Consider the following 144,179-nt stretch of genomic DNA (forward strand, 5'->3'; position numbering starts at 1 on the left):
ACTGTACTTAGGATTCCTCTGTGACAAGGACTCCCTCCTTGATCAACCTTTACTCAGGGTCCTCTGAGCCCTCTTATCAACTAGGCCTTGACCTTGACCTTCCACATCCTTGGCCAGCTAACCCCAGTTTTAGCAAAGAATACTATGTCCGTTTAGCAAGAATCTCCCTACCCTTGCTATCAATTAATTTTCTCTTAGTTATTTTCCGTCCACTGACCTCCCTCACTCTGCTCATTGGCTCTGAATTCCTAGCTCCTTTCTACACTGGAGTCTGTCTCCCCCAATTGCAGTAACTCAAATAAACTCTGCCTTGCCATCCTTAACAAACATCCAGTGCAAAAGTTTTCTTTTACGTGTGAGTTTACAGAGAGACTCCCATGAGCAGGGGATTGTTGCTTACGTCCACACATTAGCATCCTGCCACATTCCAGCTTACAGGAGTCCTGGACCAGGACTCTCTTCTAATTGTAAACGACAGAAATCAAACTCAAACAAGCTTAAGCAAAGGAGGAGTGTACTGGTTCCCATTTCTTGGAAGTCCATGGCAGGACTAGATATGGGGCTCAAAGTTTGTCCTGAAGAGAATGTTTTCCTCCACCTCCCTGGCTCTGCTTTCCCTTTGCTGACTTCATTCTCAGGCAAGTTCAAGGCTCACTTGATCCTCTGTAGCCTCACAAGAAGGGAAATTTCCTCTCTCATCTAGTATCCATCTAAATCCCTCCAAAAACACTCTGAATAGCCCTGTCCAGGTCATACATCAAGCCATGGACCACTCCCTAGTTCTGAGACCAACCTGAGACCCATTTCCACCTGGGTGCAGAGATGATCAGGCATCCTTGGTTGGCAGCCCCACCTAAATCACAGAGAGTGGGGAGGAGGCGGTACTCAAAGAGGGTGATGAGGAACAGACCAAAGGGTAGCGCACATCCACGACTCTAGTTCTATTACCAGTATGGTCCATGGACCAGGCATCACCCAGGAGCTCATCAGAGGCTCCCAGGCCCCATCCCAGATGTGCTCATTCAGAATCTCTAGGAGTGGGGCCCAGCAATCTGTGTTTTAACAAGCCTTCCAGGTGATTCTGATGCATGCATTCTGATCCACTGCACTTTTCTACCCACTTGGTCAGAAGTCACAAACTGGGACTTCCCTGGCGGCACAGTGGTTAAGAATCCACCTGCCAATGCAGGGGACACGGGTTGGAGCCCTGGTCCGGGAAGATCCCACATGCCGCGGAGCAACTGAGCCCGTGTGCCACAACTACTGAGCCTGTGCTCTACAGCCCACGAGCCACAATTACTGAGCCCGTGTGCCACAACTACTGAAGCCCACACGCCTAGAGCCCATGCTCTGCAACAAGAGAAGCCACCACAATGAGAAGTCCGTGCACCACAACGAAGAGTAGTCCCCCTTGCCGCAACTAGAGAAACCCCATGAGCAACAACGAGGACCCAACACAGCCAAAAATACATAAATTAACTAATAAAAAAAAAAAAAGAAGTCACAAACTGAAGAGCAGTAGATGTCCAATGAGCTGACAGTCTTGGAAACGAAGAGTCTTGAAACAAGGATTATCCGGCACTCACAAAGGCTTTCCCATCACTTATTAATCTCTAAATGGGCCCTACTACATGTCAGGTGCCAAGCTACAGTCCGCATATCCAGAAACAAATACAAAGCCTTCTTAATCAAACAGAAAGAAAGATTTTCAGTCTGGAATAAGCTTTATAGATGTATGATCATACTCTATTCATGTGATTATAAAATGATACAAGCCTTCCAGAGGGCAATCAAGCAATATATACCCAAAATCATAAACATATTTGTGTCCTAGTAATTCCACTTCTAGAACAAAAATCCTAGGAAGTGAACAGTGATGTGGATCAAAGGTTATATATAACTCTTGGTAACATCATTCACCATAGAAAATAATGAAGGCAATCAGAATAACCAATAGTAAGAGAATGGCTAAATGAATTAAGATGCATTTATGAAAAACCATGTTCATGACTAGTTTTTAATGTCTGGGGAAAATGATTACCACAGAATACTAAGTTTCACAGAAGCACAACACAGGCTCTGCCTCAGTTTCCACCTCCCAGGACTTTTGTATTAGTTAGATACTGCTGTGTAACAAATCACCCACAAACTTAGCACTTTAAAACACTTTAAAACTTTTTATTATACTACAGTTTGTGTGTGTCAGGAATTTGGGAGAGGCTTAATGGGGTTCTCTGGCCCTGGTTCCCTCACAAGGCTGTAGTCATCTTAAGACTCAGCTAGAGAAGAACCAGCTTCCAAGCTCACCCTGGTGGTTGTTGGCAGGATGCAGCTCCTCATGAGCTGTTAGCTAGTGGCCTTCTTCAGTTTCTCATCACACAGGGCAGTGCACACCAGAGCAAGCAAGTGAGAAGGCAAGAAAGACTGCCAGCAAGACAGAAGTCACAGTCATTGATAACCTAAACTTGGAAGGGAAAGCCACCATTTCTGCCATATTCCATTCAATCAAAGCACCTGCTGACAGGTGCCCACCCTGCAGAAGGCCTTGCAGGCCATGTCACAGTTCCTCACTGTGCTTGGTGATTCGCCCACTGGGCTCAGGAGCTGCACTAGCAGATTACACCAAGGAGCCCTGTGAGCTTACAGAGAGACGCCTACGTCCAGCCCACGCACACGGGGTGGGAACTACACAGGGTCGTGAATACCAGCAGGCAGGGACCACTAGGGGCCGCTAGGGAAGTGGCCGGCTTCGCCTCTGACAGCTAGAGGGCTGCAGCCAGAAGCTCACTCGCCCTTTCCCTTCACCCTCCGCAATGCCAAGGGAACAGAGCAGATTTTGAGGACCTGATGGTTTCCACTGAGCCAGACACCAGTGAGAACACGAAGAAGCAGATGCAGACAGTGAAGAAAGAATTAAACATTTAGAAAGATCCCTTGTGGAAACACCAAGACTGAAGATGACAAATATTAGGGAAGTACCGATTAAGTAGCCAGAGGAGACTCAGGTCTCTACCTTGAGGTTATCCCCAGAACCAAGCCTCAGCCAAGACCAGGAGGGACTTTTTAAACTTCTGAAAATAAACCAAACAGGTACTCAGCAAGGTGACAGCAGGAGACTCTGTGGCAGCCCCACCCAGCTCTCCCTTCAGGGGAGGGGCACCCATTCCTACCCCCGCTCCGCACCCGCAAAGCACCATCGAGAGCGTTGGCCACTAGAGATGCACAGCTGGCCCTCCTTCAGAGAATTGCCCTCAGGTGGCAGCAGAATTAAATTAGCTAATATAGGGAGGCACTCAGAACCGAGCCTAGATCATGAATACTTAATGCTTAGAAAATCGCCAGGAGAGCGGAATGATTCTTGGAGGCAAACAAAATCATATTATTTTTATACATAAAGCACAGGTACACAGATAGCACATAAACAGGTATCCAGCCTACCCGCAGTACTAAAGTTTCATTGTGGGCGGCTGGAGAGGATCAGAAAAAAAAAGTCTGAGAGGCTCCTTAGCGGGGGGGGGGGGGCAATAACGCAAAAAAAAAGTTGAGAAATGCTGCCCTAGATGGATGTTAACTATGGTAATGGTGGTGGCAGAGCCCCAAGGGCTCCAAATGGCCTCTTTCTGTTACTCGGGAGGATTCCCAGTCTAAGAACTGGTCAGTCCAGACTGCTTTTCCAGCACCCCAACCCCCAGCGGCTCCCCTCCCAGACTGTTCTCAGCTCGAGGAAATGCTTCCCGTCTCCTCCAGTTACCAGCACATTTACCCTGGGCCAAGCCTGGCGATTCTTCTCCCACACCTCCTTCACCCCTGCTTTGCATATTATTAAAATCAAACCACCTCGCTGTCTGGGCTGAGAGAATTTTACTTCTTTGCTCATTGAAATCTATTTTGAAATTGATGGATGTGTGAAGAGTACATGCAATGTAGATTAGCCTCAGAATGACTGATTTTTCATAATTCTGAGAAAAGAGAAATTATTGTCCTTAGAAGGTGTCATCTATCTGCATACAGTTTGGGTTAGAAAGAGAATATCCTTATCAGCACTTTAGTATATAGCTCTCAACCCAGCACCAGAAAACAGTGTAATTTGAGACAATGAATATCATCAATGCCATGAATTCCATGTAATTGTATTTCATTGAGAAAAAGAAAAATGTCTCTCCTTGGCAAGCTTGTGCATCTTTGGTGGTGGGGGTGGGGGGGAAGAGGGAAGGATTGCACTGTACCATCTGGACTGTCAGAATAGAGATGAAAAATAGCACAGCTGCTCACCCTGCCATTGGGGATTCAGTCACATGTTTCCGAAACGCAAAATATGAACACAATTAAGCTAAGGTAAAAAGAAATTAGCTTGACAGCTACTTATTCTCTGCAATCCAGCCAACCCTTACTGAACTCCTACTATGGGCCAAAGGCTGTGGCAGCTGCCCGGCAAATTCTCTGCCCTTGTTGAATTCTCTCCACCAGCCCTTGTAACAGAAGTGGTCAAGACTCAATCAGCCTGAAAGTAGCAGAGCCGGGAGTTGAACCATGTTTCCCGAGTTTGATATCATGACTCAAGGGACTGAAAGAGATTCTAGCCAAAAAAGTAAAGTACTGGCTCATCCAACTGAAAATCCCAGGAGTAAGGGCTTCAGGCATGGCTAGATCTAGTGGCTCAAACAACATGATCAGGACTCTCGCGTCCTCTCAGCTGCACTTTCTCTGTGTGGGCTTTGTTTCTCAGGAAAGCTCATCCTGCGTGGCAGTGTCTGAAAACCCCAAGCCTAAAATCGTCACAGCTCAATAACTTCAGCAGTTACTAAAAGGGGGTTTTAAACTTCTTTCTCTCTGCACTAGTTTCTCGGAAAAGCCTCAGGGCTCAGTCTCCTTAGGGTAGCTTGGAGCCCACTGCTGAAGCATCCACTCTTGGGGGCAGGGAGATGAACGCTCTGACTGGCCAGACTTTGGTCACAGGCCTCCCCCCACCCGCAAACCGTGGGTGAGGAGAGAGGAATCTCTTTAAATGAGTAGGGATGAAGATCAGGGTGCCCTTCCCAGAACAAGGATTAAAAGGGCAGCAAAATACAGTCCTGTATATCCTCCAAGAAAAAAACAGCTTCTCCTCCCCTCTCCCACTTCATCCCCCACCCAAAATTCCATCCTCTTACCCTACTTTGCCCTCAAAGTTCCTACCACGCTTTGACATCATAGCGTAAATTTACTTATTTCTGCAAAGGCACAATCTTATCAGTATATTCCCGGTACCCAGAAGAGCACCTGGCACATTATAGCTGTTGAATATTTTATTTGTTCAATAAAAGGAAGAATGAATCAGAAACAGCAAACCTGCCTCTCAACCAGAAGTAATAAAGGGTTTAGGTGATGGGGCATGTCGGAGGGGAGAATAAATGATCAGTACAGCCGGTAGGTGCTTAACAAACGCTCAGCACCTGCGCACTCAGGAGAGCGGAGGACAAGCCCCAGCTCCCAGGCCTCCAGCAGGAACTGGACAGATGCGGGGGCCTGTCCCAGCAGGTTGGGAGGAAGCCTCACTGGCCCTGCCGGGATGGCGACCTGCCACTTTACTGCATAACCCGAGTCCCCTTAACGCACAGACGGCAGGCCCCACCCCCAGGGGATCCCAGTCCCTGAATCCTGGGGGCGGGGCCGAATTTGTATTTTGACTAAGTTTCCAAGGCCTGCAGGGGCTGCTTCGGGAGCCACAGCTTGAGAACCAAGCTTTCCTGCAGCCAAAGACAGCTGCAGGAATGGTGTATCTAATGGTATTTCCAGTGTTGCCGGCAGCTACTGAGTGCCCCGGGGTCTACGGGACAGTACAGCGGGGAGCTGCCTGGAAGAGCCAGATTCGAGAATTTTAATCAGTCAGTCCCTGAAGGGAAGCCTTGAGATGCAGGACGTGGGATGGGTCCCCCCCACCGCCAGCAAACTCCCAGAGTTGTGGTTCTCAAACTGTGATCCTCTGACCACCGACCTCATAACCCCCTGGAGAGACTGTTGAAAAGCAGCTTCTGACTCAGGAATTGTTTAGCAATCATACCAAGGGATTTTTTTTTTTTAAGGTACATAGAAAGAGATTGATCGTGAGGAATTTGCATCACCTGGTTATGGAGGCCGAGACGTCCCATGATCCGCCGACCGCAAGCTGGAGGCCCAGGAAGCCGGTGGGGTAGTTCCAGTCCCAGTCTGAAGGCCTGAGAACCAGGAGAGCCAGTAGTTTAAGTTCCTGAAGGTGACTTATAAAGACCTGAGAACCAGCAGTCCTGGTGTCCAAGGGCAGGGGAAGATGGACGCCTTCACTCAGCAGAGAGCGACTTTGCCCTTCTATTCTAATCAGGCCTGCCATGGATTGGATGACACCCATATTGGTGAGGGCGATCTGGATTACCCAGCCAGGTACCGGGGCTGGAGGTGGCAGGAGGGCCAACGGTCAGCCATTGCATCCTGAGGGAGATCCCCACAAAGACCCCCCTGGCCGGGCATCTCCAAATTGAACAGGAGATTCTTATTTAAATGTGAGAACCACTGCCCCAAGGACTGCTGGGTTGTACTTGAACGTAATTAGGTCAGTAACAAGTATTCTCTGAGTTCTCTTAGAATCAGGGCCCGTAACCACAGAAGCAGCTGATCAAGGGCAAGAGAGGAAGAAACGGAAGGATTTGCTAAGCAGATGCATCCATTGTGTGTCAGGCCCTTTATACACACAGTTGCTTGAATCCCTGCCAAGCCCTATGAGATGAGTATAATTAGCCCCACTTCACAGATGAGGAAACTGAGACCCAGAGAGGTTTACTACCAGCTCGCCCAGCAATAAGGAGCCAGAATCAAACTCACAGTTTTGACTCCAAATACTGCCCTCTGTCTGCCAAATAGGATAATGGAAACAAGGCAGGGCAGTGAGACGCAGAAGGCTCTAGGAGGTAAGGTTCCACGGGACCCAGAAGCTTCTAATATCCAGAGTTGAGGCTCCTTGTGAGAGGCTGTGAGGAAGGACAGTCCGAGGAAGCAGTCATCTGGGAAACTCCCAAGGCACTGAGAGACCCCCTTCCCAAGCTTTCTCTAGAATGATGTACGTGCCCAATTTCATATCAAGCTGAAAGCAAGTTGAGATGAAAATCAAACCACCCACCTGAACACTGAGGAAGGCCTGGTGTGCTTCCAAAAGAACAGTCTGGAAGTTTCTGCGTTTCCCCTGTTCTTACTTCCCCTTGTTCTGAAGTATCATCACCTGACTCTGCAACTCATGGTGTTTCCCCAGCTATACTCTCTGGAAAACAGGAACCCCAAGACACACGGCACCGTTAAGTCTTAACTGAATAATATATATGAGGGAGCTTGATCCTGGGAGGAAGTCTCTACAGAGATGCCCAGTGTCCTCATTGTCATTTTCACCACCACTCATATTTCAATGAGCAGCCCATGCCAAGAATTCAGTACAAGATTCCAAAGGACCATGAAATGACATTTTTCCACACTATGTTTAAAACATGCCAACACTATTATTTTCTGTATCACTGGTGGCTAAAACTATACTTTTTTAAAAAGCACCATTAGGAAAAGTGAAGCAATAGTGGTCTCTTGTGGAAGTCAACAGTACATACAACAATTTATATATTGTAGAATGTGAATCACACAGGATCTTTGGAAGCCCCTTGGTAGAAAAACGCCCCTTTTTCAGAGTGGATGGGTTTTGAAGGCTCAGGCCTAAAACCTGAGGCTATACTTGGGAGCCTTTCCTCCGGGCCATGAAAATTCGATTCCTCCTATCAGCCACCAGCCTTCCCGCTCTGCACCCCTCCATCAGCCAGGTGGGTCTGAAGCAGGCGTTTGGGAGATACGCTCTGAGATTCAGCGTTGCGTTGAGTTTCACTGGCTTTGTGTGGCGCATACAACTGCATTTCCTTCAAATATCACTGTCAAAGCGGGGCCACGCTACTTAAAGGCTTTCCCTCCTGGACGCCCATTCAAAACTGGGCTTCACAACATGAATGGACCTAGAGATTGTCATACTGAGTGAAGTAAATGAGACAGAGAAAGTGAAATGTCGTATAATATCGCTTATAGGCGGAATTTTTAAAAAATGATACAAATGAACTTATTTGCAAAACAGGAACAGACTCACAGACTTAGAGAAGGAACTTATGGTTACGGGGGAAAGCTGGGGGGAGGAATAGTTAGGGAGTTTGGGAGTGACATGTACACACTGCTATATTTAAAATGGATAACCAACAAGGACCTACTGTATAGCACAGGAAACTCTACTTAATATTCTGTAATAACCTATATGGGAAAAGTATCTAAAAAAGAATGGATAAATGTTTATGTATAACTGAATCACTTTGCTGTACACCTGAAACGAACTCAACATTGTTAATCAACTATACTCCAATATAAAATAAAAAGTTAAAAAGAAAAAAAAAACAAAACTGGGCGGCAACCCACTGACCACAAACCACTGTCTTCGTTTGTGACCATGAAAGGCAAGGAAAGACTAATGCTGGCATAGGTGTAGCAGAACTCAAAGGCTTGGGGGAGGACCAAAATACTTGGTAGATTTCTCCACCAAATGATGCACTTTTTTTTTTTTTTTTTTTTATTGATTTATTGATTTATTTTTGGCTGTGTTGGGTCTTCGTTTCTGTGCGAGGGCTTTCTCTAGTTGCGGCAAGCGGGGGGGCCACTCTTCATCGCGGTGCGCGGGCCTCTCACTGTCGCGGCCTCTCTTGTTGCGGAGCACAGGCTCCGGACGCGCAGGCTCAGTAGTTGTGGCTCACGGGCCTAGTTGCTCCGCGGCATGTGGGATCTTCCCAGACCAGGGCTCGAACCCGTGTCCCCTGCATTGGCAGGCAGATTCTCAACCACTGCGCCACCAGGGAAGCCCGATGCACATTCTTTTATTTTCCCCTATTTTGATGAACATTTTGCCATTTTTTTATGCTATACCAGAACTGAATTATGACTTGTATTTCAAGATTTGGGAAACCAATTTCACATACAACGAATTTATGATGAAATTTGACATAAACACTGAGAACATCTATAATATGTGGACCGCATAAAGAATTAAACTAAGGTGAGCATTCATGCAACTAAGAATGAGCATTGCCAGGACCCCGGTGTGCCTCTCCAAGCACATCCTCTCCAGGGATGACCCGTAGGCTAACTTTTATGATAATCATTCCCTTGTTTTTCTTTACAGCTTTCCACATGTGTTTGTATTTCTAAGCATACATTTAGTTCGAGTTGCTTTTGAACTGCACATAAATGGAGCTTCTCTGCTCTATAATAATCCACTGTATTGATACAAATCAACTCGTTTTGATGAACGCTTGGGTCTTTTCCAGTTTTTCACTTTGGCAAACAATGCTGCTATGAACAGTCTCATATGCCACCTGATTCCCACATGCAAGGGAATCCTCCAGACCGGAAGTGGGAGCACGTTTTCTGTAAACGGACATAGAGTAAATATTTGGGACTTTACAAGCCAGTCAGTCTCTGTCTCTCGCAGCTATCCAACTCTGCCACTGTATCAGGAAAGCAACCAGGACCAGATGTCAACAGAACACAACAGATAACACGACCGTGCTGCAACAAAATTTTAACGAAAGAAAACAAAAGCAGATGGCAGGCCAGATTCAGGCTATGGTCCCATAGTTTGCGGACTCCCGCTAAAGATGGCCTGCTGAGGAGTGGAACTGCTGGGCCCACCCCACTGCACAATTCCATGGCAACCCGAGCGTGCACTGCACAGCCTGCTGCAGCCAGAAGCTGCAGCCCAGCCTGCTGAGCCAAGGGCACATCCGGCTCTGCTGGGTGAGGCCAAACTCTTCCCCAGAGTGGTTCTGCAAGTCTGCATTCCCCCCAGCGGTGTGTTTGCAATCCCCCCAGCGGCGTGAAGATGCCCCCTTCACATCCTTACCATCCTTGGCATTATTAATTTTTGCAGAACTCAAGGGTGTGCAGTAGTTTGGCTTTGCATTTCGCTAGTAAGTAGCTGAGTCCTGACTTCATGCATTTCTGACAGCAACCCTACTCTTGTGTAAACTGAAGATAGGTCGTTTTCCCTTGGGCACTTGTGTGGCAGAAGCCTGTGCTTCTGTATCTCCCTCTTGCCCCAGAACCAGGCTTACACATTGTGGCGGCAATGATGTTGATCATCTAAATCATGTCTTAGAACTCTGAAGCCCTCCTGCTGAGGAGACACAGTCAACGGAGAGTGGTGGTTGAGGCTGAGGCCTTTTGGGGGTCGGGGGGTCGGGATACAGACCACAGAACATATTAAAACCCTGAAAAATAAAACCACCTTACTAGGGAAGAAGGCAGAGCAAGCAGATGTCTCAGTGGTTTCCAGGGGACCCTGGATCTTGTCAAACTGGCCTGGCTGGGGAAGCAGGGAAGTTAGGGTGTATGTGCCAAGTGGGGAGAGTCGCTGTTACCACCCCGACTTCGCCAGAGCTACGAGTTCTGGGTTGTTTGTCTGTATGTGGGATCATCTGTTTTATAAATTCAATCGCTATATAATTTTTATCTGAAGAGTTTTATCAGCTCATTAAAAAAACTATAGACCACCCATTCAATATCAGTCAACTGACAGGAAGCCAATCCAAGAAACTGCCCCCATGAATATACAGTCATCCCTCGGTTTCTGTGGGGGGTTGGTTACAGGACCCCCAAGGATGCCAAAACCTGATGACACTCCAGTCCCTTATATAAAACATCACAGTGAAGTTGTCCCTCTGTATCCGCGGATCCAGAAAGCCAACTGCAGCGATACAGCTAGGGTTTAAGATCTGGATGCCGAAGCCACCTACTGGCTGGGTGACCTCGGACTGACCCTCCACTTCTCTGAACCTGTTTCCTAGCGTGCAGAATGGGAGTAATGATGGACCCTCTCCCATTGGCTTAGTCTAAGTGTTCACTGAGATAATGCATGGGAAAAGCTTGCTATGTTTGAGGCAGAAAATGTAAGCAGCAAATACTGGCTGCTGCTATCTTAGTAGTTTTTATAAAATGCCATCAGGAGTATAGTGGAATATCCCCTACAGAAATCCACATAAACTCGTCTGCCTCAGAACCACATGTCTCCTGTTGAAGAAGTAGGCTCAGCTTGGTTAGATAACAAGAGGCCAAGAACCCAACTACTTTCCCTCTTTGCTCTGGCTGCCAGGAAGCTGAGGTTCCGTAACCAGAGGGTTGAGGGTGTGTGTTAGGAGAGGGGCGTACAAATGTGAGCCACAAAATTACATACATTAATTTACATATTAATGTGAATGTAAGTACAGAGAGTAAGCAAAGGTTATGTAACCAAAAGAGCTGAATCAGATAATTTTAATTAAAACATTGTAATTTTTATGGATTTTTGTTATTATTTGTTAGCGTTTTAATAGTTGTGATTTGCTAGACTTCTCATCCTAAATACATATTCACTTTTACATTCACTTTCATAACTTTATATTATTTTTCTTAAAGGGATCTCTCTGAAACTTGGATCAACCCCTGCAAGACGCAGAAAAGTCGACAGTGTCCTTCCTACTGCAAGATTTTCCAAGGGGCGTGGCTGCAGGGAAAGCTCTAAGCAGGGCTCTCAAACTGTGGTCCCCAGACTGGCAGCATCAGCCTCACCTGGAAACTTGTTAGCCATGCAGATTCTCAGGTCTCACCCCGGACCTACTGAGTCATAAACTGTGGGGTGTGGCCCAGCAATCTGTGTTTTCACAGACACTCCAGGTGTACTGGAGGCACTCTGAAGTCTGCACACCATTGGCTCTCAGGGAATCCATTTCCAGATCCTCAGGGTAAAAATATGCATCTGTATTGATCCTTTCACCTAAAATCGATCAGCTTGAGGCCTGACCTATGATCTACCAGCTCTCAACGCCCACAATCCCCTCTTCTACTTTATCAGAGGGCACGCCTCTCACAGACCCAGAATCTCACCACTCTGGTTGCACAGCCATGGCGAGTTTTTATTCTGGGGCACCAAAGGGTCCGTGTGAAATATTTTCCATGTAATAACCTGCCTTTTCCCTTCCCTCCTTGTTGGCAAACAGTGCCTTGCTCCAGAGGTTGTCTCCATACGTTCCGTTCCTGCAGCAAACTACAGCGCGACTTCCTGCCAGCATCTCTCCGTCCTAGAACGCGGAAGGGAGATGGCTATTACTGGACATGCATTACCACATCTATTAGGACTGAAAAATGAAATCAGACATTTCCGGTGAGCAAAGAAGCCTGATAGGGCCAATTAACTTGAAAACAAGGATCAGCTTAGCCAATTATGTTAAATGATGGATACATTTTTCTAAATTGGATAAGTCTACAGCTTCAAGGTTTTGATGCAAACATATTTAAGGGAGGTCATAAGATAAAGGCACTTATTTTTTAAAACGTATTATCAGAGATAATGTTGCATTTAACAATACTTTAAAATTTCCCAGCACTTTTGAGTATTTCAGGTTACACAAGGTGCCTCTAAATTGAAAAATAACAGGTACAAAGAATAATCATTTGACAAATCTTGGAAGGCCTTTCTGGAATACATACCAGAAAGTACAAAAGTGAATGACTCTAATAACTGAATAACAAATCCTTTTGCAAGTCAGTGGTTTCCAATTCTTTGCTTGCAACAAAATTGAAAGAGAGCCCAATTTATCTGTCAGCAAATGGATTCTAAAAATTAAGTTCTGATCATAAACTACTGGGTAATTTTTGGCATATTGCTAAGTTCAAAGAATTAAGATATCTATAGCTATAGATATTTATATATAATAGCTATAAAAACTCTTTGTACTTCTATCCACTTACTTATGTGAATGAGGTTACATCTATAAAAATGAAAAATAGGATGATAATTGATTCTAAAGCCCGTCTCATTCTGGCAATAAGTAGTGTTCATCCAGAGACATACAATTCAATTAGAGAGAGAGAAAAAAAAAAATACAGTTATTTAATAAAATGAAATTTTTCCAAAAGAATTTTATCTTTTTAATAATTAGCAAAATACATATTTATGCTATATTTATATAGTAATTGTAATGTTAGTTCAATCCTGAAGAAATTTTTTAATACTTAAGAGTTTTATGATCACAGAAAATTGGTTAGACCTTCTATTTGTCAAAATGTGTATGTTTTTGTGGCACAGTTTGATTGGGTGGGCAGCAAAACTTTAAAGGACTGAAATATTAAATCCGTATAAAATTCTGTGGTGCAAAAGGAATAAAGAACTTGTTTGAAAGTACTTTTAAACAGATGATGGTAGGTAACAAATTGCAATGGTTTTTAGATTTAAATAAATATACTTGAGAGTAACTTTCAGTTTCATTTTAAAATGTCCTTATTTACCCACAAAATCAGTTTAGGGTGGCCCAGATGGGTTTTCCAGCAATGGAAGCCGGCTCTTGGCTCCCTTTTGGTTTTCTCGCTAAGCAGGTGTCAAGCTTTTCAAATAAGCGGGCAGTTTTCTCCAAGAATTTGATCAGCCTGCCACTGAAGATGCCCTTCGCCCTGCTCCCTTCAGAGTAGAGCTTCCTCATGTCCCCCATGATGCAAGAAATCCCTGCCTTGGAAAGGTGGATATTTGAGGAGGACCAAGCTCTTCAAAGAGGGCATTTCTGTTGTGTGGAAGCCACGTGGACCCCAAACTGGCCCCCCTGCCTCCTTCCCACATCCCCACACAGGCACGGAGATTATTCTGAGTTGTGGGGAAAGCCTCTGGCCCAGGCCTCTCCGAGCCAGTCCCAGTTCTTATCCCTCCCTGGGGTCCCTGTTTAAAGACTGTAGGGCTGGACTTCCCTGGTGGTGCCGTGATTAAGAATCCGCCTGCCAATGCAGGGGACACAGGTTCGATCCCTTGTCTGGGAAGATCCCACATGCCACGGAGCAACTAAGCCCCTGTGCCACAACTATTGAGCCTGCGCTCTAGAGCCCATGAGCCACAGCTACTGAAGCCCACGTGCCTCAACTACTGAAGCCTGCGAGCCACAACTACTGAGCCTGCATGCCCTAGAGCCCGCACACTACAACTACTGAGCCCACACGCCGCAACTACTGAAGCCCACGTGCTCTAGGGCCTGCGTACTGCAGCTACTGAACCCACATGCTGCAACTACTGAAGCCCACGCACCTAGAGCCTGTGCTCCACAACAAGAGAAGCCACCGCAATGAGAAGCCCGTGCACCAAAACGAAGGGCAGTCCCTGCTCGCCGCAACTAGAGAAAGTCTGCGCGCAGTAACGAAGACCCTACGCAGCCAAAAAACAACTTAATTAAAAAAAAAGACCGTAGGGCTTGTCCTGGGTATCAAATCCAATTTGGCCATGATTAAAGGAAACACACACACGGGGCCTGCCGTGTGCCAGGTGCCATGTTAAGCACTTTACACGTAATGATCCACTCAACCCACTCTGTGCATGTGGGCTGTTATCACCATCCCATGTAATGGATGGGAAAACTGAAAATGGATGGTATAACTGTGTAACTTGGCACAAAGCTCATCAGTGGCAGAGCTAGGACTTACCCCAGAGAGCGTGGATCCGGAGTCCCTACCCTCACCCCGGCACCCTCCAGCGGTGCCCACACAGGATGCTCCAGGCCACTCGCCCCACAGCTGACCGAGGGCTCCAGCTACCAGGGCTCTGCATCTTGGAGAGGGAAGGCGGGGCTGAGGCGTGATCTGTGGCTCTTCAGCTGTCCGCTGGCATACTGCGCCTGCTTGGACTTGAAGTCAAGAGGATTACAAACCCATGGGACTTCATACACACACTCACCCTGCCTTACAGTGGCATGTGTTCTGAGATCAGCAGGTGCTTCCAAACTCGGGAATGCCCTTCACCCTGTTGCAATTCAGGGTTTTTATAAAGCCCCATCAAAATTGCAATGACACAGAGCTGGGACACCAGGATGTCACAGGGGCAGAATCAGCAATCTCCTTCAAGATCCCATCAAGATTCAGGCAGCAGTTGGCACGGAGGCCATCCCTCTGAAACCCTCCTGGGTCGTGCTTCCCCTGGACTATTAATCCCATCTTAACCTGTGAAAAGTTAGGAGAAAGGAATTGCCTTGCTTAAGATAACACCAAGAATTGCTTCCAGGCTCCAGAGAGACTCAGGTAAATGGCAGCAAGAATTGAGAGTGAGTCAGGCCTGGGAGAAAGGAGGCTAAGGTGAAGAGGGTAGGGATGGGACAAAGGTCATTAAAAGTGGCTCTGACCCATACGTGAAGGACGGTTAAATGAAGGTATGACAGACAAGCCTGAAGTGGTATTACTCAGGGCTTAGCTGTAAAAAAACAAAATAAAGTTTTTATTCATCCTGTTTTATAGACTCTGCTCCCCTGTTTATCCTCTATATAACGTGTATGTGTGAGTATATAAAGGAGGAACAAAATGACAACTCAAAAAGAAAAGAATCTTTTAATAAAAATTACTCATAAAAATCCTAATAAATTTCAAAGAGCAAGATATTTCTTAGTACATTTATAAAAGAACATTTGGTCCTTTTACAAAAAGCTCCCTTTTAATTTAAATACATTTCTTATTTACAGATTAAACATAAAATATCATCTATAGTTGCAAAGCATATTGCACGTTACAGAGAGAAGCATTTGTATATTTCAATAGGTTTTCCCAGAGTTTCCAACTCTAGATTTTTGTGTGTGTGTAAAAACATATTTATCTTTCGTGTGCATAATAAATAAAAATGCAGCCTGTGTTTTGCTATTTAAAACTAAAACAAAATACCTTTAAAAATATTATTTCTCTGCCTCTCAGTAAGAGGGAAGGGGGGTAACAAATCAGGAAGGTCCACAGGTACTTAACATTCTCGCCAGATTCACATGTAAATTCAAGTGGGAACCGCACCCCTGAGCCCTGCAAAACCTGGGGACACACAGCCCAGCCGACTCACCTTCTCACTTTCACAAGAGTCCCTGCCCTGCAGGAACAGGCACTAGGGAAGGAGCTGGATGTCTGGGAATGGAAAAGGAAAGAAAGATCAAGACTTTTTTTTTTTCTAAAGTCCCTGCTCAGCCACTCCAGGGCTGGGGCAATCATCCGGCCCGACCTGGTCGCCAGCATTAAATTTGCAGTCGGCAAAAAGAAAGACCTCTAGAAAAAAAGAATTTCTGGTATTTTGTCTACAAAATCCAAAGTGAAGGATTACAGTTTGTAATCATACAGTAGACTGAGCTAAGAAAATAGCTGAGAGGGATGTTTTTCTTTGGTGGAGGACACAGCAGGGAGGCGAGAGAGGAATCAAGCTGAGACCCTCAGATTGCACGTACCCAGCCAGGGAGCTAATTTCCATCTGCACAGACACCATCCTGGCGCATAAACACACAGAAAACTATTGAACTGGTGTGCACACGCCCCACGATCCAGGACAGCCTCAGAACCTGGGGATTCAGTCGCACAGAGCAGTCACACAGAGCCAGTTCTGACAGAAGATTTGGAAGTTCTGAAGGGAAGATTTGAACGTGGAAGCTGGATTTCCACCAAGGCCAGGACAATCGGAGAGCTAGCAAACACTTCCTTCGTCACCTCCTCCTCCGGGACATGGAGCTCCTCAGTCACAGCATCTCAGCCAGCGAAGCCTGCCCTGGAACAACTGAGAACTCTGTGGTGGGAGATCTAGACTCCACCCACAAAGGGAGCTATAAGGCAGCTTCCCACAAAGGTTTAGCAAAACCACTTTCACTGTGTGAACCAAAGCGGAGTCTAGACACTAGCTACACACAGGAACGCAAGGATGGAGCAAGCTGTCAGCTGTTCCAAAGCGTGGAATGTTTGGAATCAGGGTGCTCCTAGGGCAAATCACAAGGGAATATCCCTGACGCTCCCCTCCTCAGCCCTCGCCTTCCTGATCTCTCACGACACAGAACAGACGAAACAGCAAAGACCCTGAAGGATATATCACAACTGTTGACACTCTGACCTTCAAAGAGAAAGCAAGTTTTGAACGTGGCTCGAAGGACCTTCTCTGTAACCAGCCACGAGACGGGCATTCTGGCATCTAGTCACTGCCTACACGGCATCCAACTCTAGACTGGGCAGTCTGGACGCTCAGCAAGCAGGGTGAGAACGGGTCGCTCACCCTCAGACTCACAACTGGTACCAGTCCAGTGCCTGGAAGCCAAGAAGGTCTGAGACTTAATACAAAACATGTCTCAGGTCAGCCTGTAGCCGTGAGGTGCCTCTGTGGCACTCAGGCCCAGGCCCCTGTTCCACAGCGGGAGGGAGATGGGATACCTGAGCCCAGAGGAGGGGGCACGTTGGGGTGCGATAGCATAACAGCGTGATCACAAAGGGCCCACTTTCTTCCCTGAGGTGCCCCATTCTCCCAAACAGCTCATTTATAGTCCCACCCTGGTTCACCTGGAGAAAAGGTGCAGCGAGGCTCATGCACGTGTGTGTATTTAAAAGGGGATATTTTGGTTTCACTGAGGCAATGAGAATATTTTAAATATATATAGTATTCTCAAAGAAGATTTTCTGTTCAGTAGATGAGACAACGTTGATCAACAGAATGCTTCTGAAATGAAGAAAAAATGTAAAATAGAAGCATTTGATTCTTTTTTTCCTTTAAAACATTGGCACAGTAAATGTTTAAAAGACAGAGGTGACATTTATTACTGAAAATCCCTCTTCTAAAAACCTCAAAGAACTGAATTAGGTATCTATTTTAAAAACAGCAACACTTAAATTTTCAAGAAGAATAAAATTCTTCCCTTTTGACTGAAAATGCAACGGCTTAACACAGCATTCCTTTCTAGCTTTAAAAAGACTAAAATAAAATCATTTGAAATATCCTAGCAGTGACGGGTGAGCCACACGACAGGTGAAATTGGAGGTTTTTAAGAGACTTCCTACTCTTTCTATTGAGGTTCATTTCAACCTCTGACGTTACAGGGAAGCCAAAGCTCAGGGTTCAAACCCACCTCTGCTTTCTCTGAGCCCTCTGCACAAGTTCAAAGAGACACAGTTCCGTGCTCACTAAGGAAATAATACCAACAAAGAAAAGAGGCGTTTTAGCACAACTTCCTCTTTATACACGCTTGCTTAAAATATCAGGTTGAAAGGCAAGGACTGGCCAAGAAGTTTCCAGAACCTACCTGATATCCATCCCATGCCCCTTTCGCTGTGGTCACACCATGCAGCAATACAAAACAAGGCTGTTAAAATCATAGCAGCAGCTGTGACATCCAGTGGCCCAAACCTAAAGAGTATAAGGCACTCATCAAAAGCCTGCATTACACAGAGAAACGGCTCAAGGATGCCAGAAAGTCATCTGATCATGTCTTTCTCCCTGACTTAGCTGATTGGCACGAGACACAGGAAACAAAAACGAAACAATTCCAACCCAAACATGGTCGGAACTGATAATCCTTGGTTAGTAAATATAAGACAGATGAAAGCTCAGATGATCATAGGTATTTTTCTCTCCCTTAAAAGGCACCTGGTTCTGAAACTATGGGAGATCCTCAGGTGAGTTCACAATAAATGTAGAACACCATCCAAAAGATCTACCTGTTAAGCTCTTAAACTGTGAGGCGACAACTTAAGAGACTGCCTGTTAGAATTCGGATAAATTCGTGAGCAAATAGTCTGTAACACCGTGACGATTGCATGGGGCACAAATGCATAACTGGATGATTTTTCCCCATGTGACCGACAATCGTGGGTGGAGACCTGGGAGACAGCCCAATTATCCAATAAGAGAGAGAGGATGCCAAAATGCAGTACATAAGGGATGTCAGGGGAACCGCAGGCCCTGTTGCACAGAACTTCATTCACAATCCTCTGGCAGAGAGGTCGCCAGGCTGCAGTCACGCAAGCGCCGGCAGAGAAGACTCGACGGATTCCGAAGTAGGAAGGTCTGAAGATCCAGCCAAAGAGGCCCATCCACGGTGCACAGTCACATCAGCACGTCGTAAGAAGCCAACTTCTAAGTACCTTCTCACTTCAAAGTATATCCTTAAGACAAACAGGGCATTTTATTGAACAGAAGAGAAACGCTAAAGTATCCAAGAATCTACCGGATGTGGCTGGGGAGCTGCACAGAGATTCCGACACCATCGTGGACAGCCAGACTCCTATCCTCCTCCACTTCGGACTGGGTCTCGGCCTGGCCTGGGTTCAGCTGTTTGAGGTCCAGTTTCAGATGAGGCCACACAGGGGAGAGCAGATCAAATCAAGCCAACCATCTGGTCAATCTGTCGCATGTAGACGCTCTTTAAGGGCAGGGAATATCGCCTCTCGTCAGGAACACGATTGCACTAGAAAGAAAATAAATGAGGGACAATTTGAATTTTGAGTTAAGACGCCATGTGTTAATTCCTCAGATGTGACTGGATGACCTCCCCTGGGGTTTCTCATGCTGGCACTGTCAACACTTGGGGCCTGTCCCGTGCACTGCAGGATGGTCAACAGCATCCCTGGGCTCCCCCGCTATACGCCTCCCGCCCCTAAGCCCCGGCTGTGACAACCAAGATTGTCTCCAGACATTGCCCAATGTCCCTTGAGGAGCAAAGTCACCTCCAGTTGAGGACCACTGAGGTAATTTGATTTCCTCACTTCACAGGTGAAGAAATGGAAACCCAGGGAGGCTAAAAGACACGCACCCACGTGAAGAGGGGCCGGGACTAAAGCCTGCATGCCTTGGGTCCTTAATCCACCCAGAATCGCAAAAAATGTTTTAGCTACTTGAAAATACTGTTGTTTTTCTGAGTCTATTGCTCTTCTCATTCACAGCTAAAACCTAAATGCTTAAGAGTGTTATTTATTTACTTATTTTTTTAAATTAAAGGCTTTTTTTCTTTTCTCTCTCTCAAAGGGGATTTAAGTTTGAGAACCAAACATGCTGTCTGGAAAGTTTCCACATATATTCCTGCTCTTCCTCAAAGAAACATTTTCTCGCTGCTCTATACTTGAACTCACACGCCCTGCTCCTCATCTTTGCAAGATCCTGACTGACAGGTTCTCCAGTTGGTCCCAATGCCCCCCACTCGTGTTTTTTGTAGGTGCTGTGCCTCCTGCCAGAACGTCCCTCCTGGGAAGCTCCCCCTCATCATTCCAGGAGCTACTGAGAGGCAACCTCCTGAGTGAAGCCCTCCTGTTTCCCTGGCAGAATAATTCCTCCCTCTTGGGTGTTTCAACAGCACTTCACACAGCCTCCTACTGACAAGCAGCTGGGGGGAACTGGTCTCTACACTGGGCCCTGGGCCCATCCAGCACCAGGACCCCTCTGACCGGCCTGCATCCCCGGTGCCCAGCACAACGGAATCGGGTCTATCAGACGAGTGTCTCCTTCAGTACAAATGCGGGCTCCACCATGCAGCTCCACCGTGTGACCTGACCCTCTCTGTGCCTCCCTTTTTCTGTCTGTGAAGTAGGGGTATTACAGTACCTACCCCTCACAGGGCTGCTATGAGAAGTTAACATACTTAAGCATTTAGCACAGTGCTTAGCATGTGGTAAGCTCTATAAATAAATGTTGGCTATGATTATTATCTCTCCTTCTAACTGTTTTTCCCTTTCCTCTCAATCACGCTTTGTTCGCTTCATCTACACTCCGTGGCCTAATATAAATTTCAGGGTCTTATCTATAGCTACAGAAATGGCCTCTTTCTGAAACTCTTCTCAAATTACCCAACCCGAGTGTGCCATGAATATTCCATCAGGAACTCTGGATGATAACGTGATGAGTCGTGTTTTCTCTTCCTCCAATTGCAAACCACCCCTGGAGAAAGCAACTTACATTGGAGCTGGAGTTGATGACTTTTAGCTCATGAGGTCTAGGCCTGTGCCCGGACTTTCCCACTTGGTCCTGCCCTCCCTCTTCAGAAAAGAACTCCTTCCAGGGTGACTCCCGAAGATGTTCATCCACAGATATAATGTGTCCCTCAGTTGTAAACATGTATCTGGTTCCAGATTTGTGTACCGGATTCTCCTCATCAAAGAGCTAGTAGAAAAAAGAAAAGAAAACAGATACAATTGTAGCAGGTTTGTAACCAACTCATAGGGCGGCTGAGTTCAGACTACTTAGGGACAAGAACCTGCTTGGCTCTCAGGCCAACTCAGGCTGCGGGGCGGCGGAATCCCCAGTTGTGTTGAAACTCAGACGCCTGGACTTCCCCAATCCTGCCCAGACCTAGAGATTAGAAAGCCCGGGCTAAGACCCAAGCGCCACTAATCTGTAAAAGCCCTAGATGCCCCCACGCTCTCCGGAGAGTTCCGGCGCTGGAATCCTGGAACTACCCTCAGCTCACACACACCTAGGCCCGAAACTGGAAAAGCCTGGAGAGAAGGAGGTCCGTGGTTTATCCTTCACCAGGTCCCCAGGGCCTGACACACGTGCCACCGCGTGGCGCACTCCTGCGCGGGCTCTGAGGGCACAGGGCACCCCAGGCAGTCCTTCCTTCAGCAGCGGGCGTGGGGGGTGGAAGAGGGCGCAGCGGGGGCATCTAGAGAGAACCTCTAACCCAGGCGTGCGGTAAACGATGCATGAGGAAGAACGCAGAACTCTCAGAGACGGAGGAAACCTCACAGGCACCTCGGGTATTTTACAAACGAGGAAGAACACTCAGCACAGCTGCTCTGTGTTCACACGGCTCCCAGGAGGCGAACAGGGTCGGCCCAGGTCCTCCCCCTCCGCCACCCCCCCGACCCTGAGTTCTTTCCCCGGGAACACCCTGGGGGTCTCCTCCATTCATTCGCTCCAGAACTGGCCCCGTGAATACCCCGGACCCCACGGCTGCCGGGCAGGATGCCCGCCAGGCTCTCGGCAGCCGACCCGACCGGCCGCACTGCGCGGTGTGGGAGACCTCGGCGCCCACAGGACCCGGTGGTGGGACCACGCGGCCAGCGGGCGGGCACACCTCCTCTGCCTGCCACGAGACGTGACGCCAGCAGCACCAGCAGCAGCGTGGTCTGAGGGGAACAGACCGGGGCTTCCGAAACCCGGCTTTGTGCAGGACCATTAGAGGCACTTGTCAACACTACAAGCTCCTGAGCCTGCTTCTGAAGATTCCCATTCAACATGGCTGTTATCTTAACAGTGTGACTCCAATCCAGCCGACGCCGGGGCTCGGGGACCACTGAACTAGATAAAACAAACCTATCACTACTGATGGATATCTGGATCTCGGCCTAAGTTCTCCACGCTGTTTCCCCACCAGGAAATCCCGACCCTCTGAGCCCTGAGAAAGTATTCTTTTGCGTGTAGCCGTACGAGCCAGTGACAGAGGGGAGGAGAGCGGCCAGGTGCACGACACAGATGCCATGCGCGCCCGTGGCCAAGCAGCCAAGTGGAAAGAGCACCGGACGAGGAATCGGGCCCAGGGCTCAAACCTCGGCTCTGCCACGTCGTCAGCCCGAGAAGCCCGGCCAGTCGCCTGAGGGGAAGAATGAACACCGACTAGATGATCCCGAAGGCTCCTTCCAGGTCCAAAAATTCAGTCTCTCCCTAAACACGCGAGGATGTGTGTACGGACAGAGAGCCGGCCGGGCTATGGGTCTCACCGAGAGCGCCCAGGTCAGGGGAAGTAAGAGCTGAGGCTCTGCGGTCTTCCTCAGGGAAGCCTCGTGACCTCCACGCTAACGAGGGTCCCCCAGGAACCGTCACCTGTGCTTCACACAACGTGCAACCCGAAGTGTGTCTGTGTGTGCACTCGGCAGTGCCTCCTCTACGAGGTCAGGAACCACGGAGCAGAGAGCGACGTGCCTCTGCTCCGACAGTGCCGTGCCCCCGGGCCAGCGAAACGTCCAGCCTGGGGCAGCGCCTGGCGGCGTATGTCAGATGGAAGGCAGAGGAGTGCCTGCTGTCAGCAGGATGGAGCCCTTCCTGGGTTAATCTTACCACACACATACCAGATACAAGTATTTACAGGTCTCGCTGAGGAAGAAGCTCTCCATCCGGTCCTCTGTGGATTTGTCGATGACGTGATGCAGCGTAGCATAGCCACACCTGCGAAACAATCATCCGTGAGTCCCACCTCTGCTCCTTCCCACCTGCTTATTAACTTAAGAGGCAGAAGTAGCCTATTAACAGAACAACCAAGGGATCAAACACCACGTGAGAAACAAATTAGGGCAGGTTTAAGGGCTGTCCTTTTTCAGCCTAGATTGTCTGCAAACTTCATTAAAAAGTGGTCTGGCTGCCAAATCATCAGCTTAATGGTAGCAGCAGGGGGATGGGGGCGGAGGAGAGTATTTGCCAAAAGCATTAACAGGACACCAAGAAAATGACTGGCAACAAACTCAAAAGGACTGATTTAAATTTTGTGTCCCAGTACTTGTATAGACTGACTAACCATTTGATAGTCTAAGACAGTATTTTGTAAGAAAATACTCATGATATTATAGCTAGGTAAAAAAAGCACATCGCAAAACTGAAGTAGAGTTTTTATACATATACATATATACACACATTATATATTTATATATAAATATATAAAAGAATATAAAACTATACACTTAAATGCTGATGGTAGTTATCTCTGCACATGGAGATTACAGTGATAATATTCTACCTCTGTATTTTCTAAATTCCCTAAACTTTTTAGTATATATATTATTTGTATAACAGGGGAAATAAGTTACTTAAAAAGAGCTCATAGAGTCTGCTGGAACCCTACAGGAATAAAGGTGAAAAAACATTTCTAATTCCCACTATAATGGGCAGGTTCTACTACACAAGAAGTAAGCAATTTCCCTACAAAATTAACATTAATGACCTGTTCTAAAAAGTAAAGTGCAAAATAGAGTAATATCACCTCAGCACAACTCAAAAGAAATCAGAAGTGGCCAACAGAAAAAGGAAGGAACTTAGAAAACTAACTTGACTTTTGTGTGCTTTTCCAGACTCTGCAGAATGTCCATTCCTACATGGAGGTAGAAGGGATTCCTGGTTGCCTAGAGAGAACACGAGAGAATGTGATCCAGCGGGGGCCTGGAAGACATGCCGTCAACACACATGGCGGTGACTGCAGGACGGTCCTGAGGAGGTGAGTCACCGTCCCAAGGAAGGCACGGGCCAGTTCACTTTATCCTGAAGGGTCGTGAATGTTACAGGATTAAGGTGTTCTGTCAGTTCACATCCAAGCGCACCTCCAACCTGCTTAACTTGAATGGGGGGGCGAGAAGATCTGCCCCAGGGCAGATCAACTCCCTGCCTTTGGCTCTCCTGATCCCCATCATGATGAGAAATGAAACAACGCCTCACTGACAGTCCCATATCTGAGAACAAATCCTGTTTCTGTGTTGCCTCGGAACTCGCTAGAAACTTAAGCTGCAAGCACAGGGAAACAGGACTTTGCCCCCGTTCCATCCACAGCACCGTGAGGAGGGCCAGGGGACAAGAAGACTCTCAAAGTATCTGAAGAGGCCTCCACATGCTGTGCTCTCTAATCACCCTAGGAACTCAGTCCCTGGCTTGCTTCCTCTTCTGTCACATGCTCATAGATGGTTTTGTTAGGGGAAAAAAAAAATTCTCTGGGAAGAGGAGACTTTCATCCCAAAACTAGTTTGAAAGTTGGGGATCACCTATAATTCGTGCCCAGTGCCAAAAGCGCAGCAGCAAAAGCAAACGACCACAGGGTCAGCTGCCTCTGGATTAAGAGATCACAGGGCGCCGCTTCAGAAGGCAAGGCTATAAAGCCGAAGATCTCTCTGGATTCTAAGAAAGTAGTCAATATGAGGAAGAAGCTGCAAGAAGAAAGAAGCAGTGACGGAAACAAAGAGGCACAAACCCAAAGGCAACAGACCTAAGCTTAAGAGGAGAACTCAGCCAGCACCCGAGTCTGTCACCCTCGGAGCGTGAGTGGCCGGACTCTACCCTGGGATCTGGGATCCGGGAGGCAAAATCAGAGGCTACCACCCCACCCCTGAGAGCTTACGTACAACTCACAAGATCTCTCTACACCTGAGGTCAGTTACCAGTTGCACAGGATTTCTCCCTTTTTCAGAAGCAAATGGCAAGGATTTGGTGCTAAAAAAAATTATGGAATAAATCTAAACTACTAATCCTACCACCAGAGCTCATCAGATCTCCTTGCGAGGGCTTGCCCACTACACGCGTCTGCCGAACGCACGGAGGGCCAGCTTCTTGGAAAGTGAGCAGCTCGTGCTGCTGAATTCGCGAATGGCTGACAGCTCTCGATGTGTATATATGTATGGCACGCACAGAGGTATAAATATCAGCCTTAAACCGTCGGGGAGAAGACTCTTCACAGTTAAAGTGACATTTCCTCTGGCATTCAAGTAATTTCACAAAAGAGGAACACTGTATTTTTTTTGAAGGATTAAACAAAAGTAGGCACTCAGACAATCCCAGATGATTCCCTTTCCAACTAAGAAAAATAATTTTTCTATCTGAATACTTTACACAGACCAGGGTTCCACAGTACATGAGGACAGAAATGCATCCCCCAACAAGAGTTCTTTGGTCAAATAAATTTGGAAAACAGAGAGTACCAAATCTTCCTCTTGACTGAAGGATGTGAGAAACAAGCCCTGCAGTAAAGATACAAGTCAGCTTTGCAGAATGTAGGGCAAACGCGTACATGACCACAGACGTCTTCCCCGTCCCATGCAACCAGGACAGACACTGAGCGCTAACAAGGGTCTGGGCCGGCAGTCACTCTAACGGTCGCTGTGAAACAACACAATTCCCCACCTGTCAGCAAGTGTTCCCTACGAACCAACTGCTACAGGTCTTCCCAGCATTTCAACACAAACTACTGCTCAACAAACTCCAGTACCTGGTAGAGGAGATACGTGGACTCCACCAGCTCGGGTCTCAGCGGGTAGAAGAACACGTCGGGGGCCTGCAGCTGCCAGTTGTACCTCTCGGGGAGGGCCCCGTAGCGCTTCCATATGGCGTAGTAGAAGGCGTGCAGGCAGATGGCGTCTTCCACGTCTCCTATCAGAACCTACAGGGAAGGCGCAGGTCACCAGGCTAAGTCACTGTTCTCAGACTGGCAAGACGTGACACAGGCCCTGGGCTCCCCCCTCCCCCCACTGGTCATCTGACCTACAAACATGGCTGGAGACAAAACCAACCCAAAAGGAGCATCCCAGACAGACCCCCCCCCCACCCCTCATCTGGCCATCAATGCCAAAGCCCTGAGAAATGCATAGGACAAGAGGCTAGCTGTACTCATGAACGAAGAACAGACAACTGAGACATGAACCATCCAAAAATCACACGCCGTTACTCTTCTGGCATGGCTTTGCACTGACTTAGTGTGCAGTAATTTCCAAAGAGAATGATGGGGACGTACTGTGCTATTCACTTCCCAAATCTGAAGGAGCCAGAGAATGTTCTGGTACCATAAAAAGAAAACAGAGGGGGGAAAAAAGCCCTTTCCAATGACTGCTTTTTCTTAGCAGACAGGATTACGAAATACCTGCAGTCCTGGGAAGAACGCCTGCAGAGAGTCAATCCACGTGTTCATCAGCTGCCCGCTGAACATGTTCACGTTGACGTAGAGGGGCGGGTCCCCTTCTCCCTCGTTACAGGCTTCCCGACTGAGGAGCCAAGCAGAGCGGTCAAAGGGGAAGAAAGAGAAACAGCTCCAGCTCTGTTCTCCCAGCAGCCCCTGGCAGCTTCACTTAAATGGAATCAACATATTAACCTTTTCTCCTAACTCATTCTTTAAACCCTTGGAGACAGATTGCCTCTACCTCTCAATACAAGACTCTAGCATAAGATGACACTTACCAAAGGATAAAAGTTCTAAACTCAGCCATGGTAACACGTTGGGATTTCACTGCATTTTGCAGAAAGCACTTTGACAATCAGGTTTGAGAAATACTTCCACGTAATTTGGTATATAGCATGGGTCAGTTTTGACCTGAGTGGGGAAGTCTGGTTATTTCTGCACAAAAAAAGAGTCTCTTCTCTAATAAAATCCTATACCATGGGCCTGGAGGAACACCTCAGAGCAAGAAGCTCCGGGATCACTACTAATTTAGTAAATTTACGTGCTTTAAAAATTGAAAAGGACTGAACTCTGGCCAAACAGCCTCTTATTAAAACACATCACTTGAATGATCCTACAACAGCTAGGGTAGAAATGGGCAGGCAACTCAGTAGCTATCACTTGCACTGGCCACTTAACACACACATGTGCACAAGGGAAGGCCCAGGGAAGACAGAGGCGGCACCAGGGTCGAAGCCGCTGCAGCTTCGAATGGCACTTCTCTTCTGCCATCCTGAATGCACAACTGACAAGCGGGAAACAAAGCTGTTTTAAACAAACACAGAGGGGGAAAAAAAGGTGGTAACTACCCTTTCTCTCATCAAGTATAAAGACCAATCCCAACTTCTTTAGAAAGTGAAAGAACCAAAACAACTGTGCCGCATTACAGCTCTATGTGCAAATAAAACCAGCGAAACAGAGGGATGTGTCACTCCTTGCGGCAGCCAGTCTCCAGGTGGCCCCCAGTGACCCCTGCCTCCTGGCTGTCACACCCTTGTGCAGTACCCTCACAGACTACATCAGCCCTGGTCTGTGTGACCAACAGCGCGCGGCAGAAGTGCTGGTTGTCATTCTGAGATTAGGGCATAAAGGCATATGGCTTCCATTCTGGTGGCTCTCTTTCCTTCTCTCTCAGATCACTCATTCTGGGGAAGCCAGCTGCCATGAGCTGCCTACAAAGAGGCCCATATGGCAAGGAACTGACACCTCCAGCCACAGCACGTGAAGAACTGAAGCCTGGGAGGGGACCCTCCAGCCCTGACTGCTCCATGACAAGGCTGCAGCCCCTACCAGTAGCTTGTGGATGACCTCGTGAGAGCCCCTGGATCAGCCCAGCTGCCCCTGGCTTCCTGACCCTCAGAAAATGGGTGAGATAATGTTTGCTGTTTTAAGCCACTAGGTTTCAGGGTAATTTGTTACACAGCAGTAAATAGCTAATACACCTCTTCACCACCCCCTCAAATGACTAACAAACAACTAGGAGGCAGTAAAATGAGGGCAGAGACCAAAAGACCCTGTGAATCTATGTTGAGAAAAATACGAGCATTTCACAATACATTCTATTTGCTCGACGGGACAGTAAGAGAGATGGTGAGGAGACATACCCTCTTCTTAAGTAGTTCTGAATACTCTTATATGCAGCATTAAACATTTCTAGATCTTCTTTTTCTCCAAAGAGAATGTAAGATTTCAAGAGGTATTCATAGAAGGAGTCCAGTCCGGCACCCAAGCCACTCTGCTTTCCAACCCAATGGCCCGTCTGAATGTTCACAACATTGCCTGTGAAAACAAGCAAGCTCGTCAGGGCCCGGGTGGCGGGCAGGGGGACCTCCTACTTCAGCCCCTCTGCTCCTCAGCACCTTCGTCCCTCACAAGAAAGAGGAGGGATGAATGTGTGGCCCTCACGTCTTTATCGGTCCTATCAGCAGCATGGGTGGCTCGAGCTTCCTGAGCATACAGTGTTTCAACACGGACACAAAAATGGGGAAGACATTTAATGCACAAGAAAAATAGGTTTGTCGTGTTGCTTTTCCAGATTGACAATGCATTTCAAAAGCCTAAAGGGTGTTGTTCATCAGAGAATGATGAATTATATAATTTACATTACCTGTAAAATGGAAAAAAAAAAAGAAAAACAAAAATAATCCAAATGTCCAACATCAGAAGAGTTAATGGACTGTGATATAGATTTTAAAGACAATAACTGTGAAAACAAGATAACTTGACACCACCTGCATGATTTGCCAAATGAAAGGCAGAATAAAAATATCTATATTATAATTTGAAAGTATATAACAGTTGCACATGACAGGCTGCAAGGGCCTATGGAAAATTTTAAAGTTGACAGTTTGGGGTGACACTGGTAATGGGGTGACGGGGCGACTATTTTGTTTCTACTGTTATTGTTAAATACAACAAATTTGTAAATGAATTGAAGAACTTAAGGAAGAGTAATCGAAGATCACTTCTAAAAAGCAGCGCTTTTGCAATGACACCCTAGGCTCCAGGACCACCAATCCAGCTCCTTCCCGATGACAAAAAGAAAATATTTCTCAAAATTAGATAGTTACAAGAGGCAAACAACCTATTTTAAAATAACATCTTGAGCTAGTAAAATACTGATAATCGTTGAAAATAAATAAGGAGTACATAGGGGTTCATTATTCATTATACTTTTTCCTACTTTGATATGTTTGAAATTTTCCGTAATAATTTTTTAATAACATCTTGATCAAAATTCTCAAGGGTAAAAAATAAAATCTAATACAGGTTTAATCTGGGCTTTTAACCTACTACCACATGCCGAGATTTTTTAAAAGGAGAAAGTCACTCTACCAGTTAACTCTAACTTCCTATCTTTGGAACTTTATACTGAAGCAATATAATCTGCCTCCGAGGCAGTTCTTTTTATAGCATTTAACAATTACTTTCAAGTGGAATATGCCAAGGGATTCAGATCAGAAGGGAGCCCTCAAATAGGAAGAGCATTATTCTGTCCCATCAACCTTCCAGCCTCCCTCTAAGTGAAAAGTCACACGGAGAAATCAGATGTGGCAGACACTGAGGGAGGGCCCTTCCCTCTGAGTTGTCAATTTTCAGGTTCAATAGTACAAGGAAGAAGGAGTGGAAAGGAGGGAGGGCCCCAGAGAAGAGGAAAGGAAAGGGGGCGATGTGCGCAGTGCCAAGGGCCTCACAGGTGCCCCACACCTAACAACCCCGTATCGTTGCTCCGCAGGTTCCAAAGGGCTTTCACAGCTCGCCTGGCCACCCACTCAAACGTGGAATCCCCCAGCAGTCGACTCAGAATCCCAAATTCCACCAGCAGGGAACCAGCGCCGGCCGTGCACGTCTCATTATTGCTGTCAGGAGGAACGCCTGTCTTTAGGTTCACCTAGGGACAGGAAGAGACAAAGGGCTTGTGGCAGAAGTCAAGGAACCCACAGGGCTAGAAGACCGGGTCACAGCGACCACACTCCACTAATGAACCAAGCTCACCACGGGGGAGTCAGCCCGCCGCCTCCCACTTTACATCCAAAAGGAAAATGGGAGTAAGTGTAAGACACAAACAAGACAGTATGAACACCAGAGCCCTGTGTTATTAATAAGAGCAAGTCTCGGGGGAATCATTATAACGCTATTCACTAATCTGCCTCTTTCCAGCAGGTTCTCTTCATGGTTACGCAGCACCAGGCTTTGGCACTGGGGACAAAGGCAAGCTGTGGAATCACGTAGAAATTTTAAGTGAGCTGCTATGAACTCAGTCCTGCTCAGCAAACATTAACAAATCTTGGACTGAGAGAGAAAGGAACCCAGCGAGAAAGTGACAGCCTGTTTCATCACTGAGGCTCAGTGGTCTGGCAATTCTCCGCTGGTTGGTGACCCAAAGGCTGACTCAACTCTCAGAGGGGTTCTGGACTCAGTAAATCAGATGCCACAAAGACAGACTCTCATTCCAGACCTTGCATTTAAATCAGCAGCTAACTTACTGGTCTGTACAGGCTTTATTTGAAAGATCCACATGAAGTGTTCAAAAGAACATTCGCTGAGCTCCTACAGCGTACATGTGGGGAAATGGACCCAAGTCAGAAATGAAGACAAATTGCCCCCACTGTTTTGCAGCAGGGGATATAAATCCCACCTGCAAAAAGGGTTAAGAATACTGAGCACAGGGTTTCCCTGGTGGTGCAGTGGTTAAGAATCGACCTGCCAATGCAGGGGACACGGGTTCGAACCCTGGTCTGGGAAGATCCCACATGCCGCGGAGCAACTAAGCCCGTGCGCCACAACTACTGAGCCTGCGGTCTAGAGCCCGCAAGCCACAACTACTGAGCCCGTGCACCCAGAGCCCGTGCTCCGCAACAAGAGAAGCCACGACAATGAGAAGCCCGCGCACCGCGATGAAGAGTAGCCCCGCTTGCCGCAACTAGAGAAAGCCCGCGTGCAGCAACGAAGACCCAACACAGCCAAAAATAAATAAATAAATAAATTTATTTATTTCAAAAAAAAGAATACTGAGCACAGGAACATAACTTCCTTAAGGGGAGGGATTAAGCCAAATATGTCACTGTATGCCCAGCACACAACAGGTGTTCAGTAAATGCTGAATGAATTAAAAACCATTTCTATCACATTTAGGGCCAAATTCTCTCAAGGACATGGCTTTCCTCTTCCGCATCAGCCCCACTCCTTCCCGCAAATAAATTCATCGACAAAGAGTTTTAATCCGGGAAGGTGGTGTGCTGTTGACGCCCGTCTACCTACCCGAGGGTAGGGGATCCCTGTCTTGGTGTTTTCAAAGGCAGGGAGGAGCCGCACGGCCAGGTCGTGAGCCATATGCAACAACTCATTGTCATAATCCTTAATCGTCATGTCACCAAAGGGCTGCTTGGAGTCAGTTATTATTCTGTGGGCAGAAAGAAGGCTTCCCAGGACCCTAATGACAGGAAGAACAAAAGAAGAATAAAATCACGTTGCTTGTAAATGTGTACAATCCAGCTCAGAATGACAGAAGCAGGCTTGAATTCCCTATGGACTTAGCACTGCCTGAAATCAGAGGGACTGGACTTAATGACCCCCTGAAGTTCTTTCCAGCCCTGACAGTAAACGATCAATTGTTAGCTAACAGCATTATCGAAAGGGAGAAAGCGAACCATTCTTCTGAGGCTACTGAGAATAATCCCACTTAAAGTAGTAACAGTGTTTAGTCGTTTTCATCATCTCATCAGAAGGGAGTGTCCTAATCATTCCCAGAATAAATATCACCTTTTAGTATTAATAAACTACTCTTGGTTTCTCTCACGTGGGGAAAAAACTTAGCCAAATAAGAAACAGAAAAGAGCAAGACAACACACACTAAGTAACTTTTGTAGTTCTGGCTGCCAAGCAACGTCAAATTCTCCCACTTCCGGTCAAGAGGCAAGGTGGGGAAGAGGAGGAGAAGGAGAGAACGACCCGGCTGAGAGGCAGGCGCCACCGGCTTAGATCTCAGTCCCTCAGCAGCCACGAGCTCAGGTCCCCCTCCAGTGAGCTGAAGCAGATTGTGACATTTTTCAGAACAAATGTTTTCGTAACTTTAATTTTAAATAAATGCTACATCTGGAATGTTATGCAGTGATACAACTTTCAAAGTTTAAATGGAATAGGAAAGCAGTCCCAATCTTATCAAACTAAAAAGGCACGATATAAAACATGAGCCCAGTACATTAGAGGGAGGGAGAGGGAGGGAGACCCAAATGGTCAGCAGTGGTTTTCTGCAGGTGGTGGGTGACAGGAGAAACTCTGATTCCTTCAGAAATACGTAGGGGTTTTCCTAGGACACAGTGAAGGAAATGAGACTAGACATAAAGTGAAATAATGAACAACTCCTTCAAAGGGACATCTATCTTAAACCTGCGTTACAGTGTGTCTTTCTATTTGGCCCCAAATATAATTAGTTTGAAATGGCAATTGTTTCAGTTTTGATCAATCCAAAAGCAGATGAAAAGGGGACACAGTGCCCACCAGGTCTGCACGGACTCCCTACCTAGACCCCGGGGCTGGTGGACCCTCCAGGAGTTTTCTCCTTCCACACCCAAAAGCAGCCTTCAATCCGTTTGATGTACTATTTTACCTTATCGTGGCCTCAAAGACTTGGACGGTGGAATCTTTGTCAAATGACACTGTGTTGATCACTAACTTGACTGCTTTCTGGAACTCGGATGAATTTCCCATTATCTTTAAAAAGAGGAACACAAACCATTACAACGGCCTGAAGTGACACTGAGGCTGCATGATCGCAGGAGCTGGGCCACTTCATCTGAACGTCTGTACGTGTGGTCTTGCCACTCGTGGGAGTAGAAACACAAAACGTAGAAGAGCACAGTTATCTCTTAGAACACATTCTGGGACAGATGGCAAGCCCATCTCCACGAAACTCAAGCATCCTATCTCCAAATGGCAGAACTGTGTCAATAACTCCTCATAAAATCATTAGCAGCCCTCATCGTCCTGCCCCATTCTCCCTCAACTTCTGTCTCATCTTGTCTAGCATGCAAGGCGTTACAGTTCCGGAAATTCCTGAAATGAGTAACAATAAATCCAAAAACTGAAGAAACGAAAAACATGGCTTTCCCTCTGCTCCTCAAATAACGCGACAGCTTGGGCGCTTAGCTCCCAGGAGACCGAAACATCTGGAAAACTGACTCCTTGCTTGTTACCCAGATGTCTGAACACTTTGGGAAATAGTGGTATCATCTTTTGGAGCATAGCGTAAGACCAATGACATTCAAAACAAACAAAACATACAAATAACCAGCTCTACGTCCTTTGTAAGAAATGTTCTAGAATTAGGATTCCTATTTTGGGTGTGTGGATATGGTATCATTCCAAGCTTCTCTCTCTTATATGAAGTGCAAATTGGACATAAAATTTGATAAAATAACCTGAATAGAAATGCTTTCATGCTGTTCAAAATTTTATGACAATCCTGGCACTATAATGACATCATGAAGACACCAAAAAAAAAACAAAACAAGAAAAAACAATTTCATTCAGACACTACTTATTTCAAGTATGTCTTATTTCCTAGTGTTTATTGATCTAGTGCATCTTTTTTTCTTTTTCTCCCCCTCATTGTTATTTTGCTGTTACATGCAGAGCAAGTACGGACGTTTCTTTTCTGGCTTTCGGTTCCTTCTTTTTAAAAGATTATGCGATCATGACACAAGTTGCACCTAACAGTCAAGGGACTGCTGTTGTCCAAGTGTTTCCAAAGCACACCTGTTAAAGTTTGTTTAAAATGTCAGCAAAAGAAAAGGGAAACGTCAACAGAAGTAACACCTGAAAAATAAGCCTGAAGTGGACCTTAAAGACCGGATGTTCTACAATGAAAACCACAGAGATGGGTCTGTTTCCCTACAGATGTTCACCAGCAGCAAAATCTGTTCGCAGCCGCAGGGGCTGATATGATCTCAGATCATGTGGAGGATGGCAAAGGAAGCCAATAGTTTTCAACGATATATTGTAATTTGCCATTTTAGACAGCTACGGAACAGAGTAACGAGGCTCTGAAATCATTCACTCAGGCTCAAGAAAAGCTGGATTGGGTTTCTTTACTTCTCAGAACTTCTCAGAGCCTTTAAACTGCTGGTGTGCATTGTGGCTCTCCAGTGGTGGGACAGACTGGTAGAATTTCTCAAGTTCATTTGGGAACAGAATTCTTCTTTGAGGGAGAACACCCTTGGAATCTGTGTTGGGAAATGCCAGGTTACTAGAAATTCATTTTCTTAACACGTATTTGCACTCCTATCATGTATCAGATACTATGCGGTGTGGACAGAGTGCAGTGACTGTAACAGAGACAAGGTCTCTGTACTTCAAGAGCATGGCAGACAGATAAAAAGACACAATGGGGCAAAAAGAGAGAGGTCATGGGGAAAAGTTGTGCTTTCATAAGCTATATATGAGTCTTGGGACTTTTTTTAAAGCGACACTTGTAGCCTGAGTCAGCCTCTGGTCCCCTCAACAAGTCAACTCTAATCAGGGTGAACACACCCGTCTGGGCACATTTTGATCAGTGATGGTGCATGACTGACAGGGAGTAGCAATCACTTCAGAAGGAGAGACTGGGAAACTAAACTGCTGTGCAACTACAGCCTGGCAGAACGAAACCCCGGACTCTCTGTTAGACCATGAGCCTAGGGGAATTTAGAAGGACCGCTCCAGCTCTTCCCAAGTTCCGGTAATTCTACTACTAGCAAGATCTGGGACAGCTGTAATGCAAACTTAGCTAGCGTTACCCAATTCTAACTCCTGACAGCTTCAAACTCTGTTCAAGGAAAGTTAAAATGCAGGATTTGGAATCAACTACAGTACACATTCTCTTATGGTAAAGGTGTGCCGGACAACGGAGGAGGGCAAAGAGGTAGTAGAATCATGTTGACTAAGGAAATTTTTCAACGCTACGCTGGAATACAGTCCCTTGCTGTATTCTACAGCAAAGGGTCGTGAGGCACGCCAAGCACACACGGCAGCCTGGTAATAAGAACCATGCATGGTGCCTGACTGCCTTCCATGTGCTTTAGCTCATCTGTCTAGAGGTCTCCAGCTGCCTTGAAGGAAACCAAGGGCTGAGCACGTAAAGGCTGCCCCTGAGCTGGCAGCCCAGGTCTGGAGGGGGTAGTGTCCACAAAACACGGAAAGCAAATAAAACAAGAGTGTTTATACAGAGGGTCTCTGCGCAGGGGCTGGAACCAGGGCTCAGACTTGATTTTGGGGGGCCAGTAGCTGGGGCACATTTCAGGGGATCTTGTCCCCTGGAGATCTTGAAATCCTGAGATCCTGTCTTTTACTTCTGAAATCTTAACTACAGTAACTGTATACTGGCTCCTTTCAGGAATAAAATAGTGGGGGAACCCCGCAGAAAAATAGGTTTCCCCCAAAACAATCACACTTTGTTTTTTTTAAAAACATTTTTTAAAAATTTATTTATTTATTAATTAATTTATTTATTTTTGGCTGCGCTGGGTCTTTGTTGCTGCGCATGGGCTTTCTCTAGTTGCAGCGTGCGGGCTTCTCCTTGCAGCGGCCTCTCTTGTTGTGGAGCACGGACTCTAGGAGTATGGGCTTCAGTAGTTGTAGCACGTGGGCTCAGTAGTTGTGGCTTGCGCAGCAGGCTCAGTACTTGTGGCGCACGGGCTTAGTTGCTCCACAGCATGTGGGATATTCCCGGACTAGGGCTCGAAACCGTGTCTCCTGGATTGGCAGGTGGATTCTTAACCAGTGCACCACCAGGGAAGCCCAACAATTACACTTTCTCCTCTGCTTTTTTAGGGGAATCACATTTCCCCTCATCTAACCGTCAATGTTTTTCTTGCTCTCAGCATTAAGCTCATTAAAATAAACAATAGCTATCAGAGCTATGAATACATGTTGAGAATCACGTTTCCTGGAATTCTCATCCCTGGGGGAAAGTAAGGGTAATTAACTCCAAAATACCTTAATTAATTTTTAAAAATAATAATAAAGCTGAACACTTACTGCAAGTGTATCCAACGCATCAACAAGAGTCAGTGAATAATTCCCTAGGACATCATTGATGTTCAGATTTGAACTGAAAAAGAAAGAAAATTAAAATTAAACAAAGGTACTTTAAAAGAGAAAAAAGACAGTAAAACTAAACACTCATCAGAAACTAAAATTGCTGGAAACTTATTTATTCAGGGACTACCATGGGTGGGTCAGTATGGCAATGGTCCTTCTCCCTCACAAGGGACAGTCTCTATAGTGTCACAGAATAGCAGAGACACACACGCTTATACTATAGTGGAAAGAACACAAAACAGGAAGTAAGGAAATGGGAAACAGGAGTCATTGCCCTCTCCGAGATACAGTTTTAACAGCACAAATGACCTTTCTGTCCAGCTTCAAAAAGCTCTGATTTCGAAATCATTAGGAATGAAAAAGGAGAGGCCCTGTCACATGACCTGCAAATAAAACTTTAATACAGAAATCAGACACTGCCGCAGATTACACACACATAGCAGCAAATAAATACCTCAGTTACAGGCTCAGTATCACTCATCCATCCTTGGGGTGGGGGAACAAATTAACTGCTTTACACCATTGTTTCCCTAACATACCACCCAAAGAATCCCCACCAGCTCCACAAATTGCAAGGAGCTGCTGTTTGACCATGAACCAAGGCAGGGCTTCTCATAACTGCAGCTGCACCAATGCTTCTGCCACACGCCTCCTGCCCCATAAGCAACACCGATCGCCCACTCTGAAACAATCTTAAGACACCAACTTCAGGGCCGCAATGAGGGTAACTGACAGTTCTTTATAGCGCTAAAAACGACAAGGATAATACTAATACATCTGGGACAGGTGGGGATGGAGAAATAGTGCAAGTCATAAAGTCAGCCTGACAAATTCTAGGGAGTTCAGTTATTCCTGTCCCATTCCCACAAACCCAGAAGGCAACTGCAGAAGCTTGAAAAGATCTGAAAGTAAGGAGAGAAATGAAAAAGATGAAAAAGATGTCAGTAAGGAGAGAAACAGAACGACTGTTTCAAGATTACGTTTATGAAAAACCACAGCGAAAAAACCCTAGTTTTATCTTCAGCAACTGATTCACCGTTATTATGACGTCTTCCATCAAATCCCCGGACCACGTTACCTACTCCGTGGGTCTCTCTAATGGGTCCTGTCTCACTTCCCCGCGGGCAGCATCTCCGTGTTCCAAATGCTCGCCCTGCTCTCTGAGAGGCCTCCTATGTGCCTCAGCTGGGGCGAAGTGGGCCCCACGTGAGACAGGCATAAACGGCTCCAACACCTCACATCTGATTTTACCTGAGCCTTTGTTTTATGCTGGTCATGTCACTTAATCTAGGACAAAGAATGTATGGCAAAATTTTACCTCCTTTCTTTGAAACAAGCTATCTACAAGGGGCAATCTAGGAACCAGGGCTCTCACATGTCTCTCCCAAGCCGCGAAGCCAGCACACTGCACGGCTGAAGAACCCCACCTGCTGCTTCTAGCTGTCGATTCTTTCCAAGTACACGAATATGATTGCAGAAGGTCCTCTGAAGACGAGAGCTGTGGCTTAAGCTCAGCCCTTCAAGGGCAGTGCCAGCCAGAGAGGATATAGGAAGTGTCAAAAGCTGGAGGGGAAGGCCAAAGGAGACAGGGAGATGCTCAATGCTGCCCACTCAAGAACATTCTACTGAGCTTAAATATTTACCTCCATTGCTCTGCTGCTCAGACCAAGCGCTGGCTCCAACAACCCACCTCATCACAAAACGGGTCCCTCATCACTTAGCCTCCAGGCTGGATGCTGGGTGAACCCCGTGTGACCAGCTTCCCCTGAGGGACCCTCCTCTGTGGCGTGTCGCCCTTTCCACCTGCACCGGCCCTGGAAGGGATGACTAATCTGGAGCACTGCACTCCTTCCCATGGTTTACTGTGCTCTTCCTTTCAGGCTATAACTACAACGGACCCAGTTTTAAAACACTTCTCAAAAGAACGCCCAAGCAGCCACGACAAAGAACAATTATAAGAGTTGGCACAAGAAAAAACGTGTTTGTAGTAACTGGTGGTTCCTTCTCTCCACTCAGACAAATCCACTCAAAGATCTAAGGCGTTCATGGAAACACTTCCAAATTCTTTTCTACCAGATCATTGCTACACACTCTTTCAAAATGTGCCAAAATAGAAAAAAGAAAAATGGGGAGGGGAGGAAGGAAACAAGAGACTCCGCAGAAGCCTGTCGGCCTAACAGCGCCAGATTATTGGGCGTCCATTGAGGCCAGCCCACCGTGCAGGCGAGACTGTGATCTGTCTGTCCTGTGAAAATCTTCTTGATCTATGGCCAGCCTGACCAAGAACTCAAACTTCAGGTACAAGGCTCGGTTCAAAAGTGTCCATCTTTCCACAAAACCAGCTGCCGAACCACGATGGCTCTCCACTTAAGCTACCCTGTGTGACTGTTCGTGACATTCACCCCACTCTGCATTTTTAAGGTTCTTATTACCCCCAAACAGAGAAGATGGAGAAAACTATGGCCTTTCACAGAAAATTTTTGGCGATGCAGCTAACATAATGCTAACATAGCATGTTCAAAATTAAACGCATGTGTAAAAAAGAAAAAAAAAAATTCCACATATACTTAACCTGTAACAGCTGTTCAGAAATCTACCTGGTGCTGTGTAGGCACAGAGGTAATATAAGAAACAGTCCCTGTGTTCCAGGGATTGACAATCTGGGGAGACAAGACAAAGGGAAAGGAAGGTGAACACACAACAGTACTCAAGTCTCACACGATATTAAAACGTGGAAACGCAGCTCAAAGGAAAGGAACCGAAAGGAGAACTGAGTAGATCAAGGACAGTCATCTTCAAACAGTTCAATGGCGTCATGGAAAAAGACTTGAGCCTGACCCTGAAGGAAGCCAAGATTTTAGGAAGCAAGGGGAATGCAGAGGAGGCCATCTTAAACTAGGGGTGCCTAGGAACGAGTCGGTTTGGGGGCCAGCATCGGTTTGGTTTGATTTGCTTTTTTGTTTGAATAGCAAAATGGTTGGGGAGAAAACAAAGAAGGGCCAGGCACCCAAGGTCTGAACTAACATTATTATTCATGAGACTGCAAAATTTTAATATCCAGACTTACTTGATGAAACTTCTGAATTTGGATCCTCCAACCCAAATCGGGGATGTGAGAGGAACTGAGTTTGCATAGTGATCTGTAGCTGGACAGAAACGTTTGCTATTTTTAAAAAAGTGTTCCGGTTTTATTTACTTCATGTCAATACTCGTCACCCTACCGCCAGTCAAACAAGACAGGCAAGATAAGCCTCAAGTAAATGTGACTAAAAAGAAAAGACAGGCACATTTAGCACTCATATTTTGTTTCTGTACTTTTTACATAATATTCTAATGGCTAAGTTACTCTCTTTTTTAAGTGAATCATTAGAATTCACTTGACAGTAATCATTAGAATACATCTGCTTAAAATAAATATCTGAAAAAATTTTTATTACCAGTTATTTATTTCAGGGATGTAAAGGTGGCCTGCCCTTTTCCTGAAAACACTGAAGTCTGAGAGGAGTTAAGTGAAAGGAAAAGGAATAAGAAAAATTAACTTTCCACTCTTTACAAGCGGCCAGTGTGAGGGTCTACTCAAGGCTACCATAACCCCAGAGCTCTTTCACTTCCTCAAAGACACCAAGGCTGACCAACCAAAAGGGCACAACCCTTCCCACATGGCATCCCCTCAATATCTCTAACTCCATCTTTCCAAAACCAACATATCTGTCTCAAGGCAACCTGACCTCAACTTATCCAGACTGTCACTGGTCAAACCAAACCACTCATTAGCAGATGGCATCCCCAAGCAAAGAAAACTAGTTAAGCAAAAACTTACTTAAAATTTTTCTCAAAAAAAAAAAAAAAAAAAAAAAATTGAGATAGAAAATACATTTCTATGTATAAAGCCTAATACAGTGAAACATGAAAAATATAACTCATCAGTTTCCTACAACTTTAAAAAGGCCAAGTCTTTTTAAGCTAACCTAGGATGTCCCCCTGGCTTCACTAAAAATCATGCTCTCCAAATGCAATTTAAGACAAGAATCTGTAGATAATCCAACCATGTCTAAAACTCTTTAAGTCCCTTTAGTGTGTGGGCTTCCTTTTTAGGACCTAAGGACTGGACTCTGCTGCTTTTCATCAGGTGAAGGAAAACACAGGCCTCAAATGTCCAAAGGGACCAAGCAGCCCGACTCCTCCACTGCCAACTGAGGGGAGCGGCCAAGAGAAAGGCAGTCATATCCAGCCTAACAGGGTCAGTGTCAAGGCACAGCGGTTCCCTCCAGCTAGGAGGTCCTTAGCTGGGTGTGCTGTCCTCTTGGACTCTGATGTCAACAGCAGTAACCCTTGAAGCTCAGCCTCTGCAAACACGGCTGATGGAAGGGGAAGACTGGCAGATCTTCCCTGACAGCCCTGCCACCAGGGTGGGGGAATTTATGGGGCAGACCCTACAGAGCAAGGAATGTCATCTTGAGCATCAGGACCCCAAATCTGGGCCACCCAGCCTCTCTCTCTCCCTTCCACCCAACCGTCCTCAGCCTAGGGAGCAGCCCCTGTGATAAAGGAGAAAGGCTGTAGCCCCGCTCTGCCTCAAACTCACTGGATGGCTTTAAAAAGTCCCTTCTCAGGATCAACTCCTGAATTTTTATATTTTTATACAGTAAAGTTGGAGTTGGCTAGGTGGGGGGAGGTAAGTGCCGTCTCGAAGCTGCGTTTACAAGGGATTTCATTTTGATTTGACCTTCACCCGGAGAAAGGGTTGGAGATGGAAGTCTAAGGCTCCCCAAGCCACCCCTCGGTACTGCCACTGTCCCTTCCGGTCTCTGGGCCTCAGTTTCCCCATCTGTAAAAGAGACTGCGCTGACAGCTGTCCAGTAACAGAGATTCCGGGAGAAGCAAGAGAAGGACAGCCACCGGGCCGTCCACGCAACCCCCAGCCCAGGCCGACCTCAAAGGGGGTCAGCCGAGGCGCCGGACGGACGGGCGCTGCCCCCAAGACCCTAAACGCCCGGGCACCAATGGGGGGACCCGGAGGACGGAAGGCTGCACCCACCAGGAGAACGGAAGGAAGCGCGTGCAGCGCGCGGTCCTGGGCGTCGGGCCGGCGCAGGCTACTCACGGGTCCCCGCGGTCGGGTCCTCGGCCGCGGCAGTGGATGGGGTTGAGCTCGTCCTCGGGGAAGGCGTGCGCCATGTAGTTGTCGTAGCCGAACACGAACATGCCCCGCGCCAGGTCGCGCATCTGGGCGCGCAACTGCGGCGGGAAGGCGCCGCTGTAGCGCTTCTCATACTCGTCCCGGCCGCGGCCCCGGCCGCCCAGCACGTAGCCCCAGTGGCCCGGGCCACAGACGTCCGGCCCGGGCCGCCGCGGAGCCCGCCGCCGCCCCGCCGCCGCCCCAGGGACCTGCGGCTGCAGCCACGATGGCCCCGACGGCCCCCCGGGCGTCCCGGGCCGGCCCGCGGGCCCCGAGGCGGGAGACGCGGGGCCGTCGGAGCCCCTCAGGCGCTGGAAGCCGAAGCTGAGCGGGAAGCGCTGGTAGAAGCCCATGCTGGGCCCCAGCCCGAAGACGAGCCACAGCACTCCGTGGAGGCCAAGCCGGAGGAGCACCAGCCCCAGGACGAGCGCTCGCCATTGCATGGTCGCGCGGGCGCCGCGGGCATTATTTACAAACGCGGGGGGCCTTCCCCGCCGACCACCGCACCCCACGTCTGCCCAGTAGCTCCGCTCACTTGCCCTTTAAGGAACTCCCTCGTGACGCACCAGGAACTGGCCCATTGTCCCCACACCCCCAGCACCTCGGGCCCGGCCAGCCAGGCCCCACGTTCGCCCGTCCGGTCGCCCGGATTGGCCCGGCCCCTGCCCGGCCTCGCGGGGCGCGGCCGCGGACTCCCTCCCGCGCCATAGGCCACCCGTACGTCTCCAGCGCCGCGAGGCCCCGCCCCTCCTTCCGCCCCGCCCTCCGGGCCCCGCCCCCTGGGCGGGCGGATTCGGATGGGCTGGCGTGGCGAGTAGGGACCGCTCGGGCTCCGGAAGAGGGAACTTCACCAATGGGAGCGCGGCACGGGAGCGACCGGCGGGCGGACAGGGACGTGGCCCCGGGCCCAACCGGTTCCGCGTAGAGCCTGTTTCTCGCGGAGCTAGGATGGAGGAAAACTACTCCAGCTCTGTGTTTAGGGATGGTGACAGATAAAAGACGTAAGGAACGAGGAGGAAAAAGGACATTTCTGTAGGACAGGGTTTTTAATTTGTCTGTTATGTGGTAGGGGGGATGATACTATCATTAAGCTTAAGACTGCACAAAACGGTATCCTGAATTATTTTTGTTAAAACGTCCTAATTTGTACTCTTTTAACACTTTTTTATTGAAACACCCTAACTTGTAAGAATTGCTCACGGTGATTGTTCCCAGGTCCTGTCCTAGACCTATCGAACTCCAACGGAGTGTCCCGAGAATGTGTGTATAACAAGTGTTCTTGAACAATTCTTAGCATCCGTCAATCTCAGGAAATATTGAGTTAGGTTATATTGCCTTTGTCTCGGAAGTAGGATCTTTTTTAAAAAGATACAGCGGGAGGAGCAAAGGCTACCGCTGCCACCACCAAAATATTTTTACTAGATCTATTTAATCATGTCCCCTCCTGCCCCTCCCACTGCCACCATCTCTCCTGTACACTGTAGCAGTGACCTATCCTTTGAGGTGTGGGATAGATTCCTGGTCAAATCACTTTACCCCTCTGTATCTGCTTCCCATAATTAATAAGGTGGCAAATGTCAGCTCTGAAGGGCTACTGCTTTCATGTGATGACTCAGCAGTTTAGGGGGTTTGTTTTCTTTTGCTTGCTGCATTTGGAAATGTCTGCAAATGTTTGCCCTCCATAAGTTTAGACCATGTGCCGCTTATATACCGAGGTTCCTGAAAAGCTTGGGAAGCAAGGCCTGATGGGTGGCTCAAATCAGAGATCGGCTGAGTGACCAAGGGAGTGATTAAGGGTGATAAAGTTGTCACGTGGAACACTCATCACATTCTCAGAGTCAGAGGACTTTTAGCAACACAGAGGAGGTATAATGGGGACTGAGAAGGAACCCAAAGAAACATTTGATTATAACACAAGGTAGCGGGCACATAGTAAGGCCCTTTTTGTTGGCTGAGCCTTATTCCTGTCCAAAATCCTGAGATAGGCCTGCCCAAGCATTGAAAAGAGTATAAAGAGTTGGAGCGTGGGTCTTCTGCCCACACAGATTCTTTTCCTCTGTGAAAGGCACCCAGGGACCCTGCTGAAAGTCCAACATCAGCGCTTGATCCTCAACTTTCAGGTCTGCCTTCTTGGAACTTGCAAACTGAATGTGAATATTAAGGACCGCGTTGTATGTTTCCTCCCTAAGTTATTTTACTGCAAATTTTAACTCACCACAGTCAACTACAGACCACATTGATAATGGCTCCTGTTTTCACATTAGAGACAAGGTCTAATAAAAACAAATCTTTTTTCATAACCAGAGAAAACCATCTAACTTTTGAAAGATGCTTTTCATGGTCAAACTGACAATACCTGCCAGTTGTACACGTCTGGCGAGTTTCAAACTACTTTCACGTGTACTCATTTAATCTTCGCAGAAAACCTTCTATGCTCTGTTCCATAAACCATAAGGGCAGAAGTCAGGTTGGGGGGTCTCAAGTCCTCCAAGCTAGTTGGCTCTAGGCAGAAAAAGAGCTACTGCCCTGCTTTCTCACACTTTAGTCCCAGAAATTTACTGTAACTAGCTGGCCCTCAAAGCAAAGAAAGACTGGTCCTTCTCTAGTCTTCCCATACCAACAACGCTGACACTAGCGTCCTGCAAGGCACAGCCTAGGATTTAGGGGCCAGGTTCAGAAAATATCTCCTTCGTGAATTAAACTCAACAACAACAACGAAAATCTTGTGCTAGGCTTTTAGGTTAGACTAGACTCCCCTGAAGGTAAATGTGGCTAAGAGTGGAACAACACCCATATCTAACTAGAAAACCCAACCTTAAAAATCAACTCCTTAAGAGACTGTTTTGTGATAGGTTCCTCCACACATAATCTCACAAAAGCATCAGGGGACTGATTAAAAAGAACACTGAAATGCACCGTGGTAAAAATGGGTGACGCCAAAGAGATAATAGCTACGAACCCAGACTCAGGAGTCCAGCTGCCAGGTGTTCAGATCTTAGCGCTGCCCTCTGAGTAACCTTGGGAAGTTACTTTTCAGGACCTGTTTTCTCATCTGTAAAATGAGGGTGATAAAAACAGTACTTACCACATATGGTTGCGAGAATTAAATTCTTTATTGTATATAGTATACCTACAACAGTGTCACATACATGGTGAGGCCTATTATTACTACTCATCTACTCTGTGGTAAGACCAGCATCTAGTAAAAGTACCTGGAACATATAAGGCTGAGGTCTGTTGGATGAATTAAATAACTAAGCCTCTCCAATTTTCAAAGCACTATTTTAGGAGAAAAATGTGTCTAAGTCAACCGAGTATAAAATAGGACAAGGGCTAAAAGTCACCACAGTGTAAGTAAACAGTTGAAAAAGCTTTGAATCCTCAAGTCTAATTCCAGTTCTATTTAACTCAACCTGTTCCAGCTTCCACACATCACGGTCCTAAATCTCTGCGATTTGGGTTACATCCGAAAAGGTCATCCTAATTCAATCACCCTCTTACTTTGATAGTTGAAGATGACTGCTTACCTCTATTTCAGTGCTTTTAAAGATATCCTCCACTGTAAATAGACATTACAGTTTTGGGGATCAGTTTTGTGAGGCTGAGTGGGTGAATCAACGCACTCGTTTCCTAAAACTGCAAAGCCAGAAAAAAAGCTCTGGCCCTTTGATGACCCTGAAGGGTAGTCCCAGAGCTTCCTATATTAAATATCAGGACTAAAATAGTCTATTAAAAGGAGGGATTTTTCTACTCTAAGAAGTTATGTGATTTATTATCGAAAGCAATAATGTACAAAAAAATTCAAGTGATGTGATGATGACTTTTAAAACTCTGATTACTGCTTCTTTCTGAAGCAATATATACTTGTTTATAAAGGGGGAGGGTGGGGGGAGAATAAACTTAAGCAAAAAAGAGGGGATATACCTGTAACCCTATGATTAATTTGGTAAAGATGCAACTCCAGAATTCAGTAATATTGTTTCCTCAGCTAGGTAAGAAAAGCTAAATTTCACATTTGTTTTAAAATTGGACAGTATATAATTACCATTCCTACCTATTTTATGGGCAGAAGTCCAGAAGTCTGTCAACACGCTCTGTTGGCAAGACACAGGGGACAGAGACTGGTGGAAATAAAAACTAGTACATCCCCTGTGAAGGGCCATGTGGCAATTCCCAGCGTAAGTGCAAAGGCATTTACTCTTTGACCCAGATATGTTTCTGTGGATTGCAGCACATGTACTTAATGATCCACTGCAGTACTGTTTATAAGAGCAAAAGGGACTTCCCTGGTGGCACAGTGGTTGGGAATCCGCCTGCCAATGCAGGGGACATGGTTTCAAGCCCTAGTCCAGAAAGATCCCACATGCCGCGGAGCAACTGAGCCCGTGTGCCGCAACTACTGAGCCTGCTCTCTAGAGCCTGCGAGCCACAACTACTGAAGCCCACACGCCTAGAGCCCGTGCCCCACAAGAGAAGCCACCGCCATGAGAAGCCAGCGCACCGCAATGAAGAGTAGCCCCCGCTCGCCGCCAACTAGAGAAAGCCTGCGCGCAGCGACGAAGACCTAACGCAGCCATAAATAAATAAATAAATTTAAAAGAAAAAAAAAAAGCAAAAGGTTATAAACAACCCAAATGTCTATCAATAAGGACCAGTTAAATAAATTATGGAAACTCGACACAGTAAAAACCACACACAATGAAATGGGAACCATACTACTGTCAAAGAAAATGAGGAATTCTCTACATAGTGCTGTGGAAATACATCCCGTACATAGCAAGTGGAAAAAAGTTATGTTCAAATACCTCCTATACAAGAGATTTTTTTTTAAGTATATATTTCTATTTGTTTCCTGTATTTTGTATAAGAAAACACTAGAAAGATAAATAAGAAATTGATATAAGGGTGACCTGTAAGACCAGGTGGTAGTGGAAGAGTGGTTACTCAGTCATGGGTGGGATCAAGAGTTCCTATGTCTTTTTATGTCTTTTCAATTTTTGAATCATGTGACATACATATGAAAAATCAACTTATTCAAAAAATAAATGGAACTTAGAAAAAAAGTGATGAGCTTTCTTGCCCACACTTTTATTTCTTTAAATAAATTTATTTATTTTTGGCTGTATTGGGTCTTCGTTGTTGTGCACGGCCTTTCTCTAGTTGCGGCGAGCAGGGGCTACTCTTCATTGCGGTGCACGGGCTTCTCATTGCGGTGGCTTCTCTTTGTTGCAGAGCACAGGCTCTAGGTGCACGGGCTTCAGTAGTTGTGGCACACAAGCTCAGTAGTCGTGGCTCGCGGGCTCTAGAGCGCAGGCTCAGTAGTTGTGGCACACGGGCTTAGTTGCTCCGCGGCATGTGGGATCTTCCCGGACCAGGGATCGAACCCATGTTCCCTGCACTGGCAGGTGGATTCTTAACCACCGCACCACCAGGGAAGTCCCTTGCCCACATGTTCTAACTACTAAGCCACTAAATCAAACACTGCAACTTTCCATCGAGAACTGATTTTCATCACCACTCATGTGCCATGCCCCAGCCCTTAAGTTACTGATGTGTCCAGAAAAAGTAGGCATGATATAAGTTCTTAACCCTTCTTTGAAGGGAGAGGAGAGCTAGCAATTTCATAAATAGGCTCATGGTACGACAATTTCTTTTTCCTTAGGGGACGATACAAATAGAAAAAGGAGTCATCTAATTCATGTATTGGGTAACAGTAGATAAAAATGATGGACTCTGAAAATGTAGAAACAAGATTGTACATTATGTGATACAAATTGTACAAAGCTGAGGGTAGGCCAAAGCTGTGGATTATATAAGAGCTGGTTGGAGACATACTATAATTAGCAATCTGTTGATGTTCTACTTCCCATGTTCAAAAGGGAACCCATTGATTTTGTTGGGGGATTCCCCCCCACTTGCTATTTTAAAGGACTATTTTCTAACTGCCCCCAGTTTCTCCAAGCTCTCAATAAATTTTAGCAGAACTTAGCAACACAGCAGTTATAAAGTGTTAAAACATTCACTCTAAACATTTGCCCCCAAACTGGTAGTATATTTGTGGTTTATATTTTTCCACATTGTATACCAGAATACACGTTTTTCTGCAGTCTGGGAGAAGTGCTTTACAATTTTTAAATGGCTTTCAAAGTATAAGCCCGTGTGGTTACAGCATTTCCTTCAAACGAAATATAAGTTATTGCAACACATAAGCAAGTTATTGCATCATTCTGTAAAATGTCTGTGATCTCCAGCCCTTAACTATGTTAAAATAAAAGTTACAAAATGTAAACATTTCTGTGGTTTCAGGATTATTTTCAAGCAGAAGGAACACACGCAACACTCACATAATCACTAGGACACTAGGACCAGTGGGCCTTTTCATCTCTCTTCCCTGCTTTCTGTTTCACCACCATCCACATCTCTAGGCTGCTAGAACCATCGCCTGTGAGTAGGAGAAATATTAGAAATCCTCTACTCTTCATTTTGCAGAATGGAAAACTACAGAGCCAGAGGGGGTGCAGCAACTCACCACGGTCACACAATCAGTTAACAGCAAAGAATTCATTCTCCTAAACGCCAATCCAGCACTCTTGATGGAACCAAGTGAGCATTTTAAGCTGACAGTTCTTTCCCCACCACAACCCTTTTATGAATGCAAGACCTGTAAGCCCCAGTAAAATGAGGCTAAGGTCCCCTCCCCTTCCTGATTCCTGCCAGGAAATCTGCATTACCTAAATCACCAGCTACCCTGGGATTTTAAAATAGAATTACCTTACACAGAGAGAGCTTGTTAATAAGACGGAATAATGAATGACTGCTGCTGCTGCTCAGGTTAAGGAACTTTCCATCGAGTCTGTCTAGCATGTCAACGACTTGCTTCTGTTTCCCTAAGAACATTCAAGAGGCAGCAGTTACAAAAGTACCCACTTTTATTAATGGCTGAATTTTAAACAGAAATTGTGTGGAGGATATTTACTAATCAACAGGAAGCACCTGCTGTGGGTTGTACATTTGTAGAACTGCAAACTGAAGGGAAGTCGGGCAAGCTTAGTGTTTGCTTTAACTGTCTTCCTTTTCAAGCATCTTCACTGATATACATACTGCTGAGGGTACCACCTTTAAAGTTTGCAACACAATGAAAATATTTCACATACTGAACATGGTGGTTCCCCCAATGGCACATTTTTACAGAAAAGCATTCAGCCAATTGGATATTACAGATATGGTTCTGGCTACGGTAAATTAGCCGCTCCAGTTCTCAATCCGCCAGCCCCTGAAGAGGTTGGAATTACCAAAGCAACAAGATTTCAGGGTGACGATCCTGCATGAACAGAATACACAAGGCAAATAGTTCCTCAGTCAAAAACAATAAACACAAAAGCAGACAGTACAATACATCCAATTTACTTGACAGAATCAAAGGGACTGATTTTATTTTATTAAGATTTTTTTTTTTTGACATGGAACTTTTTTTTTTTTTTAAATTTATGGCTGCGTTGGGTCTTCGTTGCTGTGCGCGGGCTTTCTCTAGTTGCGGCGAGCGGGGGTCTACTCTTCATTGTGGTGCGCGGGCTGCTCATTATGGTGGCCTCTCCATTGCGGAGCACGGGCTCTAGGTGCACGGGCCTCGGCAGTTGTGGCACGCGGGCTTTAGTAGTTGTGGCTTGCGGGCTCCAGAGCGCAGGCTCAGTAGTTGTGGCGCACGGGCTTAGCTGCTCCGCGACACGTGGGATCTTCCCGGACCAGGGCTCGAACCCATGTCCCCTGCATTGGCAGGCGGATTCTTAACCACTGCGCCACCAGGGAAGCCCTGATGTGGACCATTTTTAAAATCTTTATGGAATTTGTTACAATATTGCTTGTTTTATGTTTTGGTTTTTTGGCAGCGAGGCATGTGGGACCTTAGCTCCCGGACCAGGGATCGAACCCGCACCCCTTGCATTGGAAGTTGAAGTCTTAATCGGTGGACCACCAGGGAAGTCCCCAAAGGGACTAATTTTAGAAGTCTCAATTTCTGAAAGCAAACATAGACTCCGAATCAGGGTGAAGTAAGCTAAACGTATATCCTCTCCCCAGCCGCGCCCTCAACCCACTCCTCCTTCAAAAATCGCTTTCGGAGGAAGCTGTTGAGAAAACAAGCAAACTGACAGCTTGACTAAAAGGCTCCACTGATTCAATGAAAGAATTTAAACCTGATACCCAAGTACTTCTATCCTAGAAATGCAAGATCGCACATCCAATTGACCAACACAATTTGGCTGTACAGAAGGACAGTGTGTATACGGAGGAAGAGCCAAGTTGAACTTCTCTGAGTAAAAAAACATAAAATCATTTCCCCAAGAGCTTTGATGGGATAAACGTTCACTTATATAGTGCAAAAGATAACATACTACACAAAACAGGTCGAATGTTTTACTTTAAAAGTGTGCCTCTTTGAGGAAAACTACCAGGTTTGATACTTTAAATCTTTTCATTCTGGAACTGAAGTCAGCAAGTAGACATGTCTTGTAATTTCAGTTTATTAATAGTTCTGTTATGATTTTTAAAACCAGATTACAAAATGCTTAACTCAATACTTATTTTTAAAAAGTCCTAAATTTGGTGTATTATGACAGTTTACAAGTAGTAGCATTTCCTCCACCCCATTGCAATGTCAATTCTGTGGATATTTAAAAGTTTGTTTCTATTTTAACTAGCCCACAGACCCAATTCTTTAAGAGCTGAGCTGATTTCTTTCTAGCACATGGTCTACAGACCCTGCTCATGGTAACCTTCTTTCCACCCCCTTCCAAAAAAGTCAGCACCTTCCATCATGATGCACATTTTAAGTTAAAACTGTCAATACAACCCTCAAAATGCAAGTTTATTGAATAAAGCTGAGAAGAGCAGTAACAGACAAAAAACGCATCCACCTAAATAAAAAAATTCACATATTTACAAAGTTCAGTAACTGTTAGGTTTCACATGCAGAGGTTAATGCACAGGAAAATGTTGGTAGTAGTGTCTGGATGTCTTGAAACGCTGGAAGCAATGAACAGACACACAAACACATTACGGTTTAGCTGTAGGTCAATTAACGAACCTATGCGGTCCCCACAGAGTCACACATTCTAGTTCTGATTCCTCCTTTTAGGCACAAGCAAATTGCCACATTCTTTGTAATGGTTCACAGTGACCATTAATGGTGTTGAAGTACAGTAGCAAGTTTAAATATCCCCTCATTTACAGAACCATCCATCCCATCAGGGAAGTATGCAACATGCTTCAAAGAGTAAGAACAGAATTTTAAAAGCCAAGATTCTACTCATAAAAATGTGAATGGAGAAAAGCAAGTAGTGTCTGTGCAACACGGTGCAGTATTTTGTACAGAATACCGTTAAGGCCATGGCAGTCTATAAATTAAAACTGATATCATTAAAAGAACTTACTGTTGACTGCACTTTGAGTGCTCAACACGTTTGGAAATGCACTGTCTACATGAGTGCTGCTTAACAAAAGAAACAAAATCACACACAGTGTGAGGCAACACATAAGCAAGTGTACCATAGTTTTATCTACTACAGTGGGCTACATAACAATTTACAAGTGCTCCAGTTTTAATATGTCCCTTTATGTGCATGGAGATCACTAAACTACAAAACATTTTCAGGTAAGTTTTTATACATCTCTGTATCACAGAAGCAAACAATAGACAGCATCAGTTCCTCACCTCTGTGTGATTATTCAACAACCTGCAGCCGTTGTGCATGATTACATCAGATAAAGCAGGCAGGTCTAGAGTTGTCACAATAAACAAGATGTCTAATGGCACCAGACAAAAGAGTGCCAAACCTTACATCGATAAGAGAGAAAAATAAGAATTTTTATTTGTTTATAAGTATCTATTGTGCTGAAAGTCAACCTTATGACTGAGTATAAAAAGTCAAGAGTTAGAGTGTCATGCAGCAGCACTGGTTTAATGACTGGAGAGAGAAAGAACAAACAGGTGTTTGAACAGTCTGACATTCTTAACACATTTTATTATATTGGCTGGAATGCTCTAAATTCATGAAAGCTTTTGAGAAAATCTTCAATTCCCAACCCCTTAAAAAAGTGTGTTGAACCAGGGAAAAGAAAAGAAAAAATACAGAAGTAATGATCTGGACAGATACAAAACAGCATGCCTCAGTTCCTCCCGTACCCCCAACTGCTATCTGGAGAAGAACTCTCAGAAAGCAGAATGTGTTTAAAATTCATCGTCCAAGATCTTGCCAGTGTAAAGAGCCAATAACAACATTGATCTGGTGCCTCTGTTCACTCTTTGCAGACCATTTTTTAATTCCTAAGGTGTAATTATACATTTCACATGCATTTGTGAGATACATAAACATTTTGTTTCTATCCCACATGAGTCAAGCTAAAGGTTTTCTAAATACTGTGTGTGGCACTAGAAACTTCATGCTGTATCAAGTCAGTATCAGTATTAAGCTACTGGACTCTATAATGAAATATCAGAGACAGACATTTACTGAAAACCAATATAAAAACCTGGCCCAGAAAGACCAGAACAGAAATATGCAATTTTTCTTGATTTAAGATGGTCAAAAGTGTGTTTTTTTAAAAAAAGCTCTACACACTGTTTAAGACAAGTATGTATAAGAAGCCTTTTTGTGTGCTGACTTTATCATGACAACTCTAGCTGATTCTTTATGAAGGATTAAGGATACACATCTTCAGCAGTGCACATGAGAAATAAACTCTGAAAAAGGCAATTTCTTGGGTTTAGGAAGGACCATATTCTGGGAAGTACTTCAGAGGAACGGACAATAATTCTACGATTATAGCCAGGAAGGACTGGAAGACTTCAGGAGGTGCTTCAGCTTCTTCTAGATTTTGAATGTTGAATAAGCCACTGAAGTGTGATATCTAAAGATGGAGGGGAAAAAAGTGAAGATGTTGAGATATCAAAGTTAAGAAACTAAATATCAGAGAATATTTAAAACGCAGCTATTTCAAAGCATATGCTGGACCTGCCCTCTTCCTTTCTGCCTCTATACTACTATACTTATATAGATATCTGTATCTATCCTACTGTTCTTCATTCCCTGACCTTCAAGAGGTTAATCTGGAAACAGGACAGACTGAAGAGTCTCCAATTTAAAAGTTAAATTGTATACAGAACAGCTTGTGCCTTCCTTTATTCATTCAAAAGCTTACTGATCGCCTGTAAGGTCAGGTATTGTGTGTGAAGCTCCAGGATGCAAAGAGACGGGAGAACCACTCCCTGCCCTCGAGGAGCTTTCAGCATGCTGGAAAACACGCAGGTAGTCGTCTGGTTGTGGGGGACAGCCTCCACAGAATTCCAGGCAAAAGAAAGAGCAAAACTCATAGAATAAGCAGAGGCGTGAAACTACGTGGAGCTGTGGCTGGATTACAAGTGATAAGATGTGGCTGACGCACAGGGATGGGTAAGGGGGGTAGCTTTAGCTCATTGCTAAGGCTAGAGCAGGGGTTCTCAAGCTCCCCCTCTTCACATTTGGGGCTGGATAATTCTTTGCTGTGCACAGTAGAATATTCTGCAACATCTATAACCATGACCACAAGACGCCATTATCACCACCCCCCATCCTCAGCTGCGACAACAAGTAATGGCTCCAGATTATCTCCGAATGTCCCCTGCAGAGCTCAATTGTTTTCAGTTGAGAACCACAGGCCTAGAGGGAGCCAGATAACCTTGTATGCCATTCTAAGATGCTCAGAAGTTTGGATTTTATTCTCAAGTCAACAGGAAGTCATTGGAGAATTTTAAGCAGGGAAACCATACTGTTTATTGTAAACTGTAAGTTTATTGTAGTAAGTTCAACAATGGCAACCGAGAAGGGCAACCTGGAAGGCTGCCAGTATACAGACTATCACAACAGGAAGAGGAAAGGGACGAAGGCCTGAAGCAAATCAAGTGCTGTAGGGATGGAGAGGAATAAAATGAGGGGCACGTTCAAAATACAGAACCTACCAGGACTGACCAAATGCAGCGGGTGAGAAAGGATCTTCCGGCCTGAACAAGTGTGTGTGTCATGGAGCTGCTCACTAACAGCAGCTAAAGGAAGAACAGGCTTGAGAAGAAAAGACTAAGAATTCAGCAGTAAGCACACCAAGTTTGAGGTGGAGGAGGTAGCACATGGAGATGTCCAGCAGGTAGTTTCAGCTGTACAGATCTGAGGAAGAGATGGACACTGGCAAGATAGCATGGTAGAGGTGGCAACTGAAGCTACAGTGGCCGAGAACAGCCAGGAAAAGCACTTAGACTGACAGGAGAAGGCAGCTAAGTCAAAACACTGAATTACTGTCCTTGAGTTCTCTAAAATGTGTTACCCACATAAAGGGCATGTGGGCATCTATTAGAAGCAGCACTCTATTCTCCAAGCCTGAAAGACGAGTGCACATTCAGTCTCCCAGCTTCCCAGCTAACATGCATTAGAGAAACTGTAAACCAAACAATGTATATAAAGAACAGCCTAGAGCTGAGATCTGAACAAACACAACCAGGGTTGTGGAAACCATCATTTAACCCAACTGCCAGGGCAGGTCATTTGCACTTCAAAAGACAGTGTAATAAGAGCAAAGCCACACTCATTTGAACTGAATGGAGGAAAAGGTAAATCTGAAAGTGAAATGACAAGGTTTAAATATTTAAGAAATTCACTTAAAAAAACTTGTGGACATTGGACATACGTCATATCCTAAAGACAGATGAATCCTTAAGATCAGAATAAAAGGCAAAGAAGTAAGATATTCAGATGCAGGAGGAGTTATCTTCCATGATAAAAAGAGCCACAAGTATAAGCCATCTTTGCAAAGATCAGCTTCCCTGACGTAATCTCTTCTACGTGTAGTTTGAGGACAAATTACTATTGAAACTAAGGTACCTCGTGTGCCACATTAGGAAGCTGGAAGTATAACATACAACCCATGTGCACTGAAATACTTTTTGGAGCAATTTAGTAAATTCATAAATTTGGCACTAAAATATGTTATAAAAAAGCTGAAATTAAGGAGGGTGTTCTGAGACTTCATTATTCAAGAAGTCTACCTGACTTGGCTGTTAGTTGTACTTCTTGCTCCAAGTAAACAGGCTTTACAAACTAATTTTGAACCCAGTTAAGAGTGCATTAGTTTCCTTGGGCTTGATAATATGAAGTGAACCAGCAGTTCTACAATCACAAACCTGGTGACTATGGAGCTCTACAACAAACTGTGAAGACCAGCCTCAAAGAGCAAAAGAAGTTCTCATCAGCTCTCCTGCATTTGCTTCATAAGTGAGCTCACAAGGTTTTTTCAGCAAAGTATCTGGTTAGTTTGTCACAGCGGTAAAATAAAGGACTCTTTTTCTCCCTTCAAACACTCTTTTCCCCCTATGTTGGAAAATACCAGAGAAAATATAAGGGGGTAATGGATTTACAGAATAGCACAACATACTAAAAATTACGGTTAGTGTAGAACAGGGTTTCTCAATCTTGCCACTACTGACATTTTAGGCTGAACAATTCTATGCTGTGGAGGCTGTATGATGTTCAGAACCACCCTGGCCTCTACCCACTAGATGCCAGCATCACTCTCCTCATTACGACAACCAAAAATGTCTCCAGGCACTGCCAAATATTTCCAGGGGGAAAAAAAAATCCCTCAATGAGAACCACTGCCGTGTAAGTAAATGCTCTCTTGGGGGCACAACTTAAAATTTAAGAGAGTTCCCCTCAACATCGGAAAAACATTTTAAATACACTCTAGTACCCCTAAGTGCTTGAATAGTCTGTTCTCAAATTAACTAGATGCTCCCAAAATAACAAGTCACTTACTCTATCCATTTAATAGAGGCGAGTTTGTGTCCATCAGCCAAGTACTGGGCTCAGATTGTTTTGGCTGCTCTTTAAAGGAAGCCCAGAATCAGCCAGAAAACCATCAATACTATAAGCTAATTAGAGCACGTTTGAGGGGAGGAGGGAAGGAGCCGAGATATGGACTGGAACTGACTTGGAAAACAAGTTAAGTCTGGTGAGAACCAATACATAGTAATGAAGGTTAAAGAAAAAGTGTCAGAATGCCTTTTAAACACACTGTTTTGGCACTATTGATTTATCACATTTTATTCCAATATACTTTTTCAATTGGAAATATGACCATGGAAGAATGGTCAGGGAGAGATCATTTGAAGATGGGGAAGGAGCCATGAGCCAAGAATGCAGGCAGTCTCTAGAAGCTGAAAAGGGAAAGTGATGGCTTCTCCTCTAGAGTCTCCAGAAGGAGCACGCCTGTAATTTTAGTCCTTGTTTTTAACTGACAGCAGCAAGAGAGGATGAACACATCCCTGTGATGTCCACCATATGTCAAACACTATGCAATTCATTTTCTCACTCCCTCTCGTAAGAGAGTTTTGAAGTTGTTGCCATCATCCCCATTTTATAGATGGGGATCAGGGAGTTTAAGCGCTCTGTCGATGGCCAGTCAGAAAGTAACTAAGGACTGGGTGTTCCAGCCTGAGGCTGCCTTACTCCAAAGCCCACGCTGTTTCTAGCCACTACGCAGCACTGATGGATAGCCTCTTTTTATATAGTGACCCACAGAGAGAAATTTTTTCACCAGTGACCACCAAACTGGGAGAAGTGAAGGAGCCATGAAAATCCCTAGGTTCCTACCCATCTGCTTCAAGGCACATGCATTAAACTCTCCTTTCAAACTCTGGTTGAGTCTATCATGCCAGAGGAGACTGAGCTTGAGAAGCTTTTGCCATGAAGGTATCTTTTACTGGTGAGCTTATTTTACTGCACTGTTACAGGTCTTTTCACTCAAGCAGCTGTCTTAACACTGAATAGCCTTTCATCTCATCAAACACTTCTGTTTATCTTTTCTTTTAACCTTTCTACTTATCTTTCTTTTTTCAACCTTTTGATCCTCTCCACGCCAATACACTTTTATTAAATAATCCCTCACCAAATTAGTTAAGAGACTAAAGTTGAGTCAGATATACTTATTCTTCAGGATACTGTACTGGCTGGAATCGTGTCCCCTCAAAATTCACCTCCACCTGGAAACTCAGAATTTACTTGGAAATAGGGTCTCTGCAGATATAAGATGAGGCCATACTGGATTAGGGCCTACCTTAATCCAGTAACGTGTCTTTATGAGAAGAGAAAATAGACGCACAGACACGCACACAGAGGAGAAGGCCATGCGAAGCCAGAGGCAGAGAATGGAGTGATGCATCTACAACCAAGGAATGTCAAAGACTGCCGGGAACCACAAGCCAGGAAAAGGCAGGAAAGGATCCTCCCCTAGAGCCTTCAGCGAGAGCACGGTCCTGCTGATACCTCGATTCCAAACCTCTATCCTCCTGAACCTGAGAGAATACATGTGTGCTGTTTCTAAGCCACCCAGTTTGTGGCACTTTGCTATGGCAGTCCTAGGAAACTAGAACTACAGACATTAAGCAGATAAAGGGTATTCTGGCCTTATCCTTTAGAGTGCTAACATATTGCAGTAATGTATTGTGATCTTGATACATGCAAAACCGTAATAATGCCTATACACCGATTTTTGTGAAGTCTTATTTCAAAAACATCGTCCTGTTACAATGCACAGCTGGACACTAGCTCTGCAAAACTTAATACAATAAATTGATATCACCTAACGCTTAACTTCATGTCTCTTTTGCATTTACTTCTTTAAATAGCATGGAGCAGATTCAGGAGATTCTATTTGTTGTCAAAAGGTATAATGTGTGCTCGTTTTCCTGAGGCAAAAGCAACAGTATTTTATAAGGGAAATCACTTAAACAGAAATGGAGATAATAAACAGGAAAAAGCATGAGACATCCCTTCTAATGATACCCACTTCTTCCACAAACACCAGTCATTTCTTACCTATATTATCCTTTTCTTTGCAAGAAATTGAATAGCAGCAAATTTCTCTATCCTGAATAGCAGACAGATTCCTATAAAAAGCAGAATTAAGAAAATAAGTCTGTGCTTAAAACAACTGTCATCCTTTCACTCGCTGCTCAGTTTTGCTTGTTTTTTTAATTACTATACAGAAGAAATTATTTTACTAATACTAACATTTTACGGGGACTTCCCAGGTGGCGCAGTGGTTAAGAATCCACCTGCCAATGCAGGGGACAAGGGTTCAAGCCCTGTTCTGGGAAGATCCCACATGCCGCAGAGCAACTAAGCCCGTGCACCACAACTACTGAGCCTGAGGCTCTAGAGCCCATGAGCCAGAACTACTGAACCCATGTGCCACAACTACTGAAGCCTGCACGCCTAGAGCCCGTGCTCCGCAACAAGAGAAGCCACGGCAATGAGAAGCCCGTGCAGCACAACGAAGACGCAATGCAGCCAAAAATTAATTAATTAATTAATTTTAAAAACAATGTTTAAGAGGGAAAAAAAAATTTATGGGTTCACTTTTCTAGTATGTCAAGTTTATCTACTCCAAAACGTGACTATGATCATTACTGAATAATACAGCAATGCTAAACAAAGCAGTGGGCAAAACAGTATAATTTAGAACCAAATTTTTAAAAAAAAACCATCACTCATTCTTAAGACATACATTTTTTCAATTAGCTGTTTCTCATCCAAGGCATTAGGAAGATCTCTCTTGTTTCCGAGTACTAGCACCTTTAAAAAGAAAAGATACTGAGTAAATTTTATGTAAGAAAATGTCACAGAAGCATATCATATGCATATCTGTAGACATTAAAATCAGGATGTTATGTCATGCCATAATTAAAGTATATTTATGTGACTGGTGGCCTATCTCATTCATTTAATCATTCAAATTAGCATTTACTCTAACTCCTACCATGCAGATGTCCTTACTTCAACATGTGGCTGCCAACTTCTATTTAAAATATTCTAAGTCTACCGTATGCATTCTATTATTTCTTAATAAGTCTTTACCAAAAAGTGAATATGATCTTAACAACCAAGGGTGGAGGAATGAGTTTCAACCATTTTTGTCTGTTAGTCATTAATCTAACAGTAAACATGTAAATAAGCCTTTAAAATTCTACACTCATCCTATAAAATATAATGTATAAATATTCTAAGATGATGGATAAGCCTGGGGATCAGGATAAATACAGTAGCCATAAACTCTGAGAATAAACATCGCCATCTGATTGGTAGACGTGCTTTGAAAAACAAGGAAAGCGGAGAGGGGTGTCCCAATTATCACTCTATCTTTCCCAGGTACATCCTTTCTGCCTTACGAAAAGCAAAAACTATGAGTACATATAACGTATTTGATAACATCCTTACTCTGAGTCAACGTTCTCTAAGAAACTGTATCTTTGACCAATCCTAAGAAAGTACACGCCATGTCTACCTTGTCATCTTGTTAAACACTTGTCAAACCTATTTCTTTCACTTAATACATGCCCCTACACCCACCCCTGACTCCAAACACGGCGACTGAGTCTATTTCTAGGCCCTAGACTCTTAGCTCTCACAAAGGAGAAAGAGCCAAGGACAGAGGCTGAGAGCAAGGGTCACCAGGAGCTCTCCGGGGAATGCTAAGTCACAGGGGTCAGAGAGCCAAAAGCCAAATCTCAGCACCTTTGGTCAGCCCGTCCTTCCCTCCCCAACTCTTACCCCTCTCCACACTCTTATTTAAGTCACCCCAGGTTCTCAACCTGGACCTGTGTTGAGTTTTAAAAAGTGCATCATGGTCATTTGTGATCAGCTGTCAGTTTTGGGGTTACCTGACATCTTAGCCCTCTTCCTACATTTAAGAAATTTTCCACCTTATGAACCTGCTTCCCAATAAAGCTTCTTGCTTCTGTAGATAATTTCTTTTCCAGCCTTCCTTTCTGCTAGAGAATGGACACATAATCTAGGACCAACCAAAACTATGAATGCAGAGCCAGTACTGCAAGAAAGTGGGGATAGAGAATCCATTCTGCTAGGGAAGGGGCATCAACTAAATGACCTTCCAATCGGAGCAACTGTGTCTGGTGTGCAGAAACTGCATGAGGTCACCAGACTTACTCGATGGTGTAAGTCTGGATGTGGTCCTAGCAGCTGCTGAGCCTCCCTTGTTCCAGCCTATTTTCTGAACATGGTTATGGGTAGCCTTCTCAGAGACTCTGTGAGCTACCCAATATCCTTTCAATAAATCCCCTTCTACTTAAATCGGCTTTCTATTGCTTGCAACTACAACTCTTATGGTGACCAAGATAAAACTGATTTTTTTTACTTATGGTATGTAGAACTAGTTGTTAACATAGAAGAAAAAGAATAGGCTTTGAAGTCAGAAAGACATGGAGTCAAAACCTAGCTGTGCCAATACACTAAGAACCATGCGATCTTGAGTGAATAACAACAGTTACAAAGGAGGGATCACACCATCGACCTCAATACATCGTGCGGATTAACTGAGACAACATACCTCAAGGAGCTGACACTCGTGAACTGGTCATGAGGGTAAAGCCTAGTCCTTTTCAGCATCCCTTAGCTCAACAAATGGCACCACCTTCCATCTAAGTAAATGAGCCAGGAACTAGGAATTATTCTTTATATCTTCCCATCTAATACATTACCAAGTCTGGTGACCTGTCTTCCTAAATATCCTTCCAATCTATTTCCTTCTCACAACCTTGTCTACGACCACCCCAATCCATGGTACTCTATTTTGCCAAGACAACTTCAACAGCTTCCTAAAACTGTCCTCCTTATAGTCCCCCTTCAATCCATTCTTAAAGTGACATCAGAATGATTTAGATGATAAATCTCATCATTTAAAAACACCCAGGGAGCTTCAAGATGGCGGAAAAGTAAGACGTGGAAATCACCTTCCTCCCCACAAATACATCAGAAATACATCTACATGTGGAACAACTCCTACAGAACACCTACTGAACGCTGACAGAAGACCTCAGACCTCCCAAAAGGCAAGAAACTCCCCACGTACCTGGGTAGGGCAAAAGAAAAAAGAAAAAACAGAGACAAAAGAATAGGGACGGGACCTGCGCCAGTGGGAGGGAGCTGTGAAGGAGGAAAGGTTTCCACATACTGGGAAGCCCCTTCGCGGGTGGCGGAGGGGGGAGCTTCGGAGCCATGGAGGAGAGGGCAGCAACAGGGGTGCAGAGGGCAAAGCACAGAGATTCCTGCACAGAGCAGTGGTGCCAACGGGCACTCACCAGCCCCAGAGCCTTGTCTGCTCACCCGCCGGGATGGGTGGGGGCTGGGAGCTGAGGCTCGGGCTTCGGTCAGATCCCAGGGAGAGGACTGGGGCTGGCTGCATGAACACAGCCTGAAGGGGGCTAGTGCGCCACAGCTAGCCAGGAGGGAGTCCGGGAAAATGTCTAGAGCTGCTGAAGAGGCAAGAGACTTTTTCTTGCCTCTTTGTTTCCAGGTGCGCAAGGAGAGGGGATTCAGAGCGCCGCTGAAAGGAGCTCCAGAGACGGGCACGAGCCGCTGCTATCAGCGCAGACCCCAGAGACGGGCATGAGACGCTAAGGCTGCTGCTGCCGCCACCAAGAAGCCTGTGTGCGAGCACAGGTCACTATCCACACCGCCCCTCCCGGGAGCCTGTGCAGCCCGCCACTGCCAGGGTCCCGTGATCCAGGGACAACTTCCCAGGAAGAACGCACGGCGCGCCTCAGGCTGGTGCAACGTCAAGCCGGCCTCTGCCATCGCAGGCTCTCCGTACCCCTCCCTCCCCCAGGCCTGAGTGAGCCAGAACGCCCGAATCAGCTGCTCCTTTAACCCCGTCCTGTCTGAGCGAAGAACAGACGCCCTCAAGTGACCTACACGCAGAGGCGGGTCCAAATCCAGAGCTGAACCCCCGGGAGCTGTGCGAACAAAGAAGAGAAAGGGAAATTTCTCCCAGCAGCCTCAGGAGCAGAGGATTAAATCTCCACAACCAACTTGATGTACCCTGCATCTGTGGAATACCTGAATAGACAACGAATCATCCCAAATTGAGGAGGTGGACTTTGGGAGCAACGATATATATATATTTTTTTCCTTTTTTCTCTTTTTGTGAGTGTGTATGTGTATGATTCTGTGTGTGATTTTGTCTGTATAGCTCTGCTTTTACCCTTTGTCCTAGGGTTCTGTCTGTCCTTTTTTTTTTTTTTTATTGCTTAAAAAAAATTTTTTTTTCTTAATAATTATTTTTTTTTTAATTATTTTATTTTATATTATTTTATCTTCTTCTTTCTTTCTTCCTTTTTTTCCTCCCTTTTATTCTGAGCTGTGTGGAGGACAGGCTCTTGGTGCTCCAGCCAGGCGTCAGGGCTGTGCCTCTGAGGTGGGAGAGCCAAGTTCAGGACACTGGTCCACAAGAGACCTCCCAGCTCCACGTAATATCTAACGCTGAATATCTCCCAGACATCTCCATCTCAACGCCAAGACCCAGCTCCACTCAACGACCAGCAAGCTACACTGCAGGACACCGTATGCCAAACAACTAGCAAGACAGGAACACAACCCCATCCATCAGCACAGAGGCTGCCTAAAATCATAATAAGGCCACAGATACCCCAAAACACACCACCAGACGTGGACCTGCCCACCAGAAAGACAAAATCCAGCATCATCCACCAGAACACAGGCACTAGACCACTCCACCAGGAAGCCTACACAACCCACTGAACCAACCTTAGCCACTGGGGACAGACACCAAAAACAACGGAAACTATGAACATGCAGCCTGTGAAAAGGAGACCCCAAACACAGTAAGTTAAGCAAAATAAGAAGACAGAGAAACACACAGCAGATGAAGGAGCAAGGCAAAAACCCACCAGACCTGACAAATGAAGAGGAAATAGGCAGTCTACCTGAAAAAGAATTCAGAATGATAGTAAAGATGATCCAAAATCTTGGAAATAGAATGGAGAAAATACAAGAAACGTTTAACAAGGACCTAGAAGAACTAAAGAGCAAACAAACAGAGATGAACAACACAATAAACGAAATTAAAAATTCTCTAGAAGGGATCAACAGCAGAATAACTGAGGCAGAAGAATGGATAAATGACCTGGAAAATAAAATAGTGGAAATAACTACTGCAGAGCAGAATAAAGAAAAAAGAATGAAAAGAATTGAGGACAGTCTCAGAGACCTCTGGGACAACATTAAACGCACCAACATTCGAATTATAGGGGTCTCAGAAGAAGAAGAGAAAAAGAAAGGGACTGAGAAAATATTTGAAGAGATTACAGTTGAAAACTTCCCTAATATGGAATAGGAAATAGTTAATCAAGTCCAGGAAGCACAGAGAGTCCCATACAGGATAAATCCAAGGAGAAGCACGCCAAGACACATATTAATCAAACTATCAAAAATTACATACAGAGAACAAATATTAAAAGCAGCAAGGGAAAAACAAGTAACACATAAGGGAATCTCCATAAGGTTAACAGCTGATCTTTCAGCAGAAACTCTGCAAGCCAGAAGGGAGTGGCAGGACATATTTAAAGTGATGAAAGAGAAAAACCTACAACCAAGATTACTCTACACAGCAAAGATCTCATTCAGATTCGACGGAGAAATTAAAAGCTTTACAGACAAGCAAAAGCTAAGAGAATTCAGCACCACCAAACCAGCTTTACAACAAATGCTAAAGGAACTTCTCTAGGCAGGAAACACAAGAGAAGGAAAAGACCTGCAATAATAAACCCAAAACAATTAAGAAAATGGTACTAGGAACATATATATTGATAATTACCTTAAATGTAAATGGATTAAATTCTCCAACCAAAAGTCATAGACTGGCTGAATGGATACAAAAACAAGACCCGTATATATGCTGTCTACAAGAGATCCACTTCAGACTTAGGGACACATACAGACTGAAAGTGAGGGGATGGAAAAAGATATTCCATGCAAATGGAGATCAAAAGAAAGCTGGAGTAGCAATTCTCATATCAGACAAAATAGACTTTAAAACAAAGACTATTACAAGAGACAAAGAAGGACACTACATAATGATCAAGGCATCAATCCAAGAAGAAGATATAACACTTGTAAATATTTATGCACCCAACATAGGAGCACCTCAATACATAAGGCAAATACTAACAGGCATAAAAGGGGAAATCGACAGTAACACAATCATAGTAGGGGACTTTAACACCCCACTTTCACCAATGGACAGATCATCCAAAATGAAAATAAGTAAGGAAACACAAGCTTTAAATGATACATTAAACAAGTTGGACTTAATTGATATTTATAGGACATTCCATCCAAAAACAACAGAATACACATTCTTCTCAAGTGCTCACGGAACCTTCTCCAGGATAGATCATATCTTGGGTCACAAATCAAGCCTTGGTAAATTTAAGAAAATTGAAATCATATCAAGTATCTTTTCCGACCACAACGCTATGAGACTAAATATCAATTACAGGAAAAAATCTGTAAGAAATACAAACACATGGAGGTTAAACAACACACTGCTTAATAACCAAGAGATCACTGAAGAAATCAAAGAGGAAATCAAAAAATACCTAGAGACAAATGACAATGAAAACACAACGACCCAAAACCTATGAGAAGCAGCAAAAGCAGTTCTAAGAGGGAAGTTTATAGCTACACAAGCCTACCTTAAGAAACAAGAAACATCTCAAATTAACAACCTGACATTACACCTAAAGCAATTAGAGAAAGAAGAACAAAAAAACCCCAAGGTTAGCAGAAGGAAAGAAATCATAAGGATCAGATCAGAAATAAATGAAAAAGAAATGAAGGAAACGATAGCAAAGATCAGTAAAACTAAAAGCTGGTTCTTTGAGAAGATAAACAAAATTGATAAACCATAAGCCAGACTCATCAAGAAAAAAAGGGAGAAGACTCAAATCAACAGAATTAGAAATGAAAAAGAAGAAGTAACAACTGACACTGCAGAAATACAAAGGATCATGAGACATTACAAGCAACTCTATGCCAATAAAATGGACAGCCTGGAAGAAATGGACAAATTCTTAGAAATGCACAACCTCCCGAGACTGAACCAGGAAGAAATAGAAAATATGAACAAACCAATCACAAGCACTGAAATTGAAACTGTGATTAAAAATCTTCCAACAAACAAAAGCCCAGGACCAGATGGCTTCACAGGCGAATTCTATCAAACATTTAGAGAAGAGCTAACACCCATCCTTCTCAAACTCTTCCAAAATATAGCAGAGGGAGAAACACTCCCAAACTCATTCTACGAGGCCACCATCACTCTGATACCAAAACCAGACAAAGATGTCACAAAGAAAGAAAACTAAAGGCCAGTATCACTGATGAACATAGATGCAAAAATCCTCAACGAAATACTAGCAAACAGAATCCAACAGCACATTAAAACGATCACACATTATGATCAAGTGGGGTTTATCCCAGGAATTCAAGGATTCTTCAATATACGCAAATCAATCAACGTGATACACCATATTAACAAATTGAAGGAGAAAAACCATATGGTCATCTCAACAGATGCAGAGAAAGCTTTCGACAAAATTCAACAACCACTTATGATAAAAACCCTCCAGAAAGTAGGCATAGAGGGAACCTTCCTCAACATAATAAAGGCCATATATGACAAACCCACAGCCAACATTGTCCTCAATGGTGAAAACTGAAACCATTTCCACTAAGATGAGCAACAAGATAAGGTTGCCCACTCTCACCACTATTATCCAACATAGGTTTGGAAGTTTTAGCCACAGCAATCAGAGAAGAAAAAGAAATAAAAGGAATCCAAATTGGAAAAGAAGAAGTAAAGCTGTCACTGTTTGCAGATGACATGATACTATACATAGAGAATCCTAAAGATGCTACCAGAAAACTACTAGAACTAATCAATGAATTTGTTAAAGTAGCAGGATACAAAATTAATGCACAGAAATCTCTTGCATTCCTTTACACTAATGATGAAAAATCTGAAAGAGAAATTAAGAAAACACTCCCATTTACCATTGCAACAAAAAGAATAAAATATCTAGGAATAAACCTACCTAAGGAGACAAAAGACCTGTATGCAGAAAACTATGAGACACTGATGAAAGAAATTAAAGATGATACAAATAGATGGAGAGATATACCATGTTCTTGGATTGGAACAATCAACATTGTGAAAATGACTCTACTACCCAAAGCAATCTACAGATTCAATGCAATCCCTATCAAACTACCACTGGCATTTTTCACAGAACTACAACAAACAATTTCACAATTTGTATGGAAACACAAAAGACTCCAAATAGCAAAAGCAATCTTGAGAAAGAAAAACGGAGGTGGAGGAATCAGGCTCCCTGACTTCAGACTATACTACAAAGCTACAGTAATCAAGACAGTATGGTACTGGCACAAAAACAGAAATATAGATCAATGGAACAGGATAGAAAGCCCAGAGATAAACCCATGCACATATGGTCAGCTTATCTTTGATAAAAGAGGCAAGAATATACAGTGGAGAAAAGACAGCTTCTTCAATAAGTGGTGCTGGGAAAACTGGACAGCTACATGTAAAAGAATGAAATTAGAACACTCCCTAACACCATACACAAAAATAAACTCCAAATGGATTAAAGACCTAAATGTAAGGCCAGACACCATCAAACTCTTAGAGGAAAACATAGGCAGAACACTCTATGACATAAATCACAGCAAGATCCTTTTTGACCCACCTCCTAGAGAAATGGAAATAAAAACAAAAATAAACGAATGGGAACCAATGAAACTTAAAAGCTTTCGCACAGCAAAGGAAACCATAAACAAGACGAAAAGACAACCCTCAGAATGGGAGAAAATATTTGCAAAGGAAGCAACTGACAAAGGATTAATCTCCAAAACATACAAGCAACTCATGCACCTCAATATCAAAAAAACAAACAACCCAATCCAAAAATGGGCAGAAGACCTAAATAGACATTTCTCCAAAGAAGATATACAGATTGCCAACAAACACATCAAAGGATGCTCAACATCACTAATCATTAGAGAAATGCAAATCAAAACTACAATGAGGTGTCACCTCACACCGGTCAGAATGGCCATCATCAAAAAATCTACAAACAATAAATGCTGGAGAGGGTGTGGAGAAAATGGAACCCTCTTGCACTGTTGGTGGGAATGTAAACTGGTACAGCCACTATGGAGAACAGTATGGAGGTTCCTTAAAAAACTAAAAATAGAACTACCATACGACCCAGCAATCCCACTACTGGGCATATACCCTGAGAAAACCATAATTCAAAAAGAGTCATGTACCAAAATGTTCATTGCAGCTCTTTTTACAATAGCCAGGAGATGGATGCAACCTAAGTGTCCATCAACAGATGAATGGATAAAGAAGATGTGGCACATATATACAATGGACTATTACTCAGCCATAAAAAGAAACGAAATTGAGTTATTTGTAGTGAGGTGGGTTGACCTAGAGTCTGTCATACAGCGTGAAGTAAGTCAGAAAGAGAAAAACAAATACCGTATGCTAACACATATATATGGAATCTAAAAAAAAAAGAAAAGAAAAGAAAAGAAAAATGATCAGAAGAACCTAGGGGCAAGACGGGAATAAAGATGCAGACCTACTATAGAATGGAGTTGAGGATACGGAGAGGGGGAAGGGTAAGCTGGGACAAAGTGAGAGAGTGGCATGGACATATATACACTACCAAATGTAAAACAGATAGCTAGTGGGAAGCAGCCGCATAGCACAGGGAGGCCAGCTCGGTGCTTTGTGCCCACCTAGAGGGGTGGGATACGGGGGCGGGATACGGAGGGAGACGCAAGAGGGAAGAGATATGGGGACATACGTATATGTATAACTGATTCACCTTGTTATAAAGCAGAAACTAACACACCATTGTAAAGCAATTATACTCCAATAAAGATGTTTAAATAAATAAATAAATAAATAAATAAATAAAAACACCCAGTCCCGCACAGCCTGTTTTAGTGTCTGGGCTGCCGCAGGCTCGCCACACTCTACCCCACCCTCCCCACTCTGCTCTGTGCTCTAGAAACACTGGCCTCCTCCCAGTGCCCCACCTCCTCCTACCAAAGAGCCTCTGCCTGCAACTCTCTTTTCCTCCAGCTGTCACATCCCTCACATGCCTACACATTCCTCACATCTCAGCTCAAGCAGCACTTCCTCGGAGAATCCTTCCTTCTTCCCTCAAACTACATTAAGTCTCCCCTCTAACTTACAACTCGATAGCCCCTTGTACCTCTCCCTTGTAGCACTGATCACAGCTGTATTATTCAAATGATTTCATACCATCTACCTAGTTTCCTACTAAACCATAAGCTCCATGATTGTAGGAAGCATGTTTCTTTTCACTTCTGCTCACTACTATTTCCCCAGGACTAAGCACTGCTCCTACTACATATAGTTCAATAAACAGCTGGTTAAGAAATGAATAAACAGCACACTGAGCAGTATGGGGCAGATACTCAGTAAATGTAAGCCTTCCAGGCTTTAAAACAAAAGACATTTTACTGATTTCAAACACAATAAATAAAAATGTGTAATTATACTCGTAATAATATAATTATAAATATTATAATTATATAATGTAAAATTAACCAGTATTCCATACTCACTGGAATTCCTTGTAACTGTGGCTTATCTAGAAGATTATGTAGTTCATTTCGCGAGGCTTCTATCTTTTCACGATCTGCAGCATCTATCATGTAACTTTAAACAAAAATAAAGTGATCTCAATGTCTCCACCATATTCTTTGATGATCGCAATTAATAGATTTTTAAATTTTCTTAATTTATACTACTGTAACTGTTCATTAAAATAAAGTCCTCGATTTTAAAAGGCTTGCACCCAAAAATACTTTTTAATAGACTGTTCTACAGATACAAACTGCTATATATAAAATTAGATAAGCAACAAGGATATACTGTATAGCACAGCGAATTATACCCATTATCTTGCAATAACCAATAATGGAATATAATTAAAACTACTGAATCACTATGCTGTATACCTGAAACCAACACAATATTGCAAATCAACTATACTTCAATAAAATAAGTAGATAGGTAGACTTCTTAGAGGACTAATACATGATAGCAAAACATTTATATCCATTAGCTCTTAGCTACATAAAAAACAAATAAAACTCTCATTCTATCATTCTGTTTTTAAAGTCTGATGTTAATGGGATTACACTAAGAGAATATCTAAGAAAGACTGTTATTGCCCAAAATAAAAATTGAGCCTTTAAAAGTATGAAAAACAGCGTTTTCCCTTGAAACCTAAACTGACTGCAAGGGGGGAGACGGGGGGGGGGGGGGGGGGGAGAGCGGGCGTGCAAGCGGCTTACACAATAGCGTTGACCCCTCTGCAGTACCGTTCCCACATGCTCCGGAAGCGGGGCTGTCCTCCTATGTCCCAAATCTTCAAATCAAGATAGACAGTTCTTAATAAAGATATTTCAAATAACACATTGAAGAAAAAAGCAGCAGAAGGAGGGAAGAAAGATCAAGCAGATATGCTCATTTCCACAATGTTAGAGCCAAACTGCTTTTGAAAACCTTGAGGTCAAACAAGCTCTTAATCTGGAAGTTCTTGGGGCCACTTCTAACTTGAAGCTCATACTGAATATGTTTACATTAGATCTAATAGGTGGTGCTTGAGCAAAGATTTAGTTTTTGTGCAATACTTCTTTGCCTGTTAACCAATAAATTTCCAATATTGAAAATACGTATTTTTTGAAATAGCACTCTTAGAATCTGCATAATCAGCCATCATCCATATTTGAAGTCCAAGACAGAAAAAAACAGTTCATTCAGAATCTATTTAAGTTTAGTTGTCTGATTGGGTATATATTAACATCTAATCGTTTTTAGTTATTCTGTACATAACAGAAAACATTCCTACCTAGGTGCTTTTCTTATATAAAATTATTTTATCCATATGAAAGCTACTACCCACAGTAATTTCACTATTATGGCTACTCTGTAGGGCTATGTAAAGGTCTGAAGTCATGATATTTATCTTTAGGAGGCTTCCAATTTAGCCACAGACATTGGAAACACGCATGAAGACACACACATGAAAAATTAGCAGCTTCATTAGATAAGCTACGGAAAGAATTCAGCAAACAGCTTCTGTGAACCACAAGAACTGGGTAAAATGGCCATTAAGTTCAGGCTATAGAAGTAAATTCCCCCCATGGAACAAGGAATACAAAAATAATAATACTAATAAATTAAAAAACAGTCCAACAGTCCACAATTCAAACCTATCAAACTTACTCTAGAAACAAAATTATGTTAAACTAGTTAACTTTTTACTGTTTTATAGTTTTAATTTTAGGGCTTATTAGCAAAGAAAGGGAAAACCAGTTTACCATATTTGCTACCACAAATGTAATACTAAATTACCAACATTATAAACAATTATTATCTTTCAATATAAAATATTACTCATGAAATAATGTAATAGTATCACATTTCAAATACTCTGAAGATGGGATTTTTATTTCCTAGGAACACCTAAATCCCAAATAATACTTCTGGCAACCCATATGCTAAGTTTTTTATGGGCACTTAACAACATTTCAACACACACATTTTGATCTATTAGAGCAAGAAAGAAAAAAAACTTGATTTACACTCTTCTGGAACAAGCCCACTCATTAATTAAGAACTGCCAATACTCATGTAAAACGCAAAGAAACAAACAGAAAAATTCCTAGTTTGTATCTGCTAACAATGTAAATCAAGTATGGCAAGAGGCTGACGTACCTTTATTGTGACGTTACCTTTAGTTACTTTCCTCATGTTGAAGCCCACTGTAGGTATCATATCTTCACTGAATTGACCTGACTGAATGAAAGAAAACATTTTTAGACTAATCGTTGTTTATTAAAACATGTAACACTGCAAACCTTTCACATCAACATTACTCCGTACCCAACTTAGCAAATAACTAATTTTTTAGTGACGATAACAATATACCTTAAGAAAACACTCCTAATAGCCATAAATCTTGAAGAGGTGCATTATTTTTTTCATTCAAAGACACAGTCTTCCATTAAAGATACTTCTGAAACTACTATAATTTTTTACGTATTTTTAAGTTTAAGAAAAGAAATACCGTACAACTACATATGAACATTTATTAATTCGTCCACCTATACGTGAATTTTTGCATACAAGGTACAAGTAAATCAGAAGTAAAAGTTCAAAGTTTTCTATTTTTAGGACTGAAATTATTTTGACAATACTCTTAAAATTCACTGTTGCTTTTCTGAGTCAGTCTTTTAACAAGGCTTATAAAATGTTTTCTTCATAAACATGATCCTCCCTTATGTAATCAATTATATTCTCTTTTTGGTTTCCCACCTTCCTGTCAGAAGACTAAAATTAAATATCTTCTAACAGTATTTATATTTTTAAATTTAAAATGTTCATCCATCTCGGATTTGATTACACAATGCAAGAAAGGTGCTTTTTACAAATGTATAACCTATAGTCACCTCACTCCTCATTTAAAATTTATGTATTTATTTATTTACTTATTATTTATTTTTGGCTGTGTTGGGTCCTCGTTGCTGTGCGCAGGCTTTCTCTAGTTGCGGCGAGTTGGGGCTACTCTTCACTGTGGTGCACGGGCTTCTCACTGTAGTGGCTTCTCTTGTTGCGGAGAACGGGCTCTAGGTGCGCGGGCTTCAGTAGTTGTGGCATGCGGGCTCAGTAGTTGCGGCTTGGGGGCTCTAGAGCGCAGGCTCAGTAGTTGTGGCGCACGGACCTAGATGCTCCGCAGCATGTTGGGTCTTCCCAGACCAGGGCTCCAACCCGTGTCCCCTGTATTAGCAGGCGGATTCCTAACCACTACACCACCAGGGAAGCCCTCACTCCTCATTTAAAAATCCACACTTTCCTAACTAGATTGATGTGATACACCAAATTCCATTTAGAGACAGTTCTATATCTGAGTCTTCAATTCTTTTCCATTAGTCTGTTTATTTCTAATTGGAAATAAATTAGGACTACATTAATTACTGTAGCTTATCCTATATATTATTCTATATAGCAGATCAAGAAGTTGGAATGTTCAGGAATGTGTTTCATCTCTCGCATTTGAAATAAACTTTAGAAATTAATAATTCTGTTAAAATACTAACTGTCCTTTATCAACTCTTGATATTTAACCAAGTCTCTCCACCTAGGCACATGGTGTGTCCACTCAAACATTCAAATCCCTTATATCGTTCAGTGAAGTATCATAATTCTCTCCTAACAGGTCTTCCATCTTTCTTGTCATATTCTTTATTTTGACTGCAATTATGAAGTACACCTAATGAGTCACAATTGATACTGATTTTATATATTTACATATTCATATATTTTATTTGCCAAATGTTTATTTCTCAAGTGACCTCTTATTTATTAGGTACAGCTCAGGATTATGAAATATATCAACATGGAGTAATTAAACAAATGGAACTATTTTCAAGGCCCTAACATCGGCCAATTGTTCGCCACACATTCATTCCAAAACTGTCTACAAGTACCAATTGTACCAAGCACAATGAATTCCGATTTTACAAATTAATTTCTTCTACATAACCCCAAAAGTGCTCTACTTTTTTATTTTTCCCCTCCTGTTCAGTGGAGTTTGGGCTAATCTCAGAAAAAATGTGAAAGAGAGAGAGGAGAGAGAGAGACAGAGACAGAGAGAGAGAAAGAAAAAGAGAGAGAGAAAGAAAGAAAGAGAGAGAAAGAAAGGAAGAAAGTTAACACAACCATAATCACTACTTTATTTATACATACAGACATTATAATTCTCAGAACTTTCACATATACGATTTATATGTGAAGATCTAGTCATGATATCAAAACTACATATATCAAAACTAGCCATAACACAAGAACAAAAAAATATAACCTGATTAAAAAATGGGCAAAGGTAAAACCAAAGGCACAATCTATGAAAGAAATAATAAGATAACTTCATTAAGAACTTCTGCTCTGCAAAAGACAATGCCAAGAGACTCGGAAAACAAGCCACAGAGTAAGAGAAAAATATGTGCAAAAGATATTCCATAAAGGACTGTTATGGGAAATATACAAAGAACTTTAAAAACTCAACAATACGAAAACAAACAATCCAATTAAAATATGAGCCAAAGATCTTAACAGACATCTCATCTAAGAAGATAAACAGATGGCAAATAAGCATATGAAAAGATGCACCACATCATGTGTCACCAGGGAAATGCAAATTAAAACAATGAGATAACACCACAAAGCAATCAGAGTGGCCCAAATCTGGTACTCTTTGATAACACCAAATGCTGATGAGGATGTGGAGCAAGAGGAACTATCAGTCATTGCTGATAGGTTTGCGAAATGGTACAGCCACTTTGGAAGACACTTTGACAGTTTCTTACAAAACCAAACATACTCTTACCACACAATCCAACAATGACACTCCTTGGTATTTACAAACTTAAGTCCACACAAAAACTCACACATTAAATGCTTACAGCATCGTTATTTATAACTGTTAAAACCTGAAAGCAACCAAGATGTCCTTCAATAAGTGAATGGATAGACTGGTACATCCAGACAATGTTGTATTATTCAGTACTAAAAGAAATTAGCTATCAAGCCACAAAAGACATGGAGGAGCCTCAAATGCATATTTAATGAAAGACCCAATGTGGAAAGACTACATACTGCATGATTCCAACAATATCACATTATGAAAAAGTCAAAACTATGAAAACAGTAAAAAGACCAGTGGTTGTCAGGGGTTGGAGAATGAAAAACAATATGGCAGTTCCTCAAAAAATTAAAAATAGAATTACCACATGATCTAGCAATTCCACTTCTGGGTATTTACCCAAATGAAAGCAGGAACTTGAAGAGGTATTTGTATAACCATGTTCACAGCTGAATTATTCATAATAGCCACAAAGTGGAAGCAACCTGAGCACCCACCTGCAGATGAGCAGGTGAAGTGTGGTCTAGTCCTACGATGCAGTATTTTTCAGCCTTAAAAACCTTATTCATGGACTTGAGGACACAGGGAAGGGGAAGGTGAAGCTGGGACAAAGTGAAAGAGTAGCACTGACATATATACACTACCAAATGTAAAACAGACAGCTAGTGGAAAGTAGCTGCAGAGCACAGGGAGATCAGCTCGGTGCTCTGTGACCACGTAGAGGGGTGGGATAGGGAGGGTGGGAGGGAGGCATAAGAGGGAGGGGACATGGGGATATATGTATACATACAGCTGATTCACTTTGTTATACAGCAGAAACTAACACAACAATGTAAAGCAATTATACTCCAATAAAGACGTTAAGAAAAGAAAACCTTATTCATGCTACACCGTGGATGAACCTTGAAGACATTATGCTAAGTGTAAGGTCAGTCACAAAAAAGACAAATACTTCATGATTCTATTTAAATAAGCAGCCTAGAGTAGTTAAATTCATAGAGACAGAAAATAGAATGGTAGTTGCCAAAGGCTAGAGAGGGGGAAACAAGGAATTAATGCTTAGTGGGTACAGAATTTCAGGTTGGGAAGATCAAAGGTCCTATAGATGGATAGCAGTGATGGTTACACAAAAATGTGAATGTATTTAACAGTACTGTACACTCAAAGAGTTAAGATGGTAATTTTGACGTTTTGTGTGTTTTACATTTTTTAGAAATGTATGATGTAAAGGGAGGCAATTATCACTACCATGTTACAGAACAAGAAATAAATTCCCAAGGTCACATAGCTCAATAGTGGTGGATTATATCTCTTAAAGATCGCCATTGTGAACTGTAATAGGCTTTAATTAATACCTGAGGAGAGGTCTGTATGAGATAATGGCTCATTTATTTGGTATATTAGGAAAAGGTACTATACATAATAAACCAGCCAAAAATTGTAGCTAAAGATTTTAGGTACCAAAACTTTTAAAACAGCTTGCACAGAAAGCTTTCCAAAATGAAATACATACTTGGTTAACTTCTCACAGTCTATAGAACATGATTTAATGTGTTCTTGGTGTTTCAGGGTTATTTTATAAATTGTAAAACAAGAAAACTAGGGACTTCCCTGGCAGTCCCGTGGTTAAGAATCTGTGCTTCCCAGAAATCTCTTTCATTCCTATACACTAATGATGAAAAATCTGAAAGAGAAATTAAGGAAACACTCCCATTTACCATTGCAACAAAAAGAATAAAATACCTAGGAATAAACCTACCTAAGGAGACAAAAGACCTGTGTGCAGAAAACTATAAGACACTGATGAAAGAAATTAAAAATGGTACAAACAGATGGAGAGATATACCATGTTCTTGGATTGGAAGAATCAACATTGGAAAATGACTATACTACCCAAAACAATATAGAGTCAATGCAATCCCTATCAAACTACCAATGGCATTTTTCACAGAACTACAACAAACAATTTCACAATTTGTATGGAAACAGAGAAGACCCCGAATAGCCAAAGCAATCTTGAGAAGGAAAAACGGAGGTGGAGGAATCAGGCTCCCTGACTTCAGACTATACTACAAAGCTACAGTAATCAAGAAGGTATGGTACTGGAACAAAAACAGAAATATAGATCAATGGAACAGGATAGAAAGCCCAGAGATAAACCCATGCACATATGGTCACCTTATCTTTGATAAAAGAGGCAAGAGTACACAATGGAGAAAAGACAGCCTCTTCAACAAATGGTGCTGGGAAAACGGGACAGCTACATGGAAAAGAATGAAATTAGAACACTCCCTAACACCACACACAAAAATAAACTCCAAATGGATTAAAGACCTAAATGTAAGGCCAGACACTGTAAAACTCTTAGAGGAAAACATAGGCAGAACACTCTATGACATAAATCACAGCAAGATCCTTTTTGACCCACCTCCTAGAGAAAGGGAAATAAAAACAAAAATAAACAAATGGGACCTAATGAAACTTAAAAGCTTTTGCACAACAAAGGGAACCATAAACAAGATGAAAAGACAACCCTCAGAATGGGAGAAAATATTTGCAAACGAAGCAACTGACAAAGGTTTAATCTCCAAAATATACGAGCAGCCCATGGAGCTCAATATCAAAAAAACAAACAACCCAATCCAAAAATGGGCAGAAGACCTAAACAGACATTTCTCCAAAGAAGATATACAGATTGCCAACAAACACATCAAAGGATGCTCAACATCACTAATCATTAGAGAAATGCAAATCAAACTACAATAAGGTATCACCTCACACCAGTCAGAATGGCCATCATCAAAAAATCTACAAACAGTAAATGCTGGAGAGGGTGTGGAGAAAAGAGAACCCTTCTACACTGTTGGTGGGAATGTAAATTGATACAGCCACTATGGAGAACAGTATGGAGGTTCCTTATAAAACTAAAAATAGAACTACCATATGACCCAGCAACCCCACTACTGGGCATATACCCTGAGAAAACCATAATTCAAAAAGAGTCACGTACCACAATGTTCATTGCAGCACTATTTACAATAGCCAGGACATGGAAGCAACCTAAGTGTCCATCGACAGATGAATGGATAAAGAAGATGTGGCACATATATACAATGGAATATTACTCAGCCATAAAAAGAAAGGAAATTGAGTTATTTGTAGTGAGGTGGATGGACCTAGAGTGTGTCATACAGAGTGAAGTAAGTCAGAAAGAGAAAGACAAATACCATATGCTAACACATATATATGGAATCTAAAAAAAAAAAAAAAAAGTTCTGAAAAACCTAGGGGCAGGACAGGAATAAAGATGCAGACATAGAGAATGGATTTGAGGACATGGGGAGGGGGGAGGGGGGAAGGGTAAGCTGGGATGAAGTGAGAGAGTGGCATGGACATATATACACTACCAAATGTAAAACAGATAGCTAGTGGGAAACAGCTGCATAGCACAGGGAGATCAGCGCGGTGCTTTGTGACCACCTAGAGGGGTGGGACAGGGAGGGTGGGAGGGAGACGCAAGAGGGAGGGGATATGGGGATATATGTATACGTACAGCTGATTCACTTTGCTATACAGCAAAAACTAAAACAACAATGTAAAGCAATTATACTCCAATAAAGATGTTAAAAAAAAAAAAAAATAACCTGTGCTTCCACTGCAGGGGGCTCGGGTTCTATCCCTGGTTGGGGAACTAAGATCCCACATGGCACGCGGTGCGGGCAAAAAAAAAAAAAGTGAAAATACTTAAAATAGTTAAAAAAAAACCAAAAACCATGAAAACTAAATTTGGTAACCCTTAAGGGCCCTTCTGGCAGTAAAATTTTATGATTATGATCATCAATTATAGTACCAGCCCATGATAAAATGATGTATGGGGCTGCAGTATACACGGCTGCCCCTGAACTTTCATAAATGTTCATCTCTCTCTTCACCATTACTTCTCACTGCTGGCAGATGTTAACAATAACTTTCCCTAATTCACCTGGCACTGCTAATCTGCAATGGCTGAAAATTAGGTAATCAAATCTTCGGGTTTTTAATCCCCAGATGTCTTGAGTACAGCAAAATGTTCAAAAATCATTCATTAGCTTTGATGAATGGATTTTGTGGTATAACAACTTTACAGATTTGGAAGCATTTTCAACTTCTTTCTTCGTATCAAATCTTAATCGTCACTTTTCAAAGTTTGTGTTGAATGACTAAACCACTAAGTTGGCAGTTGTGCTCTAAATAACAGAATTTATTTCTATGCTGTCGAAATGCCACTAAACTGAGACTAGCAATTCAGGAAACAAGTAGATGCTTTAAAAGTACTACTTAATTATAACTGATTCACTTTGTTATAAAGCAGAAACTAACACACCATTGTAAAGCAATTATACTCCAATAAAGATGTTTAAAAAAAAAAAAAAAGTACTACTTAATTGTGTATCATGCTATTTATTTTAACAAACACTTAAATAACATGAAGCACTGTTCTAAGTACTTAGCAAATATTAATCAATATTAACTTACTTAATCCATATAACAACCCTATGAAGTAAGTAGCATTATCCTCATTTTTCAGATGAGAAAACCAAGGCAAAGACAGGTTAAGTCATTTGCTCAAAGTCCCGTCATTTCTAAGATCTGTGAAGAGAAGTAAAAATATGCTTTCATACCTGTCTTCCTAAATAGTGTATGAAACATAAACTGACCTTCACTTAATAACTCAAATTCAATATCACAAGTGGCACTCACTGTGATTTTGTGACAGTGGACAGAACTGCAGTTATCAACGTGTACCCAAAGTCACAAGGTAGTATCTTTGGAATTTGGCTTGGGACAAGATAAAATTGAAGCAAAATAAGATGGTAAAAAAAAGACTATCTCAAGGTCCAGGAATGTTATCACCAATTACACTACTTACTAACCACATGCAAGTCATCTTACCCTCAGGATTAAGCTTTCTTAGTAGAAAAAAAGGTACTTGGAAGAGTATTTCCAAAATCACTTCCAGCTCTAACATTTATGGTTTTATGTTTTATTCATAGGCCTCTCATTTAAAATATAGTTAAGCAAGAGATGAATGCCTACAGCAGTAGGAAAAATGTGGCTCTTTTTTTTTTCTTCCAAAAATTCATTAGTATACCAAAGGCAAAAAGCAGACCTTGTCCCATAAAGTTTTGTTAGTGTCAACTTCAGCACACAGAGCTTACCTAAATTTATTACTGCAGATGGTAGGAATGAGGCAAATAGAAAAGGGGAAGGAAAGAGAACAACCAAGGTAAAAGTTAACACCAGGAAGGCAGAAAACATGAGGCAGTGGACCTGTAGTAGTGAAAGGACACTTCACTGAGCGTACTCTAAGACAATAAGAATGGGGGAGGGGTCTATTCTTTGTAAACAGGTTAATGTACAGATATGTACCATGCAGCACTGGCTGCTTATATACCATGATATCTGACACTAGTGAGAACACAGTGAAATACTCATACATTTCAGGGCTTTAAAGTAGAGATTCCAAATGGAACAGATTAGACTTCACCATTGCTCTTTTAAATGAACAAATGCAGATATCAAGCTATTAACAACATGGGAGAAGAAGTTTCTCTTTGTTTAATCTGTTCCTCTGTAGTAGCAGTCCAATCCAATTCAATAAACTTTAAACACAAGTGGAAAAATACCTGCTTTGACAAATGTCTCACAGTCTCTTTCTCTAAGAATCTTTTTATTTTTTAAGGCTTTAGTTATCAAGCTACTTTGTAAAGACAGAATGGAAGAGCACAACAAAAGACTCATACTAAATTTCTCCTTTCAGCCAGAAGAAACTACTTTCACATGTTAAGCAGAGTGGTCTTCTCACACTATGACTCAATTGTTTAATCGCCAAAATTTACACATTTGACAAGTGAGAAGATATGGCCAATACATACACAAGTTAGTCGTTTTTCTTTCCAAGAACTTTAATTCAAATGGAAAACTGTTATTATCAATACCAACTGTCCTAGTTTGTAGCATTATTATGGTTCTTATATTTCACTAATAAGTAGAATTACTGATAATGTTACTCTTATATTTCAACTTACAATAGTTAAAAAAAAAGAATGGCAACCTATTTTTTGCTGAAGTTATTTAAAATGAAAGGTAGATCTAGGGGAACTTTTGATGAGGAGTAGGGTATTTCCATGATCTTAAAGTGTACCCCACAAACCACGCATCAGCTGCAGAGGGAAAAACAAGCAATTATACAATGGAGAAATCAGACAACCTCTTGACTTCACGTGGACTTCTCAGATGGACTTCATGTGCCTACACAAGTATTACTACGAGGACACAATATCCCCCATATACTATTTCAGCTGAGAATGCATAAACTAAATCTAATCATGAAGAAAGATCCAAAACAGAGGAACATTCTCTTAAAAAGGCGGGGGAGGGAGGGTAATTTTCCAAAGATGTCAATGTCATAAAAGATCAAGGCTGTAAAAATGTTTCAGACTAGATAGAGGGGACTAAAGAGACATGACAACTAAATGCAGTACCTGACCCGAGAATGGATCCTGCAATGGAGAACAAAAACGCTATAAACAACATTATCGGGTCAAGTGACAAAATAGGAAGAGATAAAATGTGAGGTATCATTTTCTAACATAATGAAGTTGGCAACTAAATTAGTTATGCAAGGGAATATTCTTAAACTTAGAAAATACAAACTTAAGTATTTAAGAATAAGGGCCATGGTGCATAGATCTTACTTACCTAAGGTGACACACGCAGTGCATGAATGATAAAGCAAATGAAGTAAAATGTTCGACCTCAATAAAGGGTATATAAATGTTTTTTGGAATGCTTTTATTCCCGCAAATTTTCTGTAAATTTGAAATTGTTTCCAAATAAAAGATTTCTTAAATGGAATAATCAAATATCATCTTCTTGTATATCATATCTAGGACACAACTAGAATTAGAAGATAAATTACCTACTACAATAGTAGTGAAATTCATGAATACATTCAGTCACAAGGAATTATGACAACTAGTTCAGGAACAAGTCATTGCTAATCCTGTTTTGTCCTTTAATATTCTAAAAGGATACTAACTTACAAATGTCTTCTAATAGAAAAATCCATGTTTTATAGTTTCAGTATAAGGAAAAAGCCTCTGGGCTTTAAAATCGGCATTTTAAAATCTACTCCAATGTTTTAATACTTATTTATAAGCTGGGAAATGAATTAAACATAGTGTGCTCTTCCAAGTCTAAGTTCCTCTTAGTTTTGGGGAAAACTGTCCCACTTAACACATATTCTTCTTCTTTTCTTTCTGAACGTTTCATATAGTAGTTACCACTGTGAACACATACATCGTATCTAAGGATATCTCCCTAAAACCTCTTTTTAAGGGGCTAGAAAAGATCATTCACTACAGCAGTATTTCAAGGATCACACAATGTTCATTTTCTCTCTACTTTAGAACATTTTGGACAACATTTCCTTAAATAATTTCCCAAAAGACAGTAATTTGTTCTCAGTTTTATGTGCCAGAGTTACTTCCAACTACAGACATAATTCCTTCCCACAGGACATAAGTTTAAAAGCATATGTCAAGATTCATTTGAGATTTAAATATTACTAACCAAGGAATAACATCTCTCAAAATCCCAGTGGGTTTGTTTTTGTTTTTTGTTTGTTCTGAGAGGGAGGGATTCTCTTCAGTCCTTACCAGAAAGAATTAAGTAGCATGCAATTTTTTTTAATTTTAGGTTTCTTAGGGGCATAATCAATTAAGGCCTCTCATCTCCAAATGGCCCAGACTCTGAAAATGGGCCATCATTCCAAATAAACCAAACTGAAAAGTTATTTTTCTGAAGCAAACCAAGTAATAAAAACTTTGTGCAAAATCATAAATTTCCAGGATTACCCTTCAAAAAATGGTGTAATTTGCAACAATACTGACTCAAAAAAACACTTCTAACTCTTCAAAAAACACTAGCCAAAAAGATAAAGGCATCCTTAGGTTCTGGCACGGACCGGCCCCCATGTAGACTGTGGTCTAGATGCCAATGTTTTCCATCTGGTCTGCCAACTCAAACTGACTGGCAGCGGCTTCCACGTGGGCACAGTGAGCGCTGTGCTCTTCTTTCATCTGTGTTATCCACACAGATGAGGGAGAAGGGCTTGCGGCTCTCATGCTAGGCACTTACATTACAAACTCTGCTCTAGATGTTCTAATGTTCTAATGTCGGCAGGCCAATTATAAAAGCCCGCTTCGCAGATGATCCAATCATCAACAGCAGACACAGATAATGAATCTGTATTGTAATGATTCACAAACACCTATTATTGTTCACCCCCTCCTTTATGGTTTTATCAACCCACAAAGCTACTTTGCCTCTGCCTTTATTCATTCGTTTATTTATTCACTCACTTATTCAACAACAGAGGGAAGGAAAAGAAAAGAAACTAGGAAACAAATATAAAAACATCACACAACAAATATATTCTACAGAGGAGATAATACAGGATGACTGGGTACCCAAGGAAAGCCTCTCTGAAGGAGTGATATTTAAGGCTCCAGACCCACTCGGATGCATAATATTTAATATTCAACCCTTAACTGCTATACTGGTCCTCACAAACCACTCAAGAAATGTCTCTCTGCTGTCAGAGGCACTCTTGATATACTTGTGGACTGAAGACCACTCCTTTAAAGGGTCCAGTTAGGCAAGTCTCCAGGTTTTTTTGTTTTGTTTTGTTTTGTTTTGTTTTTTTTAATAGAGTTTGGAGAATGAAAGCAAAGGGGTTGTTTTTTTTTTGTTTGTTTTTTGTTTTAATTTATTTTTGGCTGTGTTGGGTCTTCGTTTCTGTGTGAGGGCTTTCTCTAGTTGTGGCAAGCGGGGGCCACTCTTCATCGCGGTGCGCGGGCCTTTCACTGTCGCGGCCTCTCTTGTTGCAGGGCACAGGCTCCAGACGCGCAGGCTCAGTAGTTGTGGCTCACGGGCCTAGCTGCTCCGTGGCATGTGGTATCTTCCCAGACCAGGGCGCGAACCCATGTCCCCTGCATTGGCAGGCAGATTCTCAACCACTGCGCCACCAGGGAAGCCCAGTCTCCAGGTTTTAGGATTGAAATTGCCAGGGTTTTTTTGTTTTGTTCTTTTTTGATGGTAAATTTATGGTAATTTGGCAAGCAGTTTTGCCTTGGGGGGGGGGACTTCAGGTGAACAGTTTATTTTTCAAGTTAACTATTGGTTAGGTTTTATTTAATACACCCCAAATAGTAGCAACATGAATTAAAAGTTATTTTTCGGTAGCAACATTAAAACTAGGTGAAAGACACTATGTTTTCTTTGATAAGAAGCTATGAAATCTGAATATAACAGATGAGAATTCTTTAGATAAGAACTTTTTACTAAGCATAATGACATAGGGAACTAACTAATTAAATGCCTGTCACTCTAACTCAACTCATTTCAAACAACTAATTAATCCCTACTGCCTGCTAATACCAATAGAGCTACTATGCAGCAATCTCCTTTACAAAGACAACTCTTGAGGATTAAAATGTTCTCAAACCCACAATTTCAATTAGGAGCCTGAAAACTCTCATTCCTGCTAACCTCTTCTCCTGAAGAAAATTCACTTCAAAAGGTTTCTAATGACTATTTCCTATGTTCACTACAACTTTCATTAACAGCACGTTAGTAATGGTTTTACTAAATCTACATCCAAAGAACTGCTGAAGAAAATCAATTTGCTAGTGTACAGAACAATTTGCTAGTAAGCATCCCTAGTCAATCACTGGGAAACCACACCACAGTGCAGCATCTTCACTCAGTCAGAAATTCTGATGATGCAATAACAATGTAAAAAAGGGCCCCAAAAGAAATCAGTGCTGGAGAGCTTTAGCAAATACAGTATTTGCTAACTTGTCAAGTCATTAATATGTCTGGATGTATTTCCCACGAACATCAAGAGTCCACTATAAATCTGTAATAAATACTTGTATCTTTATATGAAAAAAGCCTACTAATCTTCACACGTAGGATGAAGCAGGTTCTGAAGTCAGAAGCACGAGGGTCAGGGGAATTCGCATACAAGTCACATTTTTCAGGACTTGATGCTATTACTACTGCTTGGTCTCTAGACAATTCAACTACTTTTTTAATTTTTACTTTCCTTTGTAACAAATACCTTTTCATAAAAAAAGTGACAAGAAAAAGAAATTAAAAGAATCCAAACTGGAAAGGAAGTAAAACTGCCATTGTTTGCAGATAACACGATAGTACATATAAAAAATTCTAGACACCACCAAAAAAACTCATCAATGAATTCAGTAAAGTTGCAGAATACAAAGTTAATATATAGAAATCTATTGTGTCTGTACACACTAACAATGAACTACCAGAAAAAGAAAGCAAGAAAAAAAATCCCATTTACAACTGCATCAAAAAGAATAAAATATCTAGGAATAGACCTACCTAAGGAGGTAAAAGACCTGTACTCAGAAAACTGTAAGGCACTGATTAAAGAAATGGAAGATGACACAAGATGTAAGATGATATACCATGGTCATGGATTGGAAGAATAAATATTGTTAAAATAACCATATTACCCAAGATAATCTACAGATTCAATGCAACTCCTATCAAAATACCAATGGCACTTCTCACAGAAGTAGAACAAATAATTCTACAATTTGTACAGGAACACAAAAGACTGAGTAGCCAAAACAATCTTGAAATGAAGAACAAAGCTGGAGATATCACGCTACCTGATTTCAAGCTATTCTGCAAAGCTACAATAACCAAAACAGTATGGTGCTGGCGGAAAAACAGACACATAGATCAACGGACAGAACAGAGAGCCCAGAAATGAACCCACACTTGAAACTGAGTCTCCCTAAAACCAAGTTCCCTTACCAAGTTTATCATTAATCTCTCTATCCTATACTTTATTCCCTTTCTTATCTCCTCTGACCTCAATCCTGTGCTAACTTAACACTAATCAACCAGATGGATGACTGAAACTGCTGTTGTTGATGACATCGATAATGTACTAAAACTGCTATTATAGATATCATCATATCATCATTAACGTACAAACTCAGGTTGTTCTCCAGGGCAAGATGAGCTAACAGACCCCCAACCCATGGACCACTTGGCAGATAATCATAAACCAGACTCCCAAAACTTCAATTAAGAAATGTCCCACGACAATGATTAATCCCAGCCTCTTTGTTCTCCCCCCTTTAAAAAAACAAAAACAAAAAACTAATTGAAACACCAAGTTGGAATGGATCTGAGGCTTGCCTCCTACTCCCTTGCTTGGCGCCCTGCAACATATCCTGACTTTGCTGCAAACTACCACTATCAGAGTTTGGCTTTCGGCACCATGGGCACACGTGCCCTTTGCTGGATTTCACACTAGATTAATTAATCTATGACAAAGGAAGCAAGAATACACAATGGGAAAAAGATAGCCTCTTCAATAAATAGTGACGGGAAAACTGGACAGCTACATTAAGTGTAAGAACTAAAGTCGTAAAACACCTAGAAGAAAACATAGGCCATATGCTCTTTGACATCAGTCTTTTTTTTTTTTTTTTTTTAGTATTTTTCAATTTGGCTGTGCTGGGTCTTAGTTGCAGCATGCGGGATCTTTGTCGAGGCATGTGGGATCTTTTTAGTTGTGGCATGCAGGATCTTTAGTTGCAGCATGAGGACTCTTTTAGTTGTGGCATGCAGGATCTAGTTCCCCAATCAGGGATCAAACCTGGGCCCCCTGCATTGGGAGAGTTGAGTCTTAACCACTGGACCACCAGAGAAGTTCCTTGACATCAGTCTTTAGCAGTATTTTTTTTGGTATGTCTCCTCAAGGAAAGGAAACAAAAGCAAAACTGAACAAATGTGACTACATCAAACTAAAAAGCTTTTGCACAGCAAAGAAAACTATCAACAAAACAAACAGGAACAGGCTGCCTACTGAATAGGAAAAGATATTTGCAAATGATAACCTGATAAGGATTTAATATCCAAAATATACAAAGAACTCATAAAACTCAACATCAAAAAACAATCCAATTAAAAATGGGCAGAGGACATGAAAAAACATTTTTTCGAAGAACACATACAGATGGCCAACACACACATGAAAAGATGCTCAACATCACTAATCATCAGGGAAATGCAAATCAAAACCACAATAGGATATCACCTCACACCTGTCAAAGTGACTATTATCAAAAAACATCAAATAACAAGTGTTGGCAAAGATGTGGAGAAAAGGGAACCCTTGCTGTGCACTGTCAGTGAGAATATAAATTGATATAGCCACTATGGAATAGTATGGAGGTTCCTCAAAAAATTAAAAATTGAACTACCATATGATCCAGCAATTCCACTTCTGGGTTTTTTCCAAAGGAAACAAAAACACTAATTCGATAAGATATATGCACCCCATGTTCACTTGCAGCATTATTGACAACAGCCAAGATAAGGAAGCAACCTAAGTGCCCACCAATAGATGAATGGATAAAAAGATGCGGGGTGTGATGGGTGTGATATGTGTGTGCGTGTGTGTGTGTGTATACATATATATACATACAATGGAATACTAGGTATAAAAAAGAATGAAATCTTGCCATTTGTGACAACATGCATGGATCTGGAGGGTAAGCAAAGTAAGTCAGACAGAGAAAGACAAATACAGTATGATTTCACTTGTATGTGGAACGTAAAAAACAAAACAAATGAACAAACGTAGCAAAACAGAAACAGAGCCACAGATACAGAGAAAACAGAGAGGAGGAGGGTGGAGGGGATGAGTGAAACAGGTGAGGAAAATTAAGAGGTACAAACTTCCAGTTACAAAATAAATGAGTCATAGAGATGAAATGTACAAGAGTGGGGAATACAGTTAAGAATAATGTAATAACTATGTATGGTGACAGATGGTAACCAGACTTACGGGAGTGATCATTTTGTAACGTACTGAAATATCAAATCACTCTACTGTGCATCAGGAACTAACATAGTATTACAGGTCAATTATACTTCAAAAACAAACACTCGGGCTTTCCTGGTGGCGCAGTGGTTGAGAGTCTGCCTGCCAATGCAGAGGACACGGGTTCGAGCCCTGGTCTGGGAAGATCCCACATGCCGCGGAGCAGCTGGGCCCGTGAGCCACAACTGCTGAGCCTGCGTGTCTGGAGCCTGTGCTCCACAACAGGAGAGGCCTCGATAGTGAGAGGCCCGCGCACCGCGAAGAGGAGTGGCCCCCGCTTGCCGGGACTGGAGAAAGCCCTCGCACAGAAACGAAGACCCAACACAGCCATAAATAAATAAATAAATACTTTAAAAAAAAACAAAAACAAACACTCTTTTTTTTTTTTTTTAATTTATTTATTTTATTTATTTATGGCTGTGTTGGGTCTTCGTTTCTGTGCGAGGGCTTTCTTTAGTCGCGGCAAGCGGGGTCCACTCTTCATTGCGGTGCGCGGGCCTCTCACTATCGCGGCCTCTCTTTTTGCGGAGCACAGGCTCCAGACGCGCAGGCTCAGTAGTTGTGGCTCACGGGCCCAGCTGCTCCGTGGCATGTGGGATCTTCCCAGACCAGGGCTCGGACCCGTGTCCCCTGCATTGGCAGGCAGATTCTCAACCACTGCGCCACCAGGGAAGCCCCAAACACTCTTTTTAGAGGTCAGATTTGTGGCTACCAGAGGTGAGGGGTGGGGGGAGGGGGAACTGGATAAAGGTGGTCAAAAGGTACAAACTTCCAGTTATGAGATAAATAAGTACTAGGGATGCAATGTACAACATGATTAATATAATTAATTATAATGCTGAATGTTACATATGAAAACTATTAAAAGAGTAAATCCTAAACGTTCTAAGGGAATTTTTTTTCTTTTAATTTTATATGAGATGACAGATGTCACTAAACTTATTATGGTAATCATCTCATGATGTGTATAAGTCAAATCATTATGCGGTACACCTTAAACTTATACAGTGCTATATGTCAGTTATATTGAAAAAATAAGTGATTTTCTATATTTAAAAGTTTCCTTCCCTCTTTCTGGGAAGAACTGGGTATTTAGGGAACTAAAATGAGAGACTTATTTTTCACTGTATGCCCTTCTGTGTGTGCATGTATAGCTTGTTCAAAAAAAAAAAAAAGATTATAAAAAGAAAAACTTTCCTTCAAATCCTGAAATAGGCTTCTATTATTAAATTTAAAAAGGGGATTCCTAGAACCAACCAAATGCTACAAATCAATGAGTTACGTACGTAACAAAAGTCTTTTAGTCTTCAGAAAAACACTGTGATGGAAATCACAGCTTGTAACTTACAAATGGTAAAATGAATCTTGAACTCTTTTAAAACAAAATAAGAGGGGACTTCCCTGGTGGCACAATGGTTAAGAATCGCCCTGCCATTGCAGGGGACACGGGTTCAAGCCCTGGTCCAGGAGGATCCCACATGCTGCGGAGCAGCTAAGCCTGTGCACAACTGCTGAGCCTGCGCTCTGGAGCCTACGAGCCACAACTGCTGCGGCCCGCGTGCCTGGAGCCCATGCTCTGCAACAGGAGAAGCCACCCCAATGAGAAGCCCACGCACCGCAGCAAGGAGTGGTCCCTGCTCGCCACAGCTGGAGAGGGCTGGCACGCAGCAACGAAGACCCAACACAGCCAAATATAAATAAATAAATAAATTTATTAAAAAGAATCCCCGTGCCAACGCAGGGGACACGGATTCAAGCCCCGGTCCGGGAAGATCCCACATGCCACAGAGCAACTAAGCCCATGTGCCACAACTACTGAAGCCTGTGTGCCTACAGCCCGTGCTCCGCAACAAGAGAAGCCACCAGAATGAGAAGCCCCCGCACTGTAACAAAGAGTAGCCCCTGCTTGCCGCAACTAGAGAAAGCCCATGAGCAACAAGACCCAATGCAGCCAAAAAGAAAAGCAAGCTTTGTCTTTATTGAAACTCACTTTCTCCAAATGTAAAATGAAGATAACCAAGTCTCCACCTCAAGTTAAATGATTTAAAATACATACACCATTTAGAACAATGCCTGCTTCGGGCACTGGTTACAGGTACAGAGGAAGCCTTGAATATATGCTATCATCATCATCACACAGAGTCCATGAAATGTGATGTTAAAAAGTAGTTCACAGCGTTCTGGTTAAGATTAGGTAAACACACTCCACCCCTGTCTCTTCCACTGAACGTAACTAAAAACCAGGGACAGGATGCATGCAGCAGCTAACTGAGAACTCTGAAAGTAAGTGTAGCAGACAGATAAGACAACAAAATCAGAACTCAAAACACAAGCAATCTCTTAATTTATGACAAAGGAGGCAAGAACATACAATGGAAAAAAGACAGCCTCTTCAATAAGTGGTGCTGGGAAAACTAGATAGCTACATGTAAAAGAATGAAATCAGAACACTCCCTAACACCACATACAAAAATAAACTCAAAATGGATTAAACATCTAAATGTAAGACTGGACTCTATAAAACTCTTAGAGGAAAACATAGGAAGAACACTCTTTGACATAAATCACAGCAAGATCTTTTCTGACCCACCTCCTAGACTAAGGGAAATAAAAACACAAATAAACAAATGGGACTTAATTAAACATAAAGGCTTTGCACAGCAAAGGAAACCATAAACAAGACAAAAAGACAACCCTCAGAATGGGAGAAAATATTTGCAAATGAAACAACAGACAAAGGATTAATCTCCAAAATACACAAACAGCTCATGGAGCTCAATATCAAAAAAACAAACAATCCAGTTAAAAAATGGGTGGAAGACCTAAATAGACATTTCACCAAGGAAGACATACAGATGGCCAAGAGGCACATGAAAAGATGCTCATCACTAATTATTAGAGAAATGCAAATCAAAACTACAATGAGGTATCACCTCACGCCAGTCAGAATGGCCATCATCAAAAAATCTACAAACAATAAATGCTGGAAAGGATGTGGTGAAAAGGGAACCCTCCTGCACTGTTGGTGGAAATGTAAATTGATACAACCACTATGGAGAACAGCATGGAGGTTCCTTAAAAAACTAAAAATACCATACGACACAGCAATCCCACTACTGGGCATATACCCTGAGAAAACCATAATTCAAAAAGAGTCATGTACCACAATGTTCAATGCAACTCTATTTACAATAGCCAGGACATGGCAGCAACCTAACTGTCCATCGACAGATGAATGGATAAAGAAGATGTGGCACATATATACAATGGAATATTACACAGCCATAAAAAGAAAGGAAATTGAGTTATTTGTAATGAGGTGGATGGACCTAGAGTCTGTCATACAGAGTGAAGTCAGAAAGAGAAAAACAAATACTGTATGTGAATGCATATATATGAAATGTAAAAAAAAAAAAAAAAAAGGTACTGATGAACCTAGTTGTAGGGCAGGAATAAAGAGGCAGACATAGAGAATGGACTTGAGGACATGGGGTGGGAGGGCGAAGCTTGGGAGAAGTGAGAGTAGCATCGACATACATACACTACCGAATGTAAAATAGTTGGCTGGTGGGAAGCAGCAGCACAGCACAGGGAGATTGGCTCGGTGCTTTGCGATGACCTAGAGGGGTGGGATAGGGAGGGTGGGAAGGAGGCTCAAGAGGGAGGGGATATGGGGACATGTGTATGCACATGGCTGATTCGCTTTGTTGTGCAACAGAAACTAACACAGTATTCTGAAGCAATTATACTCCAATAAAGATCTATTAAAAAAAATTTTTTTTAATAAATATATCCTCAAAAAAAAAAACAACACAAGCAATCTGATGCTATCTCCTAGTTGCTTTTTTGCTTTTTTTTCTTCCCTCTCAATCTCCCAGAGCCTGGATCAAAGGCAGCCCAACTGCCAGAAATGTATACCAAGCATGAACAGAAAGAGCTTAGAGAGGAGCCTTCTCTTTTTGGTAGGAGGACTGTGTATGGGTGTTTGTGGCGGGGGGGGGGGGGTGCGGGCAGGGAGGTGGGTAATAGGACAGAGAAAGTGGGAGAAATCCCCTGGGTTTTATCCTTTCTCCTGCCATAGCCCCCAGACAAATCAAGTCTTGAAGCTGTGAGCACCTAACAGCAGCTATGGCCAAGCAAGTACCTTGAGAAAAGGAATCTTCTCTAACCATAGGAACTGTGGAAAGTACTTGCGGGTGGGGTGGATGAGGAGGGCACTGGTGTGATAGAGGGAAAAATCCCTGTTGATTTTTTTTTTTTTTTGGGTCTTTATTCTCTCTCCTACCACTTAGCCCCTGAGAGATTCAGTCGAGGAAAGGGCACAACAAAGAAAGAAGACTGACTCCAACCAACCACGCACAACTTTATAGCCAGAGGATCAGGAAGGGGGGAGGGGGAGAGCCCTGTGAGTCAGTATCAGGGAGATTCATAAAGGAAGGGATTAGGGAAATGAACCCCATAAGTTGTATATGAACTCCTGGGCTCATCCTCAAACTGTGACATATGGGTCTGACCCTAAACAACTTATCAAAGGCCTTGAGAACTAAACTATGAGGTAGACCACTAGCCAGATTTCTGGTTAATCCCCTCAGTAGTGTACAGGCAGGAATGATCCAAACAGTACTACTGCAAACTGGACTGACATTAGAACCAAAGACCAAAGAAGGTTGATTGGAGCTTGTGGCCTGAACCTAACAAAACAACAAATCAACATTCTCCAAAGAATTTAAACAAAACCCAGAGTCTCATAATATTCAAACTGTCCAAAATAACTGAATATGTGAAGAATTAAGAAAATTTCATGTAGCAAGGGAAAAAGACACTGAACAGATGCCAATGTCAAGATGACCCCAATAATGGAAATATCAAACACTAGCTATCATAACCATACTCCAAGAAGGGCAAACACTGTCGAAATGAATGGAATAGAAAGTTTCAGCGTGTAAATAAAAGCCATAAAATAGAACCAAGTGGAAAACTTAGAACTGAAAAATACAATAACCAAAATTAAAAACAAAACACACAAACAAAAACAAAAACCACCTCAATGGATGGGCTAACAGAAGAATGGAGGTGACAGAAAAAAACTCAATGAAGTTGAAGATAGATCAAGAGAAATTATCCAAGCTGAAAGAAACAGAAAAAAAGATTGGGGGAAAAAATGAACAGAGCCTCAAGGATCCATAAGACTATAAAAACGTCTAACATTCATGTCACTGAAATCCAAGAATAAGAGAAAAAGAATGGTACCACAAAAGACTTCAAAGAATCAAAACAATCTTGAGAAAAAAGAACAAATCAGAGGCATCATGCTGCCTGATTTCATACTCTATTACAAAGCTGCAGTAACCAAAACAGTCTTGTATGAGCCTAAAAAAACCACAAAGATAAATGGAACAGAATAGAGAACTCATAAATAAACTAATTTATGACAAAGGACCTAAGAATATACAATAAGGAAAAGACAGTCACTCCAATCAATGGCACTGGGAAAACTGGACAACGAAAAAACTGGATAGTGGTCCAGGTTCACTGACCAAAGAATGAAACCGTACCACTCACTACCTTACACCATATTAAAAAAAATTAACTCAAAGTAAATTAAGGACTTGAACATAAAAGACCCGAAACCAAAACGCTACTAGAAGAAGACATAGGCAATAAGCTCCTTGCCACAGGTCTTGGTGACAATTTTTTTAACCTAACACCGAAAGCAACAAAAGCAAAAATAAACAAGTGAAACTACATCAAACTAAAAAGCTTCTGCACAGCAAAGGAAACCATCAACAAAATGAAAAAGCGACTTACCAAATAGGAGAAAATATGTGTAAATCATGTACCTGATAAAGGACCGATATCCAAAATGTAAGAACTCATACAACTCAAAAGCTAGCAAAACAAGCAACTGGTTAAAAACTGGTCAGAAGATCTGAAAACACATTTTTCCAAAAAAGACATATAGATAGCCAATGGGTACATGAAAAAGTGCTCAGCATCACTAATCATCATGGAAATGCAAATCAAAACTACAAGAAGATATCACCTCACACTTGTTAGAATGGCTATTATCAAAAAGACAACAAATAACAAGTGTTGGCAAGGATGTGGAGAAAAGGAAACCCTTGTGCACTCTTGGTGGTAATGTAAATTGGCACTATTGGCCACTTTGGAAAATAGTATGGAAGTTCCTCAAAAAATTAAAAACAGAACTACCATGTGATCGAGTAATTCCACTTCTGGGTATTTATCTGAAGCAAATGAAGACTCTAACTCAAGAAGATATATGCATCCCCATGTTCAGTGCAACATTATTTACAACAGCCAAATATGGAAACAACCTAAGTGTCCAGTGACGAATGAAAAGATTTTTAAAATGTGACAGATAAATAGACATATACATATGTGCACGCCCATACACACACACGCACAATGGAACATTATTCAGTCTTTAAAAAGAATGAGATCTTGCCATTTGGAACAACACAGATGGACCTCAAGGGTATTATGCTAAGTGAAAAAAGTCAGACAAAGAAAGACAAATATTAAAAGCTCTCACTTATATGTGGAATCTAAAAACAAAACAAAACACCAAAAAAACTAAGCTTATAGATAGAGAACAAACAGCTGGTTGCCAGAAATGCGGGATGGGGCGTAAGAGAAATGAGTGAAAGGGTCAAAAGTTACAAACTTCCAGTTATAAAATAAGTAAGTCATGGGGATATAATGTACAGCATGGTGACAAAAGTTAATAATATTGTATTAAATATCTGAAAGTTGCTCAGAGTAAATCTTAAAAGTTCTCATCACAAGAAAAAAAAGTTTCTTGGCAACTATGTAAGGTGACAGAGGTTAACTACACTTACTGTGGTAATCATTTTGCAACATATACAAATATTGAATCATTTTACTTCACACCTGAAACTAACATAATGTTTGATGTCAATTATACAATAAAGAAAAAGAGAGAGAGAGAAAATGGCTGAAAATGTTCAAACTTTGGTGAAAGACAAACTTACAGATTCAAGAAATGCAACAAACCCAAAGTGGGGTAAGCTCAAAGAAATCCACACCCAGATACATCATAACTGAACTGCTGAGACCAAAGACAAAGAAAAAAAATCTTGAAAGTAGCCAGAGAGAAATGATATATAACATGACAATAACAATTTGAATGATTATGAATTTCTCATCACAAATAATAAATGGCTATTCAAAAGTACTGGATGAAAAAAAAGGACTGTCAACCTAGAACTCTATATCCAGGGAAAACATCCTTTAGGAATGAAGATAATAAAGACATTCTCAAAGGAAGGAAAACTAAAAGAATTTGCAAATGGCCGATATGCTCTAAAAGAAATACTAAAGGAAATTCTTCAGCCATAAAAGAAACTAACCTAGAGCTTCAGTATTAAGAGAAAGCAATAGAAATGGTAATATCTGGGTAAATGTAATAAAGTATTCACTTTCTCTTTACTATAAAATGTTTGATGGTTGAAAGTAAAAATTACAACATTGTCTGGTATGGTTTTCAACGTATGTAGATATGATATGACAAGTAAAACATAAAGGGAAGAAGGTAAACAAACCTATATGGGGGAAGGTTTCTACATTCCACATGAAGTGATAATGTACTAATTCTAAGTAAACTAGGTAAAGTATCTATATTTTAATCCCAAGAATAACCACTAAAGGAGCCATACAAAGAGAACAGTCAAAACCTCAATAAATTAAAATACTGAAGAATGAATAGAAAACAGAAGAGGAAAAAGGGAACAAAAATCAAAGGAGACAAACAAAACAAACAAAATGGTAGAACTAAATCCAAACATACCAATAATTACAGTAAAAGTAAGTAGTCTAAACACACCAAACTAAAAGACAGACTGTCGGAATATATATTTTTTTAAAAAGACCCAACTACATGCTATCTTCAAGAAATCCACTTCAGGGGGCTTCCCTGGTGGCGCAGTGGCTGAGAATCTGCCTGCCAATGCAGGGGACACGGGTTCGAGCCCTGGTCTGGGAAGACCCCACATGCCGCGGAGCAACTGGGCCCGTGAGCCACAATTACTGAGCCTGCGCATCTGGAGCCTGTGCTCCGCAACAAGAGAGGCCGCGATAGTGAGAGGCCTGCGCACCGCGATGAAGAGTGGCCCCCGCATGCCACAACTGGAGAAAGCCCTCGCACAGAAACAAAGACCCAACACAGCCATAAATAAATAAAAATTTAAAAAAAGAAAAAAAATTTTAAAAAAAAGAAAAGAAAAGAAATCCACTTCAAATATAATGACAGAGGTAGGTTAAAAGGAAAAGGCTAGGAAGAGTATCACCATGCAATGACTAACCAAAAGAAAGCTGGAGTAGCTATATTAATATCAAAACAGACTTCAGAGCAAGGAAAATTACCAAGGATAAAGAGGGACCCTAAATAATTATAAAAGAATCAATTCACCAAGAGCATATAACATCCTAAACATGTATGCATCTAACAACAAAGCTTCAAAATAAATTTAAAACTGATGGAACTGAAAGGAGAAATAAACCCACAATTATAGAGACTTCAGGATTCCTCTGTTAACTGATAGAACAAATAGCAAGAAAACAAGCAAGGATGCAGAAGTTAACATCACCAACAATCAACTAGGTCTAAATAACATTTATAGAACATTCCACTCAAAAAGAGCAGAATATACATTCTTTTCAAGTAAACATGGAACATTCAAGATAAACCATATGCTGGCCATCAAGCAACACCTAAGCAATTTAAAAAGGTTCCAGTCATACAAACTATGTTCTCTGATTACAATGGAATTAAACTAGAAATAATTAATACAAAAGTATCTGGAAATAACCAAATATTTGATTATATATAATCTATGGGGCAAGGAGGAAGTCTCAAGGAACTAAATCAAAAACACATCCAAATTTGTGGGATGCAGCTAAAGCAATGCTTAGAAGGAAATTCAAAGACTCAAATGTTTATATTAGAGAAGAAGAAGGGTATCAAATTAACAACTTAAATTAGAAAAAGAAAAGATATGTACAACATGATGACTATAGTTAACACTACTGTATGGTATATTTGAAGGTTGTTAAGAGAGTAAAATACAAGGAGTTATCACAAGAAAAAAAATTTTTTCCTCTTTTTTTGTATCTAGAGGTGATGGGTATTAACTAAACTTGTGACAATCATTTCATCACAATATATGAAAGTCAAGTCATTATGCTGTACACCTTAAACTTACCCAGTGCTTATGTCAATTATATCTCAATAAAACTGGGGAGGGGGGGGGAGGGAGAGCAAAATACATCCAAAACAAGCAGAAGAAAATAGTAAGAGCAGTAATCAATAACACTGAACAGAAAACCCATAGAAGTAAATCAATGGAACCAAGAGCTGGTTCTCTAAAGATAAATAAAACTGATAAACTGACAAATGAAAAAAGAGACCAAAATTATGAATACTAACAATGAAGGAAGAGATATCACTAAACGCTACAGACATTAAAGGGATAATAAGGAAATACTATGAACTCTAGGCACACAAATTCAACAACTCCAGTGCAATGGACCAATTCCTTATAAGTCACAATCTACCAAAGCTTACCCAGGAAGAAAAACTTTAACTGTCCTCTATTTATTAAAGAAATGGAATAAGTAATTTTAAATCTTCTTAAAAAGAAATCTCCAGGCCCAGATAGAGATTGGTGGGGGAGGGCAGGGGAGTGGGAGCATGCCAAGCTCCCCTGCCAGGAGGTTACTGGTATAACTCCTCGATGGTTCCTGGTATCCCAGGAACCATTTATTCTAATTTTCAGAATACAACAAATCAGTTCCACACATACAGCTGCCTCCCTGAGGGTGTCTTTTCTCTTCTGACTGTACCCACATTTCAGTTTTAAGCAGTGTGAAAACCTGCTCCAATATTCACTAAATAGAGAATTAAAGACAACATTAATCTGTGTTGGAATTTATCCATGAAGCTTAGTTCCTGAGGCACCAAAAGAGCATTATATTTAAAACTGCCACACATGGTCCCCAAAGTGAAGAAAACAAGCTAATCACATCCTGTATAGGAAGATGATGCCATGACCATTGCCACCTCTGAAAGAATATGAGGTAGGAAGGTCACTAGGAGCCCTGCAAGCTCCGTATCACATGTTGCCCTAATTTCTCTTAGACAGGACACCCTGTAGAAATTGAACGGACACATTCAGAACTCCCAGGTCCAATAACATCCATTAACTACTTTTGCTTCCTGTTCAGCTCCATTTCTTTAAGGGAAGTTATACAGGAGTTTTTCTAGACCATGAAGAAATCTAACTGTTGGCAACATTTTACACAATTGTCTGAGTCTGCCTCATTCTATTTCCAGGCAAACAAATTTCACTGCTCACTGAAACTGTAATATCCATTAGTGGCTTTTTAGATCTGCAATCAAACAAATGTCAAAGACATTACTTAGAAGGTACCAAAAAACCGTCTCCTAGTTTAGAATTTAATCCATGACTCCTATTGCTACTTGGAACCCTTAAATGTTAGAATGAAAAATCCTCTAAATGTAACCTGGGATTACAGCATATCTTGCCTCATGACAGCATATGCGTGATCTCTTATCAGTTCTCGTTTCCATTTAGAAGATAAATGAAGCTACTAAAACCATGCTCCACGGTTATTTCATAAAACAGGCAATCCTCCCTTATCTTTTAAAGACTAGCCTAGGCATTCTATTTTTTAAAATTATTTTATTTATTAATTTTTGGCTGCATTGGGTCTTCGTTGCTGTGCCTGGGCTTTCTCTAGTTGCGGAGAGCAGGGGCTACTTTTCATTGCGGTGCGCGGGCTTCTCATTGCAGTGGCTTCTCTTGTTGCGGAGCACGGGCTCTAGAGCGCAGGCTCAGTAGTTGTGGCGAACGGGCTTAGCTGCTCCGCGGCATGTGGGATCTTCCCGGACCAGGGCTTGAACCCATGTCCCCTGCATTGGTAGGCGGATTCTTAACCACTGCGCCAGCAGGGAAGCCCTAGCCTAGGCATTCTTGACAAAAGTAGTGGAGGCAAGAAAATGTTTATAAACACAATTCTGATGTCAGACTCTAGAGAAAGCAAACTGTGGGACCTATCATTAGGATACATTAAAACATGGATTTTAATTTATTAGTCCTTTATTGCCTACTTGTAACATTTTCTGGCCTTGTGGATTTACAAACTTATCTCCTCCACTAATAACATCATGTGGATTGCTTTGTCTTCCCCCACCGTAAATGGTTTAGTACCGCTGTTTACTTTTTAAAATATTAAAGTTAGTAATTCCCTAAAAACATTTTAAACTAGAGTACATCAATTCTTTTAGCTATCTATTTATTTGTGTATCAGCGGAGGCATCTCTCATTCAGTGTTTATCAGTTTGGCAGCACAGTGGCATGGCTGCACAACATGATCTGAATACGTTCTCTCTCAATGGCTATTTTTCACCCTCTGGCTCTCTGGGTGTCCCCAAAGAAACATTAAACACTGTAAAGTAACTCCATTAGCCCCAGTCAGTGTTATCAGAATTGCTTCATACTGAAACTCAGCTCTTAAATGACGGACAGTCATGAAACACTGAGTCACTGTACACTGCTCAAGTTCCAAACTGCAGAGCCTTCTAAGATGCTAACATCATTATTTATTCAGTAGCTGTCTACAACCCCACTTACTACCATCCGGGTGGGGAGCTTGGCAGGGAACTGAAAGTGCAGGAAGAGGCTGAAGTAACAAGAACATTTTCCAGTTATATGTGATTACTGCATCAAGAATACATTAGTTATTAGCTAAGATACATGTTGCTGGCTTACCCTATTAATAACGATAAAAATTACAATAGCAGCACAACACCATTTGATTTACTGACCTCACTTTACAGAAAAGGAAGTTAGAGGTTAAGGTCTCAAGGTCACACACTCAGCTAAATAGTGGCAAAACTGGGATTTGAACCCAAGTCTAAACTTCAAAGCCCTAATGTTATTCACTACTCGAATATAATACTTCAAGCATTTGAGGGTTATTTGTTGATAAATAGGCAAGGATCATCATTTGTACAGAAGCTTGAAGGCAATGTTAGGATGCTCAAAAACAACAACAACAAAATACACACTCAATGGTCAATTGAGAGGCTGTAAATAGATACTACGCTAGTATTCTACTAACATGTGCAGTAAAATACCAACTTAGAGCAATCAGAATCTCTCCCCCCAAGCCAAAACTAGTAACTACAATTAAATTTACAAACAGGAAGACCAACCAAATAAACCAGCAAATTTTTCAAACAGTTGCTCCAAACATCCTAGCACATCTACAGTGGATTACGGCAAAGGACAGTCTGTTATTTCTCTCTCACAATAACGGAAAACCTTCATCAAGAATCAGAAACTCGTCCCCAGCGCCCATTACACCTCTACCCTGACACACAGGAGCCTTTCATCCCCCGCTGAAACTGAATCCCTACTCAGGGCTCACTTGAGGAGTGAGGGGTTTCCATTTCACCTACCATCTAACCAGAGCACATGCCCCTGCCCTAATTCCCAAACATCACATCAACCACAATGATAATGACTGACTGTGGAGCATTCTCTATATGCCAGGGACTGTGCTGATTACCTCATACCATGAGTCCCTGGGGTACCTCGTCTCACTCCCGAATCACCAATGAGCAAACTGAAATTGTGAGGGCGTCACAGAGCTTTGACAGATCTAGAATTCAAATTTAGGCCTGCCTGACCCAACATACTTAAACATGACCCGACACTGCTTCACTCTATTAAGTCAATAATTATGAAGCACCTACTGAGTCAGGCCCAGAACTACACTTAGGGGGCATAAATAATAATAAGTAAGTTTACAGTCTGGAAGCAGGGACAGATGAACAGATAACTGGCTCAAATACAATTCTGAACAAAGTATTATGACAACAGAGCAAGGGACAATTAACTTTGCCTGGGAGAAGAGCTGGGGCAAGGTTTCACAGATCTGGGACCTAAACAATGTGTAAGACAGTGTCAGCTAAGGGAAAAGGAACACCGGGAGATAAAAACTGTATTGTAGGCCAAAATAAAAGCGGGGGGTGGGGGGGTGGGGGGGTGTTTGATATCTTGGGTGTCTCATTCTCCTTCATTACCACAGTCTAACATGTATTCCAAAGGCCTGCTTCCTCCATCCTTCTCCCCACACCCACCTTGCTAATTTTCATTGGCAAATTTAAGACCCCCTCCTAAGTCTCACAAAAACACAACAAAACACTAAGATTTAGAAATGCTCCTAGAAACGATAAAATAGGGGCTATTTAAACAACCAGTAAAGCGGACAAAGTATTTGGCAACAAACAGCCAAAGAAAGCTAAAATCACATATGGAACACCACAAGGTCATGTCCAATTTCCAAACTAGTCTGTCACAGGACTTGGAAGAACTGTACTTATCAGGTGGCGAAGCAAAATCCTAAAGGATTTGTCTGTCAACATGGATTCATCATAGTTCGCCTTCTTTATGGAATAGAACATTCAGGCTGAGCACTGGAGTTGAATTCCAGATCTATCTAAAAACTGTGTCACTTAAACCTTTCTTTACCTTATATAACGAATATCCACTTAACAAAGGAGCCAAAAAAAAAAAATCATACAATGCACTGTGTGCGAAAGCACTTCATGAAACAGTCAACTGTTTCATTAACTAAATAAATGAAAAGATTTTTATTGAATGCCCTGGGTGATGGAAATAAAGGAAAAGGATGATTAAGAAATAGTAGGATGGGGCTTCTCTGGTGGCACAGTGGTTAAGAATCCGCCTGCCGATTCAGGGGACACGGATTTGAGCCCTGGTCCAGGAAGATCCCACATGCCGCGGAGCAACTAGGCCCGTGCGCCACAACTACTGAGCCTGCGAGCCACAACTACTGAAGCCCGCGCGCCTAGAGCCCGTGCTCTGCCACAAGAGAAGACACCACAATGAGAAGCCCGCACACCGCAACGAAGAGTGGCCCCCGCTCACCACAACTAGAGAAAGCCTGCGCGCAGCAATGAAGACCCAATGCAACCAAAAATAAATAAATTAAATTAATTAAAAAAAAAAAAAAAAAGAAAGGAGGTCTAGGAACATTGTTTGTGTTAACCACCCTTGAGAACGACATAGTGTAGGTGGCACAGCCATTTCCTGTCTTGTTTTATGGTAATGTCCACGTGTTCCAAGATGAACTGGTGTCTTTGAACACTTTGAGCGCTATAAATCCACGACAGACTGCACTAAGTGAGTCTCTAAGCAGACACTGAACTGCCTGAGATATGAGAACTGAGGACCACACTTTGTTTTCACAACCACACAGTAAAATAATCAGTAATGTAACCTGACAAGAAAGAAAAAATGATATTCTGAGCCTAATACTATCTACAAGCTTACCCAGCACGTAAGGAAAAATCTCAACAGATCGGATACTCCTTATGTTTAAAGAAAACAAATTACACATACCAACTTTTCTCTTCAGTAGAAAGACACTAAACCAGACATGTTGCAGGGATAGAAACATTCCTATTCAAAGTAGCAAGGGCATCCAAGACTATAAAAGAGTATGAGTCACTCTGAACACACAGCCTTCATTCAGCTGCGTAAAGGACCTGTTATGGAAGGTCTGCATTCTGGGCACAGATTAATGCACCTAAGCACCAAAAATAAACCAAGATAGTCCAACTGGGGCTTCCCTGGTGGCATAGTGGTTAAGAATCCGCCTGCCAATGCAGGGGACACAGGTTCGATCCTTGGTCCAGGAAGATCCCACATGCCGCGGAGCAACTAAGCCCGTGCATCACAACTACTGAGCCTGCAATCTAGAGCCCATGAGCCACAACTACTGAGCCCGCGTGCCACAACTATTGAAGCCCGCATGCCTAGAGCCCGTGCTCCACAACAAAGAGAAGCCACCGCAATGAGAAACCCACGCACCGCAACGAAGACCCAACGCAGCCAAAAATAAAATAAATAAATTTATTTAAAAAAAAAAAAGATAGCCCAACTGCAATTCTGAAGGAGTGGAAATACTCTGCTTGGTCCTTGCATACAAAACACTGGCAAGACTTTGGATGAAATTTCAATTCTCAGTTTTAGTGCCACTGTACTTAAATATAGTACTAATTCCCTTCCCAAACAGCATTCCCTTTATATCATTAATTATATAATACATTCTATACTCAACTTATCCCCTTCTCTTCACCCATTCCCCCTTCTCTACCCCAGTATGTGCTACTTGTTGATCACACAATCACGTTCCCCGCCATTCACTTAAATCCTTAAAAAAGTCTTTGACTACAAATTCCCCTTTGCCCTGTACATCTGATTCAACTGCTCAACTGTACCCACTCCACTTCCATAATAAAGCTCACTACTTTCCATTACTCTCCACCCCACTTAATTATCTCTCAACTAGACTTCTGTAACTAATTTCCTTCTTGATGGTCTCTATATTGCTACTAAATTAATCCTTTGGAAACACAGGTCTTCATTCCCATGAACAAAAATCTTCAATGGCTCCCCATGCCTACAGATTCAAATTTACTCAAGGCTTTGTGTTAACGGATTCAACCTATTTTTCTAGCCTTTTGGGTTTTTTTTCCTTCATGCAGGTTACACTCAATCTGACAAAGGTTCTTGCCCTCAATTGTGTCTTTGCTTCTCCTTTGCTTCTCCTACTGTTCCTTCATGGCACTGGAAGCTCCACAACAGAAAGAACCATATCTCTTTTGTTCTTCATTATACGTATGCTGCCTAGAACACTGCTTCAAATATCCACTGAATGAATGAAAACCACTCTACTCAAAGCTCAGCTCCATGGCCATTCTCAACACAGTCCCACCCAAAGCCAGCAAACTGCCTTTCTAAAACTCCCCTGATGTCTTCCGTGACGGTGGGGAGATTCCCATAACATTACGTGCCAATTTTAAGGTACTTAATATTTCTATCCTATACATGGCTACTATGAGGCAAATACTCTACCACAAATAACCTTGTCTGATACATTTATGAATCATCTCCTACCATGATGCCTTGCACACAGCTTGAGTATAAAAGGATATACTACTTCGCTGTTATGTTCATTCATTCACTCAACATTTAGAGAGCTTACTATGTGCCAGGCACTGTTCTTTGCATTGGGATGCACCAATGAAAAAAGGAAAAAGCCCTGCCCCTATGGAACTTATATTCAGAAAACAGATGAAGACAATGAGCAAGATAATCTCTGATGGTGGTAAGTGTGGTGAAAATTACAACGGAGGTGATATGATCAATCCTGACTGGAGAAGATACCTACCATAGACAGGATGACAGGAAAATGTAAAGGTTAAAGCTGGTCAAATCATTTGGCCCATTTCCTGGAACTCCAAAGAAAACTACAAAATGAAAGTTTTAGGCGCCGACATTTCAATCACTCAACAGTGGAAAATCATGCCTGTAACCAAAATGTACACATAAGGGTTAATTAAAGCCTGTAACATCCTTTTTTTAAAAAAAAAAAAATATTTTTAAGATAAGGGTAGATGCTGGTTCCTTGGATTGAGAGAGGAAGGGATCAGGAATTCCGTCTTGAACTGACTGAATGTGAGTTGCCTATTAGCCGTCAAAGTAGGTAAATCAAGTAGACTACACGAGACCACTCAGTATGTACAGCGTGATCCCATCAATGTTGTCAAGAAAGCATATACTGGGCATTATGCTAAGTGAAATAAGTGAGACAGAGAAAGACACATATATGGAATCTAAAACAAAACACAAAAAATCCCAACTCATAGCTGGAGAACAGATTGGGGCTGGAATAGGTGAAAGGAGATCAAAAGGTACAAACTTCCTGTTACAAAATACATACATAAGTCATGAGATGTAATGTACAGAAAAGTGACTACAGTTAAGAATACTGTATTGTATATTTGCAGTTACTAAGAGAGTAATCATCACAAGAAAAAAAATTCTAACTATGTATGGTAGTGATGTCAACTGGAATTACTGTAGTGATTATTTCACAGTATATACAAACATAGAATCATGTTATACAACTAAAATTAATATAATATTATATGTCAAATACATCAATTTTTTAAAAGCCGATATTTTGGGGCTTCCCTGGTGGCACGGTGGTTGAGAATCTGCCTGCCAATGCAGGGGACACGGGTTCGAGCCCTGGTCTGGGAAGATCCCACATGCCGCGGAGCAACTAGGCCCGTGAGCCACAACTGCTGAGCCTGCACGTCTGGAGCCTGTGCTCCGCAACAAGAGAGGCTGCGATAGTGAGAGGCCCGCACACCGCGATGAAGAGTGGCCCCCGCTCGCCGCAACTAGAGAAAGCCCTCACACAGAAACGAAGACCCAACACAGCCAAAAATAAATAAATAAAATGAAAAAAAAAAAAAAAAGCCGATATTTGTATATATAAAGGGAGAGGAAAAAATTTGAAGGATATACAGCTTAATATTAATAGTGATTAAATCTTAATGGTATTAAAGATTATTTTTTCCAATCTGTATATCCACACTATTTTTTTAAACAATATGGATTTTGTGTATTTTTTTAAACGTTTTAAGTTTTTTAATTCAGCCACTGAATGAAGAAATAATAAGATCAAAATAAGGAAACCAACAGCTAGTGGAGTGAAACAGGTAGATTTTAGAGGGAGAAAAAAGTCAATTTCCTCCACTTCCCAGTTTTTCCTCTGATAGAAACTATTCAGAAATGATCAAATCTATATATTTGTGTTAAACCATTCTCCAGACAAAATGAGCTTTCAAGAAAAAAGTAAAGAAAAAGTAGCCTAGTGATGAGTGTCTAAACCAGACCTTAAGCCACCTTAAGAGAGGAAACTGCCAAAAGCCCTTTCTGCCCCAGCCTGCATGCAGTCTGCAGAGCCCACTTCTCATCTAGGGGAACAGGCCAACACAGACACAGCACAGTGCCTGCTGGGGCTTGCAAATTTACAGCTGTCAACAGTGACTAAAATCCACCTGGATCTTAAATCCTGGTTTAAAAATTACAACAAACACACACAAAAAGCACTACTATGGTCTAATACAAATTTTAAAATTTCATCTGAGCATACATTTGTACAGGACACCTGAATTCTAGAGGGCAGGTACTACTCAAAAGGATCACTCTTTTCTTCCCGTTGGGATCAGTCTACCTTTCCACCTCTTAAATAAAGCAGCAAACCACCTCAGTTTTTCTTCTGGCAAGAGGCTGGAATCTTATAACTGGCATTTTTTACTGGAGCCTTTATACTTTCATTTTATTCTCTGATCTATGAGTAAGAGTTCCAATTCCAGGTATAGGAAAGCACCACTAAATTCTCAAACAACAAGGTTGTCAGTGCTTATTCACTCTTCACAAGCATCAAAACCAAAAAGAGAAGTTAAATGACTTGCCCACAGTCCTGCAATTAGTCAGTGGTGGGACAAACAAAAGAACAACTCATATTTCCAATTCCCTGTAAATTCTTTCCATAACAAATAATACAATTATACACAGACACACACACACACAAACACACACACACACACACACACACACACACACTGTCCAAGGAGAAGTACGTAAGTCTACTAACCTCATTTTCTAAAAGGAAGAATTATATGAGTAGGTCCATCAAAAACAACTAGCCTATCCAGGAGGCTAAAACATTTTTTCTACCAGCCCATCTCAGCTATCAAAAAAATTCAACATGATAAAATATAACGTGCTCAAAACTTTTCCAAGAATTAAACAAAACTAAACCTTACTTCCTAAACAAAAGCTACAAATATTTAAATATAATTAAGAGAAATCTAAACGATAATTGAGCATAAAGGCTGATGATTACATAAAACGTTACTCCTGACACATAACAGTTACCATTTAGCGCGCTCTCTATGTGCCAGGCACAGTGCTAAGCACTTTACATACATTCATGTCATTCTGAAAACCACTCCAGGAGGCAGTTCTTTGCCCATCTCGATTTTACAGAGGAGGAAAAAATGAAACACACAGATGTTAATACAAGTGATATATAGCCAAGTCAATACTCAAATCCAAATCTGTCAGACTCCAAAACTCTCATTCCTAACATTATGCTACACTTTGCATACTGAAATATGAATATGGATTCATAAAGACATTTGTTCTTAATTTTATATTTTAAATGTAATATTTGTCCATTGGAAAATACATGTTAGCACCTAGTATATGCCAGAAACTGTTTAAGACACTTGGAACACATCAGTGAACAAAAAAGAGAGAATTCCCTGCTCTCAAGGAGATCACATTATGGTAACCCAGCAGCTAACACATGCCTTATTCTGATCACCGCTCAGTGTTTTACAAGTATAAACCCGTAATAACTCCATGACGTACAAACTACTATTATTCCCATTTTACAAGTAAGGAAGCAGATACTGAGTGGTTAAATAACTTGCCAAAAATAGCACAGGTGTTAAGAGTCAGGATCTGGACCTAAACAGTCTGGCTTTCAACTCCCAACCTCCATGCATTCTAATTCATGTAGCCACTTGTACATATTCCAAATAAACTCAACCATACCACATTCACATACCAACTAATTTAGGCTCAAAATACATTCTTACAGTAACACTATTTTGGTAGATGCCTAAGTAACTGTCATCAAGTAAATTGATACAAAAGACATTTTTAGAATCATTTGCCAATCATCATTCAATTTTTTTTTTAACAAATGATTACTTTTCTAGCCCAGTTTAGGAGGAAAGGCCTCAATTTTCAAGAGAAGTGTCACTACTTAGATACCTGAATCCTAAAATTATTTTGCCAGTATTATAATTTTTTAAAAATACAGTATTCTTAAAGACAATTTCTAAATGAACCCTAAAGCTTTACTAATATTTTAATTTTTTAAAAAAGTTTCTGTCAGGATATGAAATAAGAATCTTATTCTATTATATAAAACTGGGCAAACTATGAAATCAGATCCAAATACAAGATCCAATATCTAATTTAGGAAACAACATAACGGGACTTCCCTGGTGGCAAAGTGGTTAAGAGTCCGCCTGCCAATGCAGGGGACACAGGTTCGAGCCCTGGTCTGGCAAGATCCCGCATGCCACGGAGCAACTGAGTCCGTGCGCCACAACTACTGAGCCTGCACTCTAGAGCCTGCAAGCCACAACTACTGAAGCCCACACGCCTAGAGCCCGTGCTCCACAACAAGAGAAGCACCGCAATGAGAAGCCCACGCACTGCAATAAAGAGTAGCCCCTGCTCGCTGCAACTAGAGAAAGCCCGTGCGCAGCAACGAAGACCCAACGCAACCAAAAATAAATAAATAAAATAAATAAATTTATTAAAAACAAAAAACCAATGTAACCTTTAAAAGAAAATAGCACAATAGAATGTAAGACTTGTGGTTTTTACTTGGAAGAAAGAAATTAACTCAAATCACTCCATTACAGATTTCAATTTTGGTTTGTCCTGTCTCAGAAAAACTAAAGGCCTTAAATTATTGTTTGATTTTGACCTACGCAGCAGACAGGTTAATATTTTTTTCCTTTGTTTTTTTCATACAAGAGCTCAAAAGACATGAATCAACTTTTACAAGTATAAGTGATACTCAAGTTATAAACTTAAAAATTTCATACGCTATAGCTTCAAAAAGTGGTCTACCTGGCAAACTTTCTTAGACTCTGGTTTAGGAAAAACTGCTTTTAATACACCCCCCCCTAAAAAAAAACTGAGCAGCATCCCACTATAACAGGGCAAGATTAGGTAAGGACTGCATGGAAACATGCCGTAATTCTGGAACACAAACCCCTAATGCAACCCACCAGGAAGTTTAAAACAAATTAGGCTGTGATAGCTAAAGGGGATGAACTGTATTTAGAAGGCTTGCCTGCAAAGTTCAGTAAAAAGAAAATTGAAAAAGGAATTATGTTCTCTATAGTCGCAGTCTTAGCAGTTGCTGAAGCATAAATAGGTACTTCTTAAAACATTAAACAAAGAAACAGAGCAATTATCTGATAGGATAGTTTAAAAATACTGCTGGTTAACTTTACCTTACCAACAAAACTAAGTATGCCCTAAAAATACCACAGGACAAAGTGCTTAAATGAAGTCCAAGTTTTGTTCAGAAGACCTTCTCAGTAGGAGTGCATACTTTCTGGAAAGCAATTTGGCCATTCGACATGAAATATGTTCATACCCTTGACCCAGTGACGCCAACTCTGGAACCCATCCTCAGGAAATGCAGATCAAACTGATGTACAACAGCAAAACCCTGGAAACCACTCAACTGTCCAATAATGAAGAAATGATCAAATATATTATGATATATCCACAAGATATGCTATAACAGGATAAATTATGAAGAAATTAAACATGGTTTTAGACACAGAAAAATGTGTACACCGTAATTAAAAGAAAACAAACCAGGATACAAACATTATAAACAGTATCTCAAGACGTTTTTAGCCATTTAGATATATACTGTTTTTTTAAAAAAATGAAAAGGAAATACTCTGGTATGCTGACAGTAGTTAACCTTGGATGGTGGAGATAACAAGTGGTTTCTTCTATTTTATAGTATTCTTTTCAAATTTCTACTAATGACCCTGTGCTATTTTGATAACTAGGAAAAAAAGATCTTCTAAAAATAATATGTAGATAACTATTCTTTAATAGGTGCAATGCATTTCATATCCACGTTCACTGACATTCCACTTTATCTCTGAGAAACGTAGTGCTTTAAGCTGTGAAATATCCTCTAAGTTAGTAATTTAAAGTGCCTTAATGCACTCTTAACAGCTTCTTAAGGAGAACATTTTGCTTTGAGATTCTAAGCCTGCATGGAAAACACAATGGGAAAGAGGAAGGGGGTAAAGAACTTTGAAGAAATGCTCCTTGGCAGGGTGCCTCCTGTTCCACAACTCTGAATCTGTATCTGAAGATGACCTCACTGGAAGGCCAGCTCCTACAGTCAAGTTTCAGATCTGCTAAACTTTACAGGTGACCATGTTTTCTTTGAAAACTATTCTTGCTCTTCTTACCCCAAAGTAATTCAATAAGAAGCACTCTGATCACAGAACTATTTCTGCTCTTAAAAGATATTAAATGTAGTTCAATAACCCAACAATGCCTGTTAGCCAGTTATTTAAATGTCCAAACACAGTATTATAATATTCCACTACTGCTACTTTCCATAGATTATCACTCTTTCCTCTAATTCATGTCCTCAAATACACACACACACAAACACTGTGTGTGTGTGTATATTCCTCAAACGTTAGTCAATATGCTTAAGAAGGTTGGATCTAAAATGCTATCCAGATTTGTAAGAGGAGTATATTTACATTCAAAAAAGATGTTTAAAGGATTAAGAGCTCCCAATTCACAGCTCTATGGTTCTAACCTCAGGTAGATCTACAGAGGCAGATAAGTAGAAAGTGCACTGGTCCTGGGTTCTAATTTTATCTCTGCTACTAATTAGCCTTAGGAATTTCACTTAACCTTTCTGGATCTCCTAGCTACATCTATAAAATGAGGGTAAAATTAGACCACTTAATTAAGGTTTTTACAAACTCTTAAAAAAATTTTTCTAGGCCCAGATTTCTACAATCTTTCCAAATATCTCCTTTTCCTAATTCTCAGCAGTAATAAACTTTTCCTTGGATTAACCTTTCAGCTATCGACACTTCACAAAAATGTAGACAAATTTTTATAATACTACTAATTTCAAAAATACACAATGTCTATAAAACTTATCCCATAACATTTTGGTAAATCCTATTAAACATTTCTTCATAAGTATCCTATAACCCATCTAAGGGTCTCAGTTAAAAATAAAGATTACTCAACATATATTACACATACAAGACACGTGCTTTATTATGTAATAACTGCCATAATACTTAGCAATGGGCTGTATTTCATTTCCTAACACTAATCAAAAAAATTAAAGACTAGAGGTGTTTCTTAACGTTCCAAACAAAGAGAACACTATGTATATTAAGTGTCTCTACAGAAAACATTAGATAACATGAAGTATCATTTGGGGTTTGAAACCATAAGAATATGAATTTGAGGACTGAAACTCTCCGTAAGCAAACTGCCTAATTTCAGAATGGACCAAACCCTGCATATAAGTAACTCAGCTTCACAAACCTTTTGAGTAAGTTAAATGACATCAAAGTTTTCTTAACTTTTAAGGCAGGAAATACAGACACATTTTAATTAGATGTTTACAAAAAGTTGATTTTTACCTAAGAAAATTGGCTTCACCTGAAGCTTTTCCTACCCGGAAAGTTACTTGTTGAATTTGAGAAATAAACGGCCAACTTTCTAAAGTAACACATAGTATTCAATGCGGCTGAATTTCTGAGTCTATAAATCAAACACTTTATACAAAGAATAATGCAGTTGACTTTTTTTTAAGATAAAGCTAAATTTACTATTTTGGACACACTGTTTCTATCTAAAACTCTGTAAATTCACTTTTAATTACTAACTTTTTCCTCAACCTCAATATATTCTATAAGAACCACAGATTAGGTTAGAGTCTGAGGTTTAAAAAAAGGCATGAAATTTACTGACGTCTCTTTTTTCCAGCATCTTAAAGGCCACGGGCAATTACTGTCACGATTTTTTCTTAACAGAACCTACCCACATCATATCATTCAAAAAGAATGGTATAGGGAATTCCCTGGCCGTCCAGGGGTTAGGACTCAGAGCTCTCACTGCCAAAGATCCAGGTTCAGTCCCTGGTCGGGGAACTAAGATCCCCCAAGTCGCACCACGCGGCCAAAACAAAACGCAACGAAGAGTCTAACGTTAAAATAATAGTTCACTTTGAGTTCAACAGCTTTCCAGATGTTAAAATAATCTAATGCAAAAAAGGGGGGAAGAGGGAGGACATGATGTGATTACTTGCCACAATCTAGGAATCCACTACCGCAGTCCACATTTGGATACATACACAAATTCAAAGACAGAAATGACCCCAGCTAATTCCTTTCTGAATATTTTTCAAAATATCGTTTCTGCATTAAACGAGTATACCCACTACAAATAATAACAGCAGTTACCATTTATCTAACCCCTTCTATAGGCAGGCATGATGTGAGTCACTTAACATCTGTCATTTCATGTACTCACAGCAACTCTGTAAGAAACCTATTATTATCTCCTCTTGATAGATGAGAAATCAAGGACTGAAAGAGGATACAAGGCTGCTAAGTGGCAGAGCCAGACTGCAAACCCAGGGATGCTTGACTTCAAAGTTCATGCTCATTATATTAAGCTACACTGCCTACTGAAAACATAAGCATGAAAATCGAGCTTGTATTTTTAGAAGTCCCTCAAAGATTTACTAAACTTTTTTTAGGTTTCCCAAGAATAACTACTTCTCTGCAACACACAAGACTGACTGTAATAATACACCTATATACACAATAAATTAATTCAGTCTTGTCAAAAAGATAGAATTTAGGAGGAGACACCAATTCTTATCTCAAAGGAATACCAGAAAATTTACAGTTAAATGAGCTCAGCTGCACTCAGGCTGATCTTTTCCACATCATATATAAGTTCGAATATGGATACTTAGCCCGAAGTTTTTCCTTACTAATTTTAGTGGTATTAGATACACATTCCACTTTTCTATGACTGTTGAAAAAATCGTCATCTCAAGCACCCCCCCAATCATATTATACAAAAAGAGCCAAAAAAGTAGGCAAATTTTCTTTAGGTTTATATGCAACATTCCTCAAAGGAAGTCTGGATTTCTGCTGATCTCTATTTCTCCAAGTCTTACTCATTCCTGTTGCTCTATAACTTGCAAGGACTAAGAGTCACAAGTTACACAAGTTGTGTTCTCCAACAAGGAAGGCGTGTTTGAATAATTCCAGTAACCCAACCAGTTGGACAGCTAGTTGCCTATTTTTTCACCCATCATCTAAACGGTGGAGGAACTGCTGCCATCTCTCTTTGGAGTAGCTGGACAAGCACAAGCCCGCATCAGCTAAGACTTGAGTCACAACAGCTCCTGGTCTGTAAATAAAGATTGATGAGAATCTTTCGCTCTTATTCCTTCCCCAGCCAACCAAACAAGCAAAATTGAATCATCCTCCTTACCCTCAATCACTGCTGAATAAACACCACATTGTGTATTAGGTTCCCAGGGCAATTTCCCTCCCAGACACCCATTCCCTGGGCGTGGAATAAGCTATGTTCCTGCCCAGACCCCTCCCCTCCCTTCATTTAAGAAGCACCATCACAAAAGACCACCCCTGCTTTTTCAACGTAGTTAACTTTACGCTGGCTGCAGATCTTACCCCCTAGCTGAGGACATTTAGCTCTAGAAATGCAGAGACCCCCTAACTGCTCGGCTTAATAAAAGCTGTGCATTTATAAATCAATTATACTTCAATTAGATAAATAAAGTATAGAATAAAGTAATATAAAATAAAAGCTGTGCACTACTTTGGACTGGCTGGAAATGTCTCTCCCCAGCTTTACCGGTGAGCGCAGCACAATCAACTTGATCTTGGCCCCTCGGGTAACGGGTGAAAACCAGTAACTGAATTACAGCGGAGACGCTGCCCACAGAATTCAGGAATGAGTCCCCACCGGTTCCCTGCTTTCCTACATCGGAGCTCTTCGTCCCGAGTGGCTAGTTGAGAGGATCTCAATTTTTATGCTTTCTCACGGGACACACGGACTCGCCAAATCCCACCCTTCAGGAAAGTGACAAGCTGGAGTTAACCCTTCCGCTGCCCTCACAGACCAAACCCGAAGGAAACCCCAATCCCCCAAGCGCCTTAAACATGTGACAAGCCCAATTCCACCCTTTCCAAACCCCGGCCGCGATAAGAACACGGCGCGCGATAAGAACACGGCGCTTGGAAGAAGACAACTAAATGGAATTAACCCTTCAGCTGCCGATCTCAGCGCCACACTTCAGCCACCAACACACGCGAAGCTGCAAGTCCTGACCCTAGAGGAGGTGACAAGCACCGCTACTCCCTCCCCCAATACACGCACACTCCCAAGAGCCCCGCCGCGCTGAGAGGACCCCCAAGCCGGGCCTGCGGGCGGACCCCGCGCCGGACTCGCGGGCTGCGGCGCCCCGGGCGGGTGAGCGGGAGGGCACTCACCGCGATGACATTGACGAAGGTGGTCTTGCCCGAGTACTGCAGCCCTACGAGCGTCAGCTCCATCTCCTCCTTCCAGAAGAGCGAGCGGAACCAGTCCAGCAGGCGGGAGATGAGAGCCAGCATGATGGCGGCCGGGAGGGAGGACGGACAGGCGAGCGGGCAGGCAGCGGCGGCGACAACCTCCACACAAGTAGGCCTCGGCCCGGACCCCCCAAACGGCTCCTCGGGACCCCGGCGCGACGCTGGCGGGCACGGGCTGACAGCGGCGGCGGCCGAAGCCAGGAAGCCGAACGGGTCATATGACTCGCCCTACCCCCCACGCTCGTCCCCGCGCTGCCGTCTGCGCCCACGGCAAGAGCGGCGGGCCCCCACCCCCAACCCCACGGCCAGGCGCGCCCGCCGCCCACAGCGCCACCTGGTGGGGCCTCCGTGCAGCACCGCGTACCTGCGAGCCGCCCTTGGGCTCCTTTCCTACTACACTCCTTGGCTCATTCATATTGGTTCATTCATCTTTCATCCTCTCTACAATTGTTTATTGACAGTCCGCCCTGTGCAGAAAGACTTCAATACTCTGGGGATACAGCATGGAAATCCCTGTCATACATAACAAAAGATGGAAGCCACAAGTATTTATCAGTAGGGAAGTGAAAACTAGTATGTTCCCAAAAGGGAATACTATACAGCTGTTTAAAAAAGAATGAGAAACTTCTATATAAACTGATATGGGATGATGTCCAGGAAATATTTTGAAGGAACATAAATGCAAGGGGCCAACTCTGTATTAAATGACATCTTCAGTATAAGATGGGAAAACAAGAATATATATGTACATATATACAAATATGTATTGTAGTTGCATAAAGAGATACTGGGAGACTAGTAAAAATGGTTTTCTATGGGGGTCAGGGAAACTGGATAGTCAGAGGCAGAAATGGGAACGAGCCTTCTCTGGATATCTTTTTATATCATTTTCACTTTCAACCATGTAAATGAGTCACCTGTTCAAAACTTTAATTTAACTAAAAAGTACATTAAAATATCTGCAAGGTTCTCAAATTTTAAAAAATCCCTTCCCCTGAGGAGCTTACATTCCAGCGGGGAGACATGTAACATAACAAACAAATAAATATAAGATATAATGCCATACAGTACTGAGCATTATAAAGAAAACTGAACAAGAGGATACAGGAGTGGCCCCTGTTCTAGGGGTTAGGGTCAGAGTAGACCTCGCAAAGGAGGTGGCCCTGGATGGGAAGACCTGGAGGACATGAGAAGGAGAGCCAGGCACACATCTGGTGGGAGCACGTTTCAGACAGAAGGAACAGCAAAGTCTCTGAAGGGGAAAGGCACATGGAATGCTCTAGGAATAGAAAGACAGTCAGTGTGGTTAGCTCAGAATACTAATACTAAGAGATATGGATGGAGAAAGATTCAGGGACCAGAGGAAGTAGGGTATGGTGGCCCTAGTTCAGGTCTTGATGTGATGGGAAACTCGGAGAGTGAACCAATTTATATTTTTAAAAGTTTGCTCTGGCAGCTCCATGAAGAACTGACTGTAGGAAGGCATTATGGGTTGAATTGTGTCCCTCACGAAAGATACGTTGGAGTCCTAACCCCCAGTACCTCAGAGAGTGGCCTTCTTTGGAAACAGGGCCATTGCCAATGTAATCAGTTAAGATGGTCTTAGTGGAGTATGGTGGACCCTTAATCCAAAATGACTTCTTCTCCTCAAGAAGAGGAGAAGATACACAGACACAGGAGGGGAGAGACCCATGGGACAACAGAAGCAGAGACTGAAGTGTTGCAGCTGCAAGCCAGGGAACACCAAGGAATTGCCAGCAAACCACCAGGAACTGGAGAAGAGGCACCAGGAACTGGAACAGATTCTCTCTCACAACCTCAGAAGGACCCAACCCTGCCAATACCTTGATCTTGGACTTCTGGCCTCCAGAACTGTGAGGCAATACATTTCTGTGGTTTTGAGCCACCCAGTTTGTGGTCCTTTGATATGGCAGCCCTAGCAAATTAATACAGAGGGAAAGAGCAGAAGCAGTGAGATGGGTTCAGAAGCTCTTATACTAGTGTAAGGCAGTGATGGTGGTGGCTGGGCCCAAGACTTTGGACACACTTAGGTGTCGGCTGCCACGGACCTTCCGTTCTAGAGGGAAAGACAATGAACAAGTCAACAAACTAATTTCAAAATGAGAAGTTGAACATTCCTCAACCTTTACAATTATCATAATTTCCTTCACCTCTAAAACCATCTAATAGAAAAGTCACTTCTTAACTCCTGATTCTAGTTACACAGTAAAAAAACACAAAAACCCTTTTATCACGTGTTCCCAGTGGTGAGGACTCAGCGCTTCCACTGCCCAAGTTCAATCGAGTTCAATCCCTGGTCGGGGAACTGAGATCCCGCTAGCCACGAGGCAGGGCCAAAAAGAAAAGAAAACTTTATAAATTATTTTTTATCATAAAAGCACAATATGATGGTTGTAAAACCATCAACTAGTAGAGCGGTATGATAAGAAAAAGGGAATCTGTCTATTGGCATCCTCAATTCCCCATCTCTGAAGTAACCCATTTTAAGAGTTTACTCTTTTTTGATCAAATAAACATTTATACACATATATGGGGTAGAGAATTTTCTCTTATGCACAAAAATGGGAACATGTTGTAGGCATTATTCTAGAGCTTCCTTAGTTCACTTATAGTTAAATACATTTCATTAAAAAGAAAGGCATAAATATTCAAATAGATATTCAAAACTTATCATTTCCTAATCATTTTAATACAGTTTACTATTAGCTATATTCTTGAAGCTATTTACAAGTAGTGTATCCATAGGATGGAAATACCATATAATGGAGATCATTTCTTGCCAACTCCGGGATCATCGATGTCTCATTGGTAGCTTGAAATTAACCACTCTGGGAGTATTTGCACCATGGAAATTGGCAAACACTACAATTTAGGCTTCTCCCTTCCCTGGAGAGCCAGTTGTTAGACATTTACTGGCACACTACTGATAGTACCTAATTCATAGCACTAAAGTGAGAATTAAATAAAATAAGAGTAAATTAGATTAAGTAAGGTAATGAAAGGCAAGATGATATACTTATTGTGTATAGTGTTCATAGTATAGAATGAACCTTCTGATCACAGCTCCTCTACCTATCAGCTGTGTGAACTGTGCAAGCTGTCTAACCCCTCTGTGCCTCTAATTACTGTAAAGGGAGGTAATACTGTTATCAGCCTCAAAAGATTATTGTGAAGAGTAAATGAGTTCACATGAAACTCTTATTATAGCGCCTGGTGCAGCATTCACATTCACTAAATGCTAGTTATTATTTCTGGAACATAGCGACTCAGGACATTTGGTTAGCAATTCAGGTGCTCAGTTTCTCATTTGTAAAATAGGGGTAAGGATACCACCCTTATTTGATATTTTAACTGAAGAGGCATTTTCTTCTGGAGTCAGTCCATCATGTACAATGTCCTATGGGTGTACTCTTCCCTTTGAACTTTATCTAGAGTTAAGTTTTAAAAATGGGAATTCATCCTATACACTAAAGATGAAAAATCTGAAAGAGAAATTAAGGAGACACTCCCATTTACCACTGCAACAAAAAGAATAAAATATCTAGGAATAAACCTACCTAAGGAGAAAGAAGACCTGTATACAGAAAACTATAAGACACTGATGAAAGAAATTAAAGATGATACAAACAGATGGAGAGATATACCATGTTCTTGGATTGGAAGAATCAACATTGTGAAAATGACTATACTACACAAAGCAGTCTACAGATTCAATGCAATCCCTATCAAACTACCAATGGCATTTTTCACAGAACTAGAACAAAAAATTTCACAATTTGTATGGAAACACAAAGGACCCCAAATAACAAAAGCAATCTTGAGAAAGAAAAACGGAGGTGGAGGAATCAGGCTCCCTGACTTCAGACTATACTACAAAGCTACAGTAATCAAGACAGTGTGGTACTGGCACAAAAACAGAAATATAGATCAATGGAACAGGATAGAAAGTCCAGAGATAAACCCATGCACCTATGGTCAACTAATCTATGACAAAGGAGGCAAGAATATACAATGGAGAAAAGACAGCCTCTTCAATAAGTGGTGCTGGGAAAATTGGACAGCTACATGTAAAAGAATGAAATTAGAACACTCCCTAACACCATACACAAAAATAAACTCCAAATGGATTAAAGACCTAAATGTAACGCCAGACACTATCAAACTCTTAGAGGAAAACATAGGCAGAACACTCTATGACATAAATCACAGCAAGATCCTTTTTGACCCACCTCCTAGAGAAATGGAAATAAAAACAAAAACAAACAAATGGGACCTAATGAAACTTAAAAGCTTTTGCACAGCAAAGGAAACCATAAACAAGACGAAAAGACAACCCTCAGAATGGGAGAAAATATTTACAAATGAAGCAACTGACAAAGGATTAATCTCCAAAATATACAAGCAGCTCATGCAGCTCAATATCAAAAGAACAAACAACCCAATCCAAAAATGGGCAGAAGACCTAAATAGACATTTCTCCAAAGAAGATATACAGATTGCCAACAAACACATCAAAGGATGCTCGACATCAGTAATCATTAGAGAAATGCAAATCAAAACTACAATGAGGTATCACCTCACACCAGTCAGAATGGCCATCATCAAAAAATCTACAAACAATAAATGCTGGAGAGGGTGTGGAGAAAAGGGAACCCTCTTGCACTGTTGGTGGGAATGTAAATTGATACAGCTACTATGGAGAACAGTATGGATGTTCCTTAAAAAACTAAAAATAGAACTACCATATGACCCAGCAACCCCACCACTGGGCATATACCCTGAGAAAACCATAATTCAAAAAGAGTCACGTACCACAGTGTTCACTGCAGCTCTATTCACAATACCCAAGACATGGAAGCAACCTAAGTGTCCATCGACAGATGAATGAAGAAGATGTGGCACATATATACAATGGAATATTACTCAGCCATAAAAAGAAACGAAATTGAGTTCTTTGTAGTGAGGTGGATGGACCTAGAGTCTGTCATACAGAGTGAAATAAGTCAGAAAGAGAAAAACAAATACCATATGCTAACACATATATATGGAATCTTAAAAAAAAAAAAAAAAGGTCACAAAGAACCTAGGGGCAGGATGGGAATAAAGACGCAGACCTACTAGAGAATGGACTTGAGGACATGGGGAAGGGGAAGGACAAAGTGAGAGAGTGGCATGTACATATATACACTACCAAACGTAAAATAGATAGCTAGTGGGAAGCAGCCACATAGCACAGGGAGATCAGCTCGGTGCTTTGTGACCACCTAGAGGGGTGGGATAGGGAGGGTGGGAGGGAGACACAAGAGGGAGGGGATATGGGGATATATGTATACGTAGAGCTGATTCCCTTTGTTATACAGCAGAAACTAAAACAACAATGTAAAGCAATTATACTCTAATAAAGATGTTAAAAAAAATAAAAATAAATAAATAAATAAAAATGGGAATGCAGGATCATGTGCTCAGACACATTCCCAAGTCATGCGTAAAGGTGAGGAATCCCACTGTCCTGGGAATGTGGATGAAGAGGACAAGGCAAGTGATCAGAATAACCCATGTGTTTGCTGTATGGCTGTTGTATAAGAAATGGAAAACTCTATAGCATCAGAGCTGGATGCATCCTTGAAGACCATTCTAGTTTTGGCTATCAGAAAAAGAATTTGAAAAAGAATAGATACATGTATATGTACAGCTGAATCACTTTGCTGTACACTTGCAACTAACACGACATTGTTAATCAACTATACTCTAATATAAAAGAAAAAGTTAAAAAAATTAAAAAATAAATAAATAACAATAAAATAAATAACTCTCACCAGGTGGGTGAGAAGTTGATCTGTGAACTTAGTTCCAGGTTCTCCATTCTTTGGCCACTGAGTAAAGCTTGTGCTGTGTCGGTCTCAAAAAAACAAAAAAACAAAAAGAGAGAGAGAGAGAAGAAAACTGAGGCAAGGAGGAGAAAATATCACAGCTAGGGACATGATTTTCAGTTGTAATCTTAAGAACAGGGACCATTTCTACTTAAACCAGTAAAGTCATTCTGAGAAAATGAGTGGTTAGGGTCTCATCTCTTAGCTGTCTGTTTTGTCAGCCTCACATTTGTCTAATGAGATAATAGTTTTGGACAAGGAATAAGATGGGTGTGACACATTCCATATGTTCCCACTGGCCTAATTATCAGTTTCACAGCATTTTAAAATGACAGCACCTGAGCCTTCTCCACAGGACATGGCCGCATCTTGGCCAAATCAGTCAAGGAGCCAGAATCTTTCCTTAGCCATGGATGTCAGCCCAGGTCATAGAGAGAGCCCTTCAAAATTGACAAGGGGCAGAATGCCAGCTTTGTCTTTTAAAAAGACAGCGTCAACCTCGGGGAAAGGGAAGCAAGAACCACTTAGGGAATTCTCTTTAGAAGGAACACTCATTCTTCTAAAACTGAACTCGTCAACCCCGTTGTAAGAAAAGTCAATGATTTGAGAATCCCAAGGGTAGAAACTCAACAGATGCTCGGGGCAATGCAAAGAGCAGTCTGCTGGCAAGGAAAAGCCTTACCTTGAATAAAAAGTTCTTATTCTTGCTTTAAAACCTAAACAGTGACCTTGGGCAAGTCATTTCCCTCCTCTGGGCTTTAGTTTCAACTGTCAATGAAAGGAACCAAGGGAGGTAAGGAAATGAAATAAAATGCAACAAAGTAGAAGAAACAGTAGAAAAAGAAAAGAATACAGGTACTGGAGAGAAGCATTAACTTTTTTTCAAATAGATCTCTCCTTCATCCAGGTCATCACCGCTTTTTGGTGGATTTGATTACTGGTCAGTGTTACGGTTTCGGGGGTAAAAGTGTAAGCAGATAGGGAAGGGGGTGGCGGTCCTGGAGAAAGAGAACTAGGCCTGGCTTTCTTGACATAAGAGAAGCCATTTTTGGCCTAAGCCATTTTGTGATCTAAGCCTGGCCACAATGTTTATCTTTGAGCAGGTCTCAGTAACTAATGATCTGAAGAAAACAAGGGAAGACAGGAACAAAGGAAAAGCAGTCAAGAAAACAATAGTTCAGCAACAAAATAGAGTCCTAGTTCCTCCTCAAGGGATACACCTAACAACCTGACACAGATTTCGAAGTTTTGCAGAAACTAAGGCCCCACCCCGGGGGAGGATGGGAACAACATGCTGAGATCCCAGACTCGTCAGAACCTAAGGAATGATGATGTTGACCTTTTCCAACCCTCCTGACTTTAATCAACCAAAGACTGGATTCTGGCAACCTCTGCCCCAATTCTATCCTGCATTCTCTTCTGCTCAAGCCCCTTCATGAACATGCATGTACTCAACTTAAAATGTCCCCATTTGCTGTTTAGGGAGACACTGCTTTGGGAAAAGATCCCCAGTGTTCTCCTTACTTGTTGCAAGTGATAAATCCTTCCTTCTCCCCATCTTTGGCTTAGTTGTGCTTTTGGGCTCAACACCCACCAAGAGGTGGTGGAGAAAAGATGTGGTGGAGAAGATGTGGCACATATATACAATGGAATATTACTCAGCCATAAAAAGAAACGAAAGCATGCCCTTTGGAGTCAAGCAGGAGCAGGTTTGCATCCCAGTTGTCTCCCTTCTGACCTGTGGCAAATTACTTCACCTCTCTGAGCCTAAATAGAAATAATATCTGCTTCTCAGGGCTGTCACGAGAGTCAAATGAAACAACACAATGCCGCCTCAGCACAGGGCTCTGCCCACAGAAAGTGCTCCTTTAATCCCACTGTCGTTACTTCTCACATCTGAGATCCCAAAGCCTTACGTGGAAATTCCCTCTTGCGTGTTCCTGTGACAGGCACGCCACCCAGTAAATGACTGACCCAGTCCCCTCCTAAGCATTCCCATTCCACAACCACACGCCCTGGGGGTCCCCTCTCTCGGCTATCCTCACAGCCACTTTAGGAGCACTTAGGATACATCCAGTGGTTTCAGTGTTGAAGCCAGGGTTTCTCAACCTCAGCACTACCGGCATTTGGGGCCTGATAATTCTGTGCACGGGCAGCTGTTCTGTGTGCTGTAGGCTCTTTAAAAGCATCCCTGGACTCCATACTAGGCACTGGCAGCACACCCTCGCCCCGTTACGACAGTCAAAAACGGCTCCAGACATGGCCAGATATTCCTCGGGGAAAAGACTGCCCCCAGCTGAAAAACCACCAGATTCGACACTAGTTTTTTTGTTTTTTCCTATTTCCCACTGTCCTGTCCTTCAAATCCAATCTGGGGCCATGGTGGGAGTGGCAGGAGTGGCACCCCAGGTAGGAGGAGTATTTTATCACTGACCTTGTTCAATACTGCAGCACAGCAGTACTAAAAAGCAGATAAATTACTGTTGGTTTGTTACTGGGTTTATCTTCTCTCCAGGAAATGCACCCCTTTATTGCGGCACCCAGCATCCCGCCCCCTTGCTAGGCCATTGCTCTGGGCAGTGGTTTTTCCCCTGCACCCATTATTCTTACACCATAAAAACAACCTGCTGTCACTTTAAATGGCTGCGCACACTTCAGGTTCAGTAACAAATATATTCAGTTTTAAGAAACTGAAAAAAAAATTATTTCAGGTAAAATTTCTCCTGCTGCCTAGTTTGAGCCAGCTACAGACTGGACCTTTGGGAAGGGATATAGGACAAGATTACCTGCTTCTGTTTCCTGGTGTATTCACTTCCCAGGGCTGCTGTGAAAAAGGATCACAGACTGGGTGGCCTAAACAACAGAAATGTTTTAAGTCTGGAGGCTGGAAGTCTGAGATCAATGTGTCAGCAGGGTTGGTTCTTTCCGAGGGATGTGAGGGAGTGTCTGTTCCAGGCCTCTCCCCCCAGCTTCCTGTAGATTGCTGGCAACCTTTGGCATGTCTTGGCTTGTAAAGGTATCACCCCATCTCCGCCTTCATCTTCATATGACATTTTCCCAGGGTGCACGCCTGTTTCTGTGTCCATATTCCCTCTTTTTATAAGGACAACAGTCATATTGGATGAGGGCCCACCCTGATGACCTCACCTTGATTATCTCTATTCCAAATAAGGTTACATTCTGAGGCACTGGAGGTTAGAACTTCAACATATCACTTTGCGGGGCACAATTCATAACACCTGCCTAAGTGGCTACCTCGATTCTCCCATCAGTAGGATGAACATGTAATTTATCATCCAAATAGGACCCCTTTGAGACTGAAAGGGGGCGCCGTCAATAATTATGCCAGAACTTCAGATGTAAACCGGAACCATCCCAGTCAAACTGGGGCATATGGTCACCCTACCCACGAAGCACAGACCCAGTGGACGCAGGGAGCCAGGTGTGGGGGGCTGGAAAGTGTTGACTTGACCGACAAGGCCATAGTAGGTGCTGGCACTCTCTGGGCGTGGCAGATATTTCAGGCTGATGGCTTCCCCCATGGAGCGCTGGAAATATCTCACCTGCAGTTCACTGGATTCAGGCAAATGCATCTCTATTTCAGCAGGTGGCTTAAGGTTTCCTTCCTTTAGAATCAGAGCACCCAGGGGCCTTTTTTCTGCTGAGATCTCCTCACTCCACTGCGGTTCTCTCCACAGGGGATCCACATCTGGTCCCCTGAGAACACTCACTGAAATTTGCCTTCACAAACTGTGGGGATAAGATTGCCCCCAGTGTGGTAACACCTTTTTCTCTTCAGTCAGAACAGCTAGTCAACCCAGGGCCACACGTTTTAGATTTCCCAAGCGGCCTCTCCAAGGGGTCCCTTTAAAGCCCCTTTCCCTAGGTTTAAATTAATGAGAACTAAAGGACTCAACTCATCAACCGGTTCTCTCTCCAAACACTTTTTCCTTTAATTTCCCCCTCTGGGCCCCTTTCCTACCCTCAGTGGGAGGAGTTCAGCACCTCCAAGCCATCCCTTTTTGCACGTCCTGCACAGCGACCTGACACAACTCCTTGACATGTGACATCTATTATTTTGGTGCTTCAGCCAAAAGCAGAACCAAATGGTTTCCCTGAAACGGTCTTTTACCCTACTATTATTTACCAGGCTGAGGCCCTCTGAAGGCAGGGATTGTCTTACTCAACTTGGCGTCCGAAGCCTCCGGCTGCGGGTCTCACCCCTGGTAGGGGGATCTGTAAATGTTTCCCAGTGAATGAAGTAACGCCAGTCTCCAGTCCTCTCCACGTTCGGATCCCTCTCCTCTGACAACGTTTCAGTTTGGTTTTATTAAAGCCCTGAAGCAACCTTTGGTAATGGAATAAAGAGACAAGCGTAGAAAAGGGAGATGGCGATGAACTTCGTCCAGCTTCGGAAAGGATGCCTCTGCTTCGGGCAGGCAGAGGGGCGGGCGGAGCAGACGCGCCCCCCGCTGCGAGGCTCCCCGCGGTCTCGGGGCGGCGCCGCTGCCTTCGAGCTCCAGCTGGCGGCTGCCGGGCTTACTGCAGGGCTCCTCCTGGCTGCGAGAGGCGGGACCACTGCTCCCACGCGCAGCGGGACCGTCTGGGATGCTCCGGGAGATTTTGATTGGCTGCCAAGCCAAGTTCAAAGGCGGCCTGGAAGCTTTCAGGATAGACACGTCCGTCCAAAACGCCCCCGGCGTTGACCAGACCCAGGCAGGTGGCCTGCCCTGCGGATGTGCTGAGGGAAGACTGATTCAGGGCATCCAGAGAAAACTCTTAATAGCCTGGGGTTCCACATACTGCTCTGGGGCCAAAAATATGCTGTGGAACAGAAACACTTGAATCGACCTTTCAGATTTTTTTAAAAAGGGTTCATTATTATGGTACTGGTTGCTTGTAAGAGAAGATAAAGGCACTTGGGGAAATACATTTTGACATGAGAGGTATTTTTTATAAAATAATTTACATAATATATATATAATAGAAGTAGCCTCTGATTGGTGTAAATACCCTGAACAACCCAGATGTGTATAAAGTAGAAAATATGAATCGCTATCCCCTCCCTGGCACCCCAGCTTCACTCCCTCTCCAGAGAGGCAATCATTATTAGACAGTTTGGTGAGTTTTCTTTACTAATGGTAGTCATGGTAGCAAAAATGTATCAAGGACTCACTTATGTGTCAGGCACTGTCCTAGGTCCTAGGCATTGGGATCTCAGTGAACAAAACAGAAAAAAAGAAAACCCTCTTGAAGTGTTTGTTCTCCTGGTCTGAACTTCAAATGGGCCAGGAAAACCACAGTCCCTGATGACCTGTTTTCAGTAACCTTTCTGTGACATACGTGGTAATTTAATAAGAATAATAATTCCTTATGCTTATTTAACCAGTTTGAATTGCTTCCTGATCCCTGGGTTAGCAGCAACTGTATGTCTTTATTTTTGAAATTGAATTAGGACCCGTTCACAGCCCTATATATCACGATTAGAAGGGAGTCTGGTATCTGTCTGTTGAGGTGCTCCCTCTACCTTGGCATGCAGGATTCTAGAGGGGACCTTACGATCCAAGAAGGGGGTCTGCTCGACTTCCAACAGGAAGCATCCTGACTTCTGAGTCCAGAGCTGACCAGAGCTGCTAATGTTCCAAGCTACTACTTGATGTCATTGTCAGAAATGAGCCACCCACTACATGGGGTGACCCAAAATATTGAACCATCTGTATACCATGGGCATCAACCAATCAGAAGACAAGCAAGCTGCAGTGCCAGTGCAGGGTGCTGGGACCCCCATCATTCCTGAACTTAACCTTTGTTCATTAGATCATGGATACTGGAGGGGAGGGTGGGGAAGCCAGGTCAGAGTCATCATGGTAGAGGGGACACTTGAGTGGGCGGAGGATTGAGGCAGTGGCTAATGAGCCGCCATTACAAACGTATTCCAATATGTCGACCACCCATACAACCACACCTGTGTGTGCAGGTAAATAGCCCAGCTTATGGTCTGTCAAGTGGGGCTACTGATGGTGGGAGTAGATTCTTGCTTGCCCAATTCCATGCCCTAGACAGTGCATCCCTGAAGAAAGGTAGATCATGTCTGTTCCTTTCCTTGACCCACGGAGCCCTTCACTGCACTCCAAAATATTTGAACCCAGTTCTCACAGACATCCTCCCATGAGGTCATCCCTCCTCAAAGGGGCTGCCTCTGTGTGGGCTCTGCAGTCTGGTGGAACTGACATCACTTGCCTCCTTCTTATTCCCAAAGGGAACTTCTCAAAGAGTCATTTGAGCTTTTGGATATAAAATGCTGATTTCACCTTCTTTTCTAGGCAATGGCATTGGCCCCATCTCTTCTAAGAATGGCTACCACAAACCCTTGACACACAGGTGTGCATATGCCAGACACACACACACAAACCCTTTGAAGAAAGCTACCTGTATTTTATGGGTTCTCAAACTTCAGGAAACATAAAATGCAAATTTCCAGGACTCCCTCCCTCAAGAGTCTAGTTAATCAGGTATCCAGTGCGACACAGATTTTTGTATTTTAAACAAGATACCTCTCAACAGTTGGCTCTGAGGCAGATGGTCAGAGGGAAACGAACACCCACTGTTCCTCAACAAGGACTTCAGCTCCATTTACAAATCACTTTGTGTTTTGCAAACAATGACAGGTGTGTTGCCCTCTCCAAAGCCCTAATGCTGAACAGAGAAGTAAATCATAAACTGTAAATTTGGTTGTTACACTCACCCTATCAGTCTGTTTCCTTTAAGTTGTCCCTGGCAAACATACCCAGAGATTCCTTTTGAGACTGGAGCTTATTGCAAGGATACAAGGGAATCTGGGGTAGCATGGTACCTTTCCCCAACCATGCAATCTGTCTACTTCCCAATGCTTCTTTGATCAATGTTCGTGGAGACTTGAGGCTCAGGAGATAGCCCGAGTCAAGTACCCATCTTTATGTTTGTTCATTTAGAATATATATTTCCCCCAAAAGGGCTTATGATTGGTCAGCTCTTCACCGAGCAGAGTGGAATGCTCTTCTGAACAGTTTCACACCCCACACAGCCTCAGAGGGTGGAGTTTCTCATGTTCAGACAGCTTCGGTGCCATTTCTGATCCAATGACACATGACCTGAGACGTGAGTTCATTTTTCAAATTATACGACAACTCTTGGAAGAAAGCCCCTTGTAGGAATATCTTCCCCAGAAGGAGATAAGGGCAAGCAGGCTCTTGAAGGTTCATGGAAAACTCTTGGCTTCTCCGTGTGTTCTTCCATTGACTGGGGGCATGTGGTATATACATACATCAGAATACTATTCAGTCTTTGAAAAGAAGGAGATTACACCATATGTGACAACATGGGTGGACCTGGAGGATATTATACCAAGTGCAATAGCCAGTCACAGAAAGACATGTGTTGCATGATTCCACTTCTATGAGGTTTCTAAAACAGTCAAATTCATAAAAGCAGTGACTGGAATAGCAGTTACCAGGGGCCAGGAGGAGGGGGATATGGGGAGTTATTCGTCAACAGGAATAAAGTTTCAGTTAAGAAGAATTAGTTAAGTAAGAAGAGATGTGCACTATAACATTGTACCAACAGTCAACAATAATATACTATACTCTGAAAACTTGCCAAGAGGATAGATCTCACGTTAAGTGTTCTTACCAAAATAAAGGAGTCTTTTTATACCGGAACCTTGCTTTCCATCATGCTGAACGTCCACTTCCTCCTTCAATTCTCAGCCCAGGACTTAAAAATTCATTGTGTGTGAATGACCAAAAATTTTTCTTTGTTACTTCTACTCAGAGTTTTTGTTCCATTTTGAAAACATACATATGTGTTGTGTGTGTGTGTGTGTGTGTGTGTGTGTTACTTTTTCAAGGCTTCTGGTCAATGGTGCACAGAATTTAGCCTCCCAAGGTCTGTTGAGAAGATAAGAGATTTTTTTATACCACTGAAACCACAACTATGAAGGAAAACAAAATAAAGGAGCCAGGAGCACAGCTAAAACTGGGGGGGGGGGGGAATTCTAAAAGGTAGAAGCAAAATGGAATTTGGTGAAGAGAGAAAAGAATAGAGAGGAATCACTCAAATAAAGAGCAATCCTTCCCAGGATGAGAGAAGCTTGAGGGCGGGAGTCCACAGGGAATGGCAGCTGGGAGGCCATCACGGGATTAACAGCAGTGTTCTGGCCATCTATTGCTGGGCTGCAAACGACCAAAAACTTAAAACAATGACAATATTTATTGTGCTTACAAATCTACAGTTGAGGCAGAATTCACTGGGGACAGCTGCGTCTGCTCCTCTCAGCACTGGAGCAGTTCAAACACGGGGGCTGGACCACCAGGGGCGGCTCGGTATCTCTGTGTGGTTTCTACAGATGGTCTCTCCAGTGTGGTGGCTTCTGGGCAGTTTGGCTTCTTACATGGCAGCTCAGGGCTCCAAAGCGACATATCCCGAGAAGGAGCCAGGCAGATACTGAATTGTCTTTATGACTTAGCTTTGGAAGTTGTATAGCATCACTTCCACTGCAGACAATTCAAGGGCAAAGAACATAGACCCACTTCTTGATGGAACAGTGTCAGCATCAGCTTTAAGAAGAGTATATGAGGGCTTCCCTGGTGGCGCAGTGGTTGAAAATCTGCCTGCTAATGCAGGGGACAAGGGTTCGAGCCCTGGTCTGGGAAGATCCCACATGCCGTGGAGCAACTGGGCCCATGAGCCACAGCTGCTGAGCCTGCGCGTCTGGAGCCTGTGCCCTGCAACGGGAGGGGCCGCGATAGTGAAAGGCCCGCGCACCGCGAGGAAGAGTGGCCCCCACACCGGGATGAAGAGTGGCCCCCGCTTGCCGCAACTAGAGAAAGCCCTCGCACGAAACGAAGACCCAACACAGCCAAAAATAAAATAAATAAATAAATAAATAAATAAAGTAGCTATTAATTTAAAAAAAAAAGAAGAAGAGTATATGAGATGGGATAGTTTCGTGTGCCCATCTTTGGAAAATACAAACTGCCACAAATTACGTTTAGACCAGCTGCACCAGATAATTACGGAAAAGCAAAACAGGGAAGAGAAGGATCAAGACGAACAAACACAACTGACCCATGAAGGAAGGAAAAAAATTCAGGGAACACAGATATAATTTTTTAATAAAAACTGATTAGGACCATCAGAATTACTTGAGAATATTTTACATCCATAAAATTATATAGGCTGATATGAGAAAGACATAAGCCAAATAAAAGAATCTGACCAAAGTTAATTATTGGATGGAGTGGCTGGAAAATAGAAAAGGTATGGTGAGGACCAAGACAGAAACCTAGAAGATAATCTTGAAAAAATCCCCTATGATGTAGAGCAAAAAGCAAAGAGTGAAAAATCTATTTTTTAAAAGCTGGTCTTTAACCAAAGGAGTTGAAAACTTATGTCTACCCAGTAACTTGCATATAGATGTTTATAGCAGCTTTATTCACAACTGCCAAAACTTGGAAGCAACCAAGATGTCCTTCAGTAAGTGAATGGGTAAATAGACTGTGGTACACCCAGACAATGGGTTATTATTCAGCACTAAAAAGAAATGAGCTATTAAGCCACGAAAAGACAAGGAGGTACCTTAAATGCACATTACTAAGTGAATGAAGCCCATCTGAAAAGGTTACATACCGTGTGATTCCAACTATATGACATTCTGCAAAAGGCAAAACTGAGACAGTGAAAAAGATCAGTGATCATCAGGGCTTGAGGGGAAGGAGGGATGAACAGGCAGAGCACAGAGGATTTTTAGAGCAGTGAAAACAACTCTGTATGATATTGTAATGATGGATACGTATCCTTATACGTTTGCCCGAACCCATAGAATATACAACACCAGGAGTGAACCATAATGTAAACTATGGACTGTGGGTGATTATGATGTGTCAGTGTAGGGTCACCCTGATTTTTTAAAGAAGTACCATAATGGTGAGTGATGTTGATAATGGGGGAGGTTACGTAAAAAATAAAAAAGTTAAAGAACATAGAAGGTAAGTCTACGGGGTCACAACTTTTATGTACTACGACTATCAGAAACAGATGCAGCCACAACAGAGACAAGGAAATAATCTCCTCAAATAGAGGAAAATATCCTCAAGGTAAAGAAAAGTGTGACCCTTTGGGAGTCTAAAAGGTCCCCAAGGGCTAAATGGGGTGAATAAAAAGGAGCTCGTGAACAGAAACATACTGTTGAACTTTTGGATCTCTAAAATAAAATAAAAAGAAAAAAATCCTTCAAGAAATATCCATCTTCTTTGTGCCAGAAAGAGAAAACTGGTTACCTACAAAGCAAAGAACCACACTGTCACTGGACTTCTCTTCAGCAAACATGGATTCGAGAAGTCAGTGACGTCATGTTTTCTAATTATGAATGAATTTTTTTCGATCCTAGATTTCTATACCCAGCCAAGACGAATCAGGCAACATTAAGAAATACTCACACATGCTAGTATGCATGTACTCTCAATTTTAAAATAAAATTCTAAAAAAATAGTTAAATAGAAATACAATTCTAAAAGAAATACCTAACTACAATGAGATACTACTATATACACACCAGAATGGCTATAATTTAAAAAGACTAAAACCGTCAAGTGTGTGGGGGGAGATGTGGAGGAACTGGAACTCTTGTACATTGTTGGTGGGAGTATAAAATGCTGCCACCACTATGGAAAAACTGTATGGCAGCTTTCTATAAAGTTTGACATGCATTTACTCTGTAACCTAGCAAATGGCACTCCTAGGAATATACACAAGAGAAATAAAAGCATGTGTGCACATAAAGACTTGTACACAACTGCTCATAGTAGCTTTTTTCATAATAGGCGAAATCAAGGAAAAACTCCAAATACCCATCAACAGAAGAATGGAAAAATAAATTTTGGTATATTCCTGAAATGAAACTCATCTGTAGAAAAGAACAAACTCCTGATAACAACATCATGGGTAAATCTCAGGAACATCATGTTGAGCAAAAGAAACTAGACACAGAGGACTACATAGGTCTGGTTCCATTTAAATAAGTTCTAGAACAGATCAAAATAAACTATGGTGACAGAAGTCAGAATAGGGGTTACTTGAGGGGAGTGGGGATAACTGACTAGAGAGAAGGATGAGGGAACTTTCCAGAGTGATAGGAATGTTGTTTGTCTTAAGATTTGTACACTTATGATTTGTGCATTTTCCTCTGCATAAAGTACGCCTTCATAAAGATACGTTAAAAGGAAAAAAAATAAATCAGGAGATAAAATTCATCAGTTTTAACGATTGGGTGTAAAAAGAGGGAGAGAAGGGAGAGCTGAGTTTTACATTCAATGATGATTCTCAGGAATCTTCAGTGCTATCAGCTGAGCCCGAGAATAACAGGTCATGAGCAAGACTGTGAGAGGTGGAGTTCTCAGCCAATAGCACAGGACGGCAGGGCGGGCTTTGTTGTAAGTAATTCCTCACCATCAATAGCTACCAAAGTTGCAAATGGTTTGTTTTAATATTTTTAACTCAGCAAGTGCAGATTTGAGGTTACTGCTTTAATAAGGGCATTCTAACAAACTTACATTCCAATGTACAGTTTCTGATGGGAAATCAAATGGTGAAGTTCAGCCAGCAAAACAGGAATGTGCATCAGCTACAGTTTACCTATGCCACAGTGACCTCCTGGAGAGATTAAAGCACTCAGATGCTTACAGGGCACCTTTATGGTTTTACCGTGCAGTAAAATAAACCAAAGTACAGAACGACAAAATAATTTAAAAGGAGACATTCAAGCAAATTGAGAAAAAAATTCAAGAAAGAACATAGGGTAAGACAAAAAGAAGCAGTGTGGTTATGTACGACTCAGAAGAAGAGAAGAAAGCTAAAAATCAAGGAAGGAAGGTACCCTTGAACACTGATGCTCAAGACATCTCCTGCCAAGTGGCTGAAGTTTAAGAGCACAAGATCACATCTTCATCTCTATGGACTCAATCAGACTAATGAGCTCTGTGGTAAATAGTGACTGCATAATGAAAATATTGTAATAGTTGTATTAAATGAGAAATTTAGACTCAGTCTTGAGATGGGTAAGAAAAGATTTATAATCTTGCCAGTAAAAAATAAAAATAATAAAAACTGGAAAGCATAGTGGAGATGAGAGCTGGACAGACATGTTCATATGCTAATTTCCATTTCCTTCACCCAGGAGTGTCAATAGATAACTGTCTGAATTTCAAAAATAAACTGAGGTTTGATTATACTATTTTAGGTCATGAAGATCACCATTATGAGAATTAAAAATAATACCTAAAGAGGGAAGGGAGAGTGGTGGGTATAAAGGTAGTAAAGAAACTGCACTGAGTTCTTCATAACTCATGGCCTGAAGGCAATAGATACCATCTCCAGTCGATAAAACAGGACATGAATATGTATACTGTTGAAAATAAATGTTAACTACTTGCAAAACTTAAAAATCATTAAAAATGGCCATCTTGGGACTTCCCTGGTGGTCCAGTGGTTAAGACTTCGCCTTCCAATGCAGGGAGTGAGGGTTCGCTCCCTGGGCAGGGAGCTAAGATCCCACATGCCTCGTGGCCAAAAAAAAAACAAAACAGAAGCAATACTGTAACAAATTCAATAAAAAGACTGTAAAAATGGTCCACATCAAAAAAAAATCCTTAAAAAAAAAAAATGGCCATCTCTGAGAGTGAGTGATGGATTCAGGATGAAAATGGAAGTTGAAAATGTTAACTGTTAGTTCCTTCGGATGGCTAAAATTGGGACCATGATGGAGTAGATTACTAACTTTATTGTTTTGTTTGTTTAGGGTGGCTGATGGGAGAGGCAAAAGCCTCCCCCACTTCCTCCACAAGCTTTCCCTTGGTACCTTCCGTGCCTGTGCTGTTCTTTTGCTTTAGCTTTGCAGGAATTTTTGTCAGGATTCAAGCCACCCAAGGTTCCCTTATGACAATCCCTGAGATCTCATATGAGAACTACCAACTGGAGGGGTTAGAAGCCAGTGAAGCAAACGTGAAGGCTGGCTGACTGCCTTACTTTGCTACTTCTTACATTCCTTGTTGGGGATACCAGGTAAGGCCAGAATGACACCAACTTGCCTCACTATCATTCTAAGGAATTAGCTTAAAAATTTATGGCTAATAGAAAGTTTAACAATAACAAAAGCATTAACATTAACAAGGAACTTCCATCTCTGCCCCCTTCCACCCTTTCCCCTACACACACACACACACACACACACACACACACACACACACACACAGGCCTCCTGTTTCCATGGAGGAACTTCCTCTTAAGCAAAGTTCTCAACCCTGTGGGGTAAAGAGGTGCATCTGGAAATATGTGGGCATTATTTTGGTTGTTAAAGAACTGAGCCACATGTCAAGGATGCTAAAGATCTTACAATGTGTAGGACACTTCAACCAGAAACTGTCCTGCCTAATATAGCAATGGCAACCATTCAGCAACATCCCAATAGAGTGACACTCTTTAACTCTCTGTTCCCCTTCCTCCCCCACCCCAGGGAAGGAATGACTTCTCTAATTGGTGGCTTTGGGAGAAGGAATGAGGAGGGTAGCTCAGGCCCTGCTGGGATCTATTTTCTTGGAAAGACCTGGAATTCATCCACACCAGAGCCTGGGTGGGAAAACCTGTTAATTCTAGTGGAATGTTAGCAAGCCCTTTGGGACACAGTTCTGAAGCCACTGTCTGCAGTCACCTTTGTCAGTAATAGAGATGACATTTTTATGTCCATTTGTCTCTCTGCTCTGTATTATTTCCCAATTGTTTTGAACTGGGAAGGGAATCAAGGAATGCTATTTATTGATCCAATATTTTTTGAAAAATTTGAGAGACTTAAGAGAAAAAGTGCAGGATATAAATGCCAATAGTCTTTAGATTTTTCAGTGATCTTAAATTTTAAAATGCCCATCATTTAGAATAATTTGTCACTCATACGGATTAAAGGACATTGAAATGGTGTTTTCATTATTAAGACTGCACCTAGCCTAATGCTGAAATAGACTCGAGGCTGCTTTTTTAAAAAATGCATACAACTGCACAAGATTTTCTTTCTTGCTTAAAGATACACAGTATGGAAAATCAAGGTCCAATAACAAGATAAAGCATGCTCTACAGTCTTGTACAATTTTAAAAGGTAGGCAGCAAATTAAGTACTAAACTTTCAGGTGGCCAAAGCAGAAAGGAAAACACAGTTTCAATACTGATTCTGCCCCCGAATATAAGATGTAAATATATTTTAATTGATTTTACATACACACACACACACACATACACCAGTCAGTTTGTCAGCTGTTCAAGACAAAATCAGAACTGCTAGCACTGATGCCTGAGGGAACTGTCTACAGTAGTTTTCATGAAGGGCTTGTTGGCTGATATAGTGGTTATCCCTCCACATCATCTCTAAAGCAAATATATCAGTGAATTACTTTCAGCTGTTTCGTATGGTTTTCTTCAACACAACCCATGAGCATGATGCCAAAGCAAAAGTTAATAAAAGGTCTCCTTCAGAGACCAAGACAATCCAAGAAAACTGCCCTCCAATGGTCTGGCTCGATGCCCAAACTTACCAGGGATAGACTGTTTCATCATTTATAAACATTTTTGAATAGCTGCTATTATCTTGTATATATGATAAATGTTCAAATTCTGTACTGCCAATAACCTATCATCTACTCGAGGACATAAATCATTCCAAAGCTTGGACATTTTTTAAAATTAAAAAGAGCTAGAAAATCTAAATGCTTTTTGGCTTTGGATTATACTGCTTGGATATTTTTTTAAACAGTAACAATTTACTTCCTCTAGTATCTTTTTCTTGGTTGTCTGTATCCTCTGATCTTCAACATGTGAGCTCACTCACAGGGTATGGGATGGAAGAATTTTCACTGAGGTAACACACTGAGTCATTATAACTTCTACTTATATTTCCTTTTTAAGAAAGAAAAGAAAAGGGAGGGAAGGAGGGAGGGAGGGAGCAAGGAAGAGGGAATTAATAAAGCCTTCCCAGGGCTACCCTTGAGGTGCAGTGGTTAAGAATCCGCCTGCCAATGCAGGGGACACGGGTTCGAGCACCTGTTCCGGGAAGATCCCACATGCTGCGGAGCAACTAAGTCCGTGTGCCACAACTACTGAGGCTGCGCTCTAGAGCCCGAGAAATACTGCTTTACACAGTATTTCAACATTTTCCAAATTCCATTCATTCAGGTATCATCTCCATGATTTGTGTCAACTACCATCCATTCTATTAAGACTTTCATTCTCACTTTTTTGACTTTAATAAGTTTATTTGAAAAAGAAACTTGTGGGAATTCCCTGGCAGTCCAGTGGTTAGGATGCTATGCTTTCACTGCCGGGTTCAATCCCTGGTGGGGGAACTAAGATCCCACAAGCTGCAGGGCGTGGTCAAAGAAACTTGTATGTTGATTCCATAAGTGGAAGACTAGTATAAGTTGTCATAAAATGAAAACTATAATCGGGAGGATAGGAAGGAGGGAGACGCAAGAGGGAAGAGATATGGAGACATATGTATATGTATAACTGATTCACTTTGTTGTAAAGCAGAAACTAACACACCATTGTAAAGCAATTATACTCCAATAAAGATGTTAAAAAAAAAAAGAAAACCATAAAAAAAATTTTTAAAGCATTACAACTAAATTAAAAAAATATCTGTCCATGTACCTCTAATATTACCTTTGGTAAATGAAAGAAAAAACCATAAAGCTTTTAGAGGAAAATATAGAACGATATTTTCAGGACCTGAGGGTAGGCAAAAGTTTCTTAGGTCACAGAAAGCAAAATCACAAAAGAAAATTAGGTAAGTTGGATTTCCTTAAAATTTCAAACTGCTGCTCATCAAAGACACAATTAAGAAAATACAGAGACTTCCCTGGTGGCAGAGTGGCTAAGAATCTGCCTGTCAATGCAGAGGACACAGGTTCGATCCCTGGTCCAGAAAGATCTCACATGCTGTGGAGCAACTAAGCCCGCAAGCCACAACTACTGAGTCCACGTGCCACAGCTACTGAAGCCCACGTGCCAAGAGCCCGTGCTCCTTAACAAGAGAAGCCACCACCATGAGAAGCCCGCGCACCACAACGAAGAGTAGTCCCCGCTCGCGGCAACTAGAGAAAGCCCGTGCGCGGCAAAGAAGACCCAACACAGCCAAAAGTAAAAATAAGTAACTTTTTTAAAAATTAAAAAAAAAAAAGAAAATACACAAGCAAGCTACAGATTGGGAGAAAATATTTGCAAAACATCTACCTGACAAAGGACTTCTATCTAGGGTATGCAAAGCATTCCTACAATGCAATAAAAGAAGACAACTAACCCAATTTTAAAAAGACAAAAGTGACACTTCATAAAAGAAGATATTAGACGATAAGAACAGGGAAACAGTGAATGGTTTATTCACTGATTCTACAAACGTTCACTGAATATTGAACATGTGCTCCATGAATAGAACAACTGTGCTCCTGAGGGTCTCACTGCTGGTGGGGGGGGCGACTAAACAGATTCATCAAATACAGTGTAATGAGTGTTATTACACAGATAATAGCTTCTCACGTACGTATACATACACAAACACCTATGTACACATCTACACGTATATACATATGTAACATATATTAGTAATATATAACAATAATGCAATATGTAATAAGTACTAACATATAATACATTACTAATATATAATATATATTATATATTCACAGATTTATATTTATGAAGATTTTTGTGTGCCACTAAGGGTAAGGGCCCTTCATGCCTGCCTTGAACATTTATTCAACATTTCCTGAGCACATTAACTAAGCCTGAATAAGTATGTGCTAAGTCATGTAAGGAAATAAAATATTCATATATTTATATGATTCCATTTATATGACATTCAAGAACAGCAAAAACCTACGGTATAGAAATAATAATAGTAGTCATCTTTGGCACTATTTTGACTGGGATGGAGCTCAGGGGAAAATCGTTTCATGCTGAAATGTTCTAAAAAACCTTGACTTAGGTGATTGCATACACTTATTTGTGTTTGTGGTAGGAAGTTATACCTCAATAAGAAGTTTAAAAAGACAAATCAGGCAAGCTCCTGCCTTAAAGGACATTGCAAGCTAGTAGCCAAAAATAAGGTAGGTTGAAACTAACTACAGCAGAAGGCAAGGTATGTTAAAAGGGATGGATCTAGGGGACAGTGTGACTCAGGGGTTGAGGCATAGGCCTCCACACCAAGAGGTCTTGGATTTGAAACCAGCTTCGTGAACTTGGGCCGGTCAGTTCATTGCTGTGAGTTCACTCCTGGGAACCCATTAGAGCAGCGGTCCCCAACCTTTTTGGCACCTCCTGTCCCGAGGGGCCTGGTTTCGTGGAAGACAAGTCTTCCACCGACAGGGCCCGGGTGGGCGGTGGTTCAGGACATAACGCCAGCGAGGGGGAGCAGCGGACAAAGCTTCGCTCACTTACCTGCCGCTCACCACCTGCTGTGCGTCCTGGGGCTTGGGGACCCCTGCATTAGAGCTTCCCTGCTCTATAAAATGTGAATCATGGTATTTCCCTGCCAGGATTGTAGGGAGGATCAGACGAAATCCCTTATGTAAGTCTCTTACCATAGGGCCTGGCACTCATTTGAATTCAGCAAGTCTCAGCTTGTATTATTGTTACATACAATCATTCCTAAAAACTCTCACAACACGGAGTATAAGTTCTCACAGCCACAGTAGCCCACAGGCAGCAAGTGGACCTTTCTCTATGGATCCACTTTTCAACTAGACCTCTGTTGAACCCTTGTTCTGCCACATGGCAGAAAATAAAATCTCAGTTCGTGGTTTTCTCAGTTATTTCAGAGTCGAGCTCAGTCCTTTTGTGGTTTCTGCTTCCCAGATCGGGAGGTGGGTTAGGTTGTGCACTGAGGAAGTGGCCGGTCCATGCCAGCATCCAGGGGATCTACCTTGTTCCATCAGAATCCTGTCCTGAGGGGCCTGGCAATGTCACCCCTCACACTGGCACTCACCCCCCAACCCCAGGCTCCAGCCTCCACTGCATACATTACCACCACGTTGAAAGAGGCAGGCATGTTTTAGCATGGCAGGAGCTAAATGCTCGCATCATTTAAAATAGACAATAGATATTTTTAAATAATTTTAGGAAAATGCTAGGTCCTGCAAAGCCTCTAACCAAGTGCTCACCAATGTGGGACACTTCCCAGATCTCAGTTCTCAATTGCTATTTGACCACCTTCCTTTGGCCACTCATCTCTCTCTGGTTGCCCAAGGATTCCGTCCTCCAAAACCAACTAACAAGAGAGTTGGAACAAAATAAAATCAAAAGCTGGATTTGCATATCATTAAAGGACTTCATTTTCCACATAACAGAATCAAAAGAATGAGTGGAGCATGGCAGGTGCAGGGAGGTAAGGAGACAAGGACAATAGCAATAAAAGTTATTTATAAAAGTTACATTTATTACATGCTAGCTGCGGTACTCAGGCTTTTTTTTTAATAATGGGAAATTTTTTAACTTTTGGTATGTCTCACATAATTTTTTTTCTTTAATGGAAAACAACCGCAGATGGGGAAGGAAATATTGTACTTCTCTTACCAGCAATCAGCCCTGTGCTACTTAGTTCAAAGCAGGATTTCCCCCCTTGGTCATGAAGTTCTCATATATTAGCTCAGTGAATCCTCACAGCAACCCGGTGAGGAAGCCCCACAATCATCTCCACTTGAAAGATGAGCACATAGTGTTTTGTTTTTTTTTTAATAATGCACTTTTTAAAAAAAATTCTTTATTGAATTTGTTACAATATTGCTGCTGGGGCTTCCCTGGTGGTGCAGTGGTTGAGAATCTGCCTGCCAATGCAGGGGACACGGGTTCGAGCCCTGGTCTGGGAAGATCCCGCATGCCGCGGAGCAACTAGGCCCGTGAGCCACAGCTACTGAGCCTGCGCGTCTGGAGCCTGTGCCTCGCAACAAGAGAGGCCGCGATAGTGAGCGGCCCCCGCTTGCCGCAACTAGAGAAAGCCCTCGCACAGAAACGAAGACCAAACACAGCCATAAATAAATAAATAATTAAAAAAAAAATATTGCTGCTGTTTTTTATGTTTTGGTTTTTTGGCCATGAGGCATGTGGGATCTTAGTTCCCCGACCAGGGATTGAACCCGCACCCCCTACATTGGAAGGCGAAGTATTAACCACTGGACCACCAGGGAAGTCCCACAAGATGAGCGCGTGGAGTTTTACGTGTGAGAGATACACGGCTCTTGTTGAAGCCGCCATTGTTTTGGGTCTCTGCACTGCACCCTCACATCTAATACAGTCTGGTATGGTCATTGGCTGTCTTGGTTTTGCTACCCAGGCCTATCTCCTCCTCTACAGCCATCATTCTCTTTGTTTTTTGTATATATATTTTATTTATTTGTTTTTGGTTGCATTGGGTCTTAGTCGCGGCACACGGGCTTCTCTCTGGTTGTGGTATGCAGGCTCATTTGCTCCGCGGCATGTGGGATCTTAGTTCCCTGACCAGGGATCGAACCCATGTCCCCTGCATTGGCAGGCAGATTCTTCACCACTGGACACCAGGGAAGTCCCTACAGCCATCATTCTTATGATGCCATTGTTACTCAGTGTACACGAACCAGCTGTACAGCAGTCACGGAAAGAGTACATCCAGTTGGGAATTTAATTAATAGATTTCTTCTTTAGAGGACAGCAAAACTGAGGAGAAGGTACAGATCTCCCAAATACCCCTTTGCACCCACACTCACAACCCGCCCCACGAACAACATCGCCCCCAGAGTGGTCCATGCGTTACATTTGATGAACCTACATTAACACATCATGATCACCCAAATCCACAGTTTACGTCAGGGTTCACTGTTCGTGTTGTACATTCTACAGGTTTGAACAAATGTATAATGACACGTATCCACTATTATAATATCATACACGGTATTGTCACTGCCCTAAACATCCTCTGTGCTCTGCTTTTTCATCCATCCCCCTGTCCCCCAACCCCTGACCATCACTGATCTTTGTACTGTCTCCATAGTTTTGCCCTTTCCAGCATGTCAGATAGTTGGAATCATTGGCTGGGATTTTTTTTTTTTTTAATATATAAATTTATTTATTTATTTATTTATTTTTGGCTGTGTTGGGTCTTCGTTGCTGCCCATGGGCTTTCTCTAGTTGCGGCGAGCGGGGGCTACTCTTCATTGCAGTACACAGACTTCTCATTGCAGTGGTTTCTCTTGTTGCAGAGCATGGGCTCTAGGTGCGCGGGCTTCAGTAGTTGTGGCACACGGGCTTAGTTGCTCCGCAGCATGTGGGACCTTCCCGGACCAGGGCTCGAACCCGTGTCCCCTGCATTGGCAGGCGGATTCTTAACCACGGTACCACCAGGGAAGTCTGGGTGGGATTTTTAAAGAGACTTTGAGTAGCTATTTTTGGAGGTGGCGGGGGTTCAAGGAAGTAATGGGGATACCGAGGCGCCCAAGGACTAGTGCCTTGAGAAGTCATTACTACCTGCGGGCCTGAAGATGTTACCAGAGCCTGGCTGAGAGTTAGAACCATGGAGAGGGGCTGTCCAAGGGAGGATGAAGTCACAGAGGGACATTGCTATGGCCCAAACCAAGCCAAGTCAGGAGGAATAAATATCCAGACCTTTCTCTCTCCTCCAACCTCAAGCCTCTAGCTGGTGCCTCCCGTGGGCCAGTCAGAAGCCAGTGGGCAAGATGACTTAGGTGACAAACACAGTCCATAGGGCTTCGCTTCCCAGGGTGCAGAGCAGGGTCTAGAAGGGTGGAGAAAGGCTTGGGGGCAAATGGAGAATTACCCACCCAATGGGTAATTCTCTTGACTACACTATCAGTCAAGTCTTAAACAGTCTGTTCCCCAGTAAAAATTTAATTCACTTTGTGAGTACCACTGGCAAAGGAGGAAGCATATTCCTATAAAGAAACTGTGTCCATTTTTAGATACTCTCTAGTATGTAGACTTTCTATAGTAAATTGTATTTTTTTTAAGTGGACAATTTTTACATTGAAAACAGAAGCCAGTGAACCTGTTCATCTCCTCAGTTAATCAAGAGTTCAGTGTGCCTTTGTATGAAGACAAACTTCAGCCCTTTGGACATTTCTGCCAGTTCTCATATTTAGAAGAAGAACCAAATGAAGTTAGCAAAAAGCAAGGATTGAGGAACTATATGACAAATGCTTTTTTTTTTTCTCCTTTTTGACCAGAAGTGACAACTGAGGAGCAGGAACAGGGGAAATTTTCTGCCACTGGACATACCTGTTATATTGTTGGATCACAGACTCCTTTTTTTTTTAAATAAATTTATTTATTTATTTATTTTTGGCTGCTTTGGGTCTTCGTGGCTGTGTGCGGGCTTTCTCTAGTTGCAGCGAGCAGGGGCTACTCTTCGTTGTGGTGCGCAAGCTTCTCATTGCAGTGGCTTCTCTTGTTGTGGAGCACGGGCTCTAGGTGCACGGGCTCAGTAGTTGTGGCTCACGGGCTCTAGGGCGCAGGTGCAGTAGTTGTGGCTCATGGGCTTAGCTGCTCTGCAGCATGTGGGATCTTCCCGGACCAGGGCTCGAACCTGTGTCCCCTGCATTGGCAGGCGGATTCTTAATCGCTGCACCACCAGGGAAGCCCCCCCAGACTCTTAACACTGAAAAAGACCTTAAAAATCATCTAGTCCTGTGTTTTTCAAGCCTTTTTAGTTGTGAGGCCCCTTGCTCAGGCACTTACATGGAAACCCATTAAGTGGAAGAATTTTACTTCACAGGGCCTGGTACTGTGCTTTGCACTTGGCCAGGATTATCTCATTTCGTCCTGTCTACAGCCTTAAGAGGGAGGTTCTTCCTTTTGTACATTGACAGAGAAAGATGCCAAGGGTCAGAGACGAGCAAGGGCACACTGCCAGTGGCTGTAGCAGGTGGGATTCGACGTCAGGGTTCCTGACTCCACAGCCCGTGTCTCTGCTTCCACGTAAAGGCAGAGGTGATTTAGTTAAAGCAGAGTGTAGGTTTTCAGAGCTTGCCTCATTCTCCCCCTAACCCTGAGCTTACCCTTGACCACCTGGGACACTGTTTAAAAAATACCCATCCGAGTCTAACACTTGATAACTTAATCGGTTAAACTGACTATCATCAACCCCAATATATGGAAAAACAGTCCCATATTTCTCAAATACACCCTAACTCTTATTTTCCCTCCTCTTCAAAGTACTTAGATATAATTTTCCCTGTCATCGATATGCACATGCAATTTAATCTTTGGCTTCTTTTAACCTAAATCTATTTTCTATAAAAATTCTCATGTATAAATCCAGACATTGGACTCACCAATTTAAACAGCTGTTTATCATTTTTATAGAATACTCCATAACAGAACTTCCTGCCCCGTATTCCATGGAAGCCTGGTTCCTGATGATATTAATAGGTGTCTGCAATAAGAAGGGGTTTTTACCAGTTTTTATATTTATATCAAAAAAATATGTATTTTTTGACAAGTTTGGGAAATGATACACATGCTCTCCTGCACATCACATGCACATTAGAAAATTAAAGATGATTAAAAAGTCATGTAAGGACTTCCCTGGTGGCACAGTGGTTAAGAATCCACGTGCCAATGCAGGGGACACGGGTTCAAGCCCTGGTCCGGGAAGATCTCACATGCCACAGAGAAACTAAGCCCATGTGCCACAACTACTGAGCCTGCGCTCTAGAGCCCATGAGCCACAACCACTGAAGCCTGTGAGCCTATAGCCCAGGCTCTGCAACAAGAGAAGCCACCGCAATAAGAAGCCCGCGCACCGCAACAAAGTTGCAGCTCTATTTACAACAGCCAGGACGTGGAAGCAACCTAAGTGTCCATCATCAGATGAATGGATGGATAAAGAAGATGTGGCACATATATAAAATGGAATATTACTCAGCCATAAAAAGAAACGAAATTGAGTTATTTGTAGTGAGATGGATGGAGTTAGAGTCTGTCATACAGACTAAGTCAGAACTTAGTCTGAACTAAGTCAGAAAGAGAAAAACAAATACAGTATGCTAACACATATATATGGAATCTAAGGGAAAAAAAAAAAAGTCATGAAGAACCTAGGGGCAAGACGGGAATAAAGACACAGACCTACTAGAGAATGGACTTGAGGATATGGGGAGGGGGAAGGGTAAGATGTGACAAAGTGAGAGAGTGGCATGGACATATATACACTACCAAACGTAAAATAGGTAGCTAGTGGGAAGCAGCGCATAGCACAGGGAGATCAGCTCGGTGCTTTGTGACCACCTAGAGGGGTGGGATAGGGAGGGTGGGAGGGAGGGAGATGCAAGAGGGAAGAGATATGGGAACATATGTATATGCATGACTGATTCACTTTGTTATACAGCAGAAACTAACACACCATTGTAAAGCAGTTATACTCCAGTAAAGATGTTAGAAAAAAAAAAAGACTAGCCCCCACTCACTGCAACTAGAGAAAGCCCGCACACAGCCACAAAGACCCAATGCAGCCAAAAATAAATAAATAAATTTATTTTTAAAAAAAAGTCAGGTAAGAGAGCAACGGACATGATTAGGCTTAGCAAACGGATTTGATCATAAAATCCTTTTGTAAAAACCTCTATGGAGCAAATCCACTGCTCTACAGATCCACCGGATGGAACCCCGCCCTGTACCAGGTTTGCTTGGTCCTTTCTCAGTGAGTATGGGACCCTTACTTTACAGACAAGGAAGGTAGATTTTCGAGTCACCCATCTGGCTGGCAACACCGATTAGGATCCTAGCTCAGGTCTCCTAATAACTTTTACAGAAATCCCTGTGATAACACTGTCTGGGCTCTTAAAGATGGACACATATTCTGATATTTCACAACTGATGGACAGCAAGCCAGCACAACTCCTAGTCCCTACGGTCACCTCATGTCGCCTGGTAACTTGGTGGCCCAGGGCCTCTTAAAAGGAGAATAGTTATGGGCTGAGGATGACTCAGCTTTGCCTCCAAATCCTAAGGTTCTCCGCTGGGAGGCACCTGTAGGGGGCATACCAGTGGCTCGGAACAGTTTCCCTCTGCGGAGGTGCTGCCAGCACCATCCGGTCAGCAGCCTGAACCCACGGCACAGTCTTCTTGTGTTCTAGGCCCTGCAGAAAACTGATGGTTTTTTGGGTTACACAATAAGCGGGTTAGGAATAAAAGTGTGGGCTCTGGGGCTTCCCTGGTGGCGCAGTGGTTAAGAATCCGCCTGCCAATGCAGGGGACATGGGTTCGATCTCTGGTCCGGGAAGATCCCACATGCTGCGGAGCAACTAAGCCCATGCGCCACAACTCCTGAGCCCGTGCTCTAGAGCCCGAGTGCCGCAACTACTGAAGCCCATGCGCTCTAGGGCCCACGAGCCACAACTACTGAGCCCAAGTGCTGCAATTACTGAAGCCTGCGTGCCTAGAGCCCAGGCTCCGCAACAAGAGAGAAGCCTCCGCAATGAGAAGCCCACGCACTGCAATGAAGAGTAGCCCCTGCTCACCACAACTAGAGAAAGCCCGTGCACAGCAACGAAGACCTAACGCAGCCAAAAAAAAAAGAAAAGAGAAAAAAAGAAAGTGTGGGCTCTGGCATGGAGCCCTGAACAATGTGCTTGCTAAGGGCAAAGGGAATATGGGGTGGGTAGAGGAAGACAGTGGTCATAAATATCAGCTATGACCACACGATCAGTCGCAGAAACCAGGACGGTGATGGTTGTGAGCATTCTTCCTTATTTGACTTGAATAGATTTGCTTATATACAAACCAGTTTTCCCCCTCTTCCATTGCTCTAGCCTCTAGAATAAGATGTGTTAATAGCAGTTAGCCTCATATTTCATTATTTAAGTTACAGGATATCAAAGGGACATTGACTTACCTAGAAAAGAAATCAACAAAAAGTGGACTTTGGAGAGGTCCAGCATATTTCTGGATGTATGCGACAAATTGTATTATGCCTCTAATTGGTTAAACTGCCACCTATCAAAGAAATACTGGGTATGAGATGGGAAAGAGATGCGAAGGAGTGGAATTCAGCCAGTACTCATAGGAACTTAGAAATAATACTGCATTTGTCCATGCAACGTAATTCAGCATCCTTGAAAAGTAAGTGTGCCAACGAGGTTCAAGGAAATTGATGTCTTTGCACTGGAGGATAAATAACCAAATGCCACCTGGGGGGATTCACACTCTCCCAGGCTTCTTAGAACTTACAAGCAGCAGAGACTTTTTGTTGATACCAAGAGACGATGGGGGAGGTTCTGTGCAGAAATGATTTTTGGTGCCAGGTGACTCATTTTTAAGCAACTTCCACATTCGGCAGATGGTGATAATGCCAGCGCTTAACGATAGAGCTGGGTAAATCAGGACGGCATGTTTCCACACTTCTCAGATGCTTATTTCTAAACAGTATGTACAAACCACGTCTTTGGGTGCCTCTCTCTGCAGTGAGTCATGTAGTCTAAGCAGGGCTGCCGCCTCTGGAGTCCATGCTGCTCTCCTGTTAGAATCCGGCAATGGACCACACTGATTAAGAGTACGGAAAAAGGATCCAGACACTCATTTTTCAGATGCTGAAAACATCAGGCCACAGAGTACATTGACCACAGACAGTTTCTGTCTTGATCATTTCTCACACGAACACTGTCCTATTGAGAGGACCTTAACCCTCATCAAATTCCCATGTATTCCAGACAAATTAAATCATGTAACCATAGAACCTATGGGGTAGAAGGAACTTATACGCATTGAGACCAGGGCAGAAATAACTAACTTTTTATCAAATATTTCATGCTCCCCCTCCCATGCAGAAGAGCTGTGGCTGAAACATGGCTGCCCAGGGAGGCAATACATTTCTCAATGCCTTTCTTTTGTGCAAGGGCGTGTGACCGCTATTGGCCAATATAAAGTGAGCAGAAGTGATGTGTGCCACTTCAGGCCAAAGCAGTTAAGAAGAGGGTGTGTCACTTCTTCTCTCTCCCCTTCCTCCTGGACACAGAGGTCTCTAAGCCTCCAAGGGATGGCAGAGCCATGAGATGAGACATGCTTGGGTCCCTGAATCACCATATGGGTCCCTGAATCACCACCAGGACGATCTTCATCAGATTGTGATGTGAGTAACAAATACATTTTTACTGTGTTAAGACTCTGAAATCGGGGGCTTAATCATTCTTGTAGCTAGCATGTCCCTAATTAATACAGAGTCCAACTTCCATCTTCCTCTCTCTATCCAGTGTTTTAATTCTCTTTACAACTCCTCATAGAGATATTACTAGGAATACCCAGAAGCACTTTGTACGATGGCCGAGATTATGCACA

At 42.4% G+C, this 144,179-nt stretch overlaps 2 protein-coding genes across 3 annotated transcripts; both read right to left on the minus strand.

Annotated features, from left to right (window-relative positions):
• Positions 1–15,464: 15,464 nt before the first annotated feature.
• EDEM1 (ER degradation enhancing alpha-mannosidase like protein 1) lies at positions 15,465–41,846 on the minus strand. 2 transcript variants are annotated; one of them, XM_068559138.1, is made up of 12 exons: positions 41,155–41,842; positions 35,988–36,060; positions 32,581–32,684; positions 31,233–31,404; positions 29,679–29,862; positions 28,076–28,250; positions 26,397–26,517; positions 25,749–25,919; positions 23,828–23,901; positions 22,858–22,954; positions 20,747–20,950; positions 15,466–19,265 (listed from the first exon to the last, which is right to left on the minus strand). In XM_068559138.1, exons 1-12 carry the CDS (start codon positions 41,670–41,672, stop codon positions 19,176–19,178), a joined length of 1,983 nt encoding a protein of 660 aa, XP_068415239.1. In that variant the 5' UTR covers positions 41,673–41,842; the 3' UTR covers positions 15,466–19,175. The 2 variants fall into 2 exon arrangements, with proteins under 2 accessions (XP_068415240.1, XP_068415239.1); XM_068559139.1 differs by lacking the exons at positions 31,233–31,404; positions 32,581–32,684 and having other exon boundaries at positions 15,465–19,265; positions 41,155–41,846.
• Positions 41,847–50,070: 8,224 nt separating this feature from the next.
• Positions 50,071–112,153, minus strand: ARL8B (ARF like GTPase 8B). The gene is given in 9 exon segments (XM_068557928.1): positions 50,071–52,134; positions 57,126–57,196; positions 57,817–57,884; positions 67,815–67,908; positions 68,550–68,623; positions 69,976–70,056; positions 111,817–111,981; positions 111,983–112,030; positions 112,032–112,153. Coding segments are annotated over 9 exon segments (735 nt in total). The 5' UTR covers positions 112,116–112,153; the 3' UTR covers positions 50,071–52,084.
• Positions 112,154–144,179: the final 32,026 nt, after the last annotated feature.

The sequence above is a fragment of the Eschrichtius robustus genome, chromosome 12 (genome assembly GCF_028021215.1).
Source record: "Eschrichtius robustus isolate mEscRob2 chromosome 12, mEscRob2.pri, whole genome shotgun sequence".
Taxonomy (NCBI): domain Eukaryota; kingdom Metazoa; phylum Chordata; class Mammalia; order Artiodactyla; family Eschrichtiidae; genus Eschrichtius; species Eschrichtius robustus.

Bases quoted from the DNA above. Each gene is read 5' to 3' on its own strand.
- EDEM1 (XM_068559138.1), bottom strand. From the start codon at position 41,672: ATGCAATGGCGAGCGCTCGTCCTGGGGCTGGTGCTCCTCCGGCTTGGC. The intron at 36,061-41,154 runs GTGAGTAGCCTG...TTTCTTTTTCAG, and splicing joins GGACCCGACCGCGGGGACCC to TTCAAATCTGAACATCAATG. The intron at 32,685-35,987 runs GTAAGTGTTCAG...CTCTTTTTAAAG, and splicing joins ATGCGTTGGATACACTTGCA to ATAATGGGAAATTCATCCGA.